Below are 142,675 nucleotides of genomic sequence, written 5' to 3'. Positions count from 1 at the left end.
ATGAAAGGTGCTATGTACATACAAAAGGTATTATCATTATTGCTATTATTATTACTATTATTATTACTATTATTATTGCTATTATTATTATTATAGGCCTGCAATATGTGGATTGGAGATTAAAGTAGCACCAAAAGATCCTGAAATACAAGATGTGTCTTAAGGAAATTTCAGCTTGGAATTGGGTTTTGTCTACACAGGAAAAGCGGAGCCGACTGGCTCCTCTGCACTGACAGCTCTGGGGTTTGATGGAAGAACTCCTGTAAGCAGGCATGATTCCCAAATCCAGATTTCTGTGTTTGGAAGGGTGTTTCCAGTAGGAGCAATTCCTGAGCAGTTTTAGCACGAAAAATGAAATCAGCCATTTTCACCATTCTTTATGAGACACCCTGATTGCTCTGTAGACATCACAAAGTAAGTCCCTGGTATTTGGGGATCTGGTGTCCTTGAAGGACTCAGAGGCTGCAGTGGAACCTGGAGCAAGTTCCCAATGTCACTGGGCATGGAGAGAGCTCCTGTGTGCTGGTCCTCCTGCACTGCAGCAGAGATGGGCCCAGCCCCAGCACCCCGACCCAGCATCCTGACCCAGCATCCTGACCCAGCATCCTGACCCAAACCCTGACCCAAACCCAGCACTCTGACCCAAAACCTGACCCAAACCCAGCACCCTGACCCAAACCCTGACCCAAACCCAGCATCCTGACACAAACCCTGACCCAAACCCAGCACCCTGACCCAAACCCAGCATCCTGACCCAGCCCCAGCATCCTGACCCAAACCCTGACCCAAACCCTGACCCAAACCCAGCACCCTGACCCAAACCCAGCATCCTGACCCAGCCCCAGCATCCTGCCCTCTCCAGCCTCCTTCCAGCACGAACCACCTCTCTCCCAGAGCAGCCTGGATGCAGCACATGGACAAACCCGGGATCAGCCTCGATCCTCACACAGCCTTGGCCATGAGCCTCCCTCCCTGGTCCTGCCCTGTCTTGCACCCTCGTCTCTTTAGTGGGAGGGGGCCATAAGCGACGCCAGGCACTGCAGTGGGGACTCCCCAGGACAATCCCGTGGGGATTCTCTCCTGTCACAGGCTCTGCAGAGCAGCAGGTTTCACTTTCTACCCGAACCGCAGAGCAATCCCTGACTCAGGTTCAGGAGGAGGGGGGGATGAGTCAGGTCAGGTCCATCCACAGCAGATTTTCCATTGCTGAACTCCCACAAGAGCGATGTGGCTCCTCGCAGGAGGGTTCAGCTCCTCTCAGGAGGGTTCAACTCCCCAGCTCTTCCCCAGTTGCACTGATGAGAAGCTGAGCTTTTCCCCGCCGGTGCCTCCGCACCGCAATCGAACCGTGCCGGGCACGGGAGATGCTGGCCGGGCACGGGAGATGCTGGGGAGGCACGGGAGATGCTGGCCGGGCACGGGAGATGCTGGCCGGGCACAGGAGATGCTGGCCGGGCACAGGAGATGCTGGACAGGCACGGGAGATGCTGGCCGGGCACGGGAGATGATGGCCGGGCACGGGAGATGCTGGCCGGGCACGGGAGATGCTGGCCAGGCACGGGAGATGCTGGCCGGGCACAGGAGATGCTGGCCGGGCACAGGAGATGCTGGACAGGCACGGGAGATGCTGGCCGGGCACGGGAGATGCTGGCCGGGCACGGGAGATGCTGGCCGGGCACAGGAGATGCTGGGCAGGCACAGGAGATGCTGGGCAGGCACAGGAGATGCTGGACAGGCACAGGAGATGCTGGCCAGGCACGGGAGATGCTGGGCAGGCACGGGAGATGCTGGCCAGGCACAGGAGATGCTGGGCAGGCACAGGAGATGCTGGGCAGGCACGGGAGATGCTGGGCAGGCACGGGAGATGCTGGGCAGGCACGGGAGATGCTGGGCAGGCACGGGAGATGCTCGCCGGGCACTCGCAGCAGAGGAAAGGCTGTTCCCGCTGCGTGGGGACCACCCGCCGGAGGATAAGACAAAGCAAGAGCTCTGCTGCCCTTGTGGCTTCCTGGTGACACCGTAGCGTTTGCCAGCGCTGATGGAAAGCCGCTCTCTCCTCGGGGTAGCAGACATCGGCGAGAGGAGCCAGCTCTGAGCATCTCTGGAACATCTCTGTCCCTCCGCAGGAGCTCCCAGCGCTGCCAGGCCATGGCTGGGCTTGGCCGGAGAGCACCTCAGCCCAAATCCCTGCAAGCATGTGTTTGTCCTTAGAAGGCAGCGAGCACGGTGAGGAATGCAGCCGGGATTCATCTCCTACCTTGGGCTCCGAGCTCCAGCCAAGCAGCCAAGGATCAAACAGCGTGGAGCTGCTCTCCTCCTCTGCTGTCGCGAACGCTCGGAGACGCCGTGTCCATAAATCATGCCCTGTTTTGGGAGGCAGGGCTGCGATGCTGGCTGGCCACAGAGACCCAGACGGTTCTGGTTTCGGTGCTGGCAGGATCGCAGCTCCCCGGGGAAGCGCTCAGCAATGACTGCATTGTCAGCGCTGGTACCGCAGGGGAAGGCTGCGCAGCAGCGAGGAGTGACAGCATCCTGTCTGCCATGTGTCCCCATAACCAGGATGCATCCTTTGGGTTGGAGCCTCAGTTTCTTCTGGCTGAATTTCACAGCTGCTGTTTTTGAAATGTCCTCTTGAGAAGGCCAGAAGTCCAAAAGGCATTTTTCAAAAGCTTTCAGCCATAATGTTTCTTTTTGGGAAGTCTTTGGTCTGAACACAGATAATTATCAGCCAAAAATTACTGAAAACCACCAGCAATTTTCAGTTCTGATAAAAATGCTATTCTCCATTTTACAGTGTCAACAACTGTTTTTTGCTCCCTGTTCGTTACACTTTCCTTCAAGGGGAGTCAAATATCTCCAGGCATCTATCCCCTGGGATCCCAGCAGTTTATCCATCTCTGTCACCCAGCATAGTCCCTTCTCCCAGGACTGTTTCTGTTGCCTCCAAAGAGATGCAGAATGCTGCTCTGGCCCAGGGTCTGAGCTGTGTGTGGATGGCAATAATATTTATGGAACTGGCAGGACTGTGCTTTGCTCCACACTAAGGTTCAGCTCAGAGAGGAAGGATAAACCACAGCTCAGAATGGTGCTGGCTGACAAACTCATGGCAGCAGAGAGCAACAGATTAGGTGGGAAAATCAAGTAATAAAGCCCATGAGTATGTGTGAGACTGTAGGAGCAGGAAATCTTGCCTGATGATGCAGATAGGGAGCAGAGTCTCTCTCTGTGCTGGGCGTTTCTTTGCAGGCAGCCCAAGATTAGGGACTGAACTGCTGAGGGGGCTGCCCCACAGGGAGGCAGCTGGGATGGTCGAGTGGCTCCTCAAGGGTCATTGTGCTACAGTCCAAGAGAAAGAAGAGATGGTGTGGGTTGGGACTTCTCAGAAGAGGGGATCAACAAACAGCACAGCTCTCACTCTGGCTGCAGTGCTGCCATCCAGGAAAAAGCACAAGACACCCGATGAGCTGCAGCAAATGCAAGGCTGCCTGCAGTGGCCCAGAGCATTTCCCTGCAAGGCAGCTTGTGTGTGTGTGCTGCTCCTGAGCTCAGATCCAGCCAGCACTGCCTGATCCCTCCCCAGTGGGAGCAGGAGAGACTCAGAAGAGCAGCACTGAGAACTCTCATGGGTCGAGACAAGGACAGTTTAGGAGGTAGAGGGAAGCTGGGTGTGCAAGAGGAGCAAAACAAGGGAATCATGCTCTGCTTCCCACCCCAGTCAGGTGTTTCCAGGGAAGCAAGGCTTTGGGAAGTTCCCAAAGTTCCTTGGGAAGACAAATGTCACAACCACAAATGTGTTTCCTTGCTGCCCTTTTCCCCACAGCTTTCAATGCTGAGCCTGATGTCATGGGGTGTGGGACATCCTTTTGATCAGTTCAGCTCAGATCAGCTCAGCTGCCCAAGCTCTGCTCTGTCCCCACTTCTCACATGTGCCCAGACTACTCCTGGTGGGACAGAGGGAGGGAAAGCTGCTGTGCAAGCACTCCTCAGCAGTAGCCAGGACACTGGTGTGTTATCAGCATAGTCACAGACCCAAACTACAGCACCCCACGGGCTGCTAGGAGGAAAATTTTCACCATCCCAGCCAGAACCAGTTCATACCTCCATCAACTTGCCCGGTTCCAGCTGCTTGCACTTCTCCCTGGCAGGTTTTTGCAGGCTGGTGTGGAGATCAGGGATCTCTTCCCAGATTCTGTTATCACCGTGTTAATTCACAGCCACAGCAGATTAGAATAGTGTTTTAGCTGATCTGATTGTTGGCCTTGATCTTCCAGAGCACGGTGTAGATCCTTGTTGCTGTTGTGGGCAGGACTCTGCTTGATCTTGATAAATCAATCCAATTCTGATAAATCAATCTGATTTATTCACTTTATATCTGGTTCTTTCTGTGATGATTTTCATCAGTTATGTGACATCCTCCCTGACCATGTTTCTCACAACAGTTTGGGGGTAGAGAGGTAATATTGATGCCCTCCAGTCCTACAGTGTTTCCAAGAGTCCCACACAACTGGGACAGGACCCAGCCATACCATGATTTTTCTAAAGGTCCAAACAAAAATTAATATTTAATTATGACATTCTTCTGCTTGGCAGATGAGAGGGAGATTTGGATCTGTGGTTTTGTGTCTGAGGTCTGGCTGGGTGACATCAGAAGTTTTCCACAGTTCCTTGGCCTGTCCTTGCTATTCCTGATCGAGATTGAACTTTCACCAGACCCACCAGGTTCATGATTGGACATAAAAGGCTTTTTGTTACCCTGAGACATTGGGGTATCATGGCTGGGGGTGACCTATCCCACCTGCATGACTGCAGTTCTCAGCACATGAGGGAGTCCTAGAGTTGTGCTGGAGGAGCTTTTTACTCTTTTGTTACTCATGGTTTGTCTCACAATGCTTCTTATTCTAAAGTTCCATCTTGGCTAGCCCAGGTGTTGTGTAAGTGACAGACCTCCAGGGCTGGGACCAACGTTCTCCTGTTCTCTGAAACAGAGCTCCAGGTGCTTTCTGTGGAGATTGAGATCTTCAAAAAGGAGAGCACCAGCAGAGATGTTGCTGTACACCCAACAATGCACATCCAGGGGAAGGGTCTGGAGCAGGAGTCTGGTGAGGAGCAGCTGAGGGAGCTGGGGGGGCTCAGCCTGGAGAAAAGGAGGCTCAGGGGGGACCTTCTGTCTCTCTACAACTCTCTGGCAGGAGGGGACAGGCAGGGGAAGTTGGGCTCTGCTCCCAGGGAACAGGGACAGGACCAGAGGAAACAGTCTCAAGTTGTGCCAGGGGTGGTTTAGGCTGGTTTTTAGGGAAAAGCCCCTCCCTGAAGGGGTTGTCAAGCTCTAGCACAAGATGTCCAGGGCAGTGCTGGAGTTACCATCCCTAGAATCGTTCAAAAGATGTGTGGATGTGGCACCTGGGGACACGGTTTAGTGGTGGCCTTGGCAGTGCTGGGTAATGGATGGACTTGATCTTAGAGGCCTTTCCCAGTCTCAATGATTCCATGATCTGTGATCAAGCTGACCTTAGAGGAGACCTGGCTTTGGCCTGGCACAGCACTGAGATTCCTGTGAGGCACTGGAGGTGCCCAGATGCCAAGCAGACACAGGCTGCACATGCTGAGAGCAGCTGGGGGGATGGAGGATCAGACCGTGACAGTCACACCTGACAGGTCACCTTGAGAGCCACAGGCTGTGCCAGAAGCCCTTCCCAGAGCTGTTAGAGAAGCCAGAAGGAAACATTGCCTGCTCAGAGAGGAGGGACCAGGGAAGGCACCTGCCCAGCATCCTCCTCAAATGCAGGTCCCAAGCTGTTGGGAAAGGAGCCTCTGTGGACCCAGGGCTGAGCCACAGAAATCTGTGCCCTGTGGCCAGTGCAGCAGGAGCTCATGGGGACAGAAGGAGCAGGGGACAGCAGAGTGCTCTCCTTCCTCATCTCAGCCTGTTGGGTGGTGTCTGCAGTGGTGGAGGTGGTGTGGGCCTGGCATTTCACCTTCCCTTGCCCAGGTGCTACTGGGACTTCCCAAGCCAGCATTGAGCAGGTGTGAACAGAGCTGTTTGCCCTGTGGATTTTGGAGCAGTGAGGCTGGAGGATGTGCAACCTTCATCAGCCAGGAGCCTGCCATGGTCTTTGATGGCTTTCTCTGTGCCAGAAAAGGTGTTTCACTGTTCACATTCCTTAAACAGTGCCCACCAGATGTTCCCTGAGAACACCTGTGGGCTGTTTCCCACAGGTGGATCCTGCCTCTCAGATATTGTCATTTTGGAATATTGCTGGCTTTTGCTGTTGCTCACACTGGTGAAACTTGTCTGGACAGGACAGATGATCTTTTGGTGCATGAGCACAGGGAATGCCAATGAATCACCCACAGGGCATCTGATTTCCAGACATGGCCCACATGCTTCATTGCCTTTCTCCCAGGAGACCAGGCCACAGGTTCTGGGCTCATTGCACCATCAATCCGTGTCAAAGGGAGGGAGCAGAGCTGGAACTCAGGGCTTTCCACCAGAGCAGCATCCACTGCCAGCAGGCAAAGGTTCCCACATTCTGCAGCTGCCATAAAAAAAGGGACTGGTGGGATGTCCTCTCCCATCCATGAGGAGCATCTGGGTCAGCTCCCTCCCTGGAGCAGTGGGAGGAAGGCACAGCAGGAGCAGCCTGATGCTGCAGTAGGGAGGGTCCTCGGCAGCTCTTCCCACCTGAGAGCCCCTGCAGGTCACCTCTTGGTGGCTGTGTGTGGTGACAGTGTCCCTCAGGCCCTGTGGAGATGGCCAGGGCTCTGGAGACCCAGAGCAGCTGCAGGTGGCACTGGGCACACGGGGACACAGCCCCAGCAAGGAGGTCCCGTTCTGCAGGAACAAAGGACTTCCAACAGCAAATCCATGTGATTATGCAGATTTATTGTTTACTTTAGACCCGACTTATACATTCTAAGACTACTGTGTAGCCGTGGAAAGGGGTTTTAACCCTTTAAGTTACATAAGATGCACAGTTACATGGTTGTTTTTCATGACAGGAAGAAAGAGCCAAGTTTATTCAGAAACACACTTGGTTTTATAGCATGACTCTCAATTTTAAGAGTAGAGGAAAGATGATTGGTTTAGAGAGGACACTTTATTCTTAGGGCCTGGGCACACACCACAACAGGTGTTCTATCTTGTTATTAATTCCTTTTTATTTTGACCAAATTATCACCCTGGGAGAAATTCTCCCTAGCCTTGAGCTGGACCAGCTCATTGGCTGGGAACAGAGCTGAAAAGCTCCAGCCTGGAATATTTTTCAGGCTGTAATTTTCTTACTTTCTCAATATGTGTCCCACACTACTGTCCATGCAATCACACATTTTTTGATTGGTGTCTCTATCTTGTCCACTCACCTTGCATGAATCTTGCAGGTAAAATGATTGGTTGCAGCCCAGAGCATCACTGCCCACCTTTATCTTGGTTCTTCTTATCTTGGTATTCTGTTTTTCAGCTTCTTCTGTCCCAATTTAGCACAATTTATGTTTCTGTAGCCTTGACGAGCTCCAGTGATAAAACTGCAAAAAACCACCTAAAAATGGCTTGGATGGTGCACCTGGCATAAACTATGGCCCAAGCTATTCAAATGCATTGCTGCACCTGGGAGCCTTGCCTGCCACCCCTGCTCTGCCCCCTTTCTGTCCCACACAGTTTGTCCCACCTGCTGCTCATGCCACCAGCACCTGAAGGAGCTGGGTAAGAGCAGGGCTGAGCACTCGGGCATTGGTCCAGCACATGGCAGCCAGAGGTGGGGAGTTTGTTCTGCTCATGATTTCCCAATCCAGGAGAGCACCAGGGAACTTTGGGCCTGCCCATAGATCTTGGCCATTGCCAGGGTCACCCCCTGCAGTTTAAAAACTCTTTCTAATTAGTGAACCTTCCCATTACAAGTCACAGTGGAACAATTCATTATTAGTGATGTGTGCAGGCTCTGCATTCCTCTGGCTCTGCTGCTTCTGCAAGAATGTGGGGACTGATGAAAATAGATGAACCCATCTCATCTGCGTTGTCTTTGGTGATTTCATAGTTCTGCTCTCTAAGTCTTTGGCAATCACCTGCTTCTTAATCCTCCACATCCACCAGCTTCCAGGTAATGCAGCCAAGTGGATTGCACTGAATCACATCTGTCAAAAAAAAAGGGAATTAGAAACAGCTTGAGGGTCCCTTCACTGCTGACACCACAGCAACCAGCAGGGATGTCAAAACATGAGCTTCCAAACTTTCTCTAAGTGTGAGCAACTCAAACTGAGTCCTGCTGTCATAAGCTTCTGTTTTCCCCCAGAATTCTCATTATTTAATAGTGCCTGTGAATTTCCTCTGTTTAAAAGGATTGTCTTCTGCACCTGTGAGTGGGTTGTTGCATGGGTGGGATGGAGGGCAGCACTGTCCCAGTCCCAGTGCTGGCAGACAGGGATGGGAGCTCTGGGTGGGCTGGTGGATGCACAGCCCCGTGGGGCTGAGCTTGGTTTTCCAGAGGGAAGGCAGAACAGCATCCTCTGGTCATAGCAGGCAGCTGTGTCCCAGGAATAACTTTCCTTTCTCTATGTGGAGGGCACAGAGCAAGGTGGCATTAACAGTGTTAAAGGCAGTTCTGTTCTCATGGCATTTGCACTCCTCCCATCAGGGAATTGCCTGTCTGGCTTCTCTGCTGAGGGAGGTGCAAGCACTCCAGCCTGGACACTTGGGACCTGCTGGCCACGAGGTCCTTTGGCAGCCTGAGACTGATTGTGTGCATCCACCTTAGCCCTGTGTTCCCATCTCATCCAGAATTGTCCTGGAGACAGCCGAGTGAGTCACTGCCAGGATTTCCTCACTGAGCTGTGGTTGTCTCAGGGTCCCTCAGGTGGGTTTCTGTCTGTGGGACAGGTTTGCTTGTGCTGCACTCATGGTGCCCACAGAGCCTGAGCAGGACTGATTTTATTCAGTCTGAGTGTGAGGAGCTCGTGGCCCTCCCAGGGCAGCCTGTGCTGCCCTCAGAAAGGCAGAGCCAAGGACTGGCTTTGCTACACACTGCTTGTGTAGGCAGCTGGCTCTTCAATTCCTCCTTTCCAGGCGTTTTAGATGTTTCTAGTCTGTTTTCCTGACAGGAACTTAGAAAGGGAAAAAAGCCTTCAAGAACCCATCTGACACTCACCTGCTGTGCTGTGGGTCTCCACTGGAGCAGCTACTGAAACCAGAACAAAACAGAAACAGAGATGTTCTTCCAAACAGAAAGAAGGTTTTAGTCACTGCACTGCAAAGAGAGAGAAAGGACAGTAACACACACGGAGCTCTTTGGGGGAAAAAGGCCAATTTATTGTATGGACAGCCTGTATTTAAAGTGTGTTATGTGCAGCCAGGACAGGACAGTAGTTCATTGGACAATTGGGAAAAACATCCTTGGGACAGCACCTCAGGATGTGTCCCACGGCAAAGACACCAGGGGTTAATGTTGGTGATGAATTCCACTCTGTTTGTCACCGTGTTCTCACCCTGGGAGACTCCTCCCTAACTGAAGCTGCAGTCAGCTTGTCAGCCTGGGAATGGAGCTGAGAGTCAGGAGAAATCCAGGCCTGAAAAGAATTTCCAAGCTGTAATTCCCCAGCTCTCTAAATGTGTGTGTCCACAGAAGGTCTATGGGATAGGAAAAGGCTGGATGAGAGCTCAAAGCAGAATCATTAAGAGAGGCATAGGCAGAGTTTTGAGGAGCCTGTTTTGGCAGCTGAGTGTAGGAAGCTTTTGGGATTATTGGCCCATTATTTATCATGTAGGTATGATTGCTGGGCAGAGGTTTCCCTGGACATGGAGCCTCTGTAGAGACTCATCTACCACGGTGTATCCTGGATTTCCCAGTGTCTGGTGGATGGCAAATTTTCATGAGGTTTTCAGTGGCTTTCCAGGAGGTTTCAGATGTGCATAACTCTCAAAGCAAAGAAATGCTGCCCTGTGAGTTCCCTCATAATCAGTATTTTTTTGGATTTGATGCTCTGGAGGGTCACCAACGTAGATGAGAGGGAGGGGAGTGCTTCTTCAAATGTGTCTTCATGAGATTCATGAAACAGAGGAAGAACTCAAAGCAGTAAAGATGTAATTTATTGGGTGGATCTGGGCAGAAATTGTGAAAGGTTCCCCACAAAAACAACAGTTACATTTTTAGATGAGAGTGAAGTTTGTAGGTGTTTTGTCTAGACTGTCTCTTCTTTTGATGAAGTTGGAGACTCCCAACAATGAAAATCTGGCTGGGCTTTAAAGACTTCCTTTGATATTTTCAGAAGGGACTGTAAACCCTTCTGTCTTCAGAAGGCACAGTCTGGCCTAGGTGAGAAACCTGGCCTTTTGTAATTTAGTGTGACAGAGAGTGAAATAATTGATAGACCTCAACCTGTCAGTCCAGACAATTGTACAGATAAATGAAAGGAGGAATGCTATGGGAAGCAGGATAAAATACAACCAGTCAATCAAACAGTACAAGCCAAACCATCATCCCACAGTTTAGTTTAATTTCTATATTTACCCATTACCTTAGAATGAATATATAGCAGTGAATAAATCTTTTGTTCCCAATACAATAAGAAGTTCTTTCCAAGACATGGATTAAATCTGAGGCTTGCAGTGAGAAATCCCAGTAGGCAGCAAGTTTACAAGTTAGGAAAAGCTGAGCTGCTCCTTAATAGTAGGAGGGTAGGTACACAGTAGAAGGTGCATTGTCTTAATTAAGCTGATTAATAAGGCCAAAAGAAGCCATTGTGATTCCCTGGAGGTAGGAAATGTAAGCTTACATCAAAACAGAAGGTAAAGAGAGCTGGTGTGATTACAGCTGCAGAGGCATCTCCAGTTCCTCAGCCTTGATCTGTTTGCAGGGTTTGGCCTGGAAAATGCACTCCTGGCTGTCCCCAGGCATGCTAGGCTGGTCAAAAAGGATATAGAAGCTTCTAATCTCTGAACAAGCTCCTGGGTTAGAAATGTGGCTTGCTCATACCTTGAACCAAGCATTCCATGATGGGCTCCCAGCTGTGTCCCAGGCAGGGTAAGCAGGCTGATGTGTGCATACTGCAGAATCATGGAATCTCCTGAGCTGGGAAAGATCCACAGGGATCACCCACACCAACCCCTGCCCTGCACAGACACCCCACATCCCACCCTGTGCATCTCTGGAGCTCTGTCGAAACTCTCCTGGAGCTCTGGGGTTGTGCCCATTCCCTGGGAGCCTGGGCAGTGCCCAGCACCCTCTGGGGGAAGAACCTTTCCCAAAATCCAACCTGAACTCCCCTGGCACAGCTCCAGCCCTTCCCTCAGGTCCTCACACTGAGCAGAGATGGGAGCAGCCTCTCTGCTGCCCCTCGGGAAGAAGCTGCAGACTGAGATGAGCTCTCCCCTCCAGCTGAACAAGCTGAGTGACCTCAGCTGCTCTTTGTGGGACCCCTGCAGACCCTTCACCACCCCAGCATTCCTCCTTCAGAAGCTGTCTAACAGATTTAGATTTCTTTCATATTGTGGTGCTTGAAACTGTCCCCAGCACTTGAGGTGAGGCTGCCCCAGAGCAGAGCAGAGCAGAGCAGAGCAGGACAATGGCAATGTCCCCTCCCTGGCAATGCTGGCCCTGGTGCCTTCCAGGACCTGGTTGGCCCTTCTGGCTCCAGGGCACTGCTGGCTCATTCAACTTGCCATGGACCAGGACCCCACAGTCCCTTCCCATGGAGCTGCTCTCCAGCCTCTCATTCCCCAGAATTCCCTCACACCCAAAGTAATCCACCCTAAGTGCAGAATGCAGCACTTGCCCTGGTTAAACTTCATTGTTCACCATGGAGAAGGAAAGCTTTTGGGGGTGTCATAATTGGGGCCTTCCAGTACCTTAAGGGAGCCTGCAAGGAAGATGGAAAGAGACTGTGTAAGAGTGACAGGGTGAGGGGAACTGCTTCAAACTGACAGAAATTAGATTTAGATATTAGAAAGGAATTGTTCCCTGTGAGGGTGTTGAGGTCCTGGCAGAGGTTGCCCAGAGCAGCTGTGGCTGTTCCATCCCTGGCAGTGCCCAAGGCCAGGCTGGACAGGGCTTGGAGCAGCCTGGGATAGTGGAAGGTGTCCCTGCCATGGCAGGGGTGGAATGAGATGATCTTTAAGATCCTTTCCAACCCAAACCATTCTGTGATTCTATGATTGTTCTGCTCTCTCATTAGTCTGCAGGCCCCCTGTGTCCTCCCAATTTAGTGTCACTAACAAACTTATTAAACCTTCAATTGCTGCACCCAAGTCCTGTATGAAGACATTGAAGGGTGGCTTGCATGGGTAATTGACTTTGGTTGAAGACTGTGAGCCACGAGTCAGCAAAATCTTCTTCAGGGTAGCTCAATGGTTTACACTGACAGCCTCCAGGTGGGTTTAACTCTGACCTCCAGGACTGCAGACCAGAGCTGGTTTTAGTCCAAGCCGACTTTCTGCATCTTTCCAACAGGCAGAAGGCAAGATGGTGAAAAGCAAGATGATAATCAGGAGACAGAGTGGGTTGGCAGTGGTTGAGTTTTTTGTTCACAGTGCTTTATCCTCCCCAGTGTTCCCACCCTGGCTGGGCAGGAGTGGCTCTGCTGCAGCAGCTCATCAATTACAGCTCATTCTCTCGAATTCAGCTACTGTCATCACTAAAAATAGCTCATGTAGGGAGGAAGCTGTGGTTGAAAGGTCTTTACCTGACTACAACTGCTCCTCCAGCACAGTGAGAAAGAGCTGCTTTCACAATGATCTGATGGGAAGGGTCTGTGGGCATTATGAATGGGACAATTATAAAAACCTGTTCAAAATTATTCCATCTTTCCTCAGCAACCAGGGTGTGATTTATCTCTGCCTAAAGTGCACATCTAAAGCAGGCAGCATGAATCACACAGTCAAAGGACTGGTTTCTCCTCATGCAACTAGAAAGGAAATCCAAAGTCTAGCTCAGATGTAGGCATGTACATTGTAGGCTTCTAAACGGAGGTGGTGAGATTCAAACATCCCCCTCTTTAATAAGTCCAGAAATGGGAAGATTATTTGGTGAAGTCTTTAATTAATTGGTGATAAAAGCTAATGAAGCTAAGAAAGCACTGAAACCTAGCAACTGTCTTTGGCGTGGCCACGTCTGTGATTTCTCAGAGTTCATTTCCATTGCCTTTGGGGAGCTGAAGCAGCCCAGGAATTCAATGGAAGACCTTTCAGAATTTTACCTCTCTAATTTGGCATATGAGTTTGTGACAACTCAAATTCTCTGGGACTGATTTTACAAGCTGCTCAGGTTGGCTCATGTTCGGTGAAAAGAATAATGTTGTTGTCGAGGAACATTATTATAAAGGAATCTAGTAAATCTCTAAAAAACATAATTAAAAATTTTGCAAGGTAACTGCAGCATTACATAGGCCAAAGGGCATCGCCAAATACTCAAGCTTATTTCTGGTCCAAAAGATAATTTTTGTTTTATCTTCTGGGGTTTCTCTTGCCAAACTTCAGATGTCTCTGAGTTGCAGTTTTGTAAAGACATACCCTACAATCTAATTTTCAAGATCAAGAGCAATGCTCTCTTTTCTCATCACTCTTACCTGATTTCCCAAACCTTGATGTACAATGGAAATAAGCCATCCTACTTGCACACAAAGGGAATGTGGCACAGCTGAGGGACCCACAACCCCTCTGGCTTTCAGAGCTGCTCTCCAGGTGCTTTCATGCTGGTCTGACAATGGATCAAGGAAGCCAAATCTGGCTCCCAGGGGCAGTGTGGTCACCTGCCCAGAGGTGGGAGGAGCAGCCTTGTGTCTCCACAGCCAAGTCTTGTGTTGGCATAACCAGGACTTATCTGACTCACACAGGCTGGGGCAATGCCAGAGACCTTCCTCCCAAAATCCTGACTGGGATGACATCACTTCTGATGACAAACTGATGGAGACAAACATCAAACATGAATGTTATCCCCTTACTCCAAATGGCTTTAGGAATTTTAGGATTGTGCAAAAGGAGTCAGTCCCCTGTAGCCCTTCACATGATTGGGAAATGGGGCATATGAGCTAGACAAGTCTTAATAGCTAATTACTTTCCCTATGTAATTGCAGCCACTAATCATATTTCTAACACAGGAGATGCAGGCAATCCAACAGGCCAAAAGGTGGCAGGGATGGGAAGAGCTGCTCAAACACAAGGCCATCACCATAAAATTAAATAATTTCCTTTGTTGTTCCCTGAGAACAGGCTGTGGGTGCTTCCCTCAAAGTCATTCTTAATGTGGACAAATCTGAAAACAAATGGGTAAGATGAATAACAAAAAATATCAGGTGGTATTCACACAGCTCCTAAAGGCATCCAAATCTGAGACCATTGACCTACTAAGCATTGTGCTTAGCCCTCTGCTTAAACCAGTTCTGCTGCCTGAAAAATACAAAGGGACAAATGCAGCACCAGCTTTCAAAAAGCCTTCAGGGGCAGACCAAAGAGACCCTTAAGGCCATCAGATGAAGTGAAGACAGAAGTAAGGAATAGAATTAGTAGACTAAATTATAAAGGGTAAGTGTGGTAGGAAATAAAAAGAGGAGGGTCTGAGAAAAGGAAATCATTCATTGAAGGTGCCAACAAGCATCTGGTCCAACAGAAATTAGTGGTTGAATTTACAGTCTCCAAAATGAGCCCACATCAAACTCTCTTAAAGAGATTCAGTTGGTGTGGGCTGATACCTGGTCAAGAGAAAGGAAATGAAAAGGAAATAAAAAAAGAATCAGTGGGGATTTTGAGAGCAGAAGGCAGGAGAAACCAAGAACTGGGAGAGTTCCACAGAAATCTGTGATGCCAGAGCTTTGCCAGGGGAACAGATGAGGGAAAAATCAGTTTTGAGAAACGCAAAGTGGCACCTGTGTGCACACAGCAGTGGGTGCAGAGGTGTTATGAGCAGCTGAGGAACAGTTCTTGGAGGCAGATTGAGAAATGTGTCAGCTTGGTCCTCAGGGTGATCAAAGAGGTGCTGAGGGATGGGAGGAAGCCACACCAGACCAGTCTATAGAAGTTGGGTCTATAGTCTATAAAACTTAGTCTATAAAACTATGTGGTGGGTCTGCTGAAGTCAAAAACAATGACCAGCAGTGGTGCCTGCCCTCGTTCTGATCTGCAATTAAAGCCACATCTCATGGGCTCAGGGTCCAGAGCTCACAAAGGACAAGGCAAAAGAGAGAAGATGTGGCTCTGTGTCATCCCCGTGAATCAGCTCCTTGCTCTGGTCTCAAATCCCTGCTTCCCTTTCTGACTCCAGCAGGTCCTGCTTTACTGCCCCAGCCAGTTTCACATGCTTTTGACTCAGGAGCTTAGGAAAATGTTCATTTTGCCAGGCTTTTCCTCCCTGGCTGCTCAGAGCAAGTTCCCACGCTGTGAAGCGCTTTTGTCAAAAAAATCAACTTCAGAAGATTTCAAGCCTGTTGTGGGGGCAAGGTTCTCTCGCTATGTGTGAACTGACAGTGAAATATTATAAAAGTGAATATAACTGAAATATAGAATTGCTATAAATGAAATTATAAAAGCATGGGTTATTGATCCCATCATGAAAATGATACAGACTAGTTCTGGTGACTCATACTACCACTTCTTTGACTCTTCTGCCTTTCCAAAATATTGTTAGCTTCACAGGAACCATGTCTTCTGCTCCTTTCTCCTGTTCCATCCTGGGTCAGATGGACCCAGGTGGCTCTGAAGGATCCCTGTCTAGGTTGGTGTGCTGGTTTTGCACAGCCTGGTTTTTGGTAGCAGGGGAGCCACAGAGGTGGCTTCTGTGAGAAGCTGCTGGAAGTTTCCACCATGTCTGGCAGAGCCAATCCCTGATGGCTCTGAAGATGGAGATGCTGCTGGTCAAGGCTGGGCCAGTTAGAGAGGGTGGTAACACCTCTGGGACAACAGATTTAAGAAAATCAAAACAAAATGGGCACACACAGTTTTTATTCTTGTCAGAGAAGAGGAGGAGGTGAGAACATGTGAGGGAAACAACGTGGAGACACCAAGGTCAGGGGAGAAAGAGGGGCAGGAGGTGCTCCAGGTGCCAGAGCTGAGATTCCTCTGCAGCCTGTGGTGAGACCATGGTGAAGCAGCTGTGCCCCTGCAGCCCATGGGATCCATGGGGATGCAGAGATCCATGGGGGATGCAGAGATCCATGGGGATGCAGAGATCTATGGGGGATGCAGAGATCCAGGGGGGATGCAGGGGGGATGCAGAGATCCATGGGGATGCAGAGATCCACAGGGATGCAGAGATCCATGGGGGATGCAGAGATCCAGGGGGGATGCAGAGATCCATGGGGGATGCAGAGATCTATGGGGGATGCAGAGATCTATGGGGGATGCAGAGATCCAGGGGGGATGCAGAGATCCATGGGGGATGCAGAGATCCATGGGGGATGCAGAGATCTATGGGGGATGCAGAGATCCATGGGGGATGCAGAGATCTATGGGGGATGCAGAGATCCAGGGGGATGCAGAGATCCATGGGGATGCAGAGATCCATGGGGGATGCAGAGATCCATGGGGATGCAGAGATCCATGGGGGATGCAGAGGTCCAGGGGGGATGCAGAGATCCATGGGGATGCAGAGATCCATGGGGGATGCAGAGATCCATGGGGATGCAGAGATCCATGGGGGATGCAGAGATCCATGGGGATGCAGAGATCCATGGGGATGCAGAGATCCATGGGGATGCAGAGATGCACCCGCAGCCCATGGGGGAGGTGCCCACAGTGCAGTGGGTGGATGCCCGGAGCAGGCTGTGATCCCCTGGGACACTCGGTGGAGAGAGGGGCCCGGCTCCCAGGCTGGAGCAGCCTGTCCTTGAGGACTGACCCCGTGGAAAGGGAGACCCAAGCTGCAGCGTTTTGGGGGGATTGCTGCCCGTGGGATGGTTATGCTGCAGCAGTTGACAGGAAGCTGCTGCTCGTGGGATGGACCCACACTGGAGAAGTTCATGGGGAATTGTCTCCCCAGGGAGGGACCCCAGGGTGCAGCAGGGGGGTCACTCCTCTCCCTGAGCAGCAGGAGAAGCCACGGGGCATGAACTGACCAAAACCCCCATTCCTTGTCTCCTGCCAGGGCAGGGGTAGAGCTGGAAAGGAAAAAGGGTGGGAGCAAAGTGTTTTTAAGGGCTTCTTTACTTCTCATTATCCTGATCTAATTTTGTTTGTAATAAATTAATTACGTATCTCTAATTAGAGCCTGTTTTGCCCATGACCGTTTCTGATGAGTGACCTCTCCTGGTCCTTGCCTCAACCCATGAAACCTTCATTAAATTTTCTCTCCCTGTCCATCTGCAAAGGGGAGTGAGTGAGGAGCTTCAGTGGGTGCTGGCATCCACCCAGGGGCAACCCATGGCAGCTGGGTTTTAATTTCTCTTAATATTTGGTGCTGGAGTGCTCAAAAATGGAGTCATTATGTCAACAGATACTGCTGGTGCTACTTCTGTATGAAATCCAGACTGAGGTGCCTACAGGGAAGCTGAACTCTTCTGAAAATCTGGCTCCAAAACAAGCAGCTCCTGGCGTTGTTTCTCCAGGCAGGTTCTGGGCAGGAGCTGCTCAATGGGAGAGGGAAGTTCCTGGCTGAGGGATTTTAAAGTGGCAAAATGCACTTTTGTCCTCAAATTGAATATTTCCTTCAGAACATCCTGGAGTTTGCCAGAATGTCTCAAGTTTCCATTGGGAAAGTTGAATCATGAAGAATTGACTGGTGTCCTCCAATGCCCAGTCAAAGCACCTGGCTGGGTCAAACAAAACCAAGTTTGACTTCACAAAAACACTGAAGTGTATAATGGGAGGCACCTGCTTGGACCTGTAGCTCACATAATCCTGCTAACATGTTTCCTAACTGGATCCCCGGAGTGTATGTGATGTGATAAGGACATTACTGCTGGAGAACTGTTCTCTATGTAGAAAACAGAAAGCAAATATTGTATTTCAAGCATTGCTGTTATTCTGAAAAATACACTGGGAATATTTCAGCCAGCCTCAATCAGATTAGCTGGCCTTTCAGCAGCTCCTTTCTGATTCCTGGCTGGTGGTCTTTGGAAATGGAAATGGACAAACTGTAGGAAACAGGGAAAAAAAAATCCTAGAACAATATTCTAGAACAATATATTCCAATTGTTCTCACAAGCTGAAAAGTAAGAGCCTTTGTTCTCAGTTGAAGACAATATTTTGTCTGAACTGATTTCAAGCAATTCAGGCTATTTAACTGTGTCAGTTTGCATGAAGAATAATGTATTCCAAGAGTCTTTATAAAAACAGAGCATTTTAGTATTTTCAGAGTTTTGCAGTCTTTGCCTCAACAAATTTGAAAACCTGATGCTGACTTGTCAAGTCTTGAATTGTCATTCTGCAAGCACATTTGGCAAAGAAAATATCAGTCAAAAACCTTTGTCTGTCTCTGCAACCAGTTCATTGCTTTGTTCCATCTTCTACTGAGCTGTGTGAGGGAAGCAATGACTGCCCAGCACATCCAATAGCCCAAATATTCTCTGGGAATACTGGTGTGGATACATGGAGGTCCTGAACAGGGACTCTTTTTCAGGAACTGTAGTGATAGGACAAAGAGCAATGTGTTTGAGCTGAAAATGGGGAAATTTAGGTTAAATACACCAAAGAAATTCTCCCCTGAGAGGGTGCTGAGGCCCTGGCACAGGGTGCCCAGAGCAGCTGTGGCTGCCCCTGGATCCCTGGGAGTGCCCAAGGCCAGGCTGGACAGGGCTTGGAGCAGCCTGGGACAGTGAAAGGTGTCCCTGCCATGGCACAGGGTGGAATGGGATGATATTTAAGTTTGCATGCAGCCCAAATCATTCTGTGATTCTCATTCTAGGGCAGAGTCAGTCTGGGTAACTTGACACACTTGGGATACCTGTCACAGATCTCTTCAGCAGCAAGCCAAGGGTTTTCATTTTGCTCCTCCTTTGACTTTTTTGTCTATACTAAAGCTGACTGTGCAATCCAACATCAGCAGCAGCTGCTGGTGAGCAGTGCTGGGTGTCCAGGAGGGGTCTGGGCAATGGCTTGGTTCTGATCTGGGCGTTTGCAGGGCCCTGCACGGGTGGGCACAGACAGAGCTGGAAGGTCAGCAACAAATGTGAGGAAAGCTGCAGAAATTTTGTTTAGTGAGCGTGGTAGAAAAGCCAGTGAAGGTTTTGTGTGGGGGATGCAGTCTGTGAGCTGCCCAGCAGATGTTCCTCTCCAACCATGCAGAGAAGGGCAGCCAGCTGTGCAGATGGGGACATGGGGACAGCTTGGAAGAGGGAGATAAGGAGGTGTGAGACCCTTTGGCAGCAGAGCAGAAACTGGGGATAGCACAGCGTGGGCTAGGAGCAGAAGGAGCGTGGCTGGTGGTGCAGTGCCAGCTGTGGGTGTGTGGGACTGTCCTGTGAGCTGCCCTGTGCCTCTGCCCCCCTCTCCTCAGAGCATCCCCAGGGAGCATCTCGGTGTGACAGGGCTGGGCTCGGGGTTTTCTCCTCCCCTGCTGCCAGGAGGATTCACAGCCCGTGCTGGGAAGGCAGCAGCAGTATTAGCAGCAGAGCAGAGGCCTTTGAAAACACAAATGGAATGGAAGGATGGCCTGGCATGGGCCTTGCACCCTGCAGGCAAATCCTCAGAGTCTTCCTCCAGCTGAGCCAGGCTCAACCCTGCAGCACAGGGGCTGCTGCTTCCAGAGAAAAGGCAGTTTCTGCTGAAACTCCCACACTGACTGCCCTAGCCAGAGGCCAGAGAACTTGTGGTCAGAGTGGAGAGTCTTCCCAGGTGATGTAAATGTGCTGGAGGGATCTGGACAGCACACAGTGATGTGCTCTCACTGTTTTGCTGCTTCCAGGGGTTTGCAATCCAGTTTTCAGGTCTTGGCAAGAGATAAAGCTGTTTTTCCTTGTTTTTCAGGGATCTTAAGGGCACAGACAAGGAAAGGGACTATTTGAGTGTCCCATGAAGAGACAGTGGCACAGCTGGGATCAGGGAGGTCACCCACTTGCAAAGCTCCCTCCCCAGTGCCAGCTCTGCCCAGCACACCTGCCTGTGAAGCTCATGTTGTCACAAGTGTCACAGGAGGTGTGGGCACACCCTGCCCATGGCAGGACATGGTCGCTGGGCCATGCATCATCCCCAGGAGCTGCCTGACTCCCAGCTGTGCTGCAGGCAAGGCAGAGGTGCTGCTTTAAGGGCCCTACATTTACCAGGGGAAAGCAGAGTGCAGATCCTGAGCACCAAGCACAGAAATATTTGCATTTCTCTGGTGCCAGGGAGCTCCCTGGCTTTGGGACACACTGCTCAAAGCATGGCTGAGGCAGGCCAGGCTGCACAAAGAGCAGGTGAGGTGTGCTGCATGTCACACACTGGCCTCTGTTTGTTTGGTCTGGGGGTACCACAGGAGCAGCCCTGGGTGTTCACTTCCCATCTCCCACTCTCACCAGGGGTTAGGGACAGTGACTGTCTCCTGGAAGCCAAATATCCACGTCCCAGGTCAATTTTTGGAGGATGGGTTGGCAAGGAGCTGGGCAGGTGTTGATCACACAAGACTGGTGGTGATGTCAAACCTTCACACTTAGAGCTTGCAGCAAACATCATCTCCTGGAATCACATGAAATGAGTGTCTTTTCTTTGAAAAACATATTTCCAAGACCTCTAAAGGTTCAAAATTCAAAGAAGACAATTAAGAGAAACCAAGTGTTCTTCATTGTTAACCCTTTTCACCAACAAGCTGGCAATACCAGAGTCATGAAGGCCTGGTTTGGTTGGGATAAAAATTAAATTATAGGAGTTGGGTGCTTGATGTAATCTATTTATTTACCAAGAACACAAGCTGGGGCCTGTTCCTCTGTCCACTGCAGAACAAACACCAGCAGCCTTGCTCTGTAATCCCACACCTGCCCCTCCATGGCCAAAAAACCTCGGGCCATGTCCTGATTTCTGTCACCAGGCAGTGTCTCCCAGGCCAAGCCCCACCATTTGCAGCCTGACTCCAGGACTTGAATCTTCAAATCCTGCACCTCCACAGCTTTCAGTCTGAGGTTCCCCGTGGGATTGGGCAGCAATTACCAGAATGGTGCTTCTTACAGCTGGTTGTTAAAAGGGGCTGGACTTTGGGAGACTGGATGTGTTTGGAACCAAAACTGCAACCATTGCTGGAAGGGAACTGGAGTACACTGAGATGGTTACCTTGAAAATCTGATGTCTTTTTAAGATAATTTAATCTGTGCATCATTCTGCACACACATGGGCATTTGAATGCTGGAGATGGACATCTCTGGTGTCAAAACAAGACTGGAATTGCTTGCAGTATTGTGGCAGGAATGCACTGATGCAGGTGGATATAGCAAGGAGGTAGGAATGCACTATCTGATGGAGCACTGCCTGGAGTCCAAGTATTATTGAGGTATTAAGTTAGTAGACCTATTCCAGACTTTTTCAGAGGCTGAACAGGCAGATCTGCACCAGAATAATAATTCCTGCAGTCTCATGGTGGTTCAGTGCTCATAACAACTTGTATCTCGTGGTTTTCCTTTGCATTTCCAAGCAGAAGTCCACTTTAAAATGGTATTGGGGCACCAGGACCCCTGGCAGCTGTGAGCAAAGGTTGTCACTCCTGGCAGCAGGCCCAGCTCCAGAGCCATCTTCAAGCCTTATGTCCACTCCCAGCCCGAGCTGTGAGCACAGCATGTCACACTGAGCCTCTCTCCATCTCCTTCCATGTGCTGGGCACCATTCCCTGTGCTCCACTTGGAGTTTGGAGATATCTGTAGCAGCCAGTGCAGAGGAACATTGTTCAAGATGTTCTTCATTCCTTATTCCATGTTTTCTGTTTGGGATATGAATAAGGGCATTAACCTTGTAAAAGTGCTTTGCAGCAGCATTCATGCACGTTTGGGACCTGCACCCCCCACCAGCCCCTGCAGTGTTTTGTGCCTTTTCCCTGGTGCCCGCCTTGGCCCCAGGACATTGTCACACGTGTCCCATGGTGGCACAGCTCAGTTCCCAGGGGCAGGGCTTGGGCTACAAGCAGTGCCCAGAGCAAGCTGTAGCTGTCCCAGTTTCTGCTGACAGTGACAGTCCCTGTCTGTGCCATCCTCTGGCCGTGGCAGTAGAGGCTCAGTCACTGCTCAGGGGTTCTGGGAGTGTCTGACTGCTGAACCTCATCTCCAGCTCAGACTTCTCTTTACAAGCACTGAGAAGTCGTAGAGACACTCCTGGTGCTGTGAGCAGTGCAGCTGGGCTCCCACCTCCTCTGCAGAGCTGAGAAAGAACAGGGACCTGTCCCAAGGAGGTCACCAAGTTGATTAGGGAGATGGAGCACAGCTCCTACAAGGAAAGGCTGAGGCAATTGGGATTGTTCAACCTGGAGAAGCTCCAGGGTGACCCAACTGCAGCATTCCAGTGCCTGAACAGAGCTGACGAAGAAGATGGAGAGAGATGCTTTAAAAGGGCCTGGAGTGACAGGACAAGAAGAAATGGATTCACACTGACAGAGAGTAGGTTCAGATTGAACATTAGGAAAAAATTCTTCCCTCTGAGGGTGGAACCTGGCACAGGCTGCCCAGAGAAGCTGTGGCTGCCCCATCCCTGGCAGTGTCCAAGGCCAGGCTGGATGAAGCTCTGAGCATCCAGTGGAAGGTGTCCCTGCCCATGGCACGCAGGTGAAACAAGATGAGGTTTAAGGTCCCTTCCAACCCAAACCAGTCTGGGATTCTGGAATTCTTGTATTCTGCTGGGGCACTGACAGATGGAGAGAGAGGCTTTGGCACTCTCCCATCCCCAGTTCACAAAAACATCCATGGAAAGCAGCTTGATCAGGCCCTGCCAACTGCCAGGAACAGTGTGGGGACCACACCAAGGGCCCTTCAGGACACTGACCTTTGGTTTGTGACGTGAGAAACTGCTCCAGATGATGTGTGGGCACAGCTGGCTTACAGGGGGGCACCCGTGAGCCTGCCAAGGAGACACCAGCCACCATCCATCACTCACCACAACAGGCTGAGTCCAAGCATCACTTTGGGGCTGTCATGGTGGTTTCAGATTCCCCCCATAATGTTCAGCAGTTGGGTTGGTCATGGTAGCTGTGTCAGCCCTTAGCACAGTGTAGAAGACTTTGTCTTTTTCTGTGCCTAAGTCTGTTGGGGCAATGGAATGCTTCTGATCCCAAAGCTGAGTCCAAAACGTGGGGAAGAAATAAAACAATCTCTGCTTTCCCCCAGAAACATTTTGCACAATTGAACTGCAAGAGATAAAAACAGCAAACTGGAGTTGGATGAGAGTGCTGGACCAGCCTAGGGTGATGCTATTAATCTCATTGTCATCCAGAGCTGCCTCCTTCCACCCTAAAGAACCTCAGGGGCCTGAAGCAAGTCAAGCCACGGCTCTAAAGATGGTTTATTCATGATCAGTCTGCCAGCAACTCTTCCAACCATGATAAGGTGTCTGCCCATATCCCAGAGTCCGTGGCCACATCCTGAGTGGGAAGGCAGTCAAACCCCAAAGTATCCCCTGGATTACCCACACAAATGCCTCAGGCCCTGTGTCCAAGGTCAGCTCCACTCAAATAGGGCAGAGGAGTCCATGGGGTTGAGCATGAGCCAGAGCCTTGCTGTGCCTCCACACTGCAGGATCCAGCTCCTGTCTGCTGCCCCTTTCTCTGCTGCCTTGGGGCTACAGGTGAACCCCCTCCCTCTCAGGCTGTACAGAAAGAAGCTGCCAGCATCACTGGGTATTACTGTGTTCCTGGAGAAAACAGAGAAAAAAGGTGGCACAATGCTGCACTGGGGCAGCAGAGGACAAGAGGTGCCCACTGCAGCCAATGCCTGTCAAAGCACTGAGCAGAGGGGAGTGCAGCAGTGCTGGAGGACAAATGAGAAAAGCATCCTGTGCTGTCCTGTACCTGCCTCACAGCCCTGTGTCCAGCCTCCACCTCCTGCACACAGCGAGGCCCTCCAGGGCACAGCTCATGGGATGTGCCCTGTCAAACATGGACAGGGGATGTGCCCTTCATTCCCATCCAGCAGCTGCTCCTCTCCTGCACTCAGGCATCAAACACCTGGTACAGATGTGGTGGTGTGGCAGGGGCAGGAGGAGGTGGTGGTCAGACATCACCCAGGTGTCCAAGGATCCAACAAGCCTGATGTCTGCTCCTCTCTTGGTTATCCTCAGTGTCTCTGCACAACTCTGGACTCGCTCTGTTGTCTCATCAGAAGTTTGCTTTAAAGGAAATTCTTTGCTTTTATTAGGGTTTCTATCTCCTACTCTCAGCAATCTTGTCTAGCAAGACTGGGATATGGCCATAGCTTGGCTTGAGAGAGAGGACTGCAGATGGAAGGACTCAAATGTGGAGCAGTCCAGCTCCATCAGTCCACAGGTGCAGCTCCTGGTTCTTCCAGAGCACAGAAAATGTCTCAGAACTCAGACACTGCTGCAGCTGCTTCTCATCTCTGCACAGACACAGTGCAGGACACAGCAGGCACACGATGAAACATGGACTGGACATATTTAATATAATATTTAATGAGATATTTAAGAGATATTTAATTCCTCCAGAACCTTGGTCTTTCCTGGGAAGAACCATGCCTTGAACTTTCCAAAGGAAAGTGAGGTGCTCGTATCTGGTTCCAGCAAGCTGCAAGGCTGGAGAGTGCATCTCTATTGGCATCCATTGACCCATAATCAACCAGGGAACACGCAGGACCATCAGGTCTGATGGCCATAACAAAGAGACGTTGCTCTGAGAAAGTCTGGATCTTGTTAGCACAAAATATTTTCTTTTTTCCATTTTCTTCTGATGCAGATCAGTGCCTGGCAGTGCAGTGGGGCACCACAGAGGGAACCAGAAGATGCCCACCACGATGATCTGCCAGCCCTCAGGGGCTCTTTGCCACTTAGCTGCCTGAAGACTGGGCAGCTTGGCCTCAGGGAGGGCAGCTTTGGGGAGCACGGACAGGGTTTGGGCAATGCTGTGGGCAGCAGTTCCCTTCCAGGCCAGCAGAACCCCTGCTCTGAAAACCCTGAGGGATTGCCAGTCCTCCCCAGCACACCCCTGACCAGCACCCAGCCTGAAGGACACCTGCACAGAGGCTGGAAGCCTCTGTAAACCAGGCACCCCAGCATCAGAGCAGCCTCTTGGGGATCTCTTCCCCACCCAGCTCTCCTTGGCCCTTTCCCTGCTTTGTTCTTCTGCATTTTAATACGTCAGATGTTACACAAACCCACGGATTGCTCTCCCTTTTGTGCTGGGGCAGACAGACAGGCTCCCCAGACAATAGCCAGGCTTCACCGTGACTGGGAAGAAGAGGTGGAAGATTTACTGCCATGAGGTAATGGGCTGGAGGAATTTGAACTTTCTTTGCTTCCGGAACTGCCCCCATTGTCCTGCTCTGCCAGCAAAGCAGAGCCTGGGAGGGTCCCGAGCTTGCAACAGGCAGGGTTTGCCTTTGGAGCACCAGCTCCATTCACAGATGGCAGCCAGAGCCTGAATCCTTGGGCTGGGAAGGTTTTCTCCCTCTGGGTGCAGCTTACCCCACCTGCTTTGACACTTCTTTTGCCAGATTTCTCAACCATGACTGATTGGTGACCCCCCTCACCCTTATTCAGAGCATAAAAATGTCCCAACCCTATTTAATTTACCTCATCAGTAAGAATTAAACTTCTCCCTGATGCCTTTGATAGTGCATTAGGACATGACAGGCAGCACCACATTGCCAGATCACACAAGTGTGTGGGTGCATGGTGAGAAAGTCAGTGCAAGAGGTGAGGTCTTGTGGGCTGTGTGGGGTGAGGAGGGATCTGTTTCCAGCTACAAAAAACACTTTTGCAACTTGGAACTGCCCTCGTGGTGCTTTTGAAATCCCTTCCCTTTGTGGTGTGGGTGCAGCAGGCACAGACCAGGAAATGCTCCACCAGCAACACCAACCCTTCATCATCCTCTCAGGTGTAAAATGCTGTTTTGTTGGCATCCAAAACTTCAGGCTGCCACATTGCTTTGATTCTTGACTGCTCCAGACAGGGGCTATGTCTTTCCTGAATGTCTGCCTTAATCCAGTATGGGTTACAGCTGCCCAGCTTTGTCACAGCTTTGTCACAGCCTCTCCTGATGGCTCTGGCTCTCTGAGTTTTCCAAGTCCTGGAGGTTGTGGCCCTGGACACAGCTGAGCTGGGAATGCTAACAGGAAGCTTCAGGATGATGTGTTAGGGACCCTTTGGCACAGCTCTGCACAGACGTTGCCAACAGGGTAGCAGGGGCAGACAGACTGGCAGAGTCTGGGCAAAGGCTGGGAGCATCAGCTCGATGTGCTGGGGACAACTCCAGCCTTAGACTATGCACCCCAAAAGTTCTGGTGCCTGGGTGGTGGTGGAAGGCAAACAGATGAAATCCATGTCCAGGAAGGTGCCATGGCTTCTGATACCCCTTCCAGACATCAGTGGGAGATGCCCAGTGATATCTCAGCTCTGCATGTAGCATCAGCCTTGTGGTTTCCCCCCCAGTACCAGCAGGAAAGCCACTGCTGCTCAGTTTTTGTAAAGCTCTAGATGCAGGATTTCAATAATAGTAGAAGAGCTATTTTAAATTTTATTTAAGCTTCTGAAATGTGTAGAATTCTGGGGTTTTCTTTCCTTTTCCTGACTCCATCCCCATATGCAAGCTCAACCATTGGAATTCAGGCAGGGATTGCCTGTGAATCCCCCAGAGCCTGTTCTCCTTCCCTGAGTTAAGGTGATACTTCCCTTCTCCTACAAAAAATAAACATTTGCAGGAGCCTTTTTTTTTTTTTTAAGTTTTCATTTACTCAGAGTTTCATGATGAAGGCAAACATTTAATGCTGGCCTGGCCACCAGCAGGGGCTTTTCCATCCCCACATCTCTGGCAGCAAAGCCTTGTCTAACAGAGCCCAAGGCAGGGATCCAGGTTCCAGAGTGAAGTGGTCAAGCCAGCTGCCCCCAGGCTGTGAGCACAGGGCTGGGCTGGTGCCCCAGCCCCCTCCAAACCCTCCCTGCCTGCTCTGCTCAGGGGCCAGCACTGCCTCAGGGGCATTAGCCTTGGCCTCTCACGAGCTGGCACTGCAGGGATGATGCAAAACCCATCCTGGACACCCTTCCTAGGACACCCCTGGGGACTTGTTGTCTGTCCTTCTGCCACAGTGCTGGGAAAATGTGGCCTCAGCTTTCAATCCTCAGTCCTCATGGCAGAACAGGGAGAGGGCTGGGGCAGGGCAGGAGCCCAGCTCTTTCTGGGCCCCAGGTTTTTGCCAATCCACCCAGATATTTGGCACAGGATGTTGAAGAGGCTCTGACTTCTGATCAATGTGTCATTCCTCTGACAGCACCCAGCACTGCCCAGCTCCCAGGAAACAGAAGAGGGCAGGTTTTGTGCACTGCTTTCCCAACTGACCTAGTTAATAGTTGGCCATGCCACAAGGTGGAACGGTTTGAGATACTTTTGGGACAGCTGAATACAATTGAAAACCAAACTTCTGTTCCATAAAAGCACCTGCCAAGCCCAACTCTAAATATAAATCATCTGCTGTGCCTGACCATCCCAAGGCAGTCCTGCTCCAGAGTGAATTATTGCCTTCTGCTCCTGCTTGAGTGCATTAAATGTACTCAGCTCTGTCATGACATGATTGTTCCTTCTCTGCCTTGTTTTGGCACAGAGAGCACCACCTCCAAGACCAGCTGAAAGGCAAGCCCTGGACATTGCCTTGCTGCTCAGCAGGTGTTAGGTTAGAGAGGTTTTCTCCTCTCAAGGAAGCCATTCTGCAGTTGTGGTGTTGCTGCTCTTTGCAATTTTCAGGGCCTTAACTGAGTGTCTTTGAAAATCCCAGCCTGCACAGGTCTTTTGTCTAAAGAACTGCTTCTCACAGTTGTGACTAAAGTAGTGGCACAAACCAGACTAAAAAAGCAAAGTGCAAAGCCTATGAGAGGTTCTGCTGCCCCATCATTGCAATGGGCAGCTCCTCTCAGGGCACAGCAGGGGATTAGAACCACAGGATCATAGAATGACAGACTGATTTGGGTTGGGAGGCACCTTAATGCACACCTGACTCCAATTCCCCTGCTGAGGGAGGGGACAGGGTTAGGGTTGGGGTTCCACCAGACTGGTCTGCTCAAAGCTGCATCCATCCTGATCCATCCTGTATCCTTGTGATGCACCTCCCTGCTGGTGGAGAGCCTGACCTGAGTTCAGGGCACCTGAATGCATGATAAAATGCACAGGCACGGGGCTCTTATTCCCCCACAGCTCTTCCCCACCTCTGCTGTGTCTCTCAGCTCAGAGGAGGACCCTGCTGACCTGGCTGCTGGGGTTCACAGCACACTGAAGAGACAAGAGACACAGCTGGGAGGTGTCTGCCAGCTCTGGGCTGGACACAACCAGAGCTCTTTGTTTACCCAAAGTTTTGGCCGAGTCTTTTGGGACTGGCTGCAGTTTCCCACCCTGGGCTTTCAGTGGAGTCTGGGATAGCCTGTGGTGTCCCAGACATCCCTGTGGATACAATGCAGGACCAGCTCCTGTGCCTGAGCACAGCTCAGAGTCCAGACCAGGGTTCCCTCAGGCCTTTCGTGCAGGGGCAATGCCTGGCACCCACAGGGTCCCAGGATGGTAACTTGCCTGTGAGCAGCAAAAGGATCCCCCTACAATGCCCAGGGAAACCAGGCTTTTCTCTGAGTAAGCTACCTAGAGCAAAAACTCTCTTCACCAAATGTAAAAGTTTCTAGGCAATACAAAGATATGGTAGAATTTTTTTGAATGAAAACATATTGGAGATGTTTGAGCCTGAAGTGAAGGATTTTGTTTCAATTGGAGTTTCATTTTACTTTTGATTTTTCCAAATTCAGCCTCAGGTTAGTTTGTGCAGGTGCTGCCTTGTCATTAAATATTGCATTGTCATGGCTTGGCTTTTAGTGAATGAAATGTTTTGATGTGAGCATAAAGCATTTCAGTCAGCCATTCAGACATTTTCAACTACAAAATTTATCAGATTTGGTCCCCTTTAAGATGTTTCCAAATGTTGCCTACTTCCAAGTAGTGACAGACACAAACTGCACTAAGATTGAGCAGTGCATTACCCCAAACCTCCAGTTCACTGTAGTGGTTTGAAAGCAAAACTAGGGAGAGACTCCAAGTCAGAAATACAATTTAATAGGAAAAATAAAATAAAATACATGCAGTAGTACAAAAGAAAAGCACTGACAGAGTCAGAATACAACCTGACACTCTGCTAGTTAGGGTGGTGGTAGCAGTCCAGATGAAGTGATCTTGTTGAAGTAGTGATCCTGTAGGAAGGTCTGGTAGCTCCTGTTCTCTGGAAACTTGTGGGTAAGGGCTGATTTGGTGTTCTAAATCTCAGTTTTTATCTGGTTAGGAAATGTTTGGCTTCTCCCCCTGGGTGGAGCATCTCCCAAGGGGATGATGGAATTTTATCAGCCCTGCCCTGGGACTGCATGGCCATGAACAGGAGAGATCTCCTGGAGGGAGGGTGGGCTGTGGAGGAGATAGAGAACACTGCCCCAGCTGGGTTAACAGCTGGTGATAGAATACAAACTTTTGGGCACATCTTTACATTGTAACCTAGGACATTCACCTTTACTGCTTTACTTGCCAGTGTCAGGATTTTGGGATCAGCCTGTCCCCAGGGCAGTGGTGGAGGTGTGGCACTTTGCCACATGGTTTAGTGGATATGGTGGCATTTGGTCAAAGGTTGGACTCGATGACCTTGGAGGACCTTAATGACTCTATGGTTCTATACTTGATTTGGTGTTACCCCCAGTGAAATGTGGCTTCCAAGGGGAGAGGCAGCCTGGCCCAGTGGTTTCCTGGTAGTCCCTTGTCCCAGTCCATCCCCATCTCAGCAGCTTCTGCCCCCACTCCTGCAGCACTTAGCCACAGTGACCATAGAGCCTGTCAGAGCCTTCCTGTGATTTCCTGCCAGCCAGAGAATTTCAGGACAGTTTTGTGCTGCCAGACCCTCTCAGGGTGATAGAAGCCAGTGTGCTGAGCTGCACTTCTGCCCAGTCCCAGCCCATGGAGTTCCTGCCCAGTCCCAGCCTCTGGAGTTCCTGCCCATCAGCCATGGCTCAGCCATCGGCTCCCTGTGCTCTGGAGGTCAATGGAGCAGGGCTGGGCACAACAGGATCAGCTGCAGGGATCCCTGCACAGCCCTGGCTGGGGCACAGCTGGCAGTACAGGGGGGATGTGTGCAGTGAAAAGAAACAGGACAGAGGTGGCTGCTCTGGGCCAGATGTGCAAGGAGCTCTTGCACAATTTAATGGTGGGCACCACAGAAAGAATGCCTGAGGGCTTTCAGCTCTCCAGTGGAGGTGGAACTCCCTAATTCAAATATTGCCTTCCCTTGGACTTTCAACTGATACTTTTCCAGAATATGTGGGGCCAAATCTCCTTTGTGCAGATCTCATGCAATCAAAGGAAGGATGTGGGTGACAGTGGCTACAGGAGCCCCCAGTCTGGGGGAAGCATGTCTGTGACAGGTGTGTGCAACCCACAGCACCTTCCCCTCAGCCTGCTCCTGAAAGGAGAGCCAGAGCTGTCAGCAGATTCTCTGAACTAGGCACGGGTACCAAGCTGGGGGTCTAAAAGCCAGTCCCAGCCAAGTACACAGTCAGGAAGCACTTGGGTCACACGAGGTGTCCAGCACAGCCAGCCTGTCCCTCTCAGATGTTTGCTGATGGAAATTCACCAAGAGCCTCTGGGAGCCACAAGAAGACAACTTTCAATAACCTCTGCTGCTGTGGTGTCCTCAACCTGTCTGGACCCACTGGCTGGTGCTGGGAATCAGTGATTTAGGCACCCTTGAGCCAGATGTAGCACTGAGCAATCACCCTGAATAGTCACAGAGAGATTTATTCTGTGTTAATTTGTCTTGTATCTTTGTCTTATGTCTGTACAGAGAGACTCTATAAAATTCTTTGCCAGCAATTTGTATATAAAAAGTAAATCCTCCTACTGCCTCAAACCAGCATCGAGCTCTCTGTCACACCCCTGCTTACTCATCTCCTGCAAGCAGAGGAGTTCTGCTATCTGCACCTGTACATTGACCCAGATCCTTACACCCTGTTCTGTCTCCTGTCATCTGTCTGCTTCATCAATGTCTGCTTTTTGTGGTAAACTTCATCCAGCCTTGCTCTCCAGGTGGAACAGTCACTCTCCCAGGAATATTTCCATAGAAATTCATTGCTGTTCCCACCACGTGGGCTCCAAGAGTGCTGTGACCATCATGCAGGTGGTAAATCTGCTGTAAATCACTTTACTCTGCACATTGGTGTAAAAGTCTGGGAGCTGTGGGCAGGCCATGGAGCAGGCAGGGCTGTAGTGGATAAGTTTCTTTCTGAGGTGCTGTGGGTACCAGAACAGCTCCAGTTTGCTGTCAGGAGGCTCTGCCAGGGAGTTTCTGGCTGCCTAGAACAGCCCTGTGGCTTACAACCATCTGTGGCTGATCTTCACCTGCTGTCCTGGTTCCATCCAGAACTGCGTTCATTTTGGCACTATTTGGGAGGGGGCACATTTCCAATACTCATTTGTTTTCAAGGACACTTGCATGGGGATTGCTATGGATGCACCAGTTGTATTGGTTTGCTCTTTGCTGCTCCTTATCTTGTTCAAAAGGCTTTGGTTGGGCAGCAAAGAGGAAAATGCTCCTGGGTTCACCTTTCCCTGGTAGCTGTTCCAGCTTAAGAGAATAATTCCTCTCACAGGAGGAGTTTTGTCCCCAAAAAGCCTGGTGAGTGGGGACCTGGAACACAGCAGAGACCTGGAGGAGGACAGGGAGCATCCCCACACTCCAGACACGAGGGGATGTGATGTTCTTTTCAGGGATTTAGTGGAGACCATTTAGTTGCCAAAAGTCAGGACGTTGCTGGGCTGTGGCTGCTCCAAAGGACATGGAGGGAAGAAAGGAGGTGTACTTGCAATCTCATTGCTCTTGCTTTAAAAAGGTGTTCCTTGCTCTCGTTCATGCCCCAATATTTCTTTTTAGTTTAAAGGTTCTTTTAGATTTGATGTGCTCACACTAATGAAAATGTTAAGATTGACCCAACTCATCCACTCTCCAACTCTGAATCCTATTAAGTTAGGCTAACATGTAAAAAGAGTTTTAAAGAGGCTGAAAAGTCCTGCTTTGACATTTTCTGGAAAGAAAGTATTTTTCTTTTCAAATGAATTCTGATTTAGAATGTCCTTTCCGGGATGATTTTTTTTTTTTTAATGTCAGTACTGAAGGGGAGAAGAAAATAACATGGTTTTTATTATTTTGATCAACCCAAACCAATTCCTTCTGGATTTCTCTTTCATGGAATCACCAAAAACATGAACTTGCAGAATGGTAACAGGAAAGAAAAATTGTGATTCTTGCCCAGCATCCAACTCAAAGCAGGCTGCTCTGTCTGGAAGGTGAAAGAAGGAATGGCAGGAGGCTCTGTCACCTCCTCCTCAGTTTGGTGGGTGAGATTCCCCATCTCCAGCTCTGTGTGATGGGCACAGAAACCACCATGGCCAGAGGATGTCAGTGCCTGTCGTGCTCCTCAGAGCTGCATCCAGCCACACAAGCCACCTGCTCCTCACAGCACAGGGGCTTTCCTGGGACTGTGCTGTTCCTTGGGAGCCAGGACAGCTGCAGACAGGAGACACAGCCCAGGGAAAAGCCTCCATGAGTTCAAGGAACATTTGGACACCACTCTCAGGCACAATGAGATTGTTGGGGCTGTCCTGTGCAGGACCAGGAGTTGACTCAATCTTTGTCGGCCCCTTCCAAATCAGGATATTTCATTATTCTGTGATTCCATGACACACTATGCAAAATTCACAATTTTGCCTGTTTGGAAAGAGTGTCCTTGTGTTCTGATCCAAGTCTCATTCCTGCCCCCTGGCCCAGGGGCTGCTGTCCCTGTCTCCTTCCTCTGGCTGCAGCCTGTTCTGCCAAGTGCCCTGACTTCTACCTGCCCTGGGCTGGCACCCCACACCTTCCTGCCTCCTCTGCCCTTCCCCTGGCAGCCCCTGTGGGCCCTGGGGTGGGATGGGATCTGCTGACAGCCCTGACCTGGCAGAGGGTTTCTAGAAGTGATTTCTTCTGGCTCTCACACCATCTATTCCCAGGGCAGAAAAGCATCAGTGCCCTGCTCAGCCCCTTCCTGCTCCCACTCCAGAGGGCACCTGGCACAGGGCAAAGCCAGGGCAGGTACAGGACAAGGTGCAGGAGCCAGAGTGCCATCAGAGCTTTGCTTGCCAAGGGTCACTGCTCTCACTGTGCAGACACAGCTCCTAAAGACCTTCTGGGGAAGGAATGGGCTTAATCTCACCCCGGCAAACTGGCCTTGGCTGAGACTTTATTATTGAAATATTGTGGAGATCTGGGGTAGGGCCTACACATGGGGGATGATCTAAGATGACTGATCTATTTTCAAACGTGGAGAGGTGGGAGTAGAAACACGTTCTGCTCTTGCCCATTGCAGTGATATGGGATTGAAGCAGTGCTGGTGCCTCCAGATATGGGGTGATGCAAATAAACTCTTACTGCTTTCATCTCTTTATCTTCCCTTTCTCCTTCTCTTTATGGAGACTACCTTTAGTGTAGTTTTCAACCTGCAGGCTTGTAGGAAGACTTTCAGCTGGTTCAATGGCTCCAGGTACCATTTTATCCTCAGCCCCAGCTTTGCCCCAGGCAATTCAGGCATTTTGTGGTGACCTTGGAGATTTCCAGATAAAGAGGAAAAGAGAGAGTGAGAACCTTTATGAATCACTCTAGTATAATCTGAAGTATTTCTGAAACCATCATTTATTGCCTTTGGGCTTCTTTTCTGATGGTGTAACTGTGCATTTTTACTGGATGCTAATGAGAATGGCCAGGAGAGAGGCACAGACAGTGCTCAGTGCCCAGGGATTTCAGGGTGTTTCATGCCTTACAAGAACAGGTCTAGTGCTGGGCCTTTCCAGGATAGGATGGGAATTTTGGTCTGGTTTGTTCCGTTCCCTAGAAATCAGACTGCTGGACTGGGAGGCTTTAATGCTGTAATTGTGCAACGAATTAATCAAAAGGATAGCAGGTGATTAGCTTCTCACAATCACAAAAATCTCTGCTCACCTGCCTGAGTGTAAGGAAGGAATTTTTTATGGTCCAGGAAGCCACATGTTCAGCACCAAAAGTGAGAGGAGCTAGGCTGAGCCTGGGCTGGGAAGAGAGCACATAATATCCTGAACATCTTGAAATGTTAATATCCTGAACATCTTGAAAAATATGAACATATTCATATAGCAGAGCAACTTAGGAGTTGAGAAGTCATCATCCAGGATTCTTAGCAGCTTCCTGTAGGCTCAAACCAGGATCTCAGTCAGATTTGTCTTTTGGGGTGATTTTGCCTCCTTACAAACAGGGAGCAAGAGGTCCATTTCCCAAAATACTGAAAGTCTTGTCCTGTGACTAGGGCCATGTCTGTCGTCATTTCCAGCTGTAGCCACACACATTGGATTTCACTGAGGTACCAGGGAACCTAGAAGCCCATGGAGTGCCACTCTGTAGGCTCTGTGAAGGTCCAGGAACAAGAACCTGAGCTGCAGAAACCTTGCAGAACAAAATTCTTGAAGGCAGCTGCAAGAGCAGGAGGACACAGGCTTCTTGGTCTGCTGGGTGACAGAGGGATCCATGGAGAGCACCTCTGGGAACTGAAGCTAAGGACCAGACTTTCTGCCCCTTTGGAGTAGACAGAGGTGGTTGGGGAATGTCTTCTCCCAGCCACAGGTAGGAGTTGTTCTTTCTGTAGGACATCTGTCCTGTGATGCCTCTCAGGAGAGCATCTCTCTCCCAGCTCCGTGCAATTTTCTACACCCAGATGCACATCTGGCTCTGAGGTCTCTCTGCTTGGCCTCAACCAAACCCTCCCCCTGCAGTTTCCCCTTCCAGTCCTCCTGCCTGAGCAGCCCTGGTCCTGTTGTGTTACTCTAGGGAGGCTTCAACCTCTGTTGCTTTGGGTCAGTTCACTTCTGCTTGCATTAATTTCCATTGCAGCACATCTCTGGGGAAACACTCTGCTTTGTGCCCAGGAGGACACACATCAGGAGCTTTGGGGCTCATGGGCAGGGCTCATCTTCCCCCAGTTTTGTGGGCAGCTTTTAGATGCGTTGAGTTTGTGAGAGAGGCATCAATCCCTCTGTCCATAGGGGAGCGTCCTGGGGATGTTCCTTGGGCCTGTCTCGAGCAGGGGTTGCAGGATGTCCTTTGTGCAGCCCCTTTGTGACAGCATCAAATCCTGCCCTTTGTCCACAAAGCCCTGCAGGTGCCTTCTCTGCCTTCTGCCAGTGGGGCTGTGCACTCCCCACGGTGACATCCACAGCTCAGAGCTCACCACCACAGCCTGCCCCAGCAGTGGTGCCAGGGATAAACCCCTTTGATCTTTAAAGATCAATATCATCCCTGAGCCAACACTCTGTGGTCACCATCCCATAGCACTGGTGGAGAGCAGTCCCAGCAGGGAACCCAGAGCAGTGTGTGTGTGTCACCTCATTTTTTGGTAAGGAAGATCAGCTAATCAGTGAATAATCAAAGGTTGTTCATGAAAGAAGGTGACATCAAAGCAAATAATTTAAGGAACCCCTCGAGGGCCAGAGGAGTTGTAAGGTCTGAGGCTGAATCACATGAGCTCAGTTTCCATGAACTGTGTCTCAGTTTTCCTGCAGGTACAAGTTAGAAATGCTTACGATAAATGTTTAGAATTAGTTGGGGAAGGGGGGAAAGTTAAATCACACTAATTATAGCCATGATGGCTTTGGTGCAGTGCCATTTGAAAGCATAGGTGTTTTCTACACCTAATGCAAGAGGCATTAAAAGACATTGCTTCTTGGGTAAGCAGGGTGATTACGAGAGCAGACTTTCAGTTTTGGGAGTAGTAGAGCAGTTCACTCTACTGGCAGCATTCCAGAGCACAGCCATGAAGGATGATTTGACAGCAAAAGAATTCCTGCTTTTATTTGATATTTTGTAGAGAGGACAGACAGGCCAGCCACTGGGGAAGGAGGAACAGAGGAGCTCTGGGACGGGAGAGGGATGGCTTGTCCCAGAGCACCACTGCTGAGTGGCATCATGAACACAAATCTGGACAGTTCCTCTGCAGGTCCTACACTGCAAGCCTGGGTGAAGCTGCAGCACCCAATTTCTTCTCCTACCTTTCTAATTTATTTTAGAATTTAAGGGACTTTGGGATTTGAACCATATTCTTTGTGCACTTCTCTACTGCCTGCTCTGGTACAGACCTCACCTTTGGAATGGTTTCTCCAGTGCAAATTACAAGAGCTGTGCATAGACATGAGTGACCCAGCACTTGTTTGGCTTCCCTGGATGCTCAGTCACTCAGAAGAGAGCCCTGGCTTGGAAAGTCAAAGTCACTGACACAGCTGAGAAAGGCCAGAGGAGCCCCTAACCCGTTTAGTCCATGGATCCCTATTTCTTCTGTTAGATGTTGCAGAAAAAATAATCCAACAAGGTTCAAATACCGTGGGTTCCTTTTAAATTAGCTAAATGTGGCTGACTGAAGTAACCACCCCCAAACACTTGAAGAGATAAACAGCTTCTCTGATTGCTCTGACAGGAAGCATTTCCACCCTTGCATGTGTTGGGGATGTACATAACATAAAAACCTTACTAAGAGGAAAAGCACGAGCTTGGGAAAACACAGCAACAAGTCAACAACATCTTTAAATGAGTAATAAGTCAAATATTTACTCCCACAACACTTCAGGCAAGAATCCTGTGCCTCAGCTTTCACACAAGCATGGACAGCCTGTGGAGAAACATCTCGTACTTTTGTGGCTAGAAAAATCACTGGGTCCAGGGCTGTGCTTGGGAAGTTTATTTCCAGCCCTTGGAGGAATTCGTTCTTCCTTCACACCGTTTGTCCTTGCACATTCCCTGAGGTCCTCACACCACGGCCAGGCCAGGAATTCCACCAGGCCAAGTAGGGTGTGATGTCCCCTGCTCTGGAGGGGCAGCTGGGGGGATCCCTGTGGGATGTCACCCTGGAGAGTTCATGGCAAAACTGAGTCCCTGGAATCTTTGCCGTGCTGTTCATTAGCTGGCAAACCACTGCCAGGATTTGCACTTTCGGGGTGCCCTTTTCAGGGATGTCAGTGTAGGTGCATTGCATTGAGTCCGGCAGGACTGCAAACCAAAACATTAGGGACTTTAAAATCACTCCAAATATTTTCTGTGTAACAATCTTGAAAATACAGGCTGTGCTTTTCTTCACTGCCCAAAGAGATGGTGGGAGAAAACCCCTTGTCTCAGACCTGCCCTGGCCAGGAGCCCCAGGGCTGCAGGAGGGTGGGAGGGAGGGGAGGGGTCTTTTAAAGAAAATCCACAGGCTGAGGAGCTGTGAGGCTGCCAGAGTGATGGGATTATGGCATCTCTCCTCTGCCTTTTGGAAGACTTTTTTCAGAAACCAGTGTATTTTCTTCCTTTTAAGTATGGATCAGGGCAGGAGGAAAGAAGTGTCCAAGGCCAGGTTGGACAGGGCTTGGAAAAACCTGGGACAGTGGAAGGTGTCCCTGCCCATGACAGGGGTGGAAGGAGATGAGCTTTGGGGTCCTTTCCAACCCAAACCATTCTGGGATTCTGGGATTCTAAAAGAAATTTGACCTCCCACATCCTCAGCCACCTAGAGCCCTCCTGCTGTCTGGGACTGATGCTGGGTCTGCACATCTGCAGCCACCACCCAGCCAGGTGTCCAACTGTCCCCATCACACCTGGATGGAACATGGAACACAGAAGGCAGTTCCATGGGGCATGGAAAGTGGCTCCTGCAGCAAGCAAGGGGCATTCTCCACACTGCCAGCAGAAGGCAACTTAAGGAATATGCCTCACAGTTTCAAGGAGATCTTGGCTGTTTCAGATCTGTGTTTTCTTTCACACTCTTTCATTTTACATTATTTTTCGTTATTTTCACATTGTTCCACAACATGTCAAAACATCAGACAGATTCATTACAACACAAACAGGAGACACTTTGATGTAGGAAAAAAAGATGTTTTAATGGGTGCTAAGTAGCAACTGCCCTTGGGGGTTTAAAAATAAAAATAGAAGCAGCACAAAATAATATTTTAACCCTTGTATCCCAGGATCACCACGATATAGAATGCAGCATTGCACACAGAACAGTGCAGGCAATAATTTTCTTCTTGCACTCGTTCTGAAAAGAGAATTTTGAATTCTCATAGATAGGAAGTTATAAAGAAAAAAAGTAAACTTCTCCAGGAGTATTTTCAAAAGGGCTCACAAAAGTGTGTGGTTTTACCACAGGACACCTCTCCAGAGAATATGCAAAGACAGCTTCCAACCTTCCTGATGTGTCACCTGCCTTGACCAATGCCAAATAGAGCTGGTTAGAACATGGTGATTTGGGTTTTTTTGTAGAAAATGGTCAAAATGTAAAAGCCTGTGACACACACACACACCCCCCCTCCGTGTTCTGCTCTTTACCCACAAAACTCAGGCATTTTAAATTGAGGAATACAAAGGCATCTCAGTAAATTTTTCAATGAACTCATTTTTCAGTGAAGCAATTTCCTATCCAGAGCCCAAAGCCATCTGAGATGCTCCAGATCATTTGATATGTGACCTGTGGGATCTCAGGTGCTCTGAGCAGATGGAGCAGCTCAGAGAGGTCCCTCTTGTATTGCTGGGTTCTCCTGAGGGTCTTTTCCCCTTCATGCCTCTGTAGGGGATATGCCCCATCTATTCCCATTGGTTTGAACCACACCAGCTTTTCATTCCTCCTCATCTTACCTCGTAGCTTTAAAGGTCAATGCTCACCTGGACACAGCCTGGTCTAGGTTGGGGTAAGCAGCAGAGGTTTCTTCATATGCAGCTGCTCATGAGGGCAGGGTTGCAGCTCTCAGGTGTCCAAGAACAGCCTTGGAGCCCAGAAACATCCTTGTATTTCCCAAATACCAGCTTGTGTATCAGATCTCTCGGGACAGACTCAGCTACTCTCACACCCTGAGAGGAGGAGAGCTCTGCAGGCAGCTCGTGGTGCCTGTGATGTGCACAGGGCTGCAGACTCAGCACCACCCTGGAGCCTTGGGCTACCAGCACAGCCTCCTCCAGAGGCTCTACTGGAGCCTAAGCAGAGGAGATAAGCCTTTAGCTGGAGAGTGAGACAAGCACAATCAGCCAGGTTCCTTCTACCTCCTAACCTCAGCTTGTCACCCAAGAGCCAACCTCTGCCCCTCAGTCCTGGTGTGCTTCTCTGGTTTGTACAGTGTAGAGAAAGTCAGTCCAGTGGGATGGATCCCTTCTCTCATGGGCTGCTGTCTCCTCAAAAGCAGATGTGTGTGCACACACTGGAGAAGCTCCCTGAGGGGGCTGGCATGACCATGGTGACAGAGAGATGCTCTTGGGCCCAAGGACATACTGTCCCATTCCAGTGTCACAGGGCTTCCTGCTCACTCTCCAATAACTGTGAGACAGCAGTACTGCTTGTGCTGTTGGGAAATGTCCTGACTTGCTTCCTCACTTGCAGAAGCTCAGGCAGACCACCCTGAAGGAGCCAGCTCTCCCTGGCTACTCCTCTCCACCCCTCTGCAGGCAGAGCTGGGCTGGGATCAGATGTCAATGCTGAAATGCTGTTTGCCGAGGCTCCTCACCCTCCCACTTAGCAGAGAGGGGACACAGAGCCTGGCACTGAGGTTTATTCTGTGCAAACCACTGTGTGACTGATCAGAAACGTCTGTCTTTCCTTCCTGCCAGAGACCTGAGCATGAACAACATCAGCCAGCTGCAGCCCAGCGCGCTCCGGCACCTGCGCTTCCTGGAGGAGCTGTGAGTATGGGACAGGGGCTGGTTGGGTGCTGGGGGGGACATTCAGAGGGTCCTGTAGCACTGGCCACAGCCTCCAGTGCTGTTCCTGCAGCTGCAGGCTGAGATGGCAGCAGGCTGCGTGCTGGGACAGGGTTTGTTTGCTGCTCCAGCTTAGGGCTTTCACTGACGTCACCTTCAGGCTGAGGTGATGCATGTGCCAAAAGCCAAAATAAAAGAGGACCTAATCTCCCATTCAGAAATCAACACTGTAGCCTGGAGCAGAGCCAGCAATCAGGGAGCTTCATTCACCCTTCAGCAGACAGGGTGCCCCTGCCAGCCTCCTGCAGCCCAGAGACACATTAACCCCTGGGCACTTTGCAGGTCGGCTGGAGCCCACCCTGGAAAAATGAAATCCAAAGAGTTTTTCCCAGAGGCTGAGGTGTCCCACGATACACCAGTGTGCACTGAGGTCTGAGCAGACACACTCAGACACAGCAGCAATCTCAGTCCTGGGGATCAGCATGTGGCTGTGTGTCAGTGAAGGAGTGGCCCTACTTCTGAAAGTGTGAAAACTATTAACCAGTAGCACAAGAAACCACTGGAATCCTTTGTGAGCCCCAAAAATGGGAGCCCAGGGGGCAGAATGTTGAGGTTGACCATTTCTGCATGAGTAAATTGCACCTGTATGGTCTTACTCTACTTGACCATGAGAAATACCTCCAGGTGTTATTCTCATGCTGTTGGTACTTTCAACACAACAGCTTCTGTTGAAAAACACAATTTCTTCAAAACATTGTTATTGCATCCATGAAATACTAATATTAATGCTGCATTTGATGTGTGTTATAAACTTACTGTGTATATAACAGTTCCTGCAACCTAATCTGCCTAAATGAAACACTTTCACTTCTCTGAATCAGATCTTGCTGCCACCACAAGGCACAACGCTGGCATTTCATAAATGGTATTTTCCAAAATGTCAGAATTACAGACATCACCACAACAGCCTGTGAGGGCGCTGAGGCCCTGGCACAGGGTGCCCAGAGCAGCTGTGGCTGCCCCACCCCTGGAAGTGTCCAAGGCCAGGTTGGGCAGGGCTGGGAACAACCTGGGACAGTGGAAGGTGTCCCTGCCATGGCAGGGGTGGAATGGAATGATCTTTTAGGTCCCTCCAAATCACTGCAGGATTCTGTGATTTTTATATTATAGGTTTTTTTATTTCAAATGGTCTTGTAACTGATCATCATCTGTCTGTATTTTAAATTCATTAGAGTTGTAAGGACCCCAGCCAGCCAAGCCCCCCTCCCCAGCAGGCATTTACAGGCTGGCAAGGAGGCATTTTTGACCCAGAGTTGCCCACAGAAGGTGGGCTCTTCACTACTTTGCACCCATCTTGCAGTCTTTCTTTTCATTTTATCAACATCCATGCTGAAGTGTGGACGCCCAGCACCTTCACTGGGGGTACTGAGGCTTTTCACACACACAGACTGCTGTGTACAATTAGCAGTGTCTTGCTGCAAGCAGCCGTGTCCTGGTTACATCATGTACAAACAGAGCAGTCTCAACCAGCAACCAATAAATATTCATAGATTCCAAAAGAGCCAGCTTCCCACAGCCAAAAATAATTATGAATGAAACAGGCAAAGGGGAAAAATTTAAAGAGGAAAATCTGAAAAAATAATTGGAAGTTGTTAGATAACATTTTACTGTGGTTCAGTGTGTCACTAGTCCCCCTTTGGAAAGGCCTTACATCACAGTTAGGGGGAGAAATGCAAACTGCAGCATTTCATCATATATCTATGCATAGCAAAGTGCCTGCTGGAATTTGATAGCACTAAGATAGTAATCCTATTTATGGAAATCAAGTCATTTATATGAAATCAAGCAAGGGAGGATTTTATACATTATGGCAAATTAAAAGTGATTCTTTCAGCAACAGCTACAGAGCCAGTTTGTACAGCATTCACAGGGCTGTCATTGACCAATAATGAGACTTGCCTGGCATTTCCCCTGCTCTTTTCATTTATATCTTCAACAAATGTTCATCCCACAACATTACATCAGGACCATGACATTCAAGCTGGGATCACCCTCTGTGCCAGGACACGCATAAGAATCAAGCAAACAAATCCTGCTTGTTTAGACATCCTGAAGGGAAGTTTGTTCAGGTTTCACAGCTCAGATCTCTGCTGATTTCATCTACCTGGGACACATTCCCAGTGTCTGCCAGGGTGACAAGCAGCACACGAGACCAAGCCCTTTCTCTTCATCCCCATGGCAGAGCTGCCCGTGCTGGGACATGCCAAGACAGTGAAGAGCAGAAAGCCCTGCTGAGCAGTGAGGGACAGTCCAGGCATCCCAAACCCAGTGTTAGTTCCTCCTGGGGAGGAGGAAGGCCTGCCTGCCCTCCTGCCTGTCCCCCTCCAGGCAGGGAAGGACTGACAGTGAAGAGATCTCTGCTGCAGCTCATCCTTGCTGCAAGTGCTGTCTTCAGTCAGATGGAAAGTGTTCAGCAGGTTTCTCATCCTCAGGGATTTTGGGTGGCATTATGGCCCCAGTCTGCCTTCTACACAGAGTCACAAAGTCACAGAATAGTCTAAGTTTGAAGAGACCACAAAGATCATCAGGTCCAACTCCCAGCCCTGTACAGCACCATCCCCAAGAGTCACACCTTGGTCCCAAGCTGTCCAAATGCTTTTTGAATTGTCAGACCTGGGGCCATGACCAGTGCACTCCCCTGACACATCCCTTGGGTCCTGTCACTGGTCACAGACAGATCAGTGCTTGCCACTCATCTTCCTCTCTGGGGCTGAACAGAACCAGTGCCCTCAGCTGCTCCTCACACGTTTCCCCTCAAGGCCCTTAATCATGTTCATTGACCCCCTTTGGATGCTCTCTAATCATTTAATGTCTACAATCTTATTACATGCTGGATAAACCAGATGAGTAACAGGCTGGAGCAACTGAAGACAAAATTTACAAAATTAACAAAATTCAGTTCAAGGTGAACCAAAACTGATGTTCTGGGGCTCTGGTCAACCCCAAAAATTTATTCTAACCTGAGAGAGAAAAAATTGTTTCACCTTCAGGTCACTTCTTAGCATTTACTTTTACTTTGGGTAAAACCTAAAAGAAAATCGTATTTCAAATTTTATTTTGCTTTATTGCCAAAGATGCCTTAGGTGCTTGAGCCTTATGAAAAAAATCAGAGGTTCCTCAGCAAAAAAACTGCCAATTTCAACCCAGATTTTCAAATCTCCTTTTCAAGATTCTATGAAAAGAACTAATGTTCAGAAGGAGCTCTTTACACTCCTTGTCCTTGAAAGCCCAGGTTCCTCTGGCTCCTTCTCATGGTTCTCCTCTCCTGCTCTCGCCCATGATTCTCTGATTGTTTCTTCTCTCTCATTAGATTTAGCCCCATTAGCCCAGGGTCCCATGGAGGAGCGCTGGTGTTTCACACCTTTTACCACTCCTCCTCTTTCTGTTCCTCTATTTTAGCATCACCCCAGGCTCCTCAGGAAAGTGAAGTTTCACAGAAGTCAGGGATCAGCTGGACTCATTGCTGAGCTTGTGCAGGGAGCTGAGATTCAGCCAAGGAAAAGGGATAAAGGGAAAGGGCAAGACAGCTGCAAAAATGGGTGGGTGAAGCACAAGTGTCCCGTGGCCAACAAGGACAGATGTGCCTGGTCTCAGTGCTGTGCAGCCCTGCAAATCCAGGTGCTGGGCCCACTTGAGCCCTGAGTGCACACACCCGCACCTGTGAGGGAAAAACCAGAGCAGGGTGTCAGGTGAGGGTCCTGAGGGGAGCAGAGCAATCAGCCAAGGCACCCATGACAGCAGGGTGTGTGACCACGACACAGCCAGGCTGGTCCCACAGGACATTTCTGCACTGGCTCCTTCTGCTCTGCACTCCCGGCCTGTCCCGTGGGGTCAGAGGGGCACGGATGAGGGCACAGGGACTGCTCCAGATCACCCCCTGTGTGCTCTGGGTAAAGTTATTTTCACTGTCACTGCCTCGTGTGCCCAGCAATGAGAGCAGGCCTCTGGAGTGCCCTGTTAGTTTGTTTTTACTGAGAGCTGCTCAGGAAGGTGCTGTGAGTGCAATTCGTTCTCCTGCTCAGGGGTGCCCAGAGATTCTCCAGACCCAGCTGCCTTCCAAGAGGCAATGGGAGAGGGGATCTGGGGAGAGGGGGTCTGGGAGAGGGGGTCTCAGAAGAGGGGCTCTGGGAGAGGGGTCTCAGGAGAGGGGCTCTGGGGAGAGGGGCTCTGGGAGAGGGGCTCTGGGAGAGGGGCTCTGGGAGAGGGGCTCTGGGGAGAGGGGTCTCAGGAGAGGGGCTCTGGGAGAGGGGCTCTGAGGAGAGGGGCTCTGGGAGAGGGGCTCTCAGGTCCTTGCACCAGGCCGTGCTCCCCTCTGCTCCCTGGCCTCTGTCTCCAGAGACAGGAGAGGCTGCACGGTCCCAGCCCAGGCACTCACCAGAATTCCCTCCAAAGCAAACCTGCTCAGATAGAGGTGTTCAGAGCTGGGCCTCACACAGGCAGGGAGCAGCTCAGAGTTTAGTATGTCTCCTCTTTGTTTCTTTCCTTTTTTTCCTTCTTCTTTTCTTTCTCTTTTTTTGGCAGCAGGAAGATTGTTTAAAGTTGCTAATAAATTCCAGTTAATGAAGCCTGAAAAGCCAGAGCTGGGAGCCAAGAGAAACAAGAGCAATCAGTACAGAAGGAATAGAAAGAGATCTTGAAAGCCAGCCTGGGAATAATAACATGTTGAAATGTGTTCGCCGGCAAGGGCTTTGTTACCGCGCTTTGAATCCAAGCACCAGCGCTCGGTGCCAAGAGGAGAAATTGCAGCCAAGGGCAGGTGTTCATTGCCATTCACCTCCTGCTCCGGGGCACAGCGGCAAGATCAGACCCCTTCCCAGCCACTGGCTCTTTCACCTGCCTCTTCTGGGCCCCCAGGGCAGAGGGACTCACCTTCACGGGAGTGCCGTGCACGCTCAGCACCCGCTGTGGCCTCCCCTGCCACTGCGGAGTCCTTTCAGACAGGATAAAAAAGCATCAAAACAGAGTTTTCCACCATCAATTCCTAAAGCCTGATCCAGCACAGTGCCTGGAATTGGGGTGAAGAGCTTCAGGGAAAACCAAATTATGGGGATCCCGTGGCTCTCCTGGATTCAGGATACCAGCACAGGGCAGGTCCCTGCTCTGGGACCTCCAAGGCATTCCCAACCCCTTGCTCACAGTCCTATGCAGCTCAGACTCGGATCAAACATCCTATGAAAATTCCTTTTGGGGTTTTTAGGCCATCCTATAGATTTGGAAAAGAGTTTCCATGGTGTGGAAATTATTCCAGTGGAACCACCCAAAAACCACTCAGCACATTCCTGGCACCCCATCCACAAAAATGGGGGCATTCCTTTCCCACATCTCCTTCCAGCTTCCCCCCTGCCAGGCCGGGGGACCAAGAAACAGCACAAAAGCACAAGGAAATAAAGTGCAGGCATGCGTGCTGGGAATGGGAATGCAGCAGCTCTTCTCCTCCCTTACACCTGTGAGGGAACCCCCTTCTCACTCCTCTTCCTATGTGGGTCCAGACACCAACGGAGCCATCACAGCTTAGGGGTCACCAGAGCTGTTCTTGGGTGCCTTTGCCGGCTGTTAGAGCACCCCCACCCCCTCATCAGCTCCCAGGCATCTGGAACATCCACTCTGGTGTGTCCAGCACAGGCTCTTACTCCAGGGCAGTGTCACTCTCATAGGAGGCAGCACTGCAGTGATGCTGGCAGTGGGTCAGGACTCCTTTGGGAGCCACAGCTCTGCCATAGAAGGGGGGCTGGCATTTCTGGGCAGTGCTCACGTGTGCTGGCACTGAGGGGAGAAGCTGTTTCTGGAGCAGTGCAGTAATGCCTGAATTAGGGGACTCCTGACACAGAAGCTTTGGTGAGTTTCCATGACACATCAGGCTGGAGAGGTCTCTTAGGGATATGTAAATGCTTGTAGGGCCATGACCTTGCTTTGCCATACTGAGTTTTGGAGAAAGAATCCTTGGTAGTCACCTTGCCTGGCACAGCCCTCTGTTTCCAGGTGGCCACAGCTAAAGAGCTCTGAGTTCTTGGCGTCTGTGCTTCCCCCAGGGTTCTGCACTTCCCCCAGGGTTCTGCACAGCTCCTGTGCAGAGAAGGCACCAGGGTACAACACGCTGGCAACAAGGAGACCAGCTCTGGCTCATCCAGGATTTTCTGTCCCCCTGGCTGGCACCAGTCATTGGCAGAGGATGGTGCTGCTCATCAATTCAGTGAGTGAGCAAAAGCACAGAGAGAGTTAAAGGATAATTCCTCTGATGAAGCCTTCCAGAGGTCATCCCTGTGCATGGTGTGAGCTCTGTCCTTAGCACTGGCTAAGGTGCAGGTGAGGACAGGAGAGAAGGGCTTCTAAGGGGTTGTCTATCATGAACATTGACCAATGAAGCCAATGCAGCTGCCCAAATAACTTACAAAATGTTTTGAAAAATTAGAGATTCCCATTCTGTTTCTACTCCGTTTAGACCAGGGAGAATGTTCAGCAACTGAAAGACCCTTGCTAGTTGGGATAGCTGGCCCCAGTTTTCATGAAAACTGTTTTTCATATGACTTACTCTGTTCTGGGGTACCCCAAGTGGGGCACCAAAAATAGAGTCAAAAGTGAAAGCTGCTTGGAAGATCTGAAAGGAACAAATTGAAAACCTTTGCAGTTTATAATGTAAAGAGATGGAGTGAAGGTGTTCAGCGTCCTGTTCATTAAGGAGCTGTGTCTTACTAATATTACTTGGCAAATGATCCAAACTGGCTTGCATATGAACATTCATGTGGGTTGAAAACTGGCTTGAGGACCATAAACAAAAGAACAAATGCGATCAATCTATCGAGTTGGAACAGGCATTCGAGGGGGTACAGCGAGCAGAGCTGGAAACAGGCACAGTCTTCTCCTCAGGGATGGAGTGAGACAGCAAAGACCACATTAGAGGCATCTTCAGGAGATACCAGACTAGGACCAGCTGCAGATTCCTGTGTGAGAAGGAAGAGTCCAGGCCTGGCCCTTTTCTCTAATGCACCATGTTTTCACTTGTTGACTTAATTGGCTTCATTCCTGCTTTGCACCAGCACAAGAACAAACTCGGGCATGACAGGGGGCCTGTGGTCCCCTGTGTGCCCAGGGGAAGGCCCAGGCTTGGCGTGATGACACTGTTCAGGCAGGAGCATGGAGTGTCTGGGCACACTGCCTCGAGAGTGTGAGCGCTTGAGAAACCAACCCGAGCAGGAGATCAAAGGGGCGGCCGACACGCTCAATAGAAGTTTGGCAAGGGGAGAATTTCACTGGGATATGGACACACATGTTTGTCCTGTCCTGCCAATGGGCAACGTTCCTGCCTCCTAATGTGAGTGATAAGAGCATCACTGAGCTGCCTGAGCACCTGACATGAGCGATCTTGCCCAGCACAGCCTTCGGGCGTGCCATGGAAGTTGTAGCATGACCAAGGAGCCCAAGATACAGGAGGGCTGAGCCTGTGGTAACTGAACAGCAGCAACCATACGGTGGTAAACCATGAGTTTGTTCCAACTTGGAGTGTATTGGGAATGCAGATCAAAGCCTGGAGGAATGTTCCCAGAAATCATGGGAGTGGTGGAAGGGGGGGGTGCAGAATCTAAAATCCACCACGAGCTTTCTGAAGCAAGCCAGCCATATCCAGCTGTCACCCTCCCCTTCTTACCTACCCCTTCTCTCCTTCTATCAGTCACTTTAAATCCAAAGCTTTCTCCTTCTCCCAACCCTATGTCAGGTGTAAACTTCAGGACAGCAGGACATAGCACTGAATGCAGTCTATCCTAAAAAGAACCTTGAGCAGGCCTAAAGCTGAGCTCATGTGCTGTGGACCAGAACAGCTCCTCTTCCCTGTGCTTAGGGCAAAGGCAGTGCCTCCCTGTCCTTCTTGCTGGGGTTATTTGCTCAAGTCTCCTCCACAGAAGGAGTAAATTAAAAGCTGTCTCAGGGGATGTCTCACTGGCAGTATCACTTCAAATGTTATTGTTCCATTTTAAATGGAAAGGAAGGAACCATTTCACTGCATTTCCTGTGGGATCTGAATTCTGCAGATATATTCAATGGGTGCCTGTCTGCCAAGCAGGGGAATTTCTGGAGTTTGAGTGAGAGGGACAGAGAGAACCAAGCACTTGCAAGACTACCAAGTGACCATGGACAGAGGAAGGGTCACACACAGGAAGACTTTTATGTCTTGGTCTCTTACCTGAAGTGGCACAGGAGTTAACAGCATGAAAGCAAAAGATGGTCAGGAAGATGCTCCAAGAACTGGAGCCCCTCTGCTCTGGAGCCAGGCTGGGAGAGCTGGGGTTGTTCACCTGGAGAAGAGAAGGCTCCAGGGAAACTTTAGACGCCCTTCCAGTGCCTAAAGGGGCTCCAAGAGAGATGGGTGGGACTTTAGACAAGGGCTTGGAGGGACAGGGCAAGGAGGAATGGTTTCCACTGCCAGAAGGCAGGGATAGATGGGATACTGGGAAGGAATTCACTTCTCTGTGAGAGAGGTGAGGCCCTGGTCCAGGTTGCCCAGAGCGGCTGTGGCTGCCCCATCCCTGGAAGTGTTCAAGGCCAGGTTGGACAGGGCTTGGAGCAGCCTGGGACAGTGGAAGGTGTCCCTGCCCATGGCAGGGGGTAGAGTGAGATGGGCTTTAAGGTCCCTTCCAACTTAAACTGTTTTGTGGTTCTATGACATGTGGTCACCATTCCTGCTTGACAGGACACCCCAAAAAGCTGATCTGCTCTCAGACAGGTGGGACAGCCGTGCTCCTCTGCCTGGGACACCTGGCTACCACTCCCAGCATCAGGCAGCACCTGTCCTGGGAGGTCCAGCAAACCTCCAAACCCCACAGCTCCATACCCTGTGTGCATGTCCCAGCCATTCACCCCTCTAGGAAATTCAAAACTCAGCCTGTGTGCACAAACACAGACATGTCCCACCTCCCAGTCCTGCACAGAAATGAGCAGACACCATCTGGGACCCCAATGACACTGCCAATGGCCTTGGGAGGTGAGTTCAGAGAAGTGCTTGTGGTTGGTGCCTCCCTTTGTGCCTGCTCCTGACTTGGCATGGACCTCTAACCTTGGGAGAGGAGCTGGGCTGCCTCGGTGGCAGGGATGAGGTGAAGGTATGGAGAGAAGAGCCAGAGGGGAGCCAGGGACAAGGCACAGCCTCGGTGCAACATGGTCAGGGACAGAAACATTTACAGCAACAGTGAAGCCTTATGTGGGGCTGGGGGATGCTTTAGACCTCTAAATTCACCTGAGACAGGACCCAGTGAGACCAGGGCATCTACCACAGAGTTATTTTCTCCTTTGTGTTCTGTGTTACCCTGTGGCTGAGCTGCCCCAAGCTGGCTCTGCTCATGTCCCACCTGCAGCTGGGGCTCCTTGCCACCCTTCTGGGGCCAGCACCCCCAGCTTGGGCTCCATGGAAGCTTCACGTTCCTCTCCTGCTAATCCTGGAGGTCCCAGATCCATTCAGGGACCTGGCAAACACTCAGACACGCCCAGGAAAGTGAACACAGAGGCACGGAGCTGCCAGGAAAGGAGCCCATAGGCACATTTAGCCCGGAGTAGGTGCAGGCTGCTGGCAGGGGAGGCTGGGGCAGCCCGGAGCTCCGGGGAGGTGAGGACAGACAGACAGACACAGGTAGGACGGATGCAGGGAGCAGGATGAGGATGCCGTGCAGGAACACCTCCCCTCCAGGCAAGCACTCCAGCCTCCCGGACAACACCCCCTCCCTCCCATGTGGAAATCAGCAATCAAAAGGAGCAATTACCCCAAATCACAGCCCCCAAGTGACAAATAGCCCAGGCTGCCAGGCAGATCATGTGCTGCAAGAGGCAGGTTACAACCTGCTCACACACATTAAAGAGACGACCCTGTGCTGTTTATGCTGTCAGAGGCCTAATTATGGGAGCAATTTTCTCCAGATTCCCGAGGGGAGAGACGGAGAGGGAGAGCTCTGGGGCAGGCACACAGCCTGCCCTGCCACAGGTGAGCGTGGCTGTCCCCACACCTCGGTCCCCTCGGTGACCTTTGCACAGCCCTGGTTCCCGTGCACTGCTTCCAGCCAGGATTGCATTGCTCACCTCCACACCTGTCTGCTTCCCGGACAAAATGCCTGAAAAGGAATAAACCTTGTCAAAGTTTAGTGAATACCTGTTCCCAACCTCTTGGGCCTGGTTTGGACTTTCTGTGAGAGTGAAGATGAGCCTGGTCACAGATTATGTTCACTGTCTCCGTTTTGGATATGCAGTATTCCGCTCCAAGTCATGTAGACAAGTTTCTTGCCCAAATTTAGTAGCAATTTACGGTCTTAATCAGGTTGTTGAACCTGTCTTTATCATTTCTGGCTGATGGGTGCTGGGTTTGTCCTCATGGGTGAAATAGGAGAAAGAGAAAAGTCACCTCTTCTCCAGGTCAGGCCTGGATTCAGGAGTCCTGGACTTCACTCCTGGCTCCACCACCATAGTCCTGATGATTACAGTGATGCAGTTTCTAATGTCAGTGAAAAACACAAGTACCTTTTAATTCCCCAGCCTGCTCTGAGCCTTGTTAAAATTTGAGTTCTAAGATCAGGTGATGCTGCACAATGGCAAATCCCACAGGTTTCCTTCAATAAATTCTTTCAGTAAGTTCTGAGTGTTCTCCCCTGCTCTTTGCTCTGTGTCCCAGATATGTCCCATTTTCCATTGGGATGCTGCTCTTTGCTTTGTCTTCCTCTCCCATCCCTTGGCCCTCATTCATAAGCCAGGATTTAGGGACAGTCCTCCCATGAGCAGAAATAGCTCTGCCCTGCTCCACTCTCTCTGCCAAGGCCTGGCACAGAGCAGGGTCTGTAGGCTGGTCACTACCTATGCTGTAATTTCTGTGCACTGGGCACCTCTGTGTCTATCCAGGAAATGGCTGTAAGCCATGAACTGTCTGTGGATGCTGAAAATGCTAGATTCAGGTCTGGCAGGAGCTGTGATTTTCTTTGCCTGTTCCTCAGGCTGGGGGGAGGGATGATGTGCAGAGGCTGCCCAAGCTCAGCACTGTGGCTCAGCTTGCAGGTGCTGCAGCCTCCTCCCAGGGGACAGTGGCAGGATGGACGAGCTGTTAAACCTCTGCAGACAGGGACTGTCATCACAAGGATGTTGACACATGACTGGCTCTTCTTTCCACTGCAGACGCCTCTCTGGAAACCACATCTCCAGGATCCCAGGGGAAGCTTTCTCTGGCCTCTACAGCCTGAAGATTCTGTAAGTAGCTTGCTCCTCTCTGCAGAGCAATCCCTGTCCTGCCTCTCCCCAGCCCCTGGCCATAAGCAGGGACTTGCAGCCATCCTGGGGGGGTGCAAAGCTACAAGGAGGTGTGGGGTCAGTGTTAAACCCACACTGGCAAACCTGCCCTGTGGTGGCTGGGGAGCTGTGTCCCACCCCACACACTGTCAGCAGGTCCCCCCAGGGCACAGTGTGACAATGTGCCCTGGGAGAATCTGCAGAGGTTCACATTTTGCAAAAACTAAAGTGGTGTCCCCCAGATGTGGAGTCCAGACCCTGAACTGGCCCCATCTGCTCTGCTGCCATGTTGGGGCTGGGTTGGAGCAACTTGAAGGTGCTGGCAGGTGCTGGGGAAAGGTCCTGTGCTCTGTTCGGCTCAGTGGTCCTCACCACAAACCTCTTCATGGCCCAGGAGTGACCTGGGGAAGGTGGGGTCCTTGGACAGTCTGCCCTCAGGGATCCCAGCCTGCCCCCAGGGGCGATGGAGGCAGCTGGACCAGGAGCCCTGCAGCCATCAGGCCATGCCTGATCTGCTAACCCTGCTTAATAAAGGTCACTGCAGGCAGGCCACCCACCCCTGCTGTCCAGTGAAGAAAGTCTGAGGGATAAAGCTGCTCTGGGAACTTTGGAAGCCACACTCAGCTGAGCTGGCTCTTCTGTGTCACCTACACTCACACCGTCCTATGGGCCATGGTCTCACTGCTCATGGAGTCACTCTGCTTTTTCTATCCTTGTGACAGTCCCCAGGGTCTGTGCAGGATGTTGAGGTGGGAGTCCCTTTCTCCCTAAGGAACCATCTTAAAAATCTTCTGCAATAAACATTTCATCCCCAAGGGGATGTTTTGAACTCAGCCACAACGTGAAATTGTTGTAGCTGGTCCAGTTTATTCAGAGAGAGCAGGTACGAACCTGCTCCCGGGATTAGAGAGTATAAGGCTGTTTACTACGTCTTCTGAAGATGTAAAGTATGAATCCTGCCCTAAATCTCAGGGCTTAGAGATTTATCCATCCCCTGCATTAGGCAACAAATCAAAGGAACTGAGGAGAAACCGCAGCTCTCCCACCCGATTTCAACAAGAGGAGCCTTCTGCTCTGGGGACTCGGGAGCTTTTAAAGGTGCTTTTGATCAATTCTATTTGTGTCAGGCCCAGGTAAGGATGAGTGCAGCGTTACCAGAGCGATGCCTCCCTTGCAGAGCCCGCAGCTCAGCAGGAAGGGCAGGGTGTGCTCTGCCCTCCTGCCCCAGGACACGCTCACAGTGACCCCAGAGCTAGGAGAGGCTTGAGGGATCAGGGCATTTCCACCTGGGAAATGGTTGCATTGGGAAGCTCCAGGCTGTCTGGGGAGAGCCAGGGCTGGTGTCCTCATGCTGCAGGATGAGCTGCTTTGCCCTCAGCCAGGCTGTGCCCAGTGGCACAGGGTGCCATGTGGGCTGTGATGTCCCTCTGGCTGCAGCCCTGCCTGAAACTAAACCCTGTGCCTGCTTAGGGACATGGTTTAATGGTGGGGCTGGCAGTGTTAGGTTAATGATGGGACTCCATGGTCTCAGAGGGCTTGTCCAATCTTAATGATCCTGTTGTTCTCTGTTGTTACCCTGACCCCAAACCTTTCCCATAGGGGTGTGTGGAGCACAAGCACAAGGCCAGGAGAGGAGGGTGGATGCTCACAGTGGCTGCTCCATCCCGGCCCTGCCATGAACCTTTTATTTAACAAAGTTCCTGCTTCCTAAAAGCAGGGGTGCTACCAGACCCCACTGGTCACTGGGAGCATTTCACTTTCCAAAGACCCTGGTGGTTTTCCTGGCCTGTCTGCAGTGATGTGTTGTGCTGCCATGTGCTCTCCCACAGGAGAAGCTCTGATGACTTTGCAGTGTTTCTGTGGGCTCCACTGGAGTGAGGCCTTTGGGGGAATGCAGTGGCAGATCCCTGCACCCTCCACGAAAAGCAGTCATTGACCCTCACCTATCCTCTGTCACTGTAAGAGTGAAGGCAGCAGTGAGGGACACAGTGGAGATAAACTGGTCCCTGGGAATTACTGGAACAAGTCTAGAAATGTTGCCAGGACAGATGTTAGGAGCACTGAGCTTAATCACGTTGGAAGGGCTCTTGGCAAGGGTGGAGACTCTCACTCATTTCTCTGCTAAGAAAAGACTGAGGAAAACCACAAGATACTGAAGAAGGCAGGTGAAGGCCACCATGTATTTCCTTCAGGTTGTGATTAAGTTCCCTCCCATCATTGCAGCAGTGACCTGGTTGGGGCCGGTGGCTCTGCAACCTCTCAGCAGAGTTTCCTCCATCTCTCCAGGAATCAGAGGGAGCAAGTGTGTTCCCTCAGAGCCTGGTTGTGGACAGGAGGGGTGAGCAGAGCCTGGAGAGAGACATGGGGCTGGATCACCCTCGTGCCCTGGAGTGACCAAAACCCTTCACCCTCTTCCCAAGCCACGGCTTAGTTCCCTCTTCCCTTTGCTGCACTTCTCTGTACCCTATCCAAGCCTGCTGAGGGCCAAAACCCACTGCTGAGCTGGCTCCAGCAAGATCTCCCTGTATCCTGCAACTCTGAGGCTGAGAATATAAATTTCAACCTAAAAGACTGGGAGGAATTTGGGGCTGCTGGGGAAGTGCAGTGATTTATAGGATGCTGTTGTTATGGACACTGTGAGTACTACAGAGATCAGGCTGCAACCAGCTGTGCATTGGGGTAAACTGGTGTGCCTTGTGCAGGACACAGGAGTGTGCCAGGGAACTGGGGAGCACAGACTGGCCCCACTTATGTCCCTGTCCTGTGGCTGCTGTGCAACTGCACTGGGAGAGGACAGCATGTCATGGGACATGAGGTACTCACTGCACTGCTCCCCAGCCACACCAAATCCTTGCTCTCTTAGGGCCAGTGTCACCATTCCTGCAGTCATGTGCTTTTCTTTGCAATTTACTCTCCACCAAAAACACAAAGATATTCCCATCTGGAGAGGGGAATCTGAAGACCCCATGAGACAGGAAATATCAGAGAGATGCTGGGATGTCAGGTATTAAAAGACAGGAGCATGCAGGAAAGTCCAGATCCTCACTTTAGGCAGAGGCAAAGCATTGAGTTTATACTTCACCATCCTGGCTCTGCTGAAAACCAAGACAGAAGAGGACTCAGAGAGGGCAAATCACCCTTCAGGCTTTACCCTGAACTCCCCTGGGGGTGTTGGCCAGTGAAGGGCTGGGACCCATCTGCACTGAGACATCAGCTGTGATGCTTCTGCTCCTGTTGATGCTGGGCAAGCTTTGGCCAGGCCACACTGTCCCACCTGGGACCTGCCCTGCTGGACACAGGGCAGCAGCAGAGCAGCCAGATGACAACAGGCAGAAGGATGAGGAAATGCCAGATCCTCACCTGTGGGGAACCTGGAATAGAAATTGGAGGGGTGGTAGAACAGGGGGATTGATGTGGCTCCCCTGCCCATGTCCTGCTCCTCCTGCAGCTCCTGTGCACAGCTGGGCCTGGGCAGCACAAGGGGCACTCCCAGCCCCTGGCACTCTGACAATCACAGGTGCCTGCCCTCAGCTCCTCTGTTGTACCCCACTCACACCACCCTGCTGCTCTCATTTCCCTCTTGCCCTGCCTGGGGGACCCTCTCCCCTCCTGCTGGCCGTGGTCACAGGTCAGGAGCAGGGAGTACCAGGAGCTGCCTCACTGCTGCACCCAGAGCCTGCTCCCATGGGGGACACACTGTGAGGCTGCTGGGACCCCTCTGACATGAGTGTCACCCACACCGTGTTGGATCCCAGAAACCTGGGATTTTTGAGCTTTCTGTGCTTTCTGACACTGACCCCCTGGAGAACACTGCTTTTGACCTGAGCCCTTGGAGAAGCCTTCCAAATTTGAGTGATGGACTTAGAGTCATGGGTGTATAGTTAAAATAGAAGTGTGTGCTTTCACATGGTGAAGGGTTTTAAAACTGTGGTTTTTAGAATATAGTAATAGCTATGGGACAAGTTGGAGGATTTGGGGTGTTGTTTCTTTCTGTCTCTTCTTCTTTCTTCTTCATGATTTCAGGTAGTAGTTTCTGGTTGGACAGTTAGTGCTGCACTGCAGGCCACAGGAGCACAGGACGTGTGGCTGGTGTGAATGTGCCCTGGCAGCCCATCGCCATGGACTGTGCTTCTCCTTCCATGCTGTGCAAGGGGTGTGAGAGCCCCAGTGATGGATCCCGTGGGTTGGGATGGGATTCTCTGCAGCCCACTGGGATGAGAAACCTCATCCAGGTGGGCAAATGTCCCACGAGGACCAGCACAACCTCTGGGGCTCCTGGTCCTGCACATGGATTTGTTTCTGCAGCCAAGGTGTGCTGGGGAGATAAAACCCTGGGTCCTGCCCAGTGAGGATGATTGGGGGCCTGGTGATGAACATTGAGTCAACAGAGGTCACTTAACCTGGAGGAGAAGGGAATGAGGATGGGCACAAACCTTCCAGGACAGGCTGCTGCTGCGATAAGCAAGGAAATACATATTCTCCATATATGAAGACAAGGGATAGCAGGTTTTGGAGTAGATGGCACCAGGGATATGGAGGACATTGTGTTTATAGCTATGGATGCTGTGTCACAGGTTGGCTGAGGTTTGATAGGTGACAGGTATGGTTCAATTGGGAATGGCTGCCCCAAACATGACCAGCTGAAACCTGGAGGTGCTCAGGAGCTGACTCACAGCAGGGTCAAAGATCTTACCTCTGGTGACAGGGGTGTCCCCTGAGGAGACAGGCTGATATCTGAGGATGGAAACAATTTTCCTAGTTTAATTTTAGTGTACTAGAGCCCTAGGGCTAATTGCAATCATGTGCAGGTCCACAAGTAAACTCTCACATGCTTCTTGGGCTGTCAAGGGGCCTGGTGCTTTCCCAGTCTTTCCAGAGAATTAGTTTATGTTTAAAAAAAGGATGGGAAACACCCTGGGAATTCCTCCACAAACCCGCCTGTGCAGATGGTCCTCTCCCTGCCCTCGGAGTGAATCCCAGAGGTTCTGGAACCTGCACCAGATTCTTGGCTCTGCCTCCTCTGGCTGCTTCTCTGCACAAAAACCACCTGGAAAGTGGCCATGAAGATAGGCCTGTGCAGAAACCATGCAGGGGTACACCCAGGGAAGCAGGTGTGTGGAGACTTGGAAGAGAGCAGGGGAAGAGCCAAGCGGCCCCACTACAACAAAACATGGTGCCACAGATATGCTGGGAAAGGCTGAGATCCTCATGCATGGAGCCTGGAGCCAGCTGGGCAAGGTGAGATGTGGCTCCTCAGCCCCCTCAGACAAGGAGGTGACAGGGGTGGATGCTCAGCAGCAGTAGCTGGTGCTCAGAGGTTTTCTCCACTGGCAGGTCCATCCCATAGCAGAGATTTTGGCAGTGCCCCTCTCCCAGGGGGCTGCCCTGCAGCACAGTGCACCCACATCTCTCCACGGAGGCTGATGCTCCTCAGTGCAAGCTCCATTGCCAGGATCATTGGAAGTCACTCCACAGGCTGTTCTGACCCCTCTGCAAGCTCGTTCTCTTGCAAAATTAACTCTTTGGTCCAAGCTCTCCCAGCCTTGGGGCTTTCCAGGCTGGCAGAATATGCTGCTTAATGAGAGTATCTGGAAAACTGGAAACTTTTCCATCCTTCCAGATCTCCTCATGAGCTGCCTGGATGCCTCTCATCTCCAAGTGTCCTGGCTGGAGCTCCATCAGCTGGGAAGCTTCCATCTCAGCTGGTCATGGGGCTGACTTGTGCTCCCACAGCTTCCCAGGCATCCCAGCCTTGCACAGGTACCTTGCCCAGCCAGGATTGCCCCCGCTCTGACTCCTGGCTGAACATGCTGCAGCAACGGCACTGCTTGCTAGCCAAGAAGGAATCCCACACCAAACTCCACAGGGAAAGACTCCAAGTGCAACCACAACCTCACCCCAAAATGTGGAGGGCAAAATGTCGGTGCATCCTCTTGGCTGCAGACCCTGCACCCACAGCAGGCCCACCCTGCCACTCCATTCCTCAGCAAGCCCCAACCAGCCTATGTGAGTGTGCAGACCCTGTGCTGCCCAACCTGCCTGCAGAGCCTGGGCTGTGAGCACTGCCCAGCACAGCCCAGCACAGCCCAGCTCTGCCCAGCACAGCCCAGCTCTGCCCAGCTCAGCCCAGGACAGCCCAGCACTGCCCAGCACTGCCCAGGACAGCCCAGCACTGCCCAGCACTGTCCAGCACAGCCCAGCTCTGCCCAGCTTAGCCCAGCACTGCCCAGCTCTGCCCAGCACAGCCCAGCACAGCCCAGCACTGCCCAGCAGTGCCCAGCACAGCCCAGCACTGCCCAGCTCTGTCCAGCTCAGCCCAGCTCTGCCCAGCACAGCCCAGCACTGCCCAGCACTGCCCAGCACAGCCCAGCACAGCCCAGCTTTGTCCAGCACTGCCCAGCTCTGCCCAGCACAGCCCAGCACAGCCCAGCACAGCCCAGCCCAGCTCAGCCCAGCACAGCCCAGCACAGCTCAGCTCTGCCCAGCACTGCCCAGCTCTGTCCAGCACTTCCCATGGTTCATCCTCATCAACAGGTGGGCTGGACAGAGCCTGACAAGAGTGGCCTTGTCCAGCACATGCCACATCCCCTGGATGGGCCCTCCCCAATGGCCACCTCACCATCCCTCGTCTTCTCCTCCTGAGCAGTGACCACAGAGCCTGCTGTGGCCCAGGACAGGTGCTGGCTCGCCTGGTGTGTGAGCACACATCAACAAACATCACCAAAAAAGTCATGTTACCCCAGCACAGCAGGTTTGGAGGTGGTTTGGGACTTCAGAAATCCCTAGACAGACTTTACCTCTTGGTCAGCCCTGAGCCTGTGCAGTACAGAAATGGCTTTGAGACAAAGGGAATGGTGTGGCACATCCAAGAGACGCTCCCATTGGGAGGGAAGAGGAACGTGCAGAGGTTGGAATGTCTTTAATCCCCATGCATGTGCTCCAGGGATGTTGCCTCCAGCAATAACAGCCCTTTGACTGTGCTGGCTGAGTCACTTCAGCCTCCCAGGATGGGGACACTGTATCATGCACAGGCCTGTACCTCTGAGGGCTGTGTGTCTGCTGAGACTCTCTTGTGTAAGGATCCTAGTGTGATGGGACCTGATCCCAACATTTTTCTGGTTGTTTAGGCATGGTCCCTGCCAAAAAACAATCCTCCTACTTCTGAAAATGAAACCTGACCTCTGAGGAGCTGTGATTTATTCTGGTTCCAGTCAGACTGCTGTGGGTAGCAGGTGCTGTGTCCACATGTGCCAGCATCTGCAAGCCCTGGTATCACCTGAACAGTGCCAGGCAAGGTGACAGTGCTCCATCCACACTTGGGTTTGAATCCTTGCTGCTCTGAACAGTCTTTGTCATGTTCATCAGTGTCCTCAGCTTGTCCAGAAGTTGGGTCATCAACCGGCAAGGTCACAGAATCACAAAATGGTTTGGACTTGAAGCGAACTTAAGGACCATCTCATTCCACACCTTCCACTATCCCAGGTTGCTCCAAGCCCCAAACCTGGCCTTGGACACTGCCAGGGATGGGGCAGCTGCAGCTTCTCTGGGCACCCTGAATAAATCCTAAGAAAATTAGACTCAGCCACTGAGAAGTCACATCAGCTAGAGCAGGATTGCTCCATGGGCACAAGAATTTGAGCTCTAAGGCTGTGAAGCAGCACCTTGCTGTAGGAAAGCCAGTGAAATCCTGGGATTTTGTTTGAAGGCAGGAGCTGATGGAGAGGCAGGAATAGACAGATGCTGACAGACAAAGGCTGAGGCCAGTGTGATCTGGGGTCTCAGGGTTGCTGTTGTCTTGTGGACTGAGGTCCAGCTCCAGAGACCATCTGTGTCACCCTGCAGCAGGCCTGGGTTCCACTCAGATCCCTGCACCACCATCCCTGCTCGCACCCTGGAAAGCAGCTTCCTGTCCTGGGGGAGCCTGAATGCAGGGAGGGGACAGTGTCTGCCCCTGCCTTTCAGACCATGAAGGCAGGAGATGACAGATGACTGGTTTGCTGAGTTGTTCCATCTTTTCAATGCTGCTGACATAAATGGTGCAGTGACCTCTTGAAGCAGAGTGTATCCAAGGATGTAAGGATATCTGCATCCTTGGAGATGGTCTGGAGCCCCGGCCTCCTGCTCTGGGTGCTCTCCTCAGGGAGCTGCAGCACTGGCTTCCCCCTTGGTTTGAAAGACAAGTGTCTGCTAAGAAAGGGAGGATCCTCTTTGGAATTGGAAAATGTAAACCTCCTCCTTCCAAATAACTATAATTTTGAAATTAAGGGGCTCTCAAAGATATGGGAATAGGAATAACAGTTCTTTACTAGGAAAATTAAAATAAAAATACAGTATTACAGAAAACAAACCCAAAACACTGACAGAGTCAGAATACACCCTGACACCCCGTCAGTCAGTCAGGGTGTTGGTGCAGTCCCATTCCATGGTGGCTGCATCCTCCTGCAGTGACAGATGTGGTTCTGCTGGAGCAGGGCTCCTGCACAAGGTGCAGTTTTCCTCCAAAGCTCCAGGGATGATGTGGAAGGCTCTGGTTTTCCTCTGGGATCCAGTGGGAAAAGGCTGCTCTGCTGTTCCAAATCTCACCTTTGATCTGGGTAGGAAATGCTTGGCTCCTCCCCCTGGGTGGGGCATCTCCCAATGGGATGATGGAATTTGATCAGCCCTGCCCTGGGACTGCAAGGCCATGAACAGGAGAGATCTCCTGGAGGGAGGGAGGATGGGCTGTGGAGGAGATAGAGAACACTGCCCCAGCTGGTTTCAATATATGGTGATAGGATACATACTTTTGGTTACATCCTGCTTTGCAACCCAAGACACCCCTTCTTATACAACAGCAGCAGCCCAAAGGGCAAAATGCCACAACTTAGACAGAGAGAGACCCAGTAGCCCTGTCCCAGTTTCTCAGATGCCCTGCTGTGCTCTGAACCCTTTTGCCATCCTCCTTAGCATTGCCCAGGCACCCTGGTATGGGACAGCCCCAGGAACCAAGTGCCACAGAGAGGAGATGTGATCCCAGCCATGTTGTATGTTGTTTATGAAAGAAAAAAAAAGTAAAGTAAAGGGTGGTTTAATGTGATGTGTAAGGATTGACTGCAGTGAGTAGGGGCTGATGGGGGTTGTCCTTAATACCAGACTATAAGAGAAGCCATCCTGGGACACCCAGGGATAAATGCAATATGTCTTCCTCTAAAACCTGTAAGAAAAGCTGGAGCTTTCCTGAGCTTGAGGCTGAATGAAGAATTTCTTGTTTAATACCAGGATGGCCTTGTCCCTAGAATATTATCAAATTCTGTTTGGAATTGGTTTTTGGCTTCTCTGTGTCATGCTCTGATGATGAGTTATTGGATTCATTATGTGCAATGTGAAGAAGCACTGGTTCTTGTCCCAGTCCCAGTGTCTGAAAACTTCTCTAGCTGCCCTGCTGCTGTGAAAAACAGCATTGTCCACCACTCCAGTGGTTTTTGAGGTCTCTGAAGCATCTTCCTTAAATATTGTTTGTCTGCACCAAAATGGCCTCATTTTGGAACCAGTCCATGCTGATGGTGGTCTGGAAAGTCTCTCAGTCTGTTTTACTGGATAGAGAAGGGACTTGTAATAAATGCTAGGCAGCAGGATCCAGCAGAAGTGTGACAATGGGCTTTGCTTTAGTACTGACTTCAGATACTTGCAATGATCAACACTAAACACCAGGCTCAGATTTCAGAGAGCCACTGAGATTCAATGTTTGCCCCACCAAAACCCTGAAAGCATTTTTTGAAGCCCCACTCTGTATCTCTCCGTGTTCAGCTCTGCATCTTCTTGATTTTTAACAGACATGAATTATTATTCCACTTCACTGGGCTGCAGGACCCAGAGTTTTATCTCCCCAGCACATCTTGGCTGCAGAAACAAATCCATGTGCAGGACCAGGGGCCCCAGAGGTTGTGCTGGTCCTCGTGGGACATTTGCCCACCTGGATGTCTGTGCTCTTTGGGCTGGCCCTCACCACTAAGGCCATAACCTGCTCCTTTGATACTGGCAGAGAATTATGATAAGACCTTAAGCACCATTTCTTTTTTCATGCCATCTCCAATAACTCTTATAAGGTTTTCTAAAGAGTAACCTCAGATATGTAAGACTGTCCTTTTTTAGGCACTTCCCCTGTCCCAGCTACTTTGCTGGGATGTGTCTGTTATCCAGGGAAGCATGTGTCAGTGATGTCCCAGTTCTGGAAGGAGCAAGTAGGTTCAGGACAGAGGCATGTCCAGAGTCAAAAACAGCCTTTGCTGAGATGATGACACCACTAAACTCAGATTTGTGGTGCTCCAGAAGGTCAGTGAGAGAGGATTGTGTCTGACCAGGTCTGAAACAGTCCTTGGAGTGTGGTTCTCACTCTGTCTCCATCCCTAGAGCTGTTCAGACACCCACCCCTGGGTGCAGTGACACCTTTGTCTCCTCCTTTCCCATCACCTGTGTAGGTGTCTCCATTTCCACAGCCCTTCTCCATGCCCCTATACTCACTTCCATCTCTGAGGGCTCCTCCTGGTCCTGCCTGCTCAGCCCAACAGCACCTGCTCTCTCTGGAGTCTCTGATTTGGTTTTTTCCACAGCAGTTCCAGTTCCAGTGGTGCCAGGGCTGCAAGGTCCTGAGCAAACAGCTGTGAGCAGCTCCTCACCCACTGTGCCTGCAGCTGCTCCTCAGTGGGATAGGAGAGCTGCCCACGGGTGGTTTCCATCCCCTCTGGAGGGAACCACTGGAACACACGGGCAAAGCATGCCTGACTCCAGGATCAGCCTGGGACAGCCTGGCTCAGAGCACTGGTGTCAGTCTGGGGTGACAGATGCATGTCTGCAGGGCAGAGCCCCCTTTGTGGTGACATCCTCCCAGTGCACCCCCACTGCAGCACCAAACTCACCCCTTGGCCCTTCTGCTGCACGTCCTGGGCCAGACTGGGCTGCAGCTCACCTGCCCTGGCTGCCAACGTGGTGCTTTCCAACCACTCCAGCTTTCCAGCAAGAGCCCAGAACAACTTCAGAAACAAGCAGCAACATCCTCCATTTCGTGTCAGGCTGTTGTTGTTGGGTTTTTAACAAAGTTTTCTTTTTTCTAATTATAGGATGTTGCAGAACAATCAGCTGAGCCGCATCCCTGCAGAGGCACTGAGAGATCTTCCAAATCTCCAATCTCTGTAAGTCATTAAAAATCAATGCTGCGAGCTGCTCAGTCCCTTGGGAACCCCAGGCTTCCCAGCATTTGAGTCATTAGTTCCTTTGTCAAGGATGTTCTGTTCCTTCTTCCTTTTCTTTTCCAATTTATGCAAAGATGACTGTCACTTAGAGTGGAAGGGAGGGGAGGGCAGTTTTCAAGGAAGAAACACTGTCTTGGTAGAGGATGTTGAAATTACAGCTCCCCATGTGTGCATTGTGATGAAAAGGCCACCAGAGCCAATGCATATTTCAAGGAACATTGGAAAATATCCACCCAAAGAGTCTCTGTCCTCTGCACTGCAGACCACAGTGGGGAAGGGACCTGCCAGCGAGCACAGAGGACACTGTGGCTGTCAAAGTGCAACTTGGGCTGTTTTGCCCAAATGGAGGATAATTGTGTTAGGGTAGAACTGCTTTAAAGACTTTTAGCAGTTCAGCCCTGGGAAGAAGCTGAGGCTGTGACTGGGTTTTTCCTTTAAAGGGGCTATATCCACAGCAGGTTTGTGCTCCTGTGTTCCCTAAAAATCACACAACTCTGGAATTTTGCTGTTTTGCTGAGTATGGGTACAGTTGAGACCTGGGTGTGCCAGTGAATTTAGGGAAGGTGTGTTTGGTGCAGGGAGCACAGCTGAAGTTTGTAAGAGTGTTCTGAATTGGGCTGAACCACTGAAAATCTGACCTTATCCCTTAATCCTTAACTTCAGTCCTAGTCTTACACAGTCCTTTTATCATAGAAATGTTAGCTGGGAGCAGTTTCTGGGAGTCTCCTGCTTGGAGCAGGACTATCCCAAACACTCAGGGGAGCAGTTTCAGCTTTGTCTATCCAAGCACAGAGATTCCCTTCGTGCTGGTAGCCTGGGGCTGCTCTTCCTGGGCAAGAATCTTTTTCTCAAGTCTAACCTAAAATTCCTGGAAGGCAATTTGTGGCCATTACTCTTTCTTTGATCACCTGGAACCACCCTGAAGGGCTTGGCTCCATCATCTTTGGTTGTGGCTCTCTGGCAGTTCTCCTCTCAGCCCCTTCTCTGCTAAGTGAAACCAACCCTGCTCCTTCCACCTCTACTCATGAGGCAAATGCCCTGGGACCCTGACTCCCTGTCTCATCCCTCTTCATCCTTCTTACACTGGGCACCCCAAAACTGGCCACAGTTCTCCCTGTGTGGCCCTCTCAGTACCCAGTAGGAGTTTCTGTAAATATTAATTTAAATATTAATTTGCAATGGGGGTGTTGGTTGTGCAGGATATGAATGTTCTTTCTGCCAGAAGAGATTTGAAACTTTTGTTGTTGAAACATCATTGGCACATGGTTGTGGTTATTATTAAATTGTATTGACATCACTAGCAGTGCCAGAGTCAAGACCCCCCACTCCAGGGATTTTGAGATTAGGTGACTTCTCTTGCAAGGGTAGCATGACATGGAAGGTCACTGCCCCAGGAACACCCCTGCCCCCTCAGCCTGCCTCTCCTGTGCCACCTCTCTGGGCAGCCCCCTCCAGTGCCTAACAACCCTCTCAGTGAAGAAATTCTTGATGCCCAATCCGAACCTCCTCTGGCACAGCCTGAGGCCATTTCCTCTTGTCCTGTCAGATTTATACAGATGACTGATTAACTCCTTTTTGGGAGGCCCATTTGAGAACTGGCAGAGTGTATTAAAAAAATAAAGAGATGTGTATTGGGAACAGCACAACTTCCTGTAGCAGATTTGTTGGGACCTTAAAGTTCATCTCATTCCAGCCCCCTGCCATGGGCACTTTGCACCAGGTTACATTGCTCCAGGTCCTGTCCAGCCTGGCCTTGAACAATTCCAGGGACAGGGCAGCCACAGCTTCTCTGGGCACCCTGTGCCAGTGAGATGAAGAGCTCCAGGAGAACATTTCTGTAACAAAAAGCAGAGAGCAAAACATGAGTAACTTCTGTAGGTGTCACATCAGTGAACCCACCTCACCCATCCCATTCTGTGTGTGCTTACTAGAGCTCAGGATAAAGCTGTAGGAGATCAGTCATGTCCCCAGCTGTCACTTTTCCATGTGTGCCCCTGAGGCTGGGCTCCTCAACCAGCTGGGGGTAGTCTCTTCTGGAAGCAAAAGTTTCAGAAGAGTTCCATGCAATGGAGAACTCTTCCCTGTCAGACATGGTTAAAGGAAGGGCAAAAATTGTTTCTCAGAAGGATCCTGAGCAGAGATCACCCCCAGGCTGCAGTGAAACCTTCCCTCAGCACAGAGGGACAGGAGGGAGCTGTTCTCCAGGATGGGTATTCCACAGCATGGTTGTTCTCCCAGGGACAGGCACAAGCCAGCTCTGCCTCGCATTAGGACCACACCAAACTTTTCTGTCTTGAGCCTGACTTCCTTAAAGTGTGGAGGGCATGTCCAGACAAAGATGACGATTTGCACTTTCATATAATCACAGAATCATCAGGGTTGGAACAGATCAAGGTCACCTAACCCAGCACTACCATATTGACCCCACAGCACATCCCTGAGTGCCACATCCAGACACCTCTTGACCACCTCCAGAGACAATGACTGCACCACCTCCCTGGGCAACTCATCCCAATGTCTGACCACTCTTTCAACGAAAAATCATTTCTAATTTTTAATCTGAATCTCCCCTGGTGCAGCTTAGAACCATTTCCTCTAGTCCTATAACCTGAGACATGGAAAATAGCCTGACCCCCTCACTATAATCTCCTTTCAGGAGCTGTAGAGAGCAGCTTTCTCCTTTTCCCACAGAAGCTGCACAGCAGAGACCCCTGGGCTGGGTGAAGTCCCAAGAACCAGGTGTGGGGACACAGCCCAGCGTGGCTGCTCGGGGAGCATGGGGACATTTCTGAGCACACACAGTGTGATACAAGGCACTGCTGTGCCTCACACTGGGGCAGGCATGACCTGGAGAGAATCCTGGGTCTCATCCTGTGCTTGCAGAGTCCTGCAGTTCTCCTTCTTGCTCGTGTTCAGAGATGCTCTCCACCCAGCAGGAGTGGCACAGCAAGGACAGCACTGAGTCTGAAGGGGAATACAGGGCTGAGATGCTCTGCTTGGTTTCTTCTGGTGCTGCCATGGCTTCTCCAAATGTGGCTACTCACCTCAGACCAAGAGACTCCATGCAGGTGTGCATTAGAGTGATTTTTTCCCCTCTTTTTCAAATATCTGAGTCATTTTCCACAAGTTTATGAGAGTCCTGTGTATCCATTGCCAAAAGATTTGCCAGCCTGGAACACCTATAGGTCACCCACAGCAAGGTTTTCAAGAATCACCAGTCAGGCCATCTGAGTCCCAGTGTGTTTGTGCTGCTCAGAGACTCTTTTTTTCCATTCAGAAGGGGAAGTGGCTTTATGGTTCATCATGACAGTCCATGAGTTGCCAGATTTGTATGGCACTTGGTGAAATGTTAACTCTCTGTTTGCATCCTAAGCAAGCAAGACAGCTGGGAAGGGGGTGAAAATGGGAGCCAACAGGAGTAGGGTGGAACCAGTACCAGACAGAAAAGGATTGTGTGTTGGTTATTTTCTTGCTCTTTCAGGTGTTTACATTTGGTGTCCCTGTTTGTCGTTCTGGGATTCAGACAGGATTTGAAGGGAAAGCGTGGATCCTTAGGGACAAACTGACCCAGGAGAGGAAAGACAGACTTCTCAATGCACAAGTCTTCTCTCAGGATTACAACAGAAGCAGCAAAACTAAGTGGAGACTGAGAACAATTGTTTTCAGCTATGTTCTATCAGAAAAACGTGACAATCAGTTCAAGCGGTGAGGTGGCCAGACAAATGGGACAGAAGGGGATGTTCTAGCCACTGTGGGACAGAGAGAGGCTGGCATTCACTGCCTGCACAGCACAAAGTTAGATTTGAAATGAAGCAAAAAATTGTGTCAATGAACTCCAGCTGTCTCGAGATGTGGCAGCTGTGTTGGCTTCTGGACATTTAGAGAGGATGAGATAGGACACATCACCCAAGCTTTGGTGGCACTTGGATTGAACTGCAGGGTCCCTTTGCAGCACTGCTGGGGTGCAAGCTTGGCTCCCAGGCAGGAGCCTGGGATATCCAGAGATGTGCTGAGGTCTCTGCTTGCTGCCTGAGAGTGCTGGGCAGAGCAGGCAGCAGCTGCTCCTCAGGCTCTGCAGGATAATGCACTGAGACAGGGAGGCCGTGACAGCAGGAGATCAGCTTTACACACGTGCTCCAGGAAGGAAGAAACTTCAATAAATGCTGTCACTCAGAGGGCAGAAGGAAAGCCATTCCTCCTTTTTATCAGGTGCTGATGCACCTGAGGTAGGAGTGTCCTGTCCACAATGATCAGAGTCAGGGGCACAGTCAGAGCTGAACTCTGCTCCAGAGTGCCTTGACCCCAGGAAAGCCTGGGGCCCTTTTGCATTGCACATGAACCCCCCTTCCCTTTCACCCTTTGGTTTTGTGGCAGCATGAGCACAGGGCTCCAGCTTGCTCTCTGTACCTGGGTCCTGCTCACATCTGTCTCTAAAAGACCTGATAAAAAAGGAGAAACACAGGTGTCACAAAGACCACGCTTACACTGCTCTGCTTCCATGGGCCTCCCCCTCTTCTTGCCTTCTGATGAGGATCTGTGTTCAGGTGAGGAGCTTTCCCAAAGCTGCCAACCCATGAACTTCAGGTGTACAGAATTTTTCATGGCAGATGTGGTATCTCCCACAAAAGATATGCTGTGGAACCAGCACAGGGAGAACACTAATTTTAACTACTCTAGATGAGGCACACTGGCTCCTTGGGAGCCCAAGTTACTGAAGATCCCTTAGTGGACAGACAGCAAGCCAGAAAAAAATGGTTCAGGCAAGTTTCAGTGAGGGGGGAGAGTCAGAGTGTTCCCCTTTTCCTTTCTCTTGGATATTCCCATTGCCCCATGTGATCCTCCCATATCTCTCCTAACCAAGGAAGATGCAGTCCTGAGTTCTGGCAGATAACATTTCAAACACAGTAAGAGGCTCCTTTCTGCAAACTCTCATACAGGTGCTGTGAATAGTGGCCAGCCAGGAGGAGGTTTCCATTCATCCAACATAACTCTGTGCCAAAAGGGCATTTGTAGGTCTAGGGTTAGCACATATGGGGTGTGCTGACCCAAAGCTTGGCTGCTCCAGGTTGGATCACTGGGTATCACCAACCACTGGTCACCAGGGACCTCCTGTGGTCTGCACCATCCCTCCTGAAAGGTTTGGCTTTCCCTAGGCAGAGGTGTCCATGGTTCACTCTGCCCATGGATGTCAGCCAGCCTGAGGGGGCAAGCATCAAACCCACCCAGAGAGCCCCATCCACATCTCTCAGTGGAACCTCCAAATGTGGTCACTGTGCTGAAAAGAGAGAGAAAGGACAGCAACACACACGGATTTCTTTTGGGGAAAAAAGGCCAACATTATTGTATGGACAGCCTGTATTTAAAGTGTGTTATGTGCAGCTAGGACAGGACAGGAGCTCATTGGACAATTGGGAAAAACATCCTTGGGACAGCACCTCAGGATGTATCCCACGGCAAAGACACCAGGGGTTAATGTTTATTATGAATTCCACTGTTTGTCACCATGTTCTCACCCTGGGAGACTCCTCCCTAACTGAAGCTGTAGTCAGCTTGTCAGCCTGGGAATGGAGCTGAGAGTCAGGAGAAATCCAGGCCTGGAAAGAATTTCCAAGCTGTAATTCCCTACCTCTCTAAATGTGTGTGTCCACACACATCAGACACCCCTGTGCTTACAAAAACCCCTCACCACGTCCTCCAAAGCTGCAGCCATGCCCAGACCAGAACCAGACGTGCCCTCCTCCCTGTCAGCTCCAGGATGTGGAGGCATCACTGTCTGCAGCCCCAGCTGTCAGGAAGGAGACCTTGGCAGATTTCTCTAGATGAATACAAAGATGAATGTGGATTTCAAAGGAAAAGTCCAAGTTCTGGAGACTGAGCCTCCTACCAAGAATGAGGGAGCTGCTTCCCAGCAGGCTTGATTTATCTGGGCAGCATGTTGGGAAGGCTGGTGGGAGGATTAGAAAGAACACGCACACCTGATGGCAACGCTCAGAGCCCTGCGAGGGGAGCCAAGGCTTTACGTAATGCTCGGATCCAGTTGTGATCCCCTGGCAGAGGATCTGCCTGCTGCTGGTTTATAGGTGCAGGAACACACCATGTGCATTCTGGAAGAGTCGTGTGTCAGTCTAATTAACGACTTTGTGGTTTGTGAGCACTTACCTAAAGCAGATGGGCACTGTGTCTGTTCCTCTGCCAGGCAGAAAGAGTCCAAGGCATTTCAAAGTGAGCAGGTGCTATAAATTATAATTACCAAGCTTGTCGAGGTAGAGAAAGCAGAGAGAAAAGAAACCTGGTGGATTAAGAGATCAAGAGAAACTCCTGTTTTTTCTTTTTCAAATGCCTATGGAAAGCTTTTTTGGGGAGTTTCTTACAGATCAGCATTTTGGGAAGGTGCTTAGCATGTGTCTGGGTCTTCAGAGTGAGTGCTGTCTACATCAGCCTGGTGGGGGAAGGGAGGATTTAGTGCCAGGCAGAAGAGTTGAAGCCTCAAGATCCATGGGACTGAGCTCCCTTTGCCCCCTTTCCACGCTGCACTTTGGCTTTTCTCTCCATGGAGCAAAAGATGCTCCATTCTGCTGTCACATACTTGGGTGCAAGCCTTTGGGTCATTCTGGTATCACTGAGGTGTCCCACAAGGATTGACTGTCTTGCTGTTGGGCTTGATGGCATGCAGGAAAACAACCTGTGGTCTGCATCCATCTCCTGTCTCTTGGCAACTCCTCCTGTGTGCAGAAAAATAACTGCTTCTCTCTGTGCCAGCATGTGCCAGTCCCCTACAGCCCACCACACTCTGCTACCCTGTGGCTAATGCACCCAGTGCAGAGGTAGCCACTGTCAGTACCAGATCCAACATCCCAATAGGCCTCATTCCCTGCCATCCTGCCCTCACTCTCATTTTAGTTCCCCTTTCTCCATCCCAGTCTTGCATCCATCTGGAATATTTGCAGAATTCTGCTGCTGCTCTGCCACAAACCTGCTGTTTCCAGCTGAAGTCAGCCACAGTCTCCCTGAGGAACACTCTGGTCCCACCAGCACCATCCCCACCAATGGCACCTCTCCTTCCTGACCCTGTATGGCAGCAGTGCTGTCCTCTGCCCATCCAGGCTTCACAAGCTGAGGGGATGCAATCTGGAGGAGAAACTGTGCCATAGACGTCGTCCTTAAAAATACTGAAATCATTTTCCTGTTTGCTAATTTCCCATTATATTCTGATTTCACTCCAGCTGTAATTCACCCATAATCAATAAGGGTTAGTCAGCCTGACATGTAACTCCCTGCATACAGGTTAATTGTACCTCTAACTAAAACAATCCACTTCCTCCATCCCATTAGTTCGCCACCATTTGGACTCCTGTGGAAATGCAATAAACACTGCTTCATCCCCTGTCCCTTAAGGCAGGTAATTATTTTCATACATATGGCCAGAGATTAAAATGCAAAAATGACTTATAGCAATTTGAGAACATGTGGACTTTGATGTAGACGCAGGAGGAAGGCTCTTCCCACCAGATCAGATTCTCACAAGCATATAAATTCTTATGGCAGAAGGAAGAAAAAAAATTCCTTTGGAATCAGCATGGCCTGAAGAGCTCAGTCAGTTCATTCCTCATTTAACTTCTTTGATCTCTTTGAGATTTGACAGTTTGCTGTTCACAGCAATATTCTTCTCTGTAGCTCACACGTGATGCTGTGAGGTTTTGGGAAGGTGTTGTTTCCATTGGTTGTTTAGAGGATAAAAGCTATCAAAACCAGATACCTATAAAATCAATACAAATAGCAGTGACTTACAGTCTGTTGGCACAGGAGCTGTCTTGTGGCAAGACCACCTCAGCTCTGATTTACTGGCTACAGAAATCTGGAGCACAAGGAAAAGGAGGTCATGGAAGAGCAGTGAGGTAGCTCTGGTGGAGTAGCTGAGGGTGGACTGAAGCAAAATGACTGCAAGGGTTACCCTGGTGATTGCTGCTGCTGAGCACACAGGACCTTGGATTTATGGACAGGTCTGCAGCAGAAAGCATTCCTGCACAGGAAAAGGAGCCCAGGATGTGTGTCACAGCATCAGCAGCATGCTGTCCTTCCACTTGAGAGGACACAGGCTGCCCAAAACCTCCCTGTCCCATCTCTGAAATCCCCTTTTCCCTGAGGCCCCTCTTCCCAGCAGCCAGCTCAGGACAGCAGCACAACCAAGTCAGTGGAGTTTTGTCCCCACTCCTGTTTTCAGAAGCCTGATCTCCATTTTGGCACTTCAGGCTTTAATAGTATTTCTACAAAGGAGATAGTCTGGGACAGCCCAAGAGCAGACATTCAAGTGAGCACTGCAGGCAGATGTGCCACACATCTGGATGGATTGAAGCTAATTTTCAGGCACTGCTGTAGCCATGTTGTGATGAGTCTTTGCTGAAGTTTGGCTGCTCCTAGTGCTCCTCGTAGCTGTATGGAAGCAGGGGCCTCTCTGGCTGCTCTGCCATGGTCCTTCCTCCCAGGTCTGGCTTGCACAGTCTGGGAGTCACCTGAAAATGGCACAGTGGCCCCGTAGCTTGTGCTGTTGAGCAGGTGCACAGCCAAAGAAGAGGTGATACAATTGTGATTCAGGTGGGCTGATGTCCCTGGAAGAGACTGAGGTCTTCTCCTGAGGTCACTTCTCATAATTTGGTTCATCAATGATAGAGCAAATTCAGACGAGTTACTATTTTTTTGGCACAGGCTTTGAACAGATAAGATTTTTCTGGTTCTGTGTACTATGGGCTGTCATCCAACCTGCCATGCCCTAGCTCTTCCCTCCACCCAGTCCGAGCTGCCACTGGAGATCTGTGTTTGTCACCAAGGCTGGCAACAATAGCTTAGCAAGATCAGACCAGGTTTGAGGAGAAAAAGGTGCATTAGAATACAAATGCAGTTCAACATTCCAATTTTGGACTCATTTCTCTGTTTGATATATGGGCCTGATCCAAATCCCAGGTCTGGGTTCAAGACTATCCCTGACTGGGAAATAAACTGCATGGCTGGACCTTATTTCCTATTCTAGCATCTTTCTTTGCCATTCAGCTCATCTCCCCCTGTTTGGAGTGTGCTCCCCAGTACCTCTGAGAACCATTTTTACTGCAATGAAGAGCAACAATGTATTTCCAAAAGCCATTGGTAAATGCACTTGGCAGAACATGCATCACTCTCTTTTACTGGGGCAATATCTTGGTCACTGTGTTCTTGCTAGAAGCAGTTTCCCCGCAGCCCACGGGTAACAGCAGGGGGATCAGCCAGGCTGGTGCTTGGCACAGCTACAAAGAAGCCTGGGCTGGGTTTGTAGGTGGGATGATGAGTGCCTGGGACCAGGGCACTGCTGTCTTTGTGCCTCTGCTGTGACTGGAGTGCTGGATCCTTCCCTCATGGTGGAGAATCCTAAAATACTGCCAGGAAGGAGATCAAGTTCTGAGTCACCACCATGGCCTCACTGCACAACAATCTTCCTTCACCTTGGATGAGTTTCTGCTGTGCCCACGTCTCCCTCAGGCAGACCAGGTGGATTTGTCTCCTCTGACCGTGGCTGTCTAGATATTACCTCACCCCAGCAGCAGTGGCAAATGATCAGCATCTGCAGAGGGTGAATCATCTCAGTTATCTCAGAGCCCTCTCTGGGGGATGAAACATTCTCTGGAGGAATCTGCCTTTCTATTCTGGCTTTAGAAAGACATAAAAACTGGTTTCAAGTTCTGTATGAATAAGGCTGGGTGAGATGTTTGTGAGATGTGTAGGTTTTACTACACTTGGAAGGCAAAAGTAAAATGTCCCTGTCCCCACCGCTCACTTTTATCCAGCAAAATCAGCCCCCCAAGCTGACACAGTCCATCAGAGCAGGGGTACCAAAGCAGGGCTGAGCATCTCTGCTCCCCCCAGCCCCCTGCACACAACCCAGCCCACATTTGTGTAGCCCTCAGGGAAATCTATCAGAGGAGATTGTCTTGCCCAAAAATACAAATGCAAGGAGCAACTTACCCCTTAAGCAGGGAGGAATTTCTCTACACTCCAGAGCTGGAGGGATTTGAATTTGCAACCACTGTTCTGGGAGCAAGTTAGAAAGGAGGCATGGCCAGTGGGTACATCACAGACATGGATTTTTCCTGTCAGTAGGAAGAACTCAGCTGGTCAGTCTTTTCTGCTTAGCAGTAAAAAACCATGAAATGCAATGTGGTTATCCCAGTACAATGGTCTCAATGGCATTTTTGAGAGGAAGATTTAATGACCACACACAAGCTGTTGAATGTATCATCCTCAAGGAGCAGTTCACTTTAGCACAACAAATACTAGCTGCATTTGTTTTTCATTCATTTCTTGCTGTTTTTTCAGCAATGAGTTGCTGTGAACTTTATGGAAAGGCAATGTCCATGTATCTCATGCTTGTAAGTGTCAATGCTGTGAAGGATTCCAGGATTCATCTCCCAGGAAGACAAGAGTGTTGTGTGGTTTACCAAGCTAACAGCTAAAAGTTCAGCAAACTTCAGTCAAGAACTGGAAAACAAAACAGAAAAATATGTGTCTGCATTAATTGTTATCTCCTCCAAGGATGGTGTAGACACAAGACAGAGAAACTGCCCCAACTGCAGCAGATGCCTCATCTGTGCTCACAATGTGTAAAAAGCAGCAGCTTCCCCTCTTTTGAAATTCTTTTCTGGAATGTTCAGCAGCAGGTCATTCAGGTCCCATTGACCCTGAGCTGGGCCAGCATGTCCATGATGTCAACTTCTCTCTTGAGACTTCACTGTGTAATTTTCCCATTCATTGAGCTGGTAGTTGGCAACACTTGGGAGGGGGTGATGGTGAGGGACTCCCTTGCCATGCCCCAGCACCTCCAGAATTCCCACTTGTGCTGCCAATGGAGGTCACAGCACAGGTGGGTGTCTGGAGCTTGTCCAGCAGCTTGGCAGTGGCTGTACCTGCCTGGCTATGCCCACCAGGTACTGTTGTCACCTCCAGACTTCTCTGCATTGACTGTGGCAATCCAGCAGGGCCACTGGTGGTCACATATCTCCCCAGATTGTCTCCACCTTCCTCTCCCCACCCTGCAGTGAGTGCAGAGCCCACCTTTCCACAAGCAGAGGTCTCTCAGAAGAGACTCTGACAAACACTGGAGCTTGACTCCACCTTCATACCCCTCTCAAACACACTCACCTCCCAGCTCAGGCTGTAAGAGCTTTCAGGAAGAGGCATGTGCTGCCTTGGCTGCCCTCAGTGTGTGTCCTGGGCACACTGTGAGCACTGAAATAGAAATAATCACAGCTCTCATCCACACTCCTGCCTCATAAAGTAAATTCCAATGTGTTTCCATTGACCTTTGCCATGGCATATCCCATGTAATGTCATGAACCTTAACTCACTCACCCACATGAGCAGCCAGGGCATGCTGTGTGTCCCTGGTGAAGCCTCAGTGGAAATGACAGACAGCACTTGTTCCATACCACAGACATGTCAGTGCCAAAGGAAGATGGGTCCCAGGTGTTCAAGCATTGGTGTGTGAGCTGAGTCCTGATGAACCACAGAGAAGCTTCAGGTAAACTGGAGACAGGGAGACGAGCAAGGAATGGACATATTTAAATTGACATCTGTCACAGAGTCATGGAATCACAGAATGCTTTGTGTATAAAGAAACCTTAAGGCTCAACTCATTCCACCCCCTGCCATTTGCAGGGACAACTTCCACTGTCCCAGGGTGCTCCCAGCCCTGTCCAGCCTGGCCTCAGACATTTCCAAGGATCCAGGAGCAGCCACAGCTGCTCTGGGCACCCTCTGCCAGGGCCTGCCCACCCTCACAGCCAAGAATTCCTTCCCAATATCCCATCTAACCCTGCCCTCTGGCAGTGGAAGCCATTCCCTGTGTCCTGTCATGCCATCCCTTGTCCCCAGTCCCTCTCCAGCTCTCCTGGAGCCCCTTTAGGCACTGGAAGGAGCTCTGGGCTCTCCCTGGAGCCTTCTCCTCTCCAGGTGAACACCCCAGCTCCTCCAGCCTGGCTCAGAGCAGAGGGGCTCCAGCTCTCAGAGCATCTCCATGAGCTCCTCTGGACCCACACAAACATCCCTGTGTGTTTCTTTGAGAGCTGGACCCTGCACTCCAGTGTGCCTGGATCTGTTCAGAGATCTCCCCATAGAACAGCAGGTCCTGTTCCTTCTGTCCCAAGGGCTGCTCTCCCTTCTCCTTTCCCACTCCCTTATGCTTGACAAACACCATTTTTCCCATCAAATGTGCAGGTCCCACTGCCTGGTGAGCCTTTGAGCCCCTCTGCTCAGCCTCCAGCTGCTTCCTGCACCTTCCCCATTTCCCTGAGCCTGGCACCATGGCCAAGGGGGCAATCCAGGGCCCAGGGAGAGGCTGGTCGGGGAGCTGGCACAGCTGCCCAGCTTTCAGCAGTTTCTATAGCTGCACAGAGATTTTGGCAATCCTTCTTGTACCGTTCTGACCTGAGGGGTTTTGGAGGTGTTTGCAACTGGGGATAACAAAGCTCTCTTGTCTACACCAAAGGCACTTTGTGTGGAGTCTGGGTATTGCTCTGATTTCATTTCCTGAGCATCCCTCATGGAGAGCTTCCCACAGAAACATGCCCCATTGAGTCAGGAGTGAAGACTCATTGCAGTCCAAACAGAGCCCTGCAAACTTTCTCACCAGGTCCTGTTCCACAGCCAACTGCAAACATGTTTGTGTCTTGAACCTCCATTCACTGCCTGAGATGGTTTTCACAAGTTTCCAGCTGGAAATGGAGCCAGGCAGCACTTGGGAGTCTTGCTTGAGGGCTGTGAGCCTTTCTGTGGCACGGCAGAGATCCCAGGTGTAGGAGCTGGCCTGCAAGGCAATAATGTGGCATTCACAGAATCATAGAATGCTTTGGGTTTAAAGTGACCTTTAAATGTCATTTAGTCTGATCCCCTGCAATGAGCAGGGACATCTTCCACTACACCAGGCTGCTCAGAGCCCCATCCAACCCTGAATGTTTCCAGGGAAGGGACATCCACTACTTCCCTGAGCAGCCTGTGTTAGTGTTTCACCATCTCATTGTAAAAAATTCCTTCTTTATATCTAGTCTGAATCTCCCGTCTTTTAGTTTAAAACCATCACCCCTTGTCCTATTGTTACAGACCCTACTAAAAGGTCTGTCTCCATCTTCCTTATAGTCCCCCTTTAGGCACAAGAAGGAGCTCTGGGGTCTCCCCAGAGCCTTCTCTTCTCCAGGCTGAGCAGCCCCAGCTCTCCCAGCCTGGCTCCAGAGCAGGAGGGCTCCAGCCCTCAGCATGGCCCCCTCTGGGACCACTCCAACAGCTCCATTCTCCCACTGAATCTACAACACATTATGGCAGCAAAGACAAAACAGGCAGGCAGAAATTTAACGCAGTTTTCCCCTTTCCAGGTGAGTACTGCAGTCCCTGGCTGCCTTTGTCCTATCCCAGTTTGATCAGTTGATAGAAGAGCCCTGTGCCAGGGCTGAGCAAGGCACACCTTGCAGCACGAGTGGAGCTGGCTGGCAGGGCAGTGTGGCACTGGGGGACAGAGTGACCTCGAGCAGGGTGACCCCAGAGCCATCCTCCCTCACCTCAGCTCCTGGCACAGCAATTCGCTGGAGCTCAGCAGCCAGGTACTGACAGTCTGGGAGCTTTGCCTGAGAAAGAAGCTGAGGTGTTGGCCCCAGTCATTAGTAAGTTATTGGAGAAGTTGAGCTGCAGTGACATCATCTCCTTCTTGTGTTACTACAAGGAACTTAGATCCTATTATGGGAGAAGAGGTAACTCAATCGAGCCTTTCAAGATAAACTCAGACAGGAAGAGAGACACGATTGCCTGAAGGCACCAATTAGACATTTCTGGTGAGCTCAGCTCTGTTCAGCTGACACACGTGTATGCTGGGCCAGGGAGACAGGAGCTCCTCTCTTGTGTCTCAGGGGTGGGGTGGCAGGGGTGGGCTCAGCCCTCACACCTTCAGTGGCCACAGCTCTCCCTCCACAATGTCCTTTCTTTATGTGCCATGTTCTGCTGTGGACACAGAACCACAGAGGAGCTCCCTGGTCCGGACAGAGACCAGCCCAGCCCTGCACCACTCAGTGCTGAATATGATCTTCAGTGCAAGTCCCCTCCAGCTTTATCGAGGGAGATAATAGCCCAGTATGTTGCAAAAAATACTGTGAGGATGGGCTGCAGCTGGAGGTGACTGGAATGTGGAGAGCACCCCAGTCTATGCTGCAGGCCAGTTACTGCACAGGAGTGGCTGAGACCTGCAGACAGACAGCTCTTACTGGCTCTGATGTGTGTGAGGAAGGAAAAAACAGCAGCAAAATTTGGGATATCTCCTGACAGCATGGTACTGAACATTTCTGTTGATTTCCAGGCTGCAGCTCCCCCTGCAAATGCTTCACAGCCAGAAGGAAATTGTAAGATATGGGAAAATTTGTTTCTGTCAGTCATAGGCTGAGATTTGCACCACATCTGTTAGGGAACAGAGAGACTGGTTCTAGTTATCCCCTGGTTATTTTGGTTATTCTGCCTGCTATGTTACCAACAGCTTGAAAACATGCTTGTACATCCTCTGAAACACTCTGGAAGCATTTCTTGGGCAAATACATTTCTTAGAAACTGCTGGGTCTGTGACACAGAAAACACACGATCTCAGATCATAGCTCAGGATTAACACAAACCTCACTGCACTGAGGACTGCACATACCCCACCCCTGCCAGACCTCCCCAGTGGCTGCACTGGTGGCATTGCCTTGTCTTCTGCTCATTGGAAAGGAGGAATCTCCCACTCTTGACCTTTTCTCTTTATAAAAGGACTTCCCTATTTGCCTGGAAGCGTTCCTGATCCCACCATTCTCTCTGGACTGCTCCTGGCAAGAAGGCAGTTGATTTCTCCTCAAGCATTTATCAAACACAGACAACATTCAAAGCAGTGAAGGGGCTCTTCCAAAGCACGTTGGGCCCTTAGCCCTGGAACTCAATACAAATCTGGAAATGTCCTGCCCAAGGAAACACTTCCCTTTGCTCTCCCACACAGGTTTTTCTGCCTCCCCAGAGCTGTCACCCCACAGCAGCAGCAAAGGAAGCAACTGGCAAGCTCAGGCACACTCACATTTGGTGCTGAGCTGCTCCTCTCCCCATGGCTCTGCACAAATGTGACCATGTGCTGAGGGAAACAGAACCAGTGGACTCTGGATGTTCTTCCAGGCAGCTCCGTGTCTCACTACACCTGTAGTCCCTAAAAGGGGAAATGGAGTAAAGTCTGAGGTGACTGCAGGCACTTTTAGGACTTTTGAGTCAGTGTCATGTTGAAGTCATATAAACACCCTGTAACTCTTAGCAGCAAATGCAGCTCTAAAGCCAGAAGTTGAGACTTTCAGCAGCTGCTGGTTTTCATAAGCTGTTGTTCTTGAATGTCCCACTTAAAATCACCCCCTTCTGCATGCAACAGACAGCCAATGCTCTGCAGAGCCTTGCTGAGCCCATGAAGTCACTTGGAAATCCTGTCCATGCTGACATCTGGAGTCACTGTGTGTGATCCTCTCTCCGGAGGCACAGTCCTGCTTGGCAGCAGGCGTGGGATGAGTCCCTCTCCTGAGCCACCCAGCAGCTCCACCAGAGGCGTCTGCCTCTGCAAGCAAGCAAAGGGTTAAAGCTTGCAAGGAAAACCAACTGAGTGATTTGGTGAAATAAAGATTAAAACATCTCCATGGAAGGTGAGGAGCCAGCCCTGGCCTGTGCTGTCTCATTTACCCACTAATCGGCCCAATTACCTCAGGTATAAATCATAACACAAAACACTTATGGAGCCAGAGTCACACACTGAAGAAAGGAGAGAACTGTTGGGTTGGTTTTTGTTTAGTATAATTGATATAATTACTAACAATTCTGTGCCAAGAACTTCAGCTTTTCTGCTTCCAGAAGAGAGTAGAGAGCTGTCTGAAAGCCATAGCAATTAGCAATCCCCACATGCACAGCTTTTATTAGAAAGAATGCACATCTATTCCAGAAAGAGCCAGCAGCTCCCTGAGGAGTAATTAACCATCCTTTGGTGCCAGGAATGCAGCTGTCACTGAGCCCGTGTTCCCTGTCCCCTCTTCAGTGCTGCAAAGGCACACAGGAGTCCTGCTCATCATGCTGCATATGAAATGCCTTCACACGGGCACTTCCCTGTTCCTAATTTTAATTTACCTGGCTCCAGATAAGTGCATCTTGCTGTGCTGTGGTCCAAGCAGGTTGCTGATTCCGGGACATCTCAGGTCCAGCTCACTGTAACCAGCAGAAGGTCTCCCTTCTGCTCCACTGAGGAATCTGCCTGAGCTCTGATCTCCACACTCTGGAGCAGACTGACAGAAATTACACGGCTGGAGCTTCCCAGCACCTCCCCAGAGCACGACCCCAGAGTTCCTCACGGGCAGCTGCTGCACATTCACAGCAGGTGAGCAGGCAGCCCCTGCAGAGCTGAGCAGCAGAAGGGTTGGGTTCATCTGAGTCCTGCAGAGGTGTTGCCACCTTCCTCTCCCCACCCTGCAGTGAGTGCAGAGCCCACCTTTCCACAAGCAGAGGTCTCTCAGAAGAGACTCTGACAAACACTGGAGCTTGACTCCACCTTCATACCCCTCTCAAACACACTCACCTCCCAGCTCAGGCTGTAAGAGCTTTCAGGAAGAGGCATGTGCTGCCTTGGCTGCCCTCAGTGTGTGTCCTGGGCACACTGTGAGCACTGAAATAGAAATAATCACAGCTCTCATCCACACTCCTGCCTCATAAAGTAAATTCCAATGTGTTTCCATTGACCTTTGCCATGGCATATCCCATGTAATGTCATGAACCTTAACTCACTCACCCACATGAGCAGCCAGGGCATGCTGTGTGTCCCTGGTGAAGCCTCAGTGGAAATGACAGACAGCACTTGTTCCATACCACAAACTGTTGTTGAGCTGTGCAGATACAGAGCTGTGGACACACAAGCATGCCCAGAGCCAGAATCCATCCAGGAGTGATAACAAATTCCTTGGCTGGATCCACATTCCTGCCCGTGTCCTCTCCACAGGCATCCACAAAGACACAAAGGGTGTCCAAGCACCCCAAAAACCTCCACCAAGGACCTGTGCTGCACTTCTCATCCCTATGGACATCCCTAGGGGACAAAGGGCCTTTCCTGAGTGTTGCTAAACAGCCACAGAGCAAATCCAGCAGCATTAATGATTTCCCAAACTCCTGGGACATCATCACACCAAAACCTTGTGGGTCACAGCTGAGGCTTCACCCAGGATTTCAGGAGCAAAGTGGGATGTAAAGCTGGACAGCCATGGGCTCCACTTCAACCCCTTGTCCCTGTCCCTGTCCCTGTCCCTGTCCCTATTCCTGTCCCAGCTCAGCCTGGCATACCCATACTCAGCTCTGGTTTAGCATCTCCACTTCTGAAAGCTGTTTTTGGGTTTGAGAAATTATTACTATTCTCATGGGTATTTTCATTGTCTGTTCTTTAATTAATTAAACTTGAAAACAAGCACTCACTTTAAAACAATTTTCAGTGAACTTACAGGATTTGAATGAAAGAATATCTCTGGGAAAAGGAAGCAATGCTGCTTTTTTTTTTTTTTTTTAACAGTTTATGATGCCAAAACCTAACACAATTCTTGTGCCGAGGATGGAATGGAAAAAATAAGCAAAGATTAACATTTCGTGCAGAAGTTTTAATTTTGCCCAAAAAGTTCTTGTTTGTCCCAAAACATTTTGATGAAATTTTCAAATAGAATTCTTAGCCTTGCTCTGAGCTGCTGCAGTGTTTGCTTTTCTGATCTTTATTCTTTGGAGTTGTTGTCTTGAAAAGATGAATGATGTTATTCTTGGATTTGTTTGTAGTTTGGGAGGCAGTAAGGAAATTGGGGCAGAACTTGCAATGCCCACTCTCTCAACATGAAAAATCAAAATCCATTGTCTTGTGTCAGGCCTCTGAGCAAAGACACAAAATCTGTGGGAATGGAGCTTTGGGTGTGATGTGCTTTTGTGATCCTCTCAACTGAACAGCCTTGCACCAGAAAATGTCCTTTTCAGCAATGCAAGGATATTGAAATTTGGGAAAATTGAATCACAGAATCACGGAATGATTTGGGCTGGAAGGGACCTCAAAGCCCAAGTTCAAAGCCATGGGCAGGGACACCTTCCACTATCACAAGTAGAAGCCCCATCCAACCTGGCCTTGGACATTCCCAGGGATCCAGGGGCAGCCACAGCTGCTCTGGGCACCCTGTGCCAGGGCCTCAGCACCCTCTGAGGTGCTGGCAAAATGGGAGTAATGGAATAGGAATTTAACCCACCCTGGGTTATCATTCTAGTCCAAGGTGATGCTGTACCAGAGCTTGTACTCTGCATTTCAAGGACATTTTTCTGAAGGAGATCTCAGGAAGGTTTGACTGCACTTCTTAACCAGGTACAAATCTCCAAATTTGTCCATCCAGGTCAGACCAGCCAGGGCAGGAAATGCTTTTTCTGTGATGCAGGGAAGGTCTGTTTCCCAGGAATATCTGAGAATTTGATCCAGGAAATACCTCCCACACCCTCCTGCAGAGATCAGGGCTTGCACCCAGCCCCTTCCCTGCTCCCATTTGTGATGGGGTGTTTGGTCTCCTCCTCCTGCAGTTCATTGCAGTGTTTTGTGGATTAAGAAATGCCAGAAATGTCAGCACTCTTTGAAGAAGGGTCATGCCTGGGGATAACAGTGTCTGGGGGTTTGCTCTAGTGTTCAACTTCTATCAAAAATATTACTTTATATAGTCAAGAATAATAATTTCTTTACCACATTCCTTTCTGGAGTATCATTGATTTGAGAGCTCGGCCATGACAGCTCTCTTAACTTCCTTCTCTCATGCTTTGATAAGAGGCAAAGTGCTTCCTCCTTGCAATTTGAATTCAGAGATCTCTGCCTTAGATAGCTTGGAAAAATAAAATAAGCTCTGTTGGCCATGGATGGAAATTAAAATTTTATATAATTGGTTCCTGGTATTTCATCCAAATCTGAAGTATTTTCCTCTTATAATTTGGTTTCAAAATCTACAGATAACACTTTGTATCCTGCTCACCATCATTGCAATAACAGGTCTTTAGAGAGATGATTCCCAAACCTAAGTTTTAAACTTTTTTCCAAAATAACCTTAATACTTTTTGGCTTGTCATTCTATTTTGAAACAAAAAACAAGTGTTCAAAATTAAAGTTTCTCAGCAAATCAAAACTCTAATTCAACCACCAAATTAAAACTCAAATCCAGCCGCCTTAAGCTTTCCCTGATGATAAAAAAGAAGCAGTTGGCAAATGGAAGGGGAGGAAAGGCACAGAGGTGTGATAGCAGAGCAGGAACACAGGACACGGGGTCTGACTCGTGCCCAGGACCCCGAGCAGGGCTGTGCCACATTCCCCATTCCCACACAGATCCTTTCCCTCTGCCATGGGGCTGTGGCTGGTCCCACACAGCCGTGGGTGTGTGCAGGCTGTGGGGCTGGGGCTGCTCGGGCACATCCATGGCAAGCCCAGCCCAGGAGATGCAGCTTTGAGTGCAGGGGGTGGCCCGGGGGCAAGGGGAGAGCTCAGCCCCAGCACCTTCAGGAGCTGCCACCACCGAGGAGGGATGGTCCTTAGTGGTGGGCAGATATCAGGGTCAGGGGTGGTCCCTGACAATACTTCTTAGGGTTCTCAGATATCAGGGCAAAAGTGGCAAAAATAAAAGAAGAGTGGTATGATGACCACGACTTAGTAACATAAAACACTTCAATAATAATGAAAGTAAATGTGGGACGAGGCCCAAAAATCTGAATACAATAACCAAGGGGAGAAGGTTTGTTTAGGAGCCAGTGGTGGAAGACAAAGATACAGGGAGATCCAGGGTATAGAGAGGGAGTGGAGTTGGGGTTGGGGTCCATGGGTATAGGGGAAAGTGGTGCAGAGGTGGAGTAAGGGAAGGTAGGGCCCAGTGGGGTAGGTTGGGTGGAACATTGCATCAGCTGAGGGCCAATGGGGATACCAGGAAGGGAGAACATTCTAGGAACTGGGAGTGGTGATAATTAACTGGGAAATGAGGGTTAGGAATATGTATGAGGTATTCTCTTTGGAACTTTTTTCTTGGGTCACCACAACTATACAAATGCCTCCCAAGGTTTAGGGTTGGGGTATAATATTTTTTCAGTGATGGTTGACTGAGTTGGATTACTGGTCAGGCTGACTCCCACAGCCAGACATCTCCCAGCACAGGAGGAGTGTCAGTGATATCTTCTGATATTAATCACTATTTGCAGCCCAGCCCAATCTCCCTGGCCATCAATCACTTGCTTTGTGTAACACTGGGCAGTTCTCTCACCAATCCCCACCTATACAGGACCCATAGCTGGTCTGTGGGCAGGAGAGGGTTAATGAATGAGGTTTGTTTTGAGAAGTATTTTCTGACCAAGGCTGTTGGTGTGGAGACCAAGAAGAGAAGAAAGAGAAAAGAGATAACCAGGGAAGAAAACCTGCAGCTGGGAAAAGTATTTTTAGAAAATTTGGGAAAAACAGAGGCATAGATGTTTTACACCAATGAACGTTATATCGATCTATAGTAACCAATGAACAAAGTGTAAACTCTGTAGAGGGTATAAAAGACAGCATGCTGTTGTAATAAAGGGGATATTGGCCTTCTGAGATGTAGTGTTGATGCCTTAGGTTTTAAGTTTTTCTATTCTGTTTGGGTGTGCTTTTCTGATGTGCTGGGGTGATGAAGACAAAACAGTCCTATTCCAGTTAAGAACTCAAGGACAGTTTCTCCAAACTTCAGGCCCTAAGCATAAACAACGTGGAAAGAGGAGAGCAGGTTCATGCAAATTAACCAAAACCTATAAAAATGTGAGATTTTGTGACCAAGCCCTCCTTTGCTTCCATCTTGGAGCCATCCAGGCAGGGGCCACCACTGTGGCACTGACACTGCCAGGGTGTGGCCTTTTGCAGGCCACTCAATAAATACCCATTTAATTCCTCTTAGCTCTGTGTAGCCTCTGTTCCAGCTCCTCTAGGCATCAGTGTGTCTATTTGCATGTCACTCCTGCCTCTACAGCCACACCCACCCTGTTTCTCTCGCCCCCAGCCGCCTGGATGCCAACCTCATCTCCGAGGTGCCCGACAGGAGCTTTGAGGGGCTGCTGTCCCTGCGTCACCTGTGGCTGGACGACAACGCCCTGACGGAGATCCCGGTGCGAGCCCTGAACCACCTGCCAGCGCTCCAGGCCATGACCCTGGCCCTCAACCAGATCTGGCACATCCCAGATTTCGCCTTCCAGAACCTCAGCAGCCTCGTGGTGCTGTAAGCCTTCTCCGCTTCTAATTGCCAGGGCTGGGACAGGGTGCTGCCCACGGGCTCCTCCTCCTGCGGGAATCCCGTCTTGCTGCTGGGGCAAGGGACAGAGCTTTTGTTCAGAGAGTCAGGGAATCCCCCTCTTTGATAGGAGATGCTAAAATTGCCTCTTTTGATTTTTTGCCATATTTTCCCCACTTTTCAATGAAGAGCTACAAAGCTCCCTGATATAATTCAAGAAATGTTTTGTATTTTTAAAAAATCGGTAACAAAAACCAAATTGTTTTCCTCAAAGACTCAAGCAACAAAAACCTTTTCATTTCTTTTTCTCCCTTCAATCCCTGTGTTAAAACTAGAGGAATTTCTAGCAACATGAAAAAAAATTATATTGCAACCATTTGCAGTCAGGTCACAAAAGTAATATTTTAATTTCTTGGAAAACATACCAGCTCACTCCCTCTCCTCCCCCCTCAGCCCCTTTTATTATCAAATATGATTTTAAACCAAAAGTCTAATTTCAACACCTTGTCCAAGCCCGTGCCTGCTTATTTGCATGACTGTGGTACATGTGCAGCTCAGGTGTGCTGTCCAATTTGTGTTGTAAGCATTTCACGGGCAGTTTTGGGAGCCGTGGAAACCCTTACTCCATGGGCAGTGAGACACCAAACCAGAAAGGAAACTGATCCCTCTGGCAACTGCTCAGGAGGGGCATCCTTTCTATCAACAGAGGCTTGCAGATTATCTTCCCTTTAAAAGGAACTTGGCATGTGCAAATCAAATACTTATTACTTCTTTGGTGTTGATTAGGAAGTTCGGGTGTGATTGCCAGCTGCTGTAGAGCTCCTCTATCCACAGGAAATGCCACCTCTAGTTTGGTAATTTGTCCTGATACCAGGGTGTTAAGTAACCTCAGAATGTAGTGCCTTAGTGAAAGTTTAGCAATTATTTCCCTTTCAAAATTTAAAGTGTTTACTGAGACCATCCAGCATAGAAAGTGTTTGGACAAAGCACAGTTCAGAGTTTTATTAAGCATCAAATTCATCTGTTTAGACAAAGCATAAAGGCTTATTTAGGAGAAAAGCAAAAAGCAACTTGAGAAAAATCAAAAAAGTAGTTTTCACCCACAACAGTACTCATTCTGCAAGGCAACCCCTGGCCACCATAATGCAACCACTTCAGTCGGCTTTAATAGCTCGCTCAGCGGGTGAGCTGACATTTGGGGTTTCATTTCAGCCTCCAAAGCATGCTGCTCTCATTCCGGCTCATCCCATACTGTGGGCAAGAAGCAACTCCTTAATTAAACAGGCAAGCTTCAGAAATAAAAGTCATTGACCATTAGGTCACAAGGGAGAGAATAATGTCCCACCACACACAATTGGAAGGGAACACATGTGTGATCCTGCCAGGCTCTGTGGGACACGATGCTACATTTTTGTGGGATCACAAGTGTTTGGCAGAACTAGTCCCATAAATCTCTCCCATGCTTCCATGCAAGCTCATGTCAACACATCAGCAGTGGAAAGTCACCCAGTGTCCCTCCTGTGTCCCAGCCAGGGCAATGTCCCTGCTCCAGACTCACCCACCGAGCTGACAAGCAAATCCTCCCAAAACAGCCAAGCTGAGAGAAGACATTCCCTACCAGGGTGCAGATGATGTGTGCCTTCCCCTGGAAATGTCTGCATTTGAAGGTAGATGGAGGATGTGCTGCTATAAACATTGGAAATTCCCAGATATAGGGTCTTAAATGAGCCCCTGGGGGAAGAAAGCCAAGGGCAGACATGGCTGAGCACAGGGAATCCTGCCTGTACAGCCTGGTCAATATTCAGGGCCATGGCTGAGCACAGGTGAGGGCAGGAGCCTCCCAGGTGCAGAGCTGTGCTGTTCTCCACACACCTTGGGCCCTAGGCAGAACCATTTCACCATCCTGCCATAAGCACTGACATCAGAGTATGCCAGCCTCAATCTGGAATAATTTAAAGGTTCAGTGTCTGCTAATAAATTACACCTTTCTTGAGGAATTCCCTGATCTTATTCCCATCTATTGCTGCTGCAGACTTCGAACTAGGGCTGCAGGCTGTTCAGTGAGCAGAGCCTTGTGTACATCACTCATCAGGAAACCCATGAATCTCTGTAATTAGCACCATCCTTTCCCAGCTTTAATAACAAGGGCTCCATGTGCTGGGGTGCTGGCACTGTGCTTTAATGGCAGAAAAGAGGTGGATATTTGATCAGGATAGCTGATGGGAATAGGTGGTTACCTTCCAGTCTGATCTGTTCAGGACCAAATGTATCTTAGTATCTGTACACAGAAATAATCCTGAATAGTTTTCAGCTGATAGTTTATATGAAGTAAAGGTTGTTTTACAAAAATCATCATCTTTCTTATGCATAAGAGATTTTTCACTCAGCAGTCAGCATCTGAAACCCCCATGCTGCTGTGCTGACAGTCCAATAAAGTGCATGACAGCAGTTCTCTGCAGTGTCCCTCATTCCCTCTGTCAGCTGAACTCAGCAAGAAGTCTCAAGCCAGGAATCACAGCACCTCTTTCAGTCCCTCTCGCCAGAGGGGTCCTCAAGTAAAATCTTCCATTGCCAAGAGATCCCCCATGCTGCAGATGTGTCCTTGCTGCCCCATCTTTGCAGTGGGCTGCAGTTCCCTTCTTTCCTGATGTCACCAAGGAGCTCTCAGCAGAGGTGCTGGGATGTGAGTGGGACACACAGTTGGAGTGAACCTTCCAAAACAGGCCAAGCAGTAGAGAGCTCTGCCCTGTAATGAGGGACCTGGATAGAGAAAATCTTCAAGTAGTTTTACTTTCATCACATAGCAGAGAACCCCTTAAGTTAGAGCAAATGGGGTGAAAACCCAGATCCTTCCTTGTTTGGGTCCACAGGGAGCCTTGGCTCCTGGAAACCTCCAGGAGTCAATTTGGCCCCGTAATGGGAGCAAAGAGAAGCTCCACTCCTCATCCTTGCCTACCTGGTCGAAAAATGGACTCTGGGAAAAGTTGTTCTCGTGCCATTACCAGTTAGTTTTGCTTAACACCCTCTGATTCTTGTGCTGTGTCCATCTCCTCTGTGCATTGCTGTATTTGTCACTGGCTGTTGTTCCCTGCCCTCAGCTCAGCTCTCGCAGACCCCACCCAGTTACCTGCTTTGCAACATGGAATTCCAGGTTGGTTTGGGTGGGACGGGACCTCAAAAGTCATCCAGTCCCACCCCCTGCCATGGCCAGGGACACCTTCCACTATCCCAGGGTGCTCCAAGCCCCATCCAGTGGCCTGGAACATTTCCAGGGATGGGGCAGCCACAGCTGCTCTGGGCACCCTGTGCCAGGGTCTCCCCCCCCCTCACAGGGATGAATTTCTTCCCAACATCTGATCTAAATCTACCCTCTCTCAGTTTAAAAAAAATAATCTACTCTCTTTTCCCCTTGTCCTGTCTGTGTAAAATCAGAAGTAAGTTCTCATATTGCACTTATTTTTTCCTTCACACCTTCAGATGGAGAGATCAAATCTGTATACTGTATCAAAGACAAAAATTAATTCTTGTTTATGTCATGGTACAATGCTGTTCTATGCCCATTTTCCCTCTTCTAGCTATCCCTGTCATTTCATTTGCTTTTTTCATTGCTACTAAACACCAAGACCTCTTTCCTGGAGATATCTAAAAGCCTGATTGTGTGTATGCCCATATAAGACTGGTTCTCCCCTCTGCTGCACTTGACATTCACACAACCTGAATATCAGCTGATAATTTATTATCAAGGTCACTCAGCAGCACTTCCAACTGAAAGTGTGAAGACAGTAAATGAAGGATTTTAGTAGAATTACTCTTTCTTACAGCTTTTGTCATTAAAGGACATGATGCAACTCTCTCTCTAACAGAATGGTTTAGTCACTAGAAGATAAAACTTGTTTGCAAGACTCCTGAGTTCCCATTCTTATTTTGCCCTTGTTCTGGTGTAACTCTGGCTGAGACTTTCAGAAGGGATCACTGCTTTTCAGTGTCTTCACATCAGCACATCCCTGCTTTCCAGGGAAGCTGCTCACCAGTCATTTCAGCTGACATCTGAGGGGCTTGGGGCACCCCCAGCCCAGTCTGGGGCAGGTGAGCCTGTGAATCCCTGCCCTCACCTATGCAGGGGAGTTACCAGTGCCCCTCTGAGAAGCTGTTAGGAGCCTCGGTGTTGGCAGGGAGTGCCAGGCATGTGCAATTCATTATCACTAAGAACAATATTGCCTGGAACATCTGGCTCCCATTCATGAGCCTTTTAATTGGCAAAAGTGCCTTTTCTCTCAGAGGACCAAGCTTGCTGCCTTGGCAAAAGTGGATTTCCTTCTCCAGCACTTGAGGAAGAATCAAATCGTGCTCCAATTCACCCTGAGAATGTCACTTCTGATTGAGCTTTATTCTTCACCAGACAAGTCTCATGTTGGTCCTCCACTAATGGAAACAATCCATGGAATTTGCACCATTTATTATTTCGATTTCTCTACTTATCCATGGCCAAGCTGAGGAAAAGGACAATTTTGCCACAATAAAAATGGAAGCTCATCATGGCAGTGGCTGGTCAGGGGAGAATTCATATGATGTCAGATTTGAGCTTGGTTCAAATCATCTAATGCAAATAATTGATGGAAAATGTTTGCATTTGTCCTTTTTGAGAAGAAAAAAATGAACTCATAGAAATGAAAGCAATGGCAAATCCACCACTTCTCTTTGTAGTCTGTTCCAGTGGTTAATCATCCTTAGTGTTAAAAAAAAAGCTCATCTTTCCCATTTGAATTTTCTTTGGCTTTGACTTCAGACATTTGTTCTTATTATTCTTTCCTCTGCTAAATCACAGAACCATTTTAGTACCCAGTTTCTAACCAGGAAGAATCCTATACATTACACTGCACTCATCCCCTTGATCTTATTTAATAAGCTAAACAGATTGAGTTCTCTAAGTCTCCATCCTATTTTTTTCCCAGCTCTTGGATCATTTTTATTGCTTTTCTCTGCACCCATTTCAGTTCATCAACATCCAGTTACCAGTTTGGGTATCAGCACGTTTTTCATGCCAGATCTGCTTTCAGTGTTCAGTGCAGATGTTGATACAATTTCCCTTTCCTTGCCCATACAGACAAGCACCATCATTAAAGCAGGATTTAGGCACCAGCTCAACCTGCTTCCCTTCTGTGCAAGACAAATGTGCAGTCCCCTTGGAGGTGGCATTGCCAGAGTTAAAGCTGCTGCCTGTGTTGGGCTGTTTCTCAGTGTTCTCCAGGACCTTTTAATTGACTGAAAAACTGAATGGAAAAGGAAGTCAAATGAAAACTGAACAAATTTGACTGAGGGTGCTGCATGAATGATGGGGGAAATCACATTTATTCCAAACTTCTGATAAGAAATTCTTGGCAAGGAGAGAAAATCTTCTTTTTAGAATCCTTTGCATGTTTCCTTATTGTGGGTCAGAATGAATTATGCAGGGTTTGATATTTTTTCTGCTTTTATTTCTAAATTCTCCCCACCTGAGGCACCAGCCAGGCTGCAGCCCCTCTCCCCAGCCTGTGTGAGATTCTGCAGCCACTGTCATTTATTTATGTTGGTTTCAGCAGAACACAGCAAGGGCTCACCTGGTCCCATGACAGGTGGGAGCTCTTGAGCTGCTGCAGAGATCCTGGGTGGTGCCACCCTGCCAGGGCTCAGTGGGACAATTGCTGCTGCTGTTTTCTGATGGAAGTGCATGGTTTGGGTGGGAAGGGACCTCAAAGCTCATCCAGTTCCACCCCATGCCATGGCCAGGGACACCTTCCACTATCCCAGGGTGCTCCAAGCCCCATCCAGTGGCCTGGAACATTTCCAGAGATCCAGGGGCAGCCACAGCTGCAGGCCAGCCCACAAAACAGTCATGACTGTCCTCATCCTGGGCACAGCTTCTCCCATGCTGATTGCCCAAACTCATCCTCACTCCATGGCACTGGGCTGCAAAGAAGAGACCCAGATCCTAAATCCCATTGTCCTCACCCAGGAGACTGGGGGGTTCTAGCTCCAACAGCAAAGGCTTCAAGAATTCCCATGTTTTTGCATCGTAGGGGTTGTTTATAGCCCAGAATCAAGTACCTTGAGCTGCTATCAAACCAGCTGAGCTGTAATTTACAGGGCAGAATATAACATTGTGTGGGCTGAGCTCAAATTGACAAGAACTGGAGATGTTGCAATTCCACTTGTTAAAATTTGTTTACTGGGGAGGAAAAAAAAAGGCAGGATGGAAGACAGGGACGTCTTTTCAAGTGTTTACCTTTCCAGCTCTCTTGTTTCTATTATTGCCATGTGGTTGGGTAACTCTGGAGTTCAGCTTGGACAGCAAATTATTTTATAACTCCCTTTTTTGGTCGTTCATAATTTTCTCACCAACAAAGAACTTCCTTCGGATGATTTTCATTACTCTGCCTCCAAACAAAGCACTCTAGAGCCAAATATAAGCACAGCAGGTGATTGCTTTTCTCTGCTGTCTCCTTGCCTGCCTGCAGTGATAGCACTCAGCTGGTCAGCATGTCCGAGCTTGGACAAGTGTCCAGTCACACCTGACAAAGCTCCAGGAGTTCACACCTTCCCTGGCATCCAGCATTCCCTTGTCCCCACACTGTCCCCCCACAGCAGGCAGGGGTTTGGGACATGAGGTGTAAGACATATTGAGAAAATAAGAAAATTACAGCCTGAAAAATATTCCAGGCTGGAACTCCTCAGCTCTGCTCCCAGCCGATAAGCTGGTCCAGCTCAAGGCCAGGGAGAATTTCTCCCAGGGTGATAATTTGGTCAAAATAAAAAGGAATTAATAACAAAGATAGAACCCCTGTTGTGTTGTGTGCCCAGGCCCTGGCAATGGGGTGTCTTCTCTCTGAACCAATCACCTTTTCTCTACTCTTGGAGTTGCAGTCATGCTATAAAACCAAGTGTGTTTCTGAATAAACTTGGCTCTTCCTGTCATGAAAGATGACCATGTAGCTGTGCATCTTATTTCTGCTGCACTTAAAGGGTTATAACCCCTTTCCACGGCTACACTGGGGCTCTTGTGGTACCTCTCCACGTGATCCCACAGCAGTGCAGACCCCAACCCTCTCTTTGCCAAATGCAGCATCCAGTGCCAAAGGAGCTCAAAGTGGTTGGCACCACCAAATGAAGAGAAGGCAGCATCACCAGAGCTGTTAACAGAGAAAACCATCTGGGCACAAACTTCTTTTCTTGTGACAAAGAGAAATGTCTCCCATAAGATTCTCATTTTGATCTCAGGCTTCTTTTCTCCTCTAAAAGTCACAATCCAGGTTTTCTTGCAGGCAACATCCTTTTCTTCTTTCCTGTTTGCTCAAAGGAGCAAACATATTTTATCAGATATCTTTCCCTTCCCCTTCCTCTGAAATGTTTGTATGTTCTCATCCCAATGACAAACATCCGTCTCAGCCTGGTTTCTGTTTTGCAGGCCCCTATCAAACTGCCCTAGAGCCTGGCTCTTCCTCCACTGCCAGCTTCCTCCTGTTTTACCCTGGAACATTTGGCAGTGGGAGCTGCCTGTGCTCAGCCAAACAGCTCACACTTGAATCCAGGTGGAGTGAGAGATTTTTCAAGCTGAGACACATTTAGATCAAGATTCAAATAATGAAAAAATCATTGATCCACCTGCCAGGATGGAGCCTCCCCCAGGCTCTTGGAAGGAGGCAGAAGCATTGGACAAAGGCTGGTGCATCCCTTGCTGGTGCTATCATGGGCATGGGACAAAAGGACTCCCAAGGGGAGTGGTATGGCAGCAATTCACCACACGGACTGGGTGTTAAAGGAGAATCTGAACTGATGGGGAAACCTGCCCTGAGAGACCTGCCCCTCCTGCAGGGCATTTATCACACAGACCATGGCACTGCAAGCATGGGCAAGCAAGGGGGTGAAGTGCAGGCTGGTGAAGTGCAGGCTGGGCAGCAGTGGGTTGTCTTCTCCTGGTTTTCAGCAGACTTTTCTCAGGCTGCTCACGAGAGCTCTCTCCATGGACTCAGAGTGCCTTTGAGTGGGATGTCAGAGGGACATGCACAATTAGCCACAAGCTCACAGCTGTAAAGGAGGTGACATGGAAGAAGCACTGAGATGTGCACACATACACAAGAGTCTCTGATATTCCAAGACAAGGAATCCAGGGATTAAGGCCTTGGGTTTGCCAAAAGACTGAGACAGGGGAGTGAGGGATCCATGGAAACACAGAACCCAGAACTCCAGAAACTCATCACCTACAGAGCTTCCAAGGCAAAATTACCCCAGGTGGCTTTGCAGGGGCCCCCAGCATATGGCTCCCCAATGCCAACATTCAGGCTGGGATCTCCCAAGCCTGGAAGCACTAGGTGATCATGGCATGTAGCAGCAGGATGAAGGGGAACAGGAAAAAACTGTTCCTATGGTGCAGAGATGTGCATCAGCCTGTGGCATGGCCCCAGCACTTCAGCCAGGTACTCTGAAGCGCTGAACTGAAGACAGCTCTCATTGCAATCAAACTGGAGCTGGTCCAGGAGCTGGCAGTGTTTTCTTTTTTGCTTTCTTTTTTTTTTCTTTTTTTTTTCTTTTTCCCCATGAAAAGATAATAAACTGTGACTAACAGGATGATTTTGCACTCAAAGTCTTCTTGCTGCTACTAAAGCTCCAAGGAGTCCAAATATGATTGTGTCCTTAGATAGCTCCCAGTGGCCATGGACAGCTGGTGAAGCCACACGGTGGGCTGAGCCCAGGGTGAGGTGAGCTCTAGGGTGTTTCTTGAAGCTTCTTGCTTAAGCATGTTCATCCACAGCCACCTGGCAGCTAGAAGGTGGAGATCTCAGGGAAGCTCCCACATTAGCCTGGAATTCCTGAGGGGAATGGGAGCTCTGTGGCTCTCTGCAAGCATTACTGTATCCAATGTGTGTCTCATGGGGTGAGAGAGGGAACCCTGTGAGTGCCCTTGGCATCCCAGCCCAGGCTGGGCTCAGCTTACAGGAGGTTCGGGACCACAGCTCAGACCAAGGGAAAAGCTCAGCCTGCACCCCGCACTGACCAGCTCTGTTCTGTCCACAGGCACCTGCACAACAACCGGATCCAGAGGCTGGGAGCCAACGGCTTCGATGGGCTGCACAGCCTGGAAACCCTGTGAGTGCCCTGATTCAGTCTCTGTCCTAAAGACAGGGTGTGTCCATCCCCCAGCACAGCCTGCAGGACAGGGGTCAGCCCCACACGTGTCCCTGGCCACCATGCACTGAGGGCAGCAGCAGGGCTGGCTCCAGGCACCAGCATCAGTGGATGCCCAGGCATGATGCTCGCTGGGGACTGAGCCTGGGCTTTCCTGCTGTGGCTGTGCTGCTGCTGCAGGGGAATGTGGGCATGTGGGCAGTGTCGATGGCAAGGGGCTCCAAGGCCCTGGACACCATTCCAGGTGCAATCCCAAGAGCTTGGATGCATTCCCTGCTCAGGGAGTGTGTCTCCTTTTTCTCAGCACAAAGCCTCCCCAAAGCCTGACCACCAAAGCGAGGGCTGGCCTGACTTTGGGGCCTGTAAATCCTCAGGGGTCTGTGGGTATCTCTGAAATGACCTCATGCATCACTCCCAGCCAGCTGACTTCATTGTGCACCATGTGCTTGGCATGGCTGAAACAATCCATCAGAAAACTGCAGGGAGGTTGGGAAGCAGGAATGAGCCCACCTCCAGGTCACATCTTCAGGTACACTAAGATTGGGTAGCAGGAAGAAATTCTTGGCTATTAGGGTGATGAAGGCCTGGCACAGGGTCCCCAGAGCAGCTGTGTTTGTCCCATCCCTGGAAATGTTCAAGGCCAGGTTGGACAGGGCTTGGAGCAGCCTGGGGGTAGAACAAGATGGGCCTTGAGGTCCCTTCCAAGCCAAACCATTCTGTGATTGTGTGATTAGCAGTAAGGGGCTCACCCTGAACTCAGGGAGAGTTTCATCCCACAGCCTGGCCACACATTCCCTGTGCTGTGACAGCTGCATGAATGGCCTGTGCCTCGTGTGCTCTACATTGGCCCAGGAGGAAACATAAACAAGCAAACAAATAAATTGAGGCTCTGAAAGACTGGAAGAGGTGCTTGATGCCTTCAATTGTGCAGAAATATGTCCCTTCATGCTGGCTTGGGGTCAGAGTCAGGCCCTTGCTTCCTGCCAGGAGAAGCAGGGGGTCCAGGTCATGGCAGAAGGAGATGCTGCTTCCCAGCATTGAAGTGCCACTCAAGGAGACGGGGCCCCTCTGTGCCCAGCGTGGTGCCAACACCAGCGACCGGGCAGGAGTGGCAGCAGCAGGCAAAGCCTTGGTCCCCAGACACGCTCCTCAGGGCAGGACCATGACATGCATTGTCTCTTCCTCACAGACTGGCAGATCCTGGGACCACCCAGAAGGGCTCAGCTGGGGAGAGGTTGAGCTGTGCCAGGGGTGGGAGGCTGATGGATAGTCTCCTCTGGTGACCCACGGGTCCCAGCCTGGCTTTCTCCCCAGTCATTTCTGGTGGTCACAGGCAAATATGTGAGGGCACCAGGCAGCACAAAGGCAGGGAGCTGCAGGAGGAAGCAGGGAACTCGCTGATGGAAGAAAACCTTGTTTGGGCTGCAGCTGTAGCAGACATGCAGCAACATCCCAGCCTGCATCTGGGAAACCCTTCTCTGCAGCCAGGGTGATGACAGATGCTGCTGCCATCCAAGCAGGATGGAGCTGCAGAGGAAAAGATGGGCCCTTGTTTTCTGTGGGAAAGACTAAAGGATTTCATAGCCCTGGGAGGTAATTCTGTTTCCACAGCCATTTGTGCTGAATGCTCATTTTTCCTCTCTTCCACTCTGCTCCTGCTCTCACACTTTCTTTGCCTTTTGCTGCTCATCTGAGATGCCATCCAGCACTTGGGGAGCTCCATGTCCCCTGCTCTTGCTCCCAGTGCCTGCAGGGACAGGGCTGTGCAGCCATGTGGGACTCTGGAGCATTGCAGCTCTGCAAGTCCTGCCTCTGCTGATGCTGATCCAGCAGCCGTGGTAGGATCCAGCCTCCAAGGGTCCCGTTGCAGAAGGGCTCTGCCAGTGTCCAGGTGCTGCAGGATGGACTGTGAGGGTCCCACAGCCCCACCCTGCGCAGTTCCCTGCAACAAGAACAGTGCTGTGGCAGAGAGCTCCACACTCTCCACATTATCCTCCACATCTGATTGTTCTGAAGAAGTGTCCTCCAGAACAATGAGAGGCCCTCTACTCCTCCAGTTGTCACCTTCGGGCCAGTAACCATCCCAGCTCAGTGTTCCTCGAGTGGAGCCACCCTCCCATGCTCATCCTTAGCACCCACCTGTCTGCTGACCAAAGCTCTGGGCAAAAATCTGCCAAGCTTTTGTTGCACCATCCCAGCCAAGCTGCTAGAGCTGCATCTACCTACCACCCCTCAGCTCCTGTGCATGTGGAGACGATTACAGTCTCCACATTTACCCTTTAACTCAAATTATGATTACATTCTGTTGACAGCATTTAGCACATTTTCTTGGCTTGTGGAGGCCAAACCATGCTCTCAGTTACCCCGTGGGCGTTACCTCCTGGAAGGCAGCAGGATGGTAAGGGCTGGTGAAGACAGAAATTTCTCCAGGGTTCCTAAAATGAGTATTTGTGGCCAGATGCTGATTATAAACCAGGCACAATAGTTGAAGAACTGTAAAAATTTGAGAGGAAAACATTGTTTCAGGTTTTTCAGAAGAGCCTGGGAAGTTTTAGGTGCAAAAACCTCTGTCTCCCTAAGGGAAATATTTATTCTCCTCTTTGGCTAGACAGGAAAACTTATATTTTTATTAAATGCCAAAACCCTAAGAGAAGCAGCAGGCACTGCCCCGTGCAGGTCTCAGCAATGTGTGAGCTGCTTAAATAAAACCACATTGCTCACCTGGTCCAAGTCCCAGCATTTCTGCAAAAACAGATCCCACTGGAGCACCTTTGCTCTTGGACAGGGCTTGGCCCGAATATTTTAGGAGGGCATCAAATCTGGGAAGAGGTGAAGGCAGATGAATGACTTCACATTTCCCTTGCATTGACCTGCAGCTCCTATGCACAAGTCAGCTCTGCCAAGAGCACAGCAAGAGCAGCTCTGTGTTCTCCACACTGATGGGGGAGCAGGCAGATGTGCAGCACCCACCCGGTCTCAATGAGTCAAACACCAGCATGAAACTGGAGAAAGCAACTCCAAGAAAATTGTCTCTGTCAGGGCAAGACCTGGCTGCTCCCCAGCCACCCCCCAGCCTTCTCTTCCTGGGAAGGAAAGCTGGCAGGTAGGCTGGAAGCAAGTCAGAGCAGCCTGGGCCAGATTCCCAAAGGGGTTTCAAAACAGCCCTGTAAACCAGTGAGATTCCCTCTCCAGTTCCCATCAGCCTGAGAGATGACACAGAACAGCCCTGCAGGGCTGTGGGAAGAAGCCCCAAGCTGAGCCATGAAACCAGGGATTAGATGGTCAGACTGGGAGAAGCTTGGCACTTTTTAGCCCTTTCCCAAAGACATGGCGTAAATAAGAGTGTAAATATCCTGATGTGACACAGTCTCCCTGTGGCCCCTTTGGGTAATGGCCTCAATCCTCTGCACAAGGTGTAAGGTCAGGGGATGCCCATAGGAAATTCAGGGAGGAGCCAGCACTGCCCTGCTGGGCATGGAGACCATAAATACCAAGGGAAGAGCATCCCTCACCATTGGCATGGCCAGAGAGAAATCCTGTGGCCAAGGTGAATGTTTGGCAGGTGGCCTGGCACTGCAGGGTGAGGGTATCCTGAGAGGGTGAGGAATGGGGGAGATGAAATGAAACCGAGTCAAGAGAAGCCTCATCTTCTGCAAGAAGTATGTACAGGGCCTGCCAAGGGCTGAGACTGCAGACACCCTGCTCCTTGCATTGCTTCCCTGTTCCACATTGGCCTTGCCAGTCCTGCCCCGTGGTGTATCATCCTTTGGGATGTTTAACACCTGCTGTAAAACATCTGGCAGCATAACCTGCTTCTGCCATTCGGATGGAATGATCTTGACTTCTACATTTCCTCACTATCTTAGACTCCATTTCTCAGTCTTGAACAAAGCAGCAAGAAGGGCGAGGGGTTCAGACACCTTCTAGTGGGAGGTATCCCTGCCCATGGCAGGGGCTTGAAATTAAATTCTCTTTAATGATTAATTAAATGATCATAAGGTTCCTTCCAACCCAAACCATCCCGTGATTTTGTGATGAGACTTGTTGTGTATCATAAGCCTGGTGAGTAGGAGTGCTCCTGGAAAAGCTGATGAAGGAGCAGCTCAGCTGCAGCCAGGAGCATTAGTGCAGATGTCACTGCATCACTGCAATGGCAGAGACTGATTCTTGGCAGCACTCAGACCTGTGCTCAGGGCTGGGGAGAGCATGGCTGTGGTTTCAGAGGAGCAGCAAGGGAAAACTGCCATCCAAAAGCCTGCATGGTGCTGACACAGGGCCAGGTTCCCCACTGCTGTAGGAGGAAAGGACTGCTCATGAGGGGATCCCTGTGACATCCATTTCCAGGGAGGCTGACCTCAGGCCCAGGTTTCCTCTTCACCTGGAAAGCTGAGCAGTGTCCTAAGGCCCCTGAGCTTTGCCACCAGGCTGAACACAGTGTAAAGGCTGATGAACAATTGCCTCATTCCTCACACTGCTCAACTTCAGCCTCATTAGGTAAATTGTGGTAACACTGAACTTATCCCTCTATGTCCCTGAAATATGAATATTTCATGGATCACAGCTGAAGGGGAGTACGTGAAGCTCCCCCACATGACCAAGCTCCTGGTCACTGCTCTTTGCAGAGGGATGGAAGGGGAAGCTCCTGAACGTGTGCAGCCATAGGTGTTTGATCAGAGGCAGCCATGGGAAGGGCGTGTAATTTTGGCAGCTGAATCTCAGAGCTGGCCCCAAATTGTCTCTCCAAACACCAGCACACACAGACCATCATTTAGCATTCCCACCTTCCCTGCTATGAGGCAGCCCTTGGTATCCCCATGGCTGAGCAGACCCCAGAGAGCAGCTGAAAGGGAGCAGAGGCTCCTCATGGATCTTCCCAAATCTTCCACCAAAGCAGTTGTGGAAGTGACTCATTGAAAATGCCCTGGGATCCTGCTTTGAAGAAAAGGGGAAAGCATGTTTTGTGCCATCAGACAGTTTTATCCAAGCAGGGAGAGGTGTGGTGGCCCTGGGGGCTGGCTGTCACACACACACACAGCAGGAAGCCTGATGTGAGTCCCTGGGGTCTCTGGTACCAGGCAGGTGAGCAGCAGCAGTGGCTCTGCTGTGGTTACTGCTCTGCAAAGAGAGAGAAAGGACAGCAACACACATGGATTTCTTTTGGGGAAAAAAGCCAACTTTATTGTATGGACAGCCTGTATTTAAAGTGTGCTATGTGCAGCTAGGACAGGACAGTAGTTCATTGGACAATTGGGAAAAACATCCTTGGGACAGCACCTCAGGATGTGTCCCACGGGAAAGACACCAGGGGTTAATTTTTATGATGAATTCCACTCTGTTTTTCACCATGTTATCACCCTGGGAGACTCCTCCCTAAGTGAAGCTGCAGTCAGCTTGTCAGCCTGGGAATGGAGCTGAGAGTCAGGAGACATCCAGGCCTGGAAAGAATTTCCAAGCTGTAATTCCCCAGCTCTCTAAATGTGTGTGTCCACACTCTGCCAGCTCTGTGCTCTCAGGTGTGGCTCAGGTGAGCTGGCAGAGCCCAGCAGCACCATGGCAGGGGATGTGCAGGGTCCCCCACCACAAAAGCCACCTCACCTTCCCCAACACCGGCTCAGAGCTCTGCCTGGAGCTGCTGAGGCAAAGGGAAAAATGGAAAAGAAAGAGCTGTGACCCTGCCAGTGGGCCCTGTCATGGACACAGCCGAGTCCCACAGAGCCCAGGGCACCTCCTGCCTCGGCCCAGTCACACAGACAGACCCTGGGGCTGGCACAGAGCAAAAACGTGTCCTGGCAGTGCCCTGCCTTCCCAGCCCCCAGCGGGGACAAGGTGGCTCCTGGGCCACAGGCAGGGCTGGGAAATGAATGGCTGCTCCCCAGGACAGGCTCAAAATGCGGGAGGCCTCCGGGCTGCAGCCAAAATAGCAACAATCTGTCCCAAAGTGCTGCTCCTGTGGGATGTCTCCAGCCTGGCTCTGACACGGGCGTGCTCAGAGAGGCCACGCAGCCCTGGCCCATCCCCTCCACCTGAGATGACCCCACTGTTTCCTATCTCCCTGGATTCTCCCTCCCCAGCCACATCCCTGCCAGCTCCTCCGCCCATCAGACAAAGGAGATAAATCACTTGGAAAGTGCAAATCTCCATTCATTTAAAAACCTTTTAATTTATTTTTAAGAAATAGCACTAATAAATTAGAAACGTCTCCCAGAACAGCTGAATCCAAAACCCTCTGGCTCCAGGCACTTTATCTGCCTAACCTTGCCTCACAGGAAATGCCCTTACCACAGCACCCAGCCCATTATCTGGGTAATTAGTCGAGTCTGTAAACGCAGAGCAGAGCTGGAACCTACCAGCTCCTCTGGAGAGTTGGATATTCTATGAGAGGAAAAAAAAAAAAAAAAAAAAAAAGAGTAAGAAAATTAATATAAAGTGCACCTTGGGCAATGAAGGCAGGATGAAGGAAATGAGAAATATCTCCAGTACAGCTCATACAAGGGTTGTTTAACACTTTAAGGGCCGGGCAGGCTTTGCTGTTCTCCCAGAAAACTGTCTGCCAAATGCTACCTTCCTCCTCAAGTGGGTTTCTCTCCATCAGTGTGTTTAATTTGAAGCCTTTTGTGCCGTCTTTTGATGTTAATCCCAAATCTGTGCAATTCCCAAAGCAGCTGATGGATTTGACCCCTCAAGGACACCCTGTTAGCTGCACTGAGCTGCTCTGGTACTTGCTCAGCCTCCTGATGCTGCAGCCCTGCAGTGTCAGCATGGGTCCCCAGGCAGAGCTTGGCTGTGTGATCCCAACCCACCCTGCCAGGGGATGGGAGGGACTCCAGGAGAGGCTCAGGTACCCACATTGAGGGGAGGAGAAAGGAAGGGGACATGTGGCTTTTTGGAAAGAGAGCCACAGTTGGGGGCCCTGCTTGCATGACCATGTCCTTGTGCCTGTGCCTGCTCCAAGAACAGAGCTATAAAGTTCACTTGTCTGATCGTTGTGTAAGTGGAAAGTGACTTTTCCAACCAGAAAAAGTCACTGTAAAACTGAACTGGCAAACACACCTGGCACTGGCTCGGTGTCTCCTCGGGCCCTGCTCCCAGCTTGCTGCAGCTTCCTCCCCTAGGGCAGGAGCCTGGAATTCAGGGATGTGCCCTCCCTGGTGCAGCCCAGCTCCGAACCAGTCGGTACCTTCAACCAGGCTGGGCTTTGGCAGAATGCAAGCCCAGTCTGACACGATATTTTGCAGGTTTATAAAGAAAAAACCAGAGAAAGTGAAGGCACTTGAGGTGAAAAGGTATCTCTGGAGACACTGCACTTTTCCATGGCTTCACTGTAGGGCTCATCTCCATCTCTGCCTGTTCTCCCTCTGCCCACCAAACCCTCACACCCCTCTTGCCCCTGCCCAGCTCTCCAGCCTGGCTCCCCCTGCCACTGATCCTGCAGCCTTGGAGCCCCTGGTCTGGCAAGGAACAGCAGCACTGGGGCTCTCCAGGCTCCAACCTCTGAGCCTGCAGACATGCTGTGACCCATCAGAGGTGCTCAGCTCCTCTGGCTCTTTGGGCTTCCTTTGGCCCAAGCCTTTCCCTGTTCCCAGAGCCTTTCTTGGAGCAGCTCCTGAGGTATGTGAGTGTGAAGTGACGCCTGTGCAAAGGAGGAGCAGCCCTTGAAGGCAGCAGGGGCAGCTGGGGGCACATTTTCCCCATGGATGTGCTGATGCACAGAAGCTCTGCCCCCATCCCACTCTCCCTCCTGCCAGCAGCAGAGCTCCAGGGGCTGATTCTCAGCAATTTGTGTACCTTGTGGAGCAGGTAGAAATCCTCAGCTTCTTTCCTGCAGCTGGGGAATGCTCTGCTGTAGGCAAGGCTTCCCTTTGTGTCTGAATGTGCATGGCAGTGTTAAATATATCAAATATTTATTTATTACGAATATTATTACCTCTGCCAGAGAGCAGACAGGAGTCCTGGGTGGAGCAGCCGTGCTCTGGACACTGCTGGGATTTTCAGTGGGGATCAGAGCTGCACTGGCAGGGATTGGTGGCTGCAGGGGGACAGGGCACAAGCCACAGACAGTCCCCCTGCCCCAGCAATGGGGCACAGAAACCCTGTAAAGTGCTGCAGCACCGTACCAGTGAGAGGTTGAGACGTTTCCAGGCCAGGCTGTCCGAATGAATCCTCGCTCAGAGGCTGCTGCAGGAATCGGGCACCCTAAGTACTGACAACCTTCCCACAGTGGGCAGCTCCCTGGGAGCCTGCACTCCTCCAGTTCCATCATAGCCTGCCTTATCCTTATAACTTGCAAAACAAAAGGGGTTTTCTAGGACATGTTTAATTTCCCAATGAAAACACTGACCCTAGCAGATGAATCCCGTGGTGGGTCTTGCCTCTCTGTGGTGTATGTGAACATCCCCCTCTTGCATGTCTTCCTTTAGGGAATGGGCATGTCAGGAAAATTAATCCACCAACACCAGAGGTTTATGTCCAAAAAGGAGACAGAGGAGTCCTTTTTGTTTTATTCCAATAAAGGGAGAGGCCAGGGGACATTCCCCTGGGATCTCTCGAATTTTTGGAGGACACAGCCTCCCTTTTTATCCCAATTTCCCATCCACATTTCCCTCTCTCTTTACCCATGGGCTGAGGTACTTGAGAGGTACAGACTTCCCAGAACACCTGATACCTTAGAGATTCCCCTCTAATGTATAACCCTCCCTTTTAATTTAAATTCTTAGAGAATGCATGGTTTTTCTCCATTGCTTGTTTCATCTTTCAATATCCAGTTTCATTTATCAGCAAACCTACAGTTTGTTTGTAAAGCCAAATTTTTTTTTTTTCAATTCATCAATCAATGGAATCCTTCCCATTGTTTCTTTTACCTTTCAGTGCTGGTTTTCTCTACCAGCAGATCCACAGCTCGTTTGTAAAGACAAATCCCTCATTCCTCTCAGGCACATTGCCTGGAGCCAGACAAGTGCTCTGGGTCCTTCCACATCCCCCTTCCCTCCCCTCACTTACTGTAGGCACTGGCAGCATCTCATTCCCCAGGCTGAGCTGGGCAAGGCACAGCCCCACTGCCTGCCACCACCAGGAGAGGGGTTTGGGCTGATGCTGCACAACAGAAAGTGTTGCAAGCATTCAAAAACACACCTAGGGTGCTTAGGGACATGGTTTAGTGTGGGGTTAGTGGCTGGATTCAATAATTTTGGCTTTTCCAACCTTAATGAATCTCTGATCCTATAAAATATGGCACATGATTGTGCAGTTATTTTTCATATTTGAGCTAATCTGACAGCTCAGCCACAAGCCATGACTGGATGTATGGAGTCTGGGTAAAGCTGTCTGGCCAGTGCTGGGCAAGAAGTCAAACTACATGGTCACCATGGCCCCCTCGGGCTTCCAGACTACCAATTAAATCATTTCCAGTGCTTGATTTGCCCACAGTAACCAGCACAACTAGCAGAGGCAGTAATTACATTTATTGGCAGCTTGAGGAGGTGCCAGCACAGGACAGGTGGAAATGCAGGTCCTCAGAGGAGGCTGCACAAAGTCCCCTCCAGGCACCATGGTAACATCTCCAGCTCCACTGGGACTGAAATAGTCAGCAAATGTCCCATTTACAACTTCTAATCTCACTTCATCTTCAGGTTTATTAGCTGCAAATTTGTGGTGTTTTGTGGCTTATGGAAGAATTTATAGTACTATATAATTTTATTTTTTTTGGCTTCCTGTGTGAAACCACTAATAGTCCCTAACAGGCAGAAAATTGACCTGAGACTCTTTCCCCTCCTTCTCTCCTTTTGGCATAACTGAAGATATTAATAGTTCCAGGCTGCTTGCTGTCAGCTTCAAATCACCCTGGCAGTTAAAGCCCAAAATAACTGGGCCTTTGATGTCAACTCACTTTTATTTCTAAATAAACAACTGGGTTGGTTAAGATCATCCAAATATGAAGCTATAGGCTCCCTCTAGCAATAAAAACAATGGAAAACCAGCCAGTTCACTGCATCTAGGGCAGACTGGGCAACCTTTCAGAGGCTTCCATTGCAAGGAGAACAGACAAGGCTCCTCTTGCCATCCCACTGCCATGCTGGAGCTGATCACTTTGAGCTGAAGAAAGGGATTATTCGTTGTCAGTGCTCTTGCACATCAGTTCTGATCCTCTTACCTGACTGATTTTGCTTTCAAAAGCCCGTGATAATGGGGAAAACTCCCTTATGCCATGCTCATTATTTTTAATGTTTTTTTGATTGCTGTGAGGCCTCCCTGTTGTTTGGCATAGGCATGGCCATGGTGTATTGCCATCCTTCCACCAAGGAACGCTGCCATTGATCTGCTCTGTGCCAAAAAGGACAGCACTCCACAGCCAGGAAACCTCACCCAGAGCCTTGGGTCAGACCCCAGAGCTGGGGCAGCACTGCCAGGTCCAGCTCCCTTGGACCAAGAGTCCTCCTGGGCCACCCCAGCCCATGGCACAACAGTGCATGGCAGCACTGAAGTGGCTTTTTTCAGCTTTCCCTGCATCATCCCAAATCTGGAAGCCGTGGGAAAGTGTCAGGCTGTGGAGCTAGGGAAGCAAAGCATTGCCCAAGTAGCTCAGATAAGGCAGGGAGAGAAAGGGAACCCTTCAAGGTGTTTGCTACAGCACCTCCATTTCCTACATCCAACAGCTCCTGGAGAGGGTTTGTGGTTGAGGGGCAGCTCACTGACATGCTCAGGAGAGGAAATTGTGCTGCCACTGGAGTGAAAAAGCAAAATCATCCCTGACCCAATGAGCCATGAGTCCTTCCAATCTGCCTTGGCCCTATGCTGGGGAAAAAGCTCCAGAGAGCCACCAGCAGGCTGGGCCAAATTCCCCATGGGACAGCAGGCAGAGAGGAGAGGTCTGGGACAGATGGACGCTGATAGCAGCTGTGGGAAGATGAGAGGACTGAATTTCACTAAATGAACAGAAACTTCCCCACAGACAGGAACACCACGGTGGAGGTTGGATGCAGTTTCTGGGTCATTTCTTGGGCCAGAGCCCAACTCCAGTTCTGTGAAAGAAGAAGGGAGAGGGAGTTATTTTTCACGTCATGGTTTGGGTCTGGGCTTTGGGAAGAGTGGCCCCACTGCAGAGAAGAGATGACATCTGAGGACCATCCTGAGTGCTGGTTTCTTCCAGCCCCCTCCAGCCAGCTGAACCCCATGAACTGGGCAGAGCTTGGCCGGGAGCTGAGCTGGAGACAAGTCAGGGCAGTGAGAGCTCCAGAGCAGCCACCTGTGAGCAGCACCCAGGGACCTGTTCCCCAGAGCAGCTGGGTTGTTTTCCAGGAGGGAGGCTCACCTGCCCAAAGCCCAGGAAGCACGGGCAGGAGCGGGCACAGGCACATTGCTCTGAACAGAGCAGGGTCGCTGGCAGCATGACTACACCTGGGTGCATTTCCACTTTCCAACAAGCCCAGTGTCTGCCAGCATTCCAAGATGGGCTTTTACCCGGCAGGAGCTGCTGAACACAATGAATGCTCTTTGTCTCTGTCAAGTGCAGAGGGGAGGGAGGCCCCAGGATGCTGCCAGGGCTGGGAACGGTGTGTGTTCGCTCAGGAAGAACTGGTCCTGTACATACTTGCACACATGCTGAGGTACAAACAGAACCTTCATCTGCTGATGAAAGACCAGCCTGCCTGGAAGAGGTGCAGGCTGGAAAGGAAACACATTTTTAAAGACAGGAGCAAATATTACAGCACAATGAATTATTCCTTGTAAATAATACTGGTTGCAGATCTAAGATCCCTTGTTCTGTTAGTGAATCACAGGTGAGCCAAGCCTCCTCTCTGTTGGGCAATATTTTCCATCTGTCAGCAGCTCACAGAAACAGCCCTGTGCCATCACAGGAAGCCTCCACAGTGGCAGTGTGGGCTGAATGTCACCCGGGGCTGGGGATCACAGTGTCTCTTCTCCAGGGACTGTCCCTTGGCATCACACAGGCTCATCCCAGCCCCAGTTTGTGGTGCAGGAGAGGGAAGTGGCACAGGCAGACACCCAGCCTTGAATTACCTCTGCAGGGTCCTGCTCCCTGTGGAATCTCCCTCTAACTTCAGGGAGTCACTGCAGAGTGAAATTTTTAGAGGGATTATGCACCTTATGTGCATGATTTGGGGCTGTCAGTTGACTTCTCTGCTGATGCCTCTGATTTCAACCAGTGCAGTGATCTGGAGGTTAATCAGATTTGACTGATGCTTTGAAAATGCCCAGTGGGGGCACTTCCCATTGCTTGTTCACTTGGGAAATCCATTCCTGTGTCTTCCTGAGCAGCAGAGAAGGGATGTGACATTAACAATCCTGCCCCTGGTAACCAAGCCTGTGCAATGAGAGCCCTCAGCCAGGCCCTGATGGAACCTGGCAGGTGCCATCTACAGACACTGGCCAAGAGGATCCAAGAGCTGATAGGGAGCTACAGGCAAAGGGGGAGGCTATGAGCAGTCATGTGTTGAGCTATTTATCCTTGAACAGATCAATTTGGGCTCAAGCAGAAAAGAGTGAGGAAAACCACTGATCTGCTTGGAACCAGATAAAAACAGAGTGTCAGAGCAAGTCTGGGGAGAGGCAGAGCTCTCCTGTCTAGCAGATGTGAGGAGGTGTGAGGAGGGGACACATCACTCCTGGTCCACTCCTGGCCCTGGGACAGGCACAGCAGCTTCAGGTGTGCAGGGACCCTGCCAGCAAGGTGGGCACCAGGCAGGCAGAGCTCATGGTCTCACTGCCAGCCCTGTGCATCTTCCCTGCTGATTGCCACCACTGCCAGCTATTAGCCAACATGAACCCCTTCTGGGTCCTACAGGAGCAGGATTCATTTGTTCAAATCCCTACACAGAGTACCAGCATCCAGATCCCTGTGTAACTGGAGCGGGGAAAACTGCCCTTAGTGTCAGGGGACAAAGCAGGACCTGCCACAGCCCTGGGCTTCTCAGGGAATCCAGCAACAAGGGCTGGTGTGGACCTTGTCAGAGCTATACGAGACAAAATCCACCCACAACAACTTCATTCCATATTTTTCTCTTGGGTTTGTGCCCTCTCTTGTAATTCCATGATAAGCATTCCCTAAGACATAAATCCTATAAGCTAGAAGTCCTGGAAGGACTGATTTGAAGAGACTCTCTGGGTTGATTTCCCATGTAAACACCTTCAGGGCAAAGCTGAGGTGGTGCCATGGAGCTGTTCCCAAGCAGAGGCACTGGTAGTGAGAGAAGATGTAAGAGACAAGGGGGCCAAGAGAGATCATAATGACCATGCCTGGGCCCAGAGGATGAGAATTACAGGGTAATTGGGCAGCAGCCCATTGCTGTGTAAATGCTCAGTTATTTCTGTTCCATAAACCACAATCCAGGTTACATGGTAATTACTTTGAGGTTCATTAAGTGTAATTATACAGTAATCTCCAGGAGCCAGTAATCATGTTCCAAAGTATCTACCACTTAAAACTTGGTGAGTGTCATGCAGGTAGGAAGCAGTCACATGCCCTGAGACTTCAGTGAATTGCAAAGTGGGATGGCCAGGACAGGGTCAAATGTTACTGTGACAGCTGAAATCGCCTTCCAAGGAGAAAGCTGGGCATGCTGGAGAAGGGCTGCACACCCAAAGCCCAGCCAGTCTCCATGGGCACCCTCCAGCCAGCAGCAGGATTGGTGCCTTTGTAGGGCTGCTCCTCCCAGGTTGCCAGCAGTGCCCCAAAGGTCAAACAAATCCTTTTCCAGAGGTTAATCGCATCCTTGGAGAACAAACACAACTCTTGAGATTTCACTCAGACTCAGGTGTCTCTTTTAGTTGCCAAGCCAGGGTGAGTAAATTCTACACTTGTCATTACAACCAATGTAGTAGATTTTATTTATTTTACTACACAGCAAATTAAACTTAACGCTCAACCATGTCAGTACCTCTTGCAGGTCACTTCCAGCTTTGACTCAGATTCCAGTGTCAGGTTGACTCCAGCCATCAGAAGAAGACCTAAGTCTTGCCCCAGATTCCTCTTCCCACTGTTCCCAGTCACAGCACATCCCAGTGGCCAGGGACCCGGTGTTCCCAGGACAAACACTGAGGGAATGGTCCCTGATCCCCTCTGCACCACAGGGCGAGGGGCCCAGAGCAGCCCTTTGTGGGCCCCACACAACTGATGCTGTTCATGTTTCTTGTCCTTCAAAGAATCCCATTTTGACCTGGAAAGGCAAGAAAAATTCCTCAGAGCCGAAGCCCTGGGGCTGAGCTCCTGGGAGAAGGGGCCAGGGCCAGCAGGAGATGGGAGCAGCAGCACTGGGCAGTGCTGGGCACAGGGCACTTGGCAGGGAGAGCCCCAGGGCAGCAGCCATGGCTTGGACTGGCTCTCACCTGGCAATGCTCCCAGCAGGGAATATTCCTGCTGCAGGAATTGTGATTCCAGGCACTGGCTGGATCAGCATGGTAGGAAAACTTGTCTTCCTTATTATCAACCCTTAAACATGATTGAGTTCCTGCAGAAATGTTAATGGATGTTTTTCCCTTCTCTGTCTTTCAGGGATCTGAACTACAACGAGCTGCTGGAATTCCCTGGGGCTATCAGGACACTGGGCCGACTGCAGGAGCTGTGAGATTTTCTATTTATTCCTTTTCAAGAACATTCCCTGTGGGAATGACCAATAAAGCATTGTGTGGTTTCTGACTTGAGGAGACCACTCAATCCAAGCCTTTCCTTTCCTTCCCAGCCCTATCCACTGCATCAAAGCAGTTTATCTCCTCGATTTCCATCAGCTCTGACCTCCTCCCCATCAGCCTCCATACCAGGGAGGGGAGTGGGAGTCTCTGCCAGCCTTAGAGCAGCTTCCTCCTACTGCTCCTCGCTCTCCTGTGCCATCTCAGGGACTCAAATTCCATCGGTTTCTGGCTCTTTCTGATGTCCATTCCCCAGCTTGGGACCACAGCCTGGACTTACCCGTGTTACTGTGAGCCCATTGTTTCTGCAGGCCCTGGGCCACCTTCTCTAATGTGAAGAAGCTGTATTATCTCCCTTAGGATAAATTTATAATAGGGAATTACCAAAGTTTATTACTATTTCAGTGGATTGCTCTCCTTCCTCTAACTGGGAGATACTAAAAATAAGAAACCATCCCACTTGTCACCCACAAAGGTAGAAGCCCCAAGGTGGGGTGAGTTGATGTGGATCCACAGTTCCTGTGGATCTGTCACACTGGTCCCAGGCTGGGGTGGGACAAAAGCAGCTGCTCTCGTGTTTCTGGGAGCCTTAGAGTAAAAATCTGACACTTCTTTTTTCTTTACTAGAACAATTCTCATGCGATTTCTCTGTTCAGCCCAGATATCATCATTATTCTCACTTTCAAAATGAGAATAAGATCCTTGGTCCCCTTTGAGATGGCTTTTGAAATGCCTGTCACAAAAGAAGAGGCAAATTCCAAACAGTCATCAACTAATCAGCTGCTCAGACTCCTCTGGGATAAACAACCTGGGCATCAGCCAGAGCTTCTTCTTAGTCCTGGACACAGGAACCTGTGGCTGCCTTTGCTGTACAAGGGGTCAGACTGTGGCCACAGAGCTCTCTTCTGCTGCAAATAGAAATTTTCTCAAGCTCAACCAAAAATGTCACAGCTAGAGCTATAAATCCTTTAAAGTCATGTGGGGTGATAATTCCTGGCACACTTTGGTTGGCAGCTGAGGAGCTGTAGCAGAAACCATCCATAAAAATTGTAGTTCCTGGAGGACAGAAGATTTTGTATTTGGCTTATTTCTGTTTTTTGACCTGTAAAGTGTTAAACCTTGTACCCTCAGTGGAGTTGGTGGAGTCACATTTGGAGCACCCAGAGTAAATGAAGTGAATTTTGTCCTGCCAAACCACAGACCTTGTTCACCTGCTGGGATGCTGCTGCACCTGGGAAGGAGCCTGTATCTCCTATTTGATGTATATCTTGAAAGCTCTCTGGCTTTAAAAATGTTAAAGAAAGAAAGTCAATTTAATTTTTGTTTCTCCCAACAGTGGTTTTCATAACAACAACATCAAAGCTATTCCAGAGAACGCATTCGTTGGGAATCCCCTCCTCCAAACAATGTAAGAAAATTCAATAATGTTTCTTACAACTTTATATTGTCCAGAAAGGGACATTTCTTGATGTCTTTAGTTGGGATTTCTCACAGTGGTCAAATGACAACAATCTAATATTTGCTATCCATGTGCCAAAGCAGACTGAAATTGCTTCTTCTCAGCTCCTTCTCAGAATGGATGTGGGTTCTCCTTTCCCTGCAGCCCAGGCTGATAGCAAGGAAGGCAGAGAATCCAGGTGGTCTGCATGAAAACCACCTAAGCCCCGGCTGACATGTGCTGATGTTTATTCCTTGTGTGCAGGAAAGCTGCTGGCCAGCCACAGCCACAGCAGCAGAACGTGTCACAGAGCTGGGACCCCAGAGCCCTGTGCCTGCCCTGAGCTGGGGACACAGAGCTCTGCACACAAACACGCCCAGCTCTCAGGGTGTTTTTGGATACTTCCTTGAACCACACAGATATTGAAAATTGTGGCGAGTGACAAAAGCTCTGCTCGTCCAAACTGGACTTAAATTATAGAAATACCAATATCTGGAAAGCCATGGTGACACTGGCTGAAAGCATTCCCTGCTGCAGCCAGAGCAGCCAGCCTCATCCCCACCTCCCTTGGGCAGCACCACAGGGTGATGAAGGGGGCCCAGACACCCACAATGTTCATCTCTCATTGCATCTGCCCATCCAAGTCTTTCACAGTCAGTGGGGTGCAAAGTGCTTCTTGTAGGAGGTGACAGCTCCTGCCATGTCTCACTGGGTCCTAGAAGAGCTCACTTCTCTCCACTGACTGGGACAAGTTGTAGCAGTGGTGTGGGGGCTTTGCACCACTTAATTAGCGATTTGTTTTAGTTTCATTTGCCTTCACTCAGAGCTGGGATTGACAGAAACACGATGGAAATGTATTTTCTCGTGTTTGGGCTTGGTTGTTTATTAAATTTTAGAAAAGAAAGTACAGAGCATTCGACAGCACTTCGAGCTACTTGCTAGAAGCGAGGAAAAATGGCAACAGATGCAGCTCCTCGAGGCTTCTTAAAACTAAACAGTTCAATAGAGAAGTAACACTTATTTATTCTTTTGACTTAATGACTAGATTCTCATGGCTTTTAGAGTGACACTGACTGACCAACCAGAAACTACTACTTGAAAACTATGAAGAAGAAGGAAAAAGGAAGATGAACAAAGAAAGAGATAACGTTCAAAATTTTCCATGTTGTCTCATACTTATTACTATACTATAAAAATCTCAAATTTTAAATCCACCACCATGTGAAAACACACACTTCTAATTCACTACACACTCGTGATTTTTTATTTATTTATTTATTTTTTTATTTTATTTTATTTTATTTATTTATTTTATTACTCATCTTTAGAAGCTTTCTCTAAGGCTTCAGGTCAAAAGCAGTGTTCTCCAGGGGGTCAGAGATCACAGAAAGCTTAAAAACCCAGGTTTCTGGGACCTAACAAGAAGTGGGAAAGGTGCTGGTGCTGTGTGTGAGACCACAGAAGGTGTCCTCCAGTGCAAGGTGTTTCTCAGTGGGACTGGAGAAGGGCTTTACACCTTCCCAGCCCCTCTGGTTCAGCAGGACCCAAGGGGCCCATTCAGAGCAGCAGGAGGACTCAGTTGTCCCAATGCCCAGCTGGAGCAGGCCAGTGGGACAGCCTGTGCTTTTCTGGGAACAAGAGTTCCTCAGCACTGCAGCACCTCCTGCATGGCTTGCTGCTGGAGCTCTGACACTCTTCACCTGTAACAGCATCTTCTCTTTGTGTGAGCACACTCTGACCCCTTCCTCTTTCCCATTGCAGCCATTTTTATGACAATCCCATCCAGTTTGTTGGACAGTCTGCTTTCCAGTACTTGCCAAAGCTCCACACTCTGTAAGTTCACCAAGCACATCCCCAGAGAGGTAACACCCAAGCTCCAAGCCCCGTGTGCCCACCTTTGTGGCCTCCCCCACCTCGGTTTTTTCAAGAGCCCCTGTGCCAATAGAGGACCATGAAACCACTCTGTTGCCCACCCCCCAAAGGTGTAAACACTGCAGATGTTTTCTTCTGAGGAAGGGTAACTTTGAAAAGGCCATTTTGGAGGCAGCCACTAATTTCTCCTCCCCATACAGCTGACAGGCACTGAGGCCTTGCAGGGTCTCATAAGTGCCACAGCTTATAATTGCCCAAACAGAAGGACACTGAAGGCATCTGCCTTCCTCCACAAGCTGGAGAAGTGGAGGAACACATCCCAGCACCATGGCACAAATGATATTACTGGGCAGCCAGCAGTGGCAGTGCTTCCTGCTCCAGGGCCACCAGCACAGCCTGGGCACCACCTCAACCACAGCAGCTTCCCCACGCTGGCTTTTCAGCCAACCTGTTGTGGCACAGCACTAAAAATACTGAGGCAGAGGCAACCTCATAAATCTCTATTTACAAGCCTCACCCAGGCACATAAAATAAATCATTCAAATAGCCCTGCATTCTTTAGATCCAAATGCATAGACCCGGGGAGGCTTGGGTGGGATGCCCTGCTTACATTCCCCGTGGTAATTGTTTGGGGTTTTTTTATTTAATTTGGGTAGAGATCTTGCCAAGAATTTCAGTGGCTGGGAGAGGCTCTGAGCTTGCCAAGTCTCCTTGCACAGAAGTGCCCAGCTCCATCTCGCTGTATCTGCACAGCACGAGGTGTCTGCTCCAGCCCCAGGGACACGCTGGATCTGGGCCTTGAGCACATCTGGCTGTGAGGAAGCAGATTTGCCACCATGGCCGATGGCTCTGGAACCTTGATTTCCTATTAATACTATTAATAAAGGGATGATGAAGTGCAGAAGGGGCCATCTTCAAGATGCTCTCACCCTAGACACTTAAATCTCCATTTCCTGATGCTTTCATAGCCACCTGAGATGCCTTTAAGGAAGTTCAGCACAATGGGCTGTTTCTGCAAGGGTCACTGCAGACCAGCTCTGCTGGCTCTGGAGGGTCCCCAGTTCTCAGCCCCCTCTCTAAGACTCGTGGGTATTTTATGGGCTGGGATCTGCAGTCATTCCTGACCTCCAGTGCAGGAGGAGATGTGTGGGGCACCTGTGTGCACAGGGAGGAACCTTGGGCAGCTGCACTTGCCTCCCCTGCCCACCTCACTTCACCCTTGTTTCTCTGCAGGTCGCTCAATGGAGCCACAGACATCAGGGAATTCCCGGACCTCAAAGGCACCACCAGCCTAGAAGTTTTGTGAGTGGCACCTCTCTCCCTTTTACCCTGCTAGCTGTGCTCTTCCTCCTCCAAGGCGGTCCAGGCTGTTTCAGTGAGGAAACCTCCCCAGTGCTGTGCAGTATTCAGCTCTGCCTCTCACCCTTCTGCTTGGTTTCACTCCTGTGGCTCCTGAACGCAGCTTTCCTCCCTGTGAGTGGCTCTCTTGGTACTCTTGAGTGTGCTCCAGTCTTTTTTTTGGTTGGTCGGTTGGTTGGTTTTTTCTTCCTTCCCTTCTGCATCTGTGAAGGAGTGAACTCTGAGTGCAGTGTCCCTGCTGTGCCCATACTGGAGGCAGCACCGTGGTGCAGTTCAGGAATCATCCGAGCCAGGCTGGGGCTCCTGGGTCCCCTCCTCACCCCCTCAGGAGAGCAAGGCCTTGGAGGACACTGGTCCCCATGCTGAGCCCAAACTGGGAGCATCCCTGGCCAGGGGGTGGCCTGGCCATGCTTGTCTTGGGGACACAGGGACACAGGGACACGGGGATGCGGGGACAAGGGGACACGGGGACACAGGGACACAGGGACACAGGGACACAGGGACACGGGGACACAGGAACACAGGGACACAGGGACACAGGGACACAGGGACACGAGGACACAGGGACACAGGGACACGGGGACACGGGGACACGGGGACACGGGGACACAGGGACACAGGGACACAGGGACACGGGGACACGGGGACACGGGGACACAGGGACACGGGGACACGGGGACACAGGGACACAGGGACACAGGGACACGGGGACACGGGGACACAGGGACACATGGACACAGGGACACGGGGACATGGGAACACAGGGATACAAGGACACGGGGACACAGGGACACAGGGACACGGGGACACGGGGACATGGGAACACAGGGATACAAGGACACGGGGACACAGGGACACACCGTCCATTCCTCATACAGAGGTTCCTGAGGCAGTCCTGGCTCCAGCCTGGGCAATGGGATCAGAGACAGCAGGGCATGCTGTAGATGGCACTGCCACCTGCCCCAGCAAGGCCGAGGCCAGCTGTGAATTCAGTACCCAGCAGTGGCCCAGAACTCTTCATAGGCACACTCACCTTAGCCAGGCACAGCAGCAGTGCCTGTTTACAAAACTGCCAGGCAGATTTTTATCCTCTCCAGGTATTTTATTGTCCTACTGATATTGTCTCCTGCCACTGTCTGGGACTGGCAGCTGGGCTTCTGGGTCACAGAGTCTGGGTGCTGGCTGTCAGCAGCACCATTTCTTGTCTCCTCCATCCCTCTAGGACCCTGACCCGGGCAGGAATCCATTTCCTCCCCAGAAGGATGTGCCAGCAGCTGCCCAGCCTCCGAGTCCTGTGAGTAACCTGTGTCTCTGTCCTGCCTGCTCCTTTAGAAACGCCCTCAGGAGCAGGGCTTTCCTTTTGTCTAGCTCAGGGAAAGGACCAGCTATGGGAGACCATCCTGTGGTTCTTGCTCCCATCACCTTTTCCATGCAGAAATCACCACCTTCTTATTCACTACACTGAGCTCTTGCTTGTTTTTCAACTCCATCCCAGCATGATGCTCTGGTGTCAGGGCTGTATCAGGCACTCCTTGCTCTGCACCAGGAGGAATTGCCCATGCAAGGGGCACAGAGAGGGCACCAAAGGAGATGGGTAAGAATGGCCACAGCATTTCACAGCTCCCAGCTCTGCTAAGCTCTTAGCCCAAAAAGGGGGAAATCACCTTCACCCTCTGCCCCAGCCTTGGCTTATTGCAGTTGGAGCTCCAGCAAGTGTCATCATCTGGAGGAAGGATCCTCTTCATATCCCAGGAGGGATCAGGTCTGACCTGATGGAGACCTGTGAGGCCACAGGGCTGCATTTCTTCACATGGGGCAGCACAGACAGACCAGGTCTCTGTTTCTTTGGCTCTGCCTGCTTAGCCAGGCCCTGAATGATGTTGGGGTGCCATGCTTTCTCCTTTAGCTTGGTACATGATGAAATCAACATCTCAGAAGGGTTCTGCATCATCTCAGGAATCACACCCCTAGCTCCTGAGATCCCCAACTATGTTTGCAGTCAAAGACATCCTCAGGAAATGAGTCATGAGCCAGATTTATACAAGTTTGCAGCCTTAGGGCAGCAACAGGCTTGCCTCTCATCAGTCTTTATACAAGCAAGCTGAAAAAGAAAACAAGTTTGTTCCAGGAAAGCAACAGGAGTGAATTCTTGATCACAGAAATTGGAAACAAGAGTAAAACATAAAAATAAAAGAAGACAATTTTTAACTTAGGAGATTATAGGCTTTTGGTTCCAGATGTCCCTGTAGGGAAGATCTCTCATCTTTAAACATCTGGACCAATTCAATGGATGACTTGCTGTGAAAGTGCAGCCTTTGGACTGGCCCAGGCTGCTGGGTCCCAGACCTCTGTTTATGTTCTCAAGTTATCAGACTGCAAACCCTCATAGCAGAGCCTGTTCTTTGTGCCTACCCCCCATGTGGGAGAGTTTGATTGGGACACACCACCTTGTTCCTTGCTCTTGTTCCTCTTTCCTAGTGAACTTTCCTGACATTAATTGCATTGCTTTCAGGGTTTGGAGAGAGAGTATGTGCATGTTTACATCTCTCTTGCCCTTGAAATACTTTGGCCCCCCTGATCCCCACAGACTCAGTGGTTGGTCTCTGCCTGTCCCTTGGCAGCCGTAGGAGCTGTGACTGTGACACATCTCACCATAGATGGCACAGTTAAAGCTGCAATTCTGGCCCCACACCACGGTGTGGATTCTCTGCAAGGATCCTGCACAGGGACTGCAGAGCCCCTGCAGGGGCAGAGGGTCACAGCCATCCTGGGATGCCACCCGTGCTGAGCCCAGCACACACAGGCAGGGCAGCCTTTGGCATCAACCTGGCATCATCCTGCTGCTTTCATCCAGAGCTCCTGCTCAGGGCACAGATTTCCTGTAACCATGGTACACCCTGAGGTGTAAAGGACTCTCAAGGATCTTTGAGTCCAGCTCCTGGCCCTGCATAGAACACCCCAACCATCCTACCCTGTGCCTGAGACAGTTGTCCAAATGCTCCTTGAGCCCTGGAAGATTTGACTTTCTTCTCAAGCAGAAATAGGTGACACTCCCCTGAGCAGAGCTGAAATCCCTTTGCTGCCATCACACCTTCATCCTGATGTGTTCCTGACAGAGCACGAGTGACTGAGGCTGCTCTGTTTGTAAATTCTGAGCTGCACCTGGTTCTCCTCACTCTGCAGGAACCAGAAATAACTCCTGGGGGTGGTGCTGCCCCATCACTGTTAGCTAAGCTACAGCCCTGCCAAGCCCAATGGATTGACACAGGGACCAGGGAAAAGTGACTGATGCTAAGGCTCTTTCTCCATCCTGACAGCCTCCAGAGCCCAGCACAAACCTTTTGCTTGCTTTTCCCTCCCTCCTCTCCACCACGGAAAACTGGTCGTGTGTGGGTTGGCAAAAAAAATAATAATAATTGAAATATTTTAGGAGCAATCTATTGGCAGAAAGATGGAAACCAAGTTTGGAAAGTCGGCAGAGAAACCACATACAAAACTTTACCCTGGGGCAAATTTCCCTTGAACAACCACAAATCCAGTTTCTGCTGGTGGGGGAAAGAGCTAGGTTTAAACATTGCTCCTTACCCAGCCTGTTTCAGCTTCAATAAATTCTCATTAAGCTGTGCCAGGGTGGGTTTTCCTCTGACTATCAAGCCACTCTACTCTAGATGCTGACATGACATGGGCCATGAATCAGTGGGAAGAGGAGTTTGCTGCAAACTGCTTTTGACTGACAGCACTTGAAAGAACAAGGACCAGAGGTTTTCAAAGTCTGTAATGTCCTGAACCAAATCCCTGCCAATGCCACGACCCCTTCCCTAACCTTGGGAGAAAGCCAGGGAAGGCTGAATGGGGAGCAGGCAACGGGCAGTGGAGTTGCTGTGCCAGGAGGGAGAAGCTGGCTGGTCAAAACCTCCCCAGGCTCTGCAGGCACATCTGCAGCTTCTGCGAGCTCTGGCAGAAATCTCTCTGTGCTGTGCCCACAGAAAGCAGGGCTGTGCATGGCACGGGAGGTTCCACAGCTGGCTTGAGGCTGGGGAGGACAAGCCCACCCCAGCTGTACCCCAGCTCCACTCACAGGCTGTGCTGGGGGAGCTGGGCTAGGCTGGGCTGGGCTGGGGTGGGTAAATCCTGGGGCAACCCTCACCTTGCACAGAGACACCCAGAGCCAGCATCAGCGCAGGCTGGAGATCCCACTCACTGGGCTTCCCAAAAGTGGAGCTGTGCAGAATGAGGGGAGGGCACCTCGCTCTCCAGCAGCACCTGCCTTCCCAGGGAGGGCTCAGGGCACTGCCTGTGATGTCCCAACATCCCTGTGCTCTCCTCTCCCTGCAGAGAGCTGTCACACAACCAAATCGAAGAGCTGCCCAGTTTCCATCGGTGCCAGCAGCTGGAGGAGCTGTGAGTATGGAGATGTCCGTGTTTGTGCTGTGCTCTGGGGGAAAAGGGCTGCTTTGAGGGGAGGGGCAGTTCCCACTCAGAGAGACCCCTAAGCACTGGGAAAGTTGGGCATTAGAACTCACTGACTGGAGTGCAAATGGAATCAGAGCTCCACTCCTTGCCCCTGTGCACATACAGAATAAAAATACATTCCCTGTGCATAGGAGCTTAATTCAGGCAGGTCCTTTCAGAGGTCCCAGACACTTCAACAGAAGTAGGACAGGACAGCACTGAATTCACTTCACTAACTCCAGTCCCACTGTGAGCTAAGCAATGTGATAGGGTTTGTATCCACCATAAATGTCTTCTGCTTCAAGGAGGGGCCCCATGGGCACAAAGCAGCTCTTATCCAGCCTGCCCAGGGCCAGTCCCTCCTGACAGAAGGGGGATTCTCTCCTCAGATGTAGCTCTTGCACTGGGTCCTCTCCAGGCCCTGGGAGGCGCTGCTGCTGCTCTGAGACAAAGTTATTCACATTCAGCTCAGTGTCTGGAGATCTGGTCCCACACTTCAAATAGAACAGAAGTTCTTGGCCTTTTTGAGAAAAACTGGTAAATAAAATTAAGATAGACTCCATGATTTTTTACAGAATTCTGCTACCTGGAAGAACAGATGTATGGGAGCAGCATCCCCATTAAAAAGCCCACAGGAGAGGTTATCCCTGCTCTCTGTAGCACCCCAGCCTGCACAGTCAGACCAGCTCATCCAGCCTTAGCAAACTGGACATTAGAACACTGTGAAACTACATAGAAACAAGATTACACCAGCCCCTGATGCCTTTTATGGCAGCTGTGAGAGTACCCCCAGGAAAACATCTGAAAAAAATAGAAAGTACGCCAAAATAAGGCAAATGTTCCGAATTTCAAACCTGTAGTTTCACACATTCTGCCTAAGTTTCTTCTTACAAAATTTTATAATATTCCAAATTAATATAATATGCTTAATATGAAATATAAATATTAATATAAAATCACATTTAATCCCAGTTTCTGGCTAATGAAGTCAAATAGATTATACCTATATACCTTAAATGAATATTTTTTATGATTTTTTTTTAAATTAAGTGACCAAAATGAGTATTTGGTCCCTTAACTCCAAAGTTCTTGTCCTGTAAGCCCCACTAAGCATCAGCATTCCTGATGGTTTGGAACAAGTCTGGTGGTGCCTGGTGGTACAACCTGGCACACAAAGAGCTCAGATGTGCCCTCGCCCTGCTGGAAGTGTGGCTGTGCAGACCTTTACCTGCACCACACAGGTGATTCCTCACAGCTAAACACCCTTAAATTATTATTGGGCCTTGCTCCAATACCTCTTCTGCCCAAACTCCACCTCTTCCAATCAGTGAGACCTCCAAATTTGTGCCCAGATCTTCCAGTTCCACATGAAATCTTGGCTAGAGGTGGGAGTATTGCCAGCCTGGGTACCTGGGGCACCAAGGAGCAGCTCAAGTGCCCAGCTTTGAAACAGGAGCATCTGGCCAAGTACCAGCTGGGACATTACAGCCAGCACGTGGGGGTCCTTGAGTGAGAGGAGCAAATATCATTTGTGACTCTACAGGCAGGTGAACAACCTGAGAAATGCCCAGGGAGCTGCTGTAGCTGGAGCACCAGGCAGAGGCTGTCTCCCCTTGCAGAAGGTCACAGATGGGGGGACACTGCTTCTGCAGGTCTGGGAATTCATGATGGGCATTCTGCAGGAATCTTAATAAGTATTCACCACTGGTTCACACTAGGGAAAACAAAACTGAGGAACTGAACCTTTCCCACAGGGTGCATGTTCTGAGCATCCAGGATGTCTCTTGAGGATGTGGGGAGTGTGTAGGTCAGACAGCAGAGTCTGTGTGAACTCTCACCCTGCACTTTCCCCTTCCCCAGGGGATGAAGGAGTGGAAAGGAGATGTGGCTTTGACATGTTTTGCTGCTCATCCTGTTTAACTCTTGGAATAAGAGTAGGTCTCCCAAGCACAGCAACTTCCACTGTGCCAGTCTGCTGCACTGGAACAAAGCTCTCCATAACACAGGAATGCTGCCTTCAGCTCTCTTCTCAAACCAGGTTCTGTTTTTCCAGTGGTCTCCAGCACAACAAGATCCACGAGATTCGAGCAGACACCTTTGTGCAGCTGCTGGCCCTGCGCTCCATGCAAGTATTGTCTGCCAGGGCAGCAGCTGGGGTCGTGCTGGGGAGGGGGCACTGTGAACCCACATGGGCTGGGGGAAGTTCCCAACCCGCCTCTGTCTCTGCTGGGAGGCTTTTGGCTTTTCTGTTCTGCCTTAGAAAAGAAGTGGTCACAAACCATTCTTTTGGCTTCCCCTGTGCCTGCAGACCCCTCTCCTCACCTGCCCCCTCGTGCCCACACCCCACGTGCTCTCACCACGCTTTGCAGCTCTGCCAAGTGTCTTGGTTTGAAAGACAGGTGTCTGCCAAGAAAGGCAGGAGCCTCTCTTGAAATGGAGAATGTAAATCCCCTCCTTCCAAATTATTATAATTTTGAAATTAAGGGGCTCTCAGGTAAAGATATGGGAATAGGAATAACAGTTCTTTACTAGGAAAATTAAAATAAAAATACAGTAATGCAAAACAACAGAACACTGACAGAGTCAGAATACACCCTGACACCCCATCAGTCAGTCAGGGGTTGGTGCAGTCCCATTCCATGGTGGCTGCATCCTCCTGCAGTGACAGATGTGGTTCTGCTGGAGCAGGGCTCCTGCACAAGGTGCAGTTTTCCTCCAAAGCTCCAGGGATGATGTGGAAGGCTCTGGTTTTCCTCTGGGATCCAGTGGGAAAAGGCTGCTCTGCTATTCCAAATCTCAGCTTTGATCTGGGTAGGAAATGCTTGGCTCCTGCCCTGGCTGGAGCATCTCCCATGGGATGATGGAATTTGATCAGCCCTGCCCTGGGACTGCATGGCCATGAACAGGAGAGATCTCCTGGAGGGAGGATGGGCTGTGGAGGAGATAGAGAACACTGCAACAGCTGGTTTATCAGATGGTGATAGAATACAAACTTTTGGTTATATCCTGTATTGCAACCCAAGACATCAAGACAGAGCCCACATCACAGAGAGGCCTCCTGCATGCCAGGAGGAACTCAGGGCAGGGATTTACCCCAGTGGACCTCAGTGCCAGCACCCCCTGTCCTACCCAGGCTGGTCTTGAGCCACCTGGAACACCCATGCAGAGCATCCTGTTTGGTTTGAAAGTTCCTCCCACAACTCCAAAGCTCGTGTTCACATACCAAGTGCACCCAAGCATGAACTTCCCACACAGAGTGACCTCCTGAGTGCTTGGCACCTTGGGGAGCTGGTAAGCCCCTGGAGGGCACAACTGGCTCTGACATCTGGGAAGAGCCCTGACAGTCTTTATTTGCTGTTCTGTTAGGAAGTGAACTAAATCACACAAAATCTTTTCCCGTGCTGCAGCAATGTGAGAGCCATTTAACAGCCCAGCATTCCTGGGGTCCCGTGAGTGTCACCACAGTTACAACTGCCCAGGAACACTGAGGTGTGACAGGGGACACTGAGACACTCAGGGAAACATGAGCATGCTGCCCTGTAATGGGGTGGTGCTTTGCACCACTTAATTAGTGGCTTGTCTCAGTCTCTTCTGTCTTCAGTAAGAGCCAGGATTAAAAAACACACGAAGGAAATGAATTTTCTCAGGTTTGGGCTTGGTTGTTTAGTAAATCTTATCAAAAGTACAGAAAGTTCAGCAACACTTCTAGCCACCAGTTAGAAGCAAGCAAAATGGAGAGAGATCCAGCTGCTACAAGCTCTCTTAAAGCTCAACAGTCCAATAGAGAAATAACACCTGTATTATTTATACTTCTAACTCAATAACCAAACTCCTGTGACCCTCAGTGCAGCACTAACTGTCCAACCAGAAACTACTACCTGAAATCATGAAGAAGAAAGATGAGCACCAAAAGAAACACCACCCAAAATCCTCCATCTTGTCCCATGCCTATTACTATATTATAAAAAACTCAAATTCCAAACCCTTCACCATGTGAAAGCACAGACTTCTATTTAACTACACACCTGGGATTTTAACTTCATCACTCAAATTTGGAAGCCTTCTCCAAGGCCTCAGGTTTAAAGCAGTGTTCTCCAGGGGGTCAGTGCTAGAAAGCACAGAAAGCTCAAAAAAAACCCAGGTTTGTGGGATCCAGCACTGCCCCAGCCCAGCCACACACACACAGCTGAGCAGGCTCTGGCATGGCCTTTGGGTATGTTCTGCTCCCTGTGGAAAGGCTTCATCCCACCCAATGTCACACACATCTGAGCAGGTATCTTGGCTCCTGTAGAGATGAAGGTTGTCCTGTAGTCAGCCTTAGGGCCAGAAATGTGTCCCCATTTGCTGGTTTCCTCTGCACTGGTGACAGAGGGAGTGGAGGCCCCTCACTTGGATGGAGGCAGAGCTTATTGAGGGGACTCAGTGAATCCAAAGCACCTGTACATGGCAAGAGACATTCTAAAATCACCTTCCCCAGACCCCTGGTCCTATCTGGCCTTGCTGCACCCAGCACTGACTGCACTGGGGATGCTCTGGCACTAAGGCACGTTGGCAAAAAATTCCCAAATTTACAGAAATTAAGCTAGAAAAGAACCTTTTCCATTGATCCTTTCCCATTGGTCTCATCAGAGGAGCTCCAGCAAGGCCAACTCTTGTGCCCTCTGTTAGAAATCACCTATATACAGAGCCAGACTTGTCTGTGGGGAGCTGCAGTGGGACAGAAATTGCTGCTGACCAAGGGGCTACAGATCCCACATGTGCTCCCACCACAGCCCTTGGCCAGGCCAGTGTCAGCAGCTTCAGTGCCCTGCTCTGCTCTCTTCTTACTGCTGTGTCCTTGCCTTGCAGAGACCTGAGTTGGAATTACATCCAGTTTATTCACCCAGAGGCCTTTGTGACCCTGCACTCCCTCACCAAGCTGTAAGTTGCAGGGATATTTCTCTCACACTGGATAGGAGGTATGTGAGGGCCTCAGACTGATTCCCTGGGCTACCAGAACACCTGGGATATAGATGTTGGAAGACTGATGTGTTGAGGTGCATGTCTCAGCACTGATGTGGACAGAACAAATCCCAAGGTTTCCTGTTAATACTATTAATAAAGGGATGATGAAGTGCAGAAGGGGCCATCTTCAAGATGCTCTCACCCTAGACACTTAAATCTCCATTTCCTGATGCTTTCATAGCCACCTGAGGTGCCTTTAAGGAAGTTCAGCACAATGGGCTGTTTCTGCAAGGGTCACTGCAGACCAGCTCTGCTGGCTCTGGAGGGTCCCCAGTTCTCAGCCCCCTCTCTAAGACTCGTGGGTATTTTATGGGCTGGGATCTGCAGTCATTCCTGACCTCCAGTGCAGGAGGAGATGTGTGGGGCACCTGTGTGCACAGGGAGATACCAGCCAGTGCTTCCAGCATGGCCACTAACCCCAGTCTCTCATTTTCCCAAGGACTGCAGGGTTTATCTGCAGAGGCTCCTGGCCCCAGTGCACACCCAGCCCCATTTCAGCATCACATCAAGGGAGCAGTTGAGGCAGTGCCCTCAGCTTGGCTGAGATACCCCTGGCACCAGAGCCCTGACCTTGGTCTCCCTCTCTGCTTTCCCCTCACCAGGGACTTGACTGACAACCAGCTGGTCACGCTGCCCCTGGATGGTTTGGCTGGACTGACACATCTGAAGCTCCAAGGCAACCCAGCTCTCTCTGAGCCCTTCACCAAGGAGAGCTTCCCCAAAATGAGGTACTTGGAGCGTTGGCTCTTTCAGTTCTGGTGTTCAGCACAGCTTGTATTTGCTAACAGCACTCACCCTCCTGCTCTCCTTGCCCATCTCATGCTTTCTCCATGCTCCAGCCCCGTGGGTAGAGGAAGATCCATCTGCTGCTAACACATCTCATCTTTAATATGTTCCACGGGAGAGCAGTGATGTGCTCCCAGGCCACCACCCCCACCCCAAACACACACACACAAGTGGAAAGGATGGAACTGGCCCAGCTCAGGGCTCCTCTCAATGGAAAACATTCCCAGAAGCAGTCCTACCTAATGACATCCAGGTTTTCTTCCATAAACTCTGCTTGTGTGGCCGTGTCTTGTCTGTTATGGATTAATGAGGAGCCTGAAGGGATCAAACTGATCAAGAAGAGGCTGCAAAAGGCTCAGAGCAGAGTGCTGTGCTGCAGGCTCAGACTTTCCTGGCACTCCTTGGCTCCTGGGTCTCAGTGTGGCACCTGCCCTTTTAGATACCCATGGTCCAGAGAACACAAATTCCTCTCAGATGCAGTCACCTCTTGCTTGGGTGTCCCAGGGAGTTCCCTTCTAGCCAAGAATGCATGAGCTGATGCTCCCACTCATCCAGAATGGGTTCCCAAAGCTGGAGCTTCTCCAGGTTACACACAGGGCTGGGGCCACAGGTCACTGCAACAACACAGGGCTTAATAGCTCAGGCCTGAGGAAAAGTGTGGAGCTCTCCCTTCAGGCTGCCTCATCAGTGGTGCCTGCAGAGCTCTCTCTTCTGACTTTTTTAACTCATAGCTGGGATCTGCTGCATGACTGGTTTCCAAATGGCAGGGCATTCTAGAAGCTTCTGGAGGTTTTTCTACACCCAAAGTCATAGAACGATAGAATGGTGTGGGTTTGTTTAAAAGAAACATTAAAGCCCATCCCATTCCACCCCTTGCTATGGGCAGGGACAACTTCCACTATCCCAGGTTGCTCCAAGCCCTGTCCAACCTGGCCTTGGGCACTTCCAGGGATGGGGCAGCCACAGCTGCTCTGGGCACCCTGTGCCAGGGCCTGCCCACCCTCACAGCCAAGAATTTTTTCCCAATATCCCATCAAAGCCTGCCCTTTCCAGTAAGAAATTAGGATTCCTGGTCATGTTCCTCCAGACTCTTGTCCAACGTTCCTCTCCAGCTTTCTTCACAGAACCACAGAATCAGAGAATCATTAATGTTGGAAGAGACCTCTGAGATAATCGAGTCCAACCTGTGCCCAATCCCCACCTTGTCACCCAGCCCAGAGCACTCAGTGCCACATCCAATTGTTCCCTGAACTCCTCCCGGGATGGGGACTCCACCACCTCCCTGGGCAGCCCCTTCCAATGTCTAACAAGCTCTTCCTTGAAGAAATTCCTCCTGATTCTAACATGAGTCTCCCCTGGTGTGGTTTGAGGCCATTTCCTCTCTCCCTGCCCCTAGTGCCTGGGAGAAGAGACCAGTCCCCACCTTGTTAAATCAGTTGTGGGGAGTGGGAAGGTCCCTGCTGATAAGGGGGAGCTTCCTTTTCTCCAGGCTGAGGCCCCTCAGCCACTGACCATATGATTTACTCTCCAGATCCTTCCCCAGCTCCATTTCCCTTTTCTGGACTGGCTCCAGCCCCTCAGTGTCTTCCTTGAAGTGAGGGGTCCAGAACTGGACACAGGACTCAAGCTCACAAGTGCCAAGGAAGGGCTTTAGGCCCTGGAAGGGGCTCTGAGCTCTCCCTGGAGCCTTCTCCTCTCCAGGTGAACACCCCCAGCCCTCCCAGCCTGGCTCAGAGCAGAGGGGCTCCAGCCCTGGAGCATCTCCATGAGCTCCTCCAGACCCACTCCAACAGGTCCCTTGTGCAGGCTGGGTCAAGTTCAGCACTTCCAGGGTGTTTCTCCTCTAAATTAGTTCCATTGGCATCTCTTGAGCTGGTTTGGATTTGTACCAGGGGAGCTGAGCCTGCAGCAGTGCTTCAGTGAACCATGCCAGGCAATGGACCCATTAACATTCCCTAAATTTTGGGGTACTGCCATTAAATAGCCTTACTCTCGAGGCACATGTCTGGAGGAGTCATCTGAGAGCAGTTCTCAGCCTTGCTGGGAGGATCTGCACCTCCCTACCACCTCTCAATAATAGGATCTTATTTGGAGCTTATAACAGGAAATGAGCTTGTACACAGAGTTTCCAGACCCTCCCGGGGCTCAGCCAGAAATGTTTGAGAACATAAAACAAAAGCATATTTTTAGAATATAGAGTTTTACCATATTTACTGATCTTGTCAGAGGACCTTAATTGTCTGGAAAACCTGGGGTTCCTTTGCCTTCATCAGCAGTCTCCCTGACTTCCAGCAAAGCCAAAAATGCAGCTGCTGACAGCTTGGTATTGCATCCAGATGATGCTCAGCTGCTGTTGAATTAACCTTGTAATACATGCTATAATTAGCAACTAACAAATCAACTTTCAAGTAGAAATCAGACATTTTAAAATAACTTGCTTCACTTGGGAGACCTGAGAATTCCCTGCCTGAGCTGGGACTCCTGGAAATGGAGTTTGAAAGTGACCTCAATAACAAGCAAGGGGAGCCTTGCTCTAGGGAAGCTTCTCCCCTTGAAAGAAAGAAAGGATGCCTGGAAAAACGTGGCCTTGGGGTAAAAATTGAAGATGGTACATTGCACATTGGAAAGAGGGGCTGGTTTATTCTGAGGAGAACAGCAGAAGAGTTTTTAGGTGTGTGTGGTTTAGGAATAGTATTCTCCAATTTAGTATTCCTGCTAAAACCATGCACCACTCACTCCTCCCCAACTGGAGGCACAAAAGACCAAGATCACGGGTTGAGATAAGAACAATTTACTGAAAACAGCAATGAGATAAGACACGACTGTAACAGCAACAATATTAATAACAAAAAGTGTAAGAAAAAAAGTTATTTGCATGGAAAGCCCCCAATAACAAACAAATATCAAATGGCTCCCTCATCAGATTTTCTCCTTTCCCCCAGCAATGAGTAAGATGGCACAGAATAACCTCTGGGTCCTGGTCATGCTCCCTCACACCTACTGCAAAAATTAACCCTGTTCTGGCTGGAACCAGGACAAGGAACTGGGAACTTTAGAGCAGTTTCCAAACTTGGTGTTTGACAACATTCCATTCACTGACAGAGTCATAAGCACCAAAAGTGGGTGAGTGCAGAGACACCATGGGCTGTCCTGGGTCCACCCCCTGTCCTACACGGAGTCATTCACCAAAGCAAAGTCCTCTCCACTGTACCCATCACCATACAGACCAGCCTTTGTCATGTCAGCAGCACAGGTACCAAAACTGGAATGATACAGAGAAGATCAGCATGGCCCCTGCACAGGGACATCACAGAGATTCGTGGAGTTTTCCGTATTTTTTTGACTCTGAGGTTAGCTCAGCTGGTTAGAGCACAGTTCAATACATGGTGGGTGTGATCCCTGTGGGGGCCTTTCACTTCAGAGCTGGACATGATGATCCTTGTGGGTCCCTTCCACCTCAGAATATTTTGTGACTCTGTATGGGTGAGTTTCATCTTTGAACAACTGAGGGAACGAAGCAAAAAGTGCAAAGCAATGGAGAGTCAGGTCATGGAGAGGACACACCCTAAAGTTCTGCTTTCCTCCGTGCAGAGTCCTGGAGGTGCCGTACGCCTACCAGTGCTGTGCCTACGGGAGCTGCAGCAGCTTCTTCAGGGTGTCCAGCCAGTGGGAGGCAGAAGACATGAGCCCTGAGGAGGAGGATCCCCACAAGAGAACCTTGGAACTGTTCCCGGGTCACGCTGACAACCACTGTGAGTAAGCAGGGCTGAATGGTGATGGGTCCCTGGGCAGGGCTGTGAGCTCGGGTGCAGTCCTGCATTTGTCAGAGGTGACATCTGCCTCAGGGAGGGCAGGCTGAGCCTTCTTCAACACAGGTGGCCCAATGCTTTGGACAGGCTTTGTTTGGTGACCCTGCATGGAAGAAAGAGCAGATCTGGCACAGCCAAACCTTCACAATGTACCCAAAGGACCTGGCAGCCCTCCACAACATGGACATGTTTGCTGGCTGTGGAGGGAGAGTGCTTGATGGTGGCTGAGGCTACCTGGGACAACTGGGCTTGGTCCTTTGACTTCTGGGCAATGTGGAGCATTTGGCAGGACATCATCAGTCTCTGTTCTTACATCATCTAGAGGAAGGACCCTGGGATTAATCTGAGTAAGAGAATGAGCTCAAAGAGCTGGAATATCCTGCTGAGTGGAGATACAGAGACCTGTATGTGTGCTGTTTTTGTGCACACCCCTGGTGTTACAGAGAAGGTCAGGGTTAGGTGTGACAGCAGGACATGTTTGGGGAGCACAGCACAGGCGCTGGCCAAGGCAGGGAAGAAGGAGCTCCATGGTCACTTTCTGACCAAGAGTCAGTTTGTTCTGTGCTCCAAAGTGCAGCTCTGCACAGAATGCATGTGGCCAGTTCCAGGAGGCCAGCAGAGAGTGCAGGGCATCCCTGCATTCCCAGCACAGCAGCACAAGGCTGGTGTGATCCCTCTGCAAGAGAATCTCAGAATAACATAAAGGAAAACATGAACCTTTCCTTCCTCTGTAACTGCTGGAGAGTGCAAACAGCATTTCAGGACACAGCCTGGATGCTGATTCTATTTATATATTTGTGTAAATACAGTGCACTTCCAAGGTCTGAGACATCCTGTGGGCAATTCCACATGGTAGATGGAAAGAGGAGTGTGCCCCTGGAGAGCCCCTGACCCACCTGCTCTCAGAGCACTGAGCATCCAGCCAAAGCAGGGGTTTTCTGTGTCCTCCCACACCCTGAGCAGGCAGGACTGGAGGCAGACACAGACCCAGAGCTGCTGGACGCTGTGTTATGGGCAGGGTGACCAAGACACTTTGTGACACAGCCAGCAAGTGACCCACAAGCCCTGTGCTCTTGCTCCTGCACTGATCCTTCACAGCCTTAGAACAAACTTTAGACGTGCAAAGAGTCCAGCCAGAGGGTAGCAAATGTGATTCCTACTGGCATGATGTGGCTCCAGGATGCCTGGTAGACTCGCTGGTAACACTGGCCAGACACTTCAGAGGAGTCATGTTACAGTCGTTGCTTCAGGCTTTTTTTCTGAGCCAGGTCACTTTTTCCGTCATTAATGCAGCCCATACTGCAGCAGTCCTAGTGCAGATAGTTGTAGGGTTTGAACAGCAAATTATAGCATTTGTGGAAAGATCTAGTTTGTGACAAGGGGCCACAGACCTGCTTTTGCTCGGTACCAAAGTCTTTGATGTCCCAAAGGATGCTCTCACCTGGCCCTGTCAGCAGACCAAAAGTTAGCACAGGGTCCCAGGCCTCCAGGCCAGTCTCAGCCTCAGGAATGGTGTGTTCATGAGATGCTGGGACCAGGGGAATGCTGACTGATTCTAAGACATGCCAAATGAGACTATTTGCAGCTCGTAAAGGCTCCCATTTTCAGATGTTAAAGCATTGGATCTGTTTTGAAATATCAAAGCACAGAGGTGCAAATGTAAAATGCACAGGAACATCATTCCTTATGATGTGCAGCTTTTGCAGATGACATTCCAGACCTCCAGCAACAGGGTCTGCTCTTGCTCATAAGGGTTTGGGGATATTGCTGTTTTACTTAATTAATCACTGCTTTATTTCTGTTCCCTGTGCTTCCTTTCTGACAGCCACTGGTGGTATTTAGCTGGGTTATATGAACCTTGTAACACTTTCTCATTAAAGAGGATAAAAGCTCCCAAACATTCCTTTCATGCAAGAGGGAAAGTGGTCTGCTGAAGAGAAGATACCTCAGGGCTGTGTCGCAGCAGGGTCCAGCCAGGCTTGTCAGGGCACTCAGATGCTGTGGGAGAGCAGCAGGGAGGGACAGGGAGCACTTCCAGCCAGCTCTGTCCTCTCAGACAGAGACTCTCAGACTGTATTTCTTCCAGTCCTTCCCAAACGAGTCCAGAGAACCCCAGGCTGGGCCGTGAAAGGCAGCTTGTCCCAGACAGCCTTGTAAGGACACGAAATAGCTCACAATGCCCAGCCTTGCCCTGCCTGCCTACAGCCTCTCCTGCTCCCACATCCAGCACCCATCCTGCAGCCAAGCCCAGCACCCGAGGGATCACCTGACTCCAGACACAGAGCACACAGACCCCAGGGCCAGAGCAGCTCTTCTTCATCTTTCCAGAGTCCTGGGTGTCTGGGAACACCCCCTGCATCACCTGAATATGTCCATTCACATCGGAGTAACATCCACCTGAGGCTCAGAGTACTGTGGTCGGTGCACGTCTCATCATTCAGTCACCTTGACAAAATGGATATTTAAGGTCTCACATCCAGCACTTTCAATGTTTGGGATATCATAGAATTCTAGAATTGTTTGGGTTTGGGAAGTACTTTGAAGCTCTTCTCCTTGCCCCCTGCCATGTGCAGAGACACCTTCCACTACCCAAGGTGGCTCCAAGCCCCATCCAGCCTGGCCTTGAGCACTTCCAGGGATGGGGCAGCCACAGCTGCTCTCCAGCTCTCTTCAGCCCCTTTAAACACTGGAAGTCTCTAAATCCTGGGGCCTTCTCTCCTTCAGGCTGGGCAATCCCAGTTGTCTCAGCCTCTTTGATTACAACTGGCAGTGTTTAGCAGACACCCCCTGCCCCAAGTCTGTCCCCTGTGGCTGAGCAGGAGCCCAAAGATGGCTCGGGGGCCTGTCACCAGGACAGCCCCCAGCAGCCCCCAACAGTGGCTGCAGAGGAGGGCAGGGAAAGTGCCCTGGGGCACTCCCATCACCATCCCAGCACCTCCCTTTGGGACCTCTGGTTTGAGGATAGAGGATAGAAAGGGATGTATTCACTTACGAGCATGTGTTTGCAATGATGGAACAAAGCTATGGGAAGTGAGAAGGGAGCACATGTGTAGGGTTATCCTGGGCACTGGGACATGATTCCCCCAGCACCAGCACCTCCAGCAGCTTGTAAAGTTACTGATGAACTTCTGCAACCCCTGGCAAACTCTGCAGGGTCCTTAGAGATACTCTGCTGTCATTCAAGAAAGCTCAGGACCCAAACCAGGACTGCCCAGGCCCCTTGCAGCCACCCATGCCAAGGAGAGGGCAGGGCCCTCAAAGCCCAGGGACTGCCCTGGCTGAGACAGACAGGACAGAGAGAACAAGCAGACAGCACTAAGGGGAAAAAGCATTCTGTGTTTTCTGTTCTACCCCTTCCCCAGCAATTCTGCTCCTCTTCCTCTCACTTGGCTTTTGGTACAGGCAGCTCCTTTCTCATGGACAGGGCCTTATTGCCAGAGTGGGTTTTCCCCATAAGACCTCAGAAAGTGGAAGCACCTCAGCAAAATTCAAATAAATAACAGTTTCTTCAAAATCAATGCAGCCTGCCTGGCTAGGACACAACAGCCATTTTCCTTTCTCCACAGTTTCCAGGCTGGAGAGGGACTGGTTTCCAGCAGAGAGAGGTGCATTTTTCACTTTGAATCCCACTGTGCTGACTAAGGACTGCTTTGTAATTCCCAGCAGGCTCAGTAGTCCAGGCAAAACAAAAGATCACTCCTCACTGCATGAAAATGTTCAACCTGGGCTTAAAACCAGGCTTTGAGGAGAAAATGGATGGCACAGGTTACACTTTCCAAGGGCTGGGTCTCAGCAGAGCACAGAAGGAGCAAGCCTGTGTCTGTTTTATTCGGGTACTGTGACTGCACATCACAGCCTCGGCACTGTGGCTGGAAAAGACACTGGAGATTTATAAGACTATAAAATACAAGGATGAAATATTTTTCCATCCCGCTGTGAGTGTTTCCTTGCCAGGCTCCAGAGCAGCAGTAATATTTCAATTCTTACACAGACAGATTTTTTAAATGACCCTTTTTTCCAAACTCCCCGAAGCTGAGAAAGTCATGAAGCTTGTCAGGAGGCACTAAAGATAGCACGTTATTTGTCATCATCCTTTAATCAAATAGTCCCAGTCACATTTTCAAACACAGGCAGGGAGATTAGCTCATGAGAGGCATCACCTGTAAACAGATTAGACATGTAAATCCCACTCAGGTCAGCCTTATCTTCCGTGCTGTGGAAATTTGCCTTCCTGGCAGTGTCTAAGCTGCCAGGTGCACACCTGGGCTCCAGCATCAGTCCATTCATCCAAGAGAGAGTTCATCCCACAGTCCCAGATCCAGCTCTCTGGCTACCAGGCTGTAGCAAGAACAAAACCACATCCTTTTCCTTTCCTCCTGCTGGCAGAAAACCCTCCCGAGATCTCCAGTGGGAGCTGAAGGCTGTGCTGGTGCCATGGGTGGGAACAGGGCAGCAGGACAGCAGCTCTCCTCACTGTGTCCCAGTGCTGCCAGCCAGCAGGACTTTGGGAACAGGAACAAGGAACAAAGCAGAAAAGCACATTGTGGATTAGACTGAGAGGACACCGTTCACCCTGGGGACAACCTACACTGAAAACACAGCTGAGGGCTTGGCTCCATTCCCTTCCAGCAGCTTCTTCTTCTGCCTGACCCTCAGCAAGCCCCAGCCTGGCTCAGGGTGCAGCTGCCAGCATGACAGAGATGCTGGTGCAGGGCTGGGCCAAAACCCCATGGATGCAGAATCTGCAACCACAGGCAGCCAGTCTGTCCTCAGAAATCCTGGGAATATCCACGATTAAAAACAAGGTGCCACGGCCCCAAGATTTTACAGGGCATAAAACAGAGCAATAAATGTTGTGTTCCCTTGTCTCTTTGCTGCTGAACTGTTTGGTGGTGGCTGCTGATGAAAAATTTGTGCTGCAAGAAGAGGCTGATGGCTCCCTCTGAACAAAGCCCCAAAATCCCTGTTGATGAGCAAATATTGGACAAGGCCTGCCCAGAAAGCTCCCACAGAGAAGATGCATTTGAAGGCTTTGTGTTCTGTACCCACACAGGCTGGAGTATTTCTTTACTTTTTATTTAATAAAGAGTGCTGGGAGAAGAGAACCACAATCACACAGCTCTGGGATCTGGGGCTCTTATACTTCAAATGTTGGGAGTAACCTAAAAACAGAGGGGTTGGCTGCACTGCAACCCACCAACATTTACAAGATCTTCTCCCTCTACAGCAGTGACTGTAGGGGACAAACTGTACACCAGCAGCCTCTTTGAAATTGCAGGCTGGGAACTGACTGGGAAGGTCTTTGTGGAGGACAGGCAGCAGCAAAAGCTCCTGGCCCAGTTAGCTCTGATGGTTCTGCTTGCTCCTATCTGAGCACCGTTTCTTGTTCTCTCCTCCCCAGATGACCTAGATGCAGATGATCTTCAGCTGGACCTCGAGGAATCGAAGCTGCACCCCACTATTCAGTGCACACCAAGCCCCGGTGAGCAGCCAGGGAAACCCTTTGAACAGAATTGGGATCCTCTGAGCTTCTCCAAATCCCCAGGATCCCCCAATACCTTTCAGATCAGAAGCCTGATGGGTTGGGCTTAGGCCAAATGGGTGCAGGTGAGGAGTTTCCTTCTCCCCCTCTAGGAGGGGAGGCCCAGGTCAGGATAAGCCTGATCAGGATCCCCAGGTATCACAGCTCCTCCACCCTGCTGCACTCAGACCTGGCTCTCCTGCTCCCTTGCATGACTTACACTTGGCTTTGTCTCAGCCAGCCTGGAATATTGCAAGGCAGGGCCCTGTCCCTGATGCCCTGATCATACCTATGGCACTGCAGACTGCAGGGCCACTTTGCTCTATTTCCTGGGGAAGGGACAGCAGGGAGGCACTGGACTGCACATGCTGGTTGGGGCTCAAGGAGGTTGCTCTCTGATTTTGAGCCTGTTCATAGCTCAGTGGGGTCCTACAAGCACACCTGGAGGCTGGAGTGGTCTGGTTCCAGCCAGCCTGCTGTGGGACACTGGCAGGGACAGAGTTTTTACTTGTTCCACTGAATTTGTTGCAAAAGGAACAAGATTTCAGCTGAGGGCATGTCCTGCTGCCTGACACTCTGAGCTTCACTTCCTTTGAGATGAAAAAGATTTCTCCATTCCCTCTAATTTTGTTTGCTTTCTACCACCTAAAACTTCTACCACTCTGGTTTTGTTTTTGCTGAGCCGCTCACTGAAACATCCCAATCCCTCCCAGAGGAAATTTTATGCCATTTCCCAGTCTCTCTTTCCCTACTTTCTTCTTTTTTCTTTGGAAAACAACTTCTAAACCAGTCCTCTTTTTACCCCTCCATGACCTTCCCTTACTCACTCACCCATCCATCCACTTCTTTATTTCTCCTGATATCTTTCCATGTTCTGCCTGCCCCTCTGTCCCTTCCCTGCCTCACCAGCTCCATCCCTCTGTCCCTCATGCCCAGACACTTCAGCTCATGGTGCTCATGCCCTCTGTGCAGAGGCCATTCATGCAGAAACAGACACCTCTTGGCCAAGGTCTTGAGTGTACAGAGAGAGCTTGGCAGTGCCAGAGCAGGGTGCAGCATCCTGGCACATCTCCACACCACCAGCTCCCAGAGGGAACAGGAGAAGGAGCAGGTGGTGGTAGAGGGGCCCAAATGCCAGGCTGACACCAGGAGTGTTGTCAGTCTGGAGTCATGACTTTTTTACATTTTAGGAGCGCTCATCAGTTTGTTGTTTCTTACATTTCATTTTGACCTCTCCCTGCACCGTTTTTCTGCCCTAGACAAGGCCTGAGAGGATGCCAGAGGACCCCAGTGTGGGGTCAGGAGCACAGGGGAGAGCCAAGAGGCAGCTGCAGAAGAGGGTGGACGATGTCATATTTTCCTTGCCACCACTCTGGGCGAGCAGAATCACTGGAGAGAAGCAGTTTCTGCTGAGTGTAACTTCGGGGTTTGTCTTCCAGGTCCCTTCAAGCCCTGTGATCACCTGTTTGAGAGCTGGATCATCCGCCTGGGAGTGTGGCTCATCGTTCTGGTCTCGGTGCTCTGCAATGGGCTGGTCATCCTGGCTGTCTTTGCTTCCCCCAGCTACCTCTCCCCGGTGAAGTTCCTTGTGGGCTCCATTGCTGGGGCCAACTTGCTGACAGGCATCTCCTGCAGCATGCTGGCCCTGGTGGACACCCTCACCTACGGCCACTTCGCCCGATACGGCGCCAGATGGGAGACAGGAGCGGGCTGCAGGGTCACAGGGTTCCTGTCTGTGCTGGCCTCCCAGGCTGCCATCTTCCTGCTCACCCTGGCTGCTGTGCAGTGCAGCCTCTCAGCCTCCTGCGTGCGGGGCTATGGCAAGTCCCCGTCCCTAGGCAAGGTCAAGGCTGCTGCCTGTTGCTGCCTGTTGCTGTCCTCTGTGGCTGCCGTTCTGCCTCTCTTCTCCGTTGGGGAATATGGAGCATCCCCTCTCTGCCTCCCATACCCCATTCCAGAGGGGAAACCCACCACCCTGGGCTTCAGTGTGGCCTTGGTGATGACAAACATGCTCTGCTTCCTGACTATCACCGGCACCTACATCCGACTCTACTGCAGCCTGCTGAAGGGGGAGTTCAGCGCTGTCTGGGACTGTGCTATGGTCAAGCATGTGGCCTGGCTGATCTTCACCAACTGCCTCCTCTACTGCCCAGTGGCCTTCCTCACCTTCTCCTCTACCCTCAACCTCTTCCTTATCACCCCAGAGGTCATCAAATCCGTCTTCCTTGTGGTCCTGCCCCTGCCTGCCTGCCTCAACCCCTTGCTCTACCTGCTCTTCAACCCCCACTTCAGAGATGACTTCCGCCTGCTGAGGCAGAAAGGGCAGGACAAGGGCAGCTTCTCCCAGTCCTGCAGGGCTGATGACATGGAGAAAAGCTCCTATGACTCCACCCAGGCTCTGGTGAACTTCTCCGACATCGACCACATGTGTGAGACACCCGATCCCCTGGGAGTGCGCCCCATCCTTGACAGCTTCAGCTTCCCCTCCATGACACTGATTCCCTGCCAGCAAAGGGTGGGCACCAGGGGGAAGGAGAGGGGCTGCTCTGAGCATTGTCCCTGCCTCAATGACAGTGAGGTGCTGATAAGCTCAGAGAGCCGAGATCTGTCTGGCAGCAGCCTCCGGATAACCTTCTTCCCCTCCCCACCCACACCACCCTACACATCTCACTTATAAACCTCCTGGGAGCCGCCGTGGGAACGGCCCCGCAGCGCTCGCCGAGGGCCAGCACCAGTGCCGAGGGGCCAGCAAGGTGACACAAATTGTTCCCTGAAAGCACCAGTACAACCTGTCTACCCTCATCCCCATCATATCTGCCTGGGCAACAGGCACTGCTCTGCCAGCTGCCCCTGGCCTAGAAGGGCTCTAACTGAGCTCCAGACACTCAGGGCTGGCCATGGGAGGCGACAATCCCTGTGTGAGTCTCACTTCTGCTAGGAACTGCCTGGGAGAGCCCCACTGGCTCAGGAAGAGGGTCAAGGAAACCCTCCTCCTGCTCACCCTGCAGCATCAGCAGCCAGCAGGAGCCTGCAGCGAAGCCAAGCTTGTCTTCTCAAGGCAGAGACCTCTTGGCCAAAGCCATTGCTCTGTGGCAACCCCTGGAAATGGCCAACTGCAATGAATGGACACCCACAGGAACCCCAGGCCTTGTCCTCTAGGGCTCTCTGCAGGTCCCACACACCCCTGGAAACGGGCTGGTGTCTGTCTCACACCACCAAAAGCAGTGTATTCGTGTGTACACCTGAGTTTTGGACCCTCTGCTCTGGGAATCCCCACTCATTCACTGGGAGCCTCATGGCTTGGACACAACCCTCACTTCCAGCCAAGACCAGGAGCTGGGGATGCTCAGCCTTTCAGTCTGACCCACAGTGTCTCACAAGGGCTCTCTGAAACCCACAGCAGCCAAACCCAAACAGTTCCCAGAAAAACCCATGTGCTCTGCCTGAGGTCACTCAGCAGCACTGAGCCAAGGCACCCAAGGGCTCACCAGGCCCCCTTTGAACAGCACAGCGCACCTGGGACACTCCTGTCTGTAGTCACCTGGTCAGACATGGTGAAAATGGGGTCTGGCTGCTGCCTTATTGCCCCCAAACCTCACTGCTGGAAGAGGCTTCTGGTTCTGGGTACATGTCCCACACACAGTGTAGCTATTTTGGGGACTGCATGTGCCTTCTCCTGTTTTAAAGGCAGACAGCTGGTGTAGAAGGAGGAAACAGAAATCAGCATTGTGGGATGGTGGCATCAGGAGGACACAGGCCACTGGGAACACCTTCAAATCCACTCCCTGCAGCTCAGGGATCTCCCAAATCCATTGGCTCCATCACAAACCCTCCCAGTGCCACCCAGTGCAGCAGGGAGCCCTGTGCTCAGAGCTCAGGCCCTGGGCAAAGCTTTGGTTCTGCTGACGTTACTGCAGCTGTTGTCACTCACTCTCATGAGATAATAAATGAGCCCCGTTGCTGACCAGTGCTGGTTTCTGTCCTCTTTCATGTGAGGAGCACCTTGGTGCTTCTCTTGGCAGCTGCTGGGCCTTGGGTGGTGTCTGCATTGCTCAGGTGAGAGCTGGGAAATTGTGTTGTGCCCAGGTGAGCTGACACCATCCTCCCACCCCTGTTCTCAGGAGGGAAGAGCCAAATCACCCACCCTGATGCAGCAGAACTGTAGCACCAGGTGCCTCTCCAGGTCCCGTGGAGACACTCCTGTGAGCTGTGCCCTGTGATCTGCTGCTCAGGGCTTTGAGTTCATGAACGGGACAGAGGCTGGGGCATAAAAGTGTAAGGACATCGTATAACATCATGTAACATGTAAGGACATCATAAAAGTGTAAGGACATCATGTAACAGGGTCTCCCATGCAAAGCCAGACTCACCAGCCAGGACCTGGCTCTGCTTCCCTCCTCTGCACTTGAGGCCTGTGGTCTTTTCTCAAGATAAAAAACTTGAGAGATAACAAGAGATCAGAGGAACAAGATCCAAGGATTAGAGAAGAGGGTGGGACCCCCAGATTTAGTGACAAAATCCAAAGCTCTGCTACAATGTTCAGGTGGGAACTGTGAAAAACATGATCTGTTGTGATACTGGAATCCTGATCCAGACTGCTGATATCCTGTACGTGCTCAAAATCCGTTTTCATGTTTGGCTCATTAAAAACACAGAGCCAATTTCTTCCATGTCCTTAGGGCTGCTCACGTGCACAGGACTAGGAAAGACTCCTCCTAGGTCGATTTCCAGGAACAAAATGCTTCTTTTGGAAGTGGGATCAACCTCCCGGAGTTAGACCAGGGGAGGGCTACCAAGATGATTGTAGAGATGGAGCATGGGGAAAGGCTGAGAGAATTGACATTGTCCAGCCTGGAGAAAAGAAGCTCCAGGGTCACCTAACTGGGGCCTTCCAGTGCCTGAAGGGAGCCTGCAGGAGAGATGGAGAGAGACTGTTCACAAGAGCCTGGAGTGACAGCACAAAGGGGAAAGGCTTCAAACTGACAGAGAGTAGGTTTGATGATATTGGGAAAAATTCTTGGCTGTGAGGGTGCTGAGGCCCTGGCACAGGGTGCCCAGAGAAGCTGTGGCTGCCCCATCCCTACAAGTGTCCAAGGCCAGGCTGGACAGGGCTTGGAACAAACTAATCTAGTGGAAGGTGTCCCTGCCCATGGCATGGGGCTGGATGAGCTTTAAGGTCACTTCCCACTCAGGACAATTCTGTGATCCCCAGCATAAACTCAAATTTCTCAGCACATATCCTTACTCCATAGGAGCCCTTCCACACATTGTTGCTCCACAGGCCAGTCAGGGGAACTTCAATAAGCACCAGCCAGTCGTGAAGCAGAGACCTGTTCCCTCTGCCACAACAGCCCCTCAGAGCCCACTGGCAGCAAACACAGCCTGACCTCTGTGAGCTGTGCTCTTTGCAGGGTTGCTAAGGGGAAAGAAGGGAGCATAAACACAGAGAACGTTCTGTACTGACCCAAGAGTTGCCTGAGAGTTTATGGATCTGCAGACATGCAGGAAACAGAAACCAGCATCTTTCTATTGCTGCTGCAGGCCATAAATCCAGAGTATGAGCTCTCTGGAAAATGATCATTGAAGTGCTTTTCACCACATCTCTAACAGTGTACACGTCTTCCCCCCCTACCAAGCACTAAGTTCAACAATTATTTTTAAAAAATTAAAAAGTAAAAGCAATCCTACACCACTCCATCTCCCTTCTTAGCTGCTGGTTTGGCCCTTACTGATGCCCCTCTGCCCAGCTTTGGACACCTCAGCCCTCAGCAGGGGATACCCTGCTGCTTGTGCAGGCAGCACATCCTGCCTGGATTAGCCAGCTCCACACAAAAGCAGGAGTCAGCTTAAACTGTGTCACACAACTTAGACGGTGTCACCCACTTCTGGTCACCAGCACAGGTGTGAAATTACCTCAGCAAGGCCAGGACAGAGGGAAGTTCTTACTCCTCATCCTCCACCAGCAGGAGCTCACAAGGCTGCTCATCTGCCTCCTCTCTGCTCTGGTCAGGTGAGACCCCATCTGCAGCTGCCTCCACTTCTTGGGCCACCAACACAAGGTAGAGGTGAATTTGTGGGAACAAGTCCAGAGGAGGCCACTTCAGATGACAGGGCTGGAGCCCCTCTGCTCTGAGCCAGGCTGGAGGAGCTGGGGTGTTCACCTGGAGAGGAGAAGGCTCCAGGGAGAGCTCAGAGCCCCTTCCAGGGCCTAAAGGGGCTCCAGGAGAGCTGGAGAGGGACAAGGATCTGGAGTAGTAGGACAAGGGGGTATAATTTCCCACTGCCAAAGGGCAGGATTAGATGGGATATTGGGTAGGAATTGTTCCCTGTGAGGGTGGGGAGGCCCTGGCACAGGGTGCCCAGAGCAGACTGGACAGGGCTTGGAGCAAACTGGGACAGTGGAAGGTGTCCCTGCCCATGGCAGGGGTGGAACGAGTTGAGCTTTAAGGTCCCTTCTGACCCAAACCATTCATATTCCATGATTTTAAGTGGAGCTGGGCTGGGAGTCCTGATGTGATAAGGCCACAGCTGTGAGCTGATGGGGACACACTGCAACAGCCCGAGTGGGCAGGAGGGCACCGAGGTGACAAGTTGAAAGGAAGGAGGTTGAGGCCATTGTGGGCTGCATTTTGGCTGAGGAGCAGCATTGGAGGCAGAGGCCTGGGGGGGTGGGAGGGTGACAGGCACAGCTGCTCTGGAAGCCATTGTCAGGGCTGGGCACCTTTGAGGTTTCCCCTGCACGTCAGCAAGGCACTGCCAGGACACCCTGAAGGGCAGCCATGGCATGTGTGAGGAGAATTTTGGCCCTGAGGGACCCGGAAGCATTGTCTAGCAGGACAATGTGGAGGCACGCTCAGATGTCAGTGTTCCCCTCGTCCAGCCCTCCTGGCTGGAGATGTGCAGCTCCTCTGAAACAAAGCCAGCAGAGCAAGCACCCTACGGTATTGTTTTTTCAATCTCATTGTTTTTTCCACCAACATCGTGATTTCTGTAAGACTGGGCCATGATTGGGAACGCTTGGGATGGCAGCACGGCCGTGGCCACGGGAATACAAGTGATGAGGAACAAACTGTGCATGAGATGGCAATGTCTGGTACTGGCCTCCTTGGAGGCCAAAGGAAAACAGATGTTTTGGGGAATGAAAGCCCATCTTCAAGACTGGGATGGACCACCCATCAGGTCTGGCAGGTGACCTCATACCTGAGCTACCAAGGGGTTAACATCTTGTGCCTGCTCCCCAGTGACACAAAAACCACATTCACTTTTTCATCCAATCTCTTCCATTACTGCTCCAGACCTGACTTCCAGACTCTCATTCACACATTTGCTGGTTTGAACTGTTAGAAGCAAAACTGAGGCACTTCATCTCAGCTTTTCATCTGTGAATATTTTGTTAGCTGTAATTCCTGTTGGGATCTTTTCCTTGTTATCCAGACTCAACTTTTCTCCATATGGACACTGTGCTCGCAGCCCTGAATCCCCACACACCTCTTCCTTCCACCACAGACCTAGGAAAGGGCTGCTGGTTGGTGTAGTACAGAGCAGGAGCATCATGAGGAACAAATATATCAACTTTTGTTCTCCAAGTGAAAGACACTGTGACCTTCAATCTGTAGTGCCCATGCTGGAGGTTTCCCTTGTATCTGCTCCATTCCATGGTCTCTGTCAGAGTTTCAAGGTGGAACAGTTAAAGATGGGCAGACTGGCACAGGAAAAGGTGAGATCTGATGGATGTTGTCACAGAGAGCTCAGCTACGGGGTTGGACCTCAAAGAGAGCTGTGAGCCAGGGAAGAGCATGGAGCAAGAACCTCCTGTCACCCTGTGCTGGGTAAAGACCACATTGCCTTCATGCAACCAAGAGCTGGCTCTCCTCAGAGCCTTCAGGCATGAGCACAGTCAGTGGGAACCCCAGGGCTAAAGCCACACGTCCAGCTGAAATCTGCCTTGTTTCAGCTGGATGTTTCCCATAAGCAGAGGAGGTAGAGGCACCACTTGGAAAGGTGATAGCAGGAGCGTGGTGCAGAGGAAGCAGGATTGGAAGGGGCTGAAGAGTTAACAGTCTCCTCTGATTCCTCTGGCCAGTACACTCTCCTGTTCTGGAAATTATTCTGTTGGGAAGCAGAAGTATTCTTGGAAATATTCTGCTCAGAGATTTCTTAAACCTTGATGAAAGCAAAGTGTGTGCAAAGTCTGTGCATCTGTGATCACAGGTAGACAACAAACTCCAGCCCTTGCATCTTCTCTTTGGCTGTATTGAGGATGACACTGTACATTCAACTGTCAAGTGGACACTTCGGAAAATTCACAGGAAAAGCTGAGTTCCCAGTGTGAAAAGCCAACCTGCAAAATAGTAAAAAAGCTCTAGCTTCCTGAATGCCTCAAAACTGGAATAACATTCCTGCTGCTGTGAGGAAGAAGAATCCCATTCAATCACTGGTCAGTCACAAACTAAGTCAAACTAAGTCTTTTGTGGCTCCCCCCACCCCCAAGACATACAGGGCTGAAAGAATTAAGGTTTGTCTGGGGCAGGGTAATGGGTAATGGTCACAATGGTGACAATTCCTTGTCCTAAAGCTCCCAGGGCACAGGTGTCAGCAATGCAAAGGTGCTTAGGGATGCAGAGATGTTTTCTGAAGTACTTGGGTAGCTACTTATGAATGGAAACAAATGCCCAGGATCATCTGACTGTTCATAAGGCCTCAATGTGCAGTGAGGGATGGGGGGAGCTGGGGAATGCTGTAGTTGGCTCTTCTCTTTCCCATTCACTGCAATATGCCCTTTCTGCAGCTCCACAAGGAATCAAGCAGCAGTGCTCACTGCTCACGGGTGAGGTTCCTTTGGCCCCCCAGGACCATAGATGTGTGTAAAAGCACAGACAGAAACCCAGAAACAGTGAGGACACTGCTCTTTGGATATTGGCTGCAGATGGGTGCAGCAGGAACTGCACATTTAGGACACGGGTCAGTCACAGAGTTCTTGAGACTTTGATGGCAGTCAGGTGTAAGGGCATCTCTGAGAGCTCCCACCTCACCTGCTCTGAGGATGCAGAGGCCCTGCATTACCCACCTGTGGCAGGTATTGCTCAGAAGCAGCAGCTGATATCCATTCCCTCCAGAAGTGAGGAGCAGCAGGTCAGGTGCTTCCTTGAGTAGCCTGAATGGAAAAGCAGAGCACCAAACTCTTGACTGGCAAGAGCCAAGGCTGTCTGCTGGACTGAGCAGAAGCTTGGGGAACATTTATATTGTCCCTTCTCTCAACTTCCAGTACTTCTTGACAAGTACTTCCAAGTCGTCATCTCCTCTCCCTCTTTATACTCCAGATAATCTTCTGCCCGCTCAAAGGCTACTTGTTATTTGTCTTTTAAATTGTAATAAAGTCACTATTAACTACCAGACTTTTTATTGTCAATGATTCTAGTGGAAAGAAACTATTGGGCATAGTCTGCTTTTCAAAAAAAAAGTATGTATGTAATTATTATCCCTTATTCTTAAGAATAATCCACACAATTCCTAATCTTCATCAAGAATAACCACAAAATCATGGAATTGGAATCACTGAAGCTGGAAAATGACCTAGTCCAACCTGCCCACTGAAGCAGGGTCAGCTATTGCAACTCGCCCACAACTGTTTCCAGTCAGATTTTCAGTAACTTCATTAAAGAGAGTTCAACAATCTCTGAACAATCTCTCCCTATGTTTGACCACCCTCACAGTAAAAAAGTGGGCGTTTATGTTTAGATGGAATTTTCTTCACATTGTGGCCATCACCTCTTGTCCTGTCACTCGCTGGGCAACACTAAGAATCTGACTCATCTTCTTCAAACTCCCCGTCAGGTACTCAGAAACATTAACAAGATCCTCCTCAGCTTTCTGTCCACCAGGTAAAACATCCCAGCTCTCTGAGTTTCTTTTCACATCAGAGATGCCTTTGGCCCTTCACTGGATTCCCCCCAGGAAGTTCATGCTTTCCTGTACTGGGGAATAAATGGTCTTGAGGGCATATTTGATTTCAGGCACATGTATGCACACACACGCATTCCAGTGACTTCAATATGTGCATATTATTCACTTATTTCTATGTAAAAACACCTCACCTCACCCCAAAGTTCTGCAGCTCCCATCCTAAACTGCCTTGTGCATCATCCCGAGGAAGGAAGACAATTGCTCTCTGCTGCAGGGTGTGGAGCTGGACTTATTCCCAGCTCAGGGAGAGAGGTAACCAAGGCTTCCCAGCATGGAATGAAGGGAATTAGGGATTTCTCCACAGTATCCAACACTGTCAGTTAGACAGAGAACACAGAATTAGATCAGCATGGCAATCTCATCTCTCTTGTCTTTTCAGAGCTGTGCTTCTCACCTCCACAGATTGACCCAAACTGTTGGACATCCACAGCATCTCTACGAGCCCAGCTCCACTTGCCATGACTGAACTGAACCATATCACAGAACTGTGAAGGTTCACAATCCAGTTATGGCACTCTCAATAATTATCCATTAATATGCAAAGGAGTAATACTGGTGGAACATCAGTGTTAGGGAACCAAAAGAAGTAGGATTAGAACAGCTTACTGTCAATGCCAGCCTCCTGTTCTGACTCACCTGTAACCTTCATCCCCTTTTCCCCCCTTGATACCTAAAAGAACCCCAGATGCTCTTGCCTTAAGCATTCAAAGTCAGACCAACTATCTCTGGAGGAGCAGGTGACAAGAGCGGAACATGCAAAGCTTCCATTTACAGCTGAAAGACACCAGTTCTGCCACGAGAACACTAAAAGGAATCAAGTGTATGGCAAGAAATATCCTTCAAGGCTCTTCTGGGACTTACCAGTAAGAGTGAGGTCATTTGCTCAACATGCTGAAATAATCTGCTTTGAATGTAAAGCTTTGTTGTTGAAGGCACAGTGTGACAATGGCTGGGTGAAAGCTGGGGCCCACCAGTGCTCCTCATGGCTATGGTGCAGTGAATGC

The 142,675-nt window shown here is 50.3% G+C and overlaps 1 protein-coding gene and 1 non-coding gene across 2 annotated transcripts; both read left to right on the top strand.

Annotated features, from left to right (window-relative positions):
- Positions 1-39,720: 39,720 nt before the first annotated feature.
- Positions 39,721-135,678, top strand: LGR6 (leucine rich repeat containing G protein-coupled receptor 6). The gene is made up of 17 exons (XM_014872627.2): positions 39,721-39,786; positions 51,004-51,075; positions 62,211-62,282; positions 83,441-83,656; positions 92,717-92,788; positions 107,334-107,402; positions 108,804-108,875; positions 110,667-110,738; positions 112,011-112,079; positions 113,359-113,430; positions 116,472-116,537; positions 118,642-118,713; positions 121,437-121,508; positions 122,195-122,320; positions 125,970-126,130; positions 131,589-131,669; positions 133,148-135,678. Exons 1-17 carry the CDS (start codon positions 39,725-39,727, stop codon positions 134,383-134,385), a joined length of 2,664 nt encoding a protein of 887 aa, XP_014728113.2. The 5' UTR covers positions 39,721-39,724; the 3' UTR covers positions 134,386-135,678.
- On the top strand, positions 125,614-125,717 carry LOC148220921 (U6 spliceosomal RNA). Its single transcript, XR_015808781.1, has one exon. It is a non-coding gene; the product is annotated as a U6 spliceosomal RNA (small nuclear RNA).
- Positions 135,679-142,675: the final 6,997 nt, after the last annotated feature.

Source organism: Sturnus vulgaris, chromosome 29, assembly GCF_052056855.1.
Source record: "Sturnus vulgaris isolate bStuVul1 chromosome 29, bStuVul1.hap1, whole genome shotgun sequence".
Taxonomy (NCBI): domain Eukaryota; kingdom Metazoa; phylum Chordata; class Aves; order Passeriformes; family Sturnidae; genus Sturnus; species Sturnus vulgaris.
This window is presented reverse-complemented; position numbering and strand designations above follow the sequence as displayed.

What these genes read in the sequence shown, in the direction of transcription:
- LGR6 (XM_014872627.2), top strand. Translation starts at nt 39,725, where the DNA reads ATGAACAACATCAGCCAGCTGCAGCCCAGCGCGCTCCGGCACCTGCGC. An exon ending in ACCACCAGCCTAGAAGTTTT is followed by an intron (nt 112,080 to 113,358) that starts GTGAGTGGCACC and finishes CCATCCCTCTAG; the next exon opens with GACCCTGACCCGGGCAGGAA. An exon ending in TCAGTGCACACCAAGCCCCG is followed by an intron (nt 131,670 to 133,147) that starts GTGAGCAGCCAG and finishes TTTGTCTTCCAG; the next exon opens with GTCCCTTCAAGCCCTGTGAT.